General features: G+C 36.1%; 5 protein-coding genes across 6 annotated transcripts; 3 read left to right on the forward strand and 2 right to left on the reverse strand.

Moving 5' to 3' along the window:
• Positions 1-776: 776 nt before the first annotated feature.
• LOC105223452 (dual specificity protein phosphatase Mpk3) lies at positions 777-69,981 on the reverse strand. 2 transcript variants are annotated; one of them, XM_029549156.2, is made up of 6 exons: positions 69,653-69,981; positions 68,186-68,777; positions 6,524-6,638; positions 6,255-6,438; positions 4,653-4,788; positions 777-4,589 (listed from the first exon to the last, which is right to left on the reverse strand). In XM_029549156.2, the coding sequence occupies exons 2-6, from the start codon at positions 68,643-68,645 to the stop codon at positions 4,072-4,074; spliced, it is 1,413 nt and encodes a 470-aa protein (XP_029405016.2). In that variant the 5' UTR covers positions 68,646-68,777; positions 69,653-69,981; the 3' UTR covers positions 777-4,071. The 2 variants fall into 2 exon arrangements, with proteins under 2 accessions (XP_029405016.2, XP_049314392.1); XM_049458435.1 differs by having other exon boundaries at positions 68,186-69,981.
• Positions 69,982-102,704: 32,723 nt separating this feature from the next.
• Positions 102,705-104,524, forward strand: LOC115065931 (uncharacterized). The gene is made up of 3 exons (XM_029549159.2): positions 102,705-102,926; positions 102,983-103,150; positions 104,375-104,524. The coding sequence occupies exons 1-3, from the start codon at positions 102,705-102,707 to the stop codon at positions 104,522-104,524; spliced, it is 540 nt and encodes a 179-aa protein (XP_029405019.2).
• Positions 104,525-106,013: 1,489 nt separating this feature from the next.
• LOC115065932 (uncharacterized) lies at positions 106,014-106,663 on the forward strand. The gene is made up of 2 exons (XM_029549160.2): positions 106,014-106,400; positions 106,464-106,663. The coding sequence occupies exons 1-2, from the start codon at positions 106,014-106,016 to the stop codon at positions 106,614-106,616; spliced, it is 540 nt and encodes a 179-aa protein (XP_029405020.2). The 3' UTR covers positions 106,617-106,663.
• A 2,244-nt stretch (positions 106,664-108,907) lies between these two features.
• LOC109579375 (uncharacterized) lies at positions 108,908-110,180 on the reverse strand. The gene is made up of 3 exons (XM_049458442.1): positions 109,825-110,180; positions 109,592-109,765; positions 108,908-109,143 (listed from the first exon to the last, which is right to left on the reverse strand). Exons 1-3 carry the CDS (start codon positions 110,044-110,046, stop codon positions 108,997-108,999), a joined length of 543 nt encoding a protein of 180 aa, XP_049314399.1. The 5' UTR covers positions 110,047-110,180; the 3' UTR covers positions 108,908-108,996.
• A 13,659-nt stretch (positions 110,181-123,839) lies between these two features.
• Positions 123,840-125,062, forward strand: LOC115065930 (uncharacterized). Its single transcript, XM_029549158.2, has one exon. It carries the CDS (start codon positions 124,346-124,348, stop codon positions 124,946-124,948), a length of 603 nt encoding a protein of 200 aa, XP_029405018.2. The 5' UTR covers positions 123,840-124,345; the 3' UTR covers positions 124,949-125,062.
• Positions 125,063-144,179: the final 19,117 nt, after the last annotated feature.

Here is a 144,179-nt window from a genome sequence, read left to right on the forward strand (position 1 = left end):
ACCACCAAAATCCATGATTCGTTTATATGTATGTATATACTATATACATGCGTATGTATATAGAAATGTGTGTATGTATTCATCGTTTTGTATATGAGAAACAGCTTACTTTTATTAAGTTTTTCATCAATGGTTTATAAACAAATTTGGCGATGGACAATTTCAAAACTGCATTGCTGCAATATTAGGTACGTCATTACTTACTTATAAAACATTTTTTGCCAGTATTTTTTTTTAACAATATGAACATTATACCCATAGGCTTATGCCTTTATGTCTTAAATATATGTCTATATACTTGTTTAAATAATTTTTCCGTATGGTTTTTATCAAACGATTTCCAACTGTGCCAAAAGTGGTTCTTTTAATAAACTTATGACCTGTTTACAACGTGCTTGCTTAGGCGCACGTACATGCATACAACCGTTAGATAGGCATAATTTTCATCGACTCAACTTTTACGTTTTGTAATTATTTTGTTTGGGTTTTTGGCTAAACGACGCGACTTTCGACCAAAGCACAAACTGTATTTACGATTTGCGTGGAAATTACAAAGCATACTATTATATATTATAACGGTATTTTCTAATATAATTATTTATTTACTTTTATTTTCACGCAATCTTCAAGGTAATAAATTTAAAAAAGAATATTTTATCAATATGTTTTTGCAGTTTAGGTTTTTACATTTATTTTACATACTTTTTCGTAATTATGTAAAAATTTCGTTATTTGATGTTAATTAAATTTTTGAAATTTTTGTTTAATTTTACTTGTGTTGTTTTTTTTGTTTTTTATTTATGCACAGCCTTCATTTTCGTTCTACATGTATCATTCACCTGAATTATTTGTACGCAGCACCCTTTAACTCAAACCATGCCGCATAAAATTACAAAATTTTCATAAGCTTAATCCTTGTGTTGGTACACACACCTAAATCGCATATGTATTTAACGGCTTTAAGTGATTTTTTTGTAGTTAATTTTTAATTTGTACACTTTAAGATACGATCATGTCATACATACATACATCTATAACTATGTATGAATATGTATATATGGATAAATATATATTTTTGGAATTGTCAGTACAACGGTATAAATATGTATGTGTAAATATTTATTGATACTTTGGTTATATGTAATAATTTGTAAGTAAATTGAAATTTAAACAAGAAGAAGACATTGAAAAAAATATTTTATTTAATTATAATTAATAATAAATAATTGATGAAAAATTAACCGTTGAAACCTGTGAAATAAACTATCTACAAAATATACAACAACCAATACAAGCTGTAAAGTAACTAGTTTTTCATGCAATCAGCGGATATTCGTTATGCTTTGGTGGTCAGCGAGTATTCAATTGTCAGATTTTGGTCTAAGTACACTAGTTACATACTAGTTCAAAACAGATATCAGTTCTCTGGCACTTTTTATACACTCAGGAACGGTTAGGATTCGAATTATAATTAAGTCTTTCTAGTTTTCATTTAAAATTTTTCATTCTTTGACATAATTATGCTCTCTTCCTGAACTACCGTTCCAAAACATAGATATTATCTCCTTTTTTTCTAGATAGTTCAACGTTAGTCAATAAATTATAGTGAATAGTAACCGGTATTTATTTTAACTAGTTTGCTAATTCCCTGCAGGGTAGTAATAGGGTCCAGATTAATTCGCTTTTCTGTAAGGCGACCGGTAAATTTTAAATGAAAATCAGGTTTATAATGAATAATAAAATCTTTGAAACCCACAAAAATCAAATCATTGCACAAAATTGAAGGTTTTAAATAACAAAATTTGAGATCAATATTTTGGCGTACAATATTTGGCCAATGTCCCTCTGGGAGGACGTTTGATTACTCGCGATAATATTAACAGTTTTAATCTAAGTTATACAAAATCCTTAAATCAATATTGCAATTTGAGATTAAAAAAATTGAAAAATTAGAAATAATGTTTGACACCAATATTATGTATGTCTATTAGCGCGATATGGTATCCACTGCCAGGCAACCATACAAAAATTTCGCTGCAGGATATACAGAAATGCTAAAATCGGAAGAATGCTCAAGGCCTGTTGAGTGTATGAAAGGGTCCTGTAAAATTGGACCCCACCTGTTAACATTCGTATGAAGTATGATATTTTTCCATAGCTGATGATATTGAATGGTACTTTCAGATAACACAAATGTCGACTTGGATATGATAGAATTCTATGTTATTGTTTTTTAAATGTCATTCTCTTATTGGGCATTCACTTTGTTTTTAAATGAACTTAAGGCTCAGGTCCCAAGTATTACTATACATAACACTATTTAAGAGACAATACCACCTAAAGCAAGTATCCAACAGCACTGTTATAATCTGTAGATAGCTGACCAAATATTTACTTCAAAGTATTGAATCGGTAAGATTATTTAGTATAATTAACTCCACTTTTAATAGCGGTTAATGGTTGTATTTACTTCCATGGGCCCGAAAAAAATCATATTAACCACCCGAGGGATCGTTCCAAAGAATCGCATTGCCCTTTTCAATGGCCCTTTAATCACTAGGAACTCAGATGCTAGCAAACCGTTAATATTCTACCACTAAGTGAAAGCTGAAAGAAATACAATTAAATTAAACAAACAAATCAAACGAAATAAAATTCAGTAAATTTATGTTATATTATTTTGGCAAATAGTTTGCATTTTCTTTCAAAAAGAATTTTTATTATTTAACAATATTTAATATAAGTTTTAATTTGAATCGTTATGCATTAATTAATTAATAAATTAATTAGTTCATTTATTGTTTACTTGCTGAACCTAAATAACGCTTTTTCATTCGCCTTGGCGCCGTGACTTTATGCTATAATACAAATATTTGTTGTATTGCTTACACATATATATACATATACAATATATACATATATATGTATATATAAAATACACTTTACAATATGTAAATTTGTAACTTCCTTAACTTGTAATTACTTTGTATGAATATTGGGTACATTTGTAGGTGTGGTTATATATATGTATGTGTGTGTGTGTTTTTGTGAAAGCAGCTCCTTGTGCTTTGACATAAATCAAGAAGTCAGTTTTTGTTGTAATTTTAAGTTTTTGCCTACGTTACGTACAAAACTTAACATAATAATGTATATACGAACATTACTGGCTTAAGCTAGGTTGTGGGATTTGTGTTACAGTTCATTTGAATACAAAATTAAAAAAAAATGAAAATATTAAACATTTGTAAATTTATGCTTTAATGCTTTTGGTACAGATTACTCTTGGATTATTCTTTTTATCTTCGAATATTTGTTTCTTCTGCAGTTGATCACCTTATATTTATATTAAATATGTTTGCGATGATTTCTGTTATATTGGCATATCTTATGCAATGCGTGCGAAGCTGGTATTTTATAAATACTTGTAAAGCTAAACTCTAAATAACCGTTATTTGTGCTATTTTCTTTGATTTTCATCTAAAAAGTTATACGACTAACATATAAAAGGAAGCAAATATTTTTTAAAAATTAATTTTATATTTAAATACAAAACGATATTCATTATTTAGACTACTTTTTATAAAAAAAAGGTTAGCAAACAACATAGGTATGTATATATTTTGTCGCAGCTTCACTGAAATGACACGATTGGTTTCATTCACATTGTCAAGTTTTATGTCGCTGCTTTGTGATAAATGTTTGTTTGTGTGGTTTATGCGATTTAGCCGCCTTCGGCTTAGCGTTTGCGCTACTTTTGTAGTTTCATTTGTTGTTGTTGTTGGCTCCATCACCAGACCTGTAGGAAAAAAGTTTCGCGTGCTTGCGACACACCATCTCAACGACCAATAGCAGTGTGTCCGCCTCTGTGTCCCTTTCTGCACGCCTCGTCGCTGCCTTTTATCGTTCGTCGACGCTCGGCACCACTTCGACCACCGACACCGCCTCTGCCGTGGTTGTTGTCGATGTGGAGGAGGAGGTAGTCGAAGCTGGTGACACATTGTCGGCGTTGTGCGCCACTGGCGGCTCCACAATACTCGGCGGCAACACGAAACTTTTTCCCACAAGTTGATCTCATTTCAGGCCTGTATCGCTAGTCGGCGTCCACCGATCGAATTCAATACCCGAATCGGGTGACACACCGGTCGCCGCCTTAGCCAGTTGCGCCATATAGCCGCCCGTCTGCATACACTTGCAGTCCGTTGCTATGCAATTGCATGTGAATTTCGAACCCATATCGCCAGCACAGCGACCGGCCATCAAAGTGCTGCCTAAACTTGCTTGGGCGGTACATGAGGGCACACTAACGCCGCTACTGCCACCGCCACTCTCATCCATGGCAGTGCACTCATTGTCACCATTGCCGCCGCTACCGTCGCCAGCTGGACGCAGTTTACGTTCAAATGAATGCAACTGCTCCATGAAATGGAAGTTGGGTGCGACGTCTGGTTTGCGGTCGCGCACCAGCGTGAATGCGTCGTTCAGACTGAGTGTGCGCGTCTTCATGAGATAGGCGAGCGTCACAGTGACCGAGCGGGAGACACCGGCTAGGCAGTGTACAAGCACGGCGGCGTTATTGGAGCGTGCTTCTTCTGCAAGGGAAGTTATAGTAATTAACAAAACATATTTATGAGGAATGGGTCGCGTATACTTACCTATAAATCGGATGGCAGCTGGAAAATGCATGGCCAGATCTTGGGAATAGTGATCAGTTATTGGAATTTGTAAATACTGAATGTCGCCGGAGGACTCGAAGACGTTTGGAAGATCCGGTGTGACGTTTAAGACATACTGGAAAGAAAGCACAGTTTATTATTGACTAAATTACAACAGAGTTTATTATGAATATATCAGATACAAAAGCAAAGGCCGCGCAAATCATGCCGATGTTGTGAAATCATTACATAATTTGCATTAAATTTGAAATGTAAATGATATCTTCCTCATGAGATGAGGGTATTCAAACGCGTTCTTCATTGCGGAGTAAGAGCATGGGGATTATTCTTAGAACTGATTGATTGTTTATTAATATACAAAAGTGTAATTGGGTGCAGGAGATCGTATTAGCCAGGGACACCTTCGGACAAAAACATTTTTAAACGTGGCTCCGCCCCTAAATTGTTTAATGTTACTTTCTTCCAACCAGCTGAAGCACAATCGGTCAAGCTTGCTGAGAAAAAGTCTTTTCAGTACGTCTTCTTACGCTGTGAAAATGATAATAACTTCCACTCGGCATACTATATAACGGTTATACAGTAAATTTGACAACACAGAAAAAAAACTCTTTCTAATAATAGTCTTCTTGCATAAAATGGAATAGGATGAAGTAAAAATATCAAATTTCCGGTTGGCTTTATATCGCACTTTTCGGTAAATATAAAGGGAAAGTGTAATATTGGATATACTTTGGTTTAATGTCGAACATGTGCGAAATCACTGGTGAAAGTCATAACTTTGAAGTCGTAGATAATTTCGTCTTGGAACCATCATCAACACCAACAACAATATCAGCCTTGAAATCCATCGGAGAGTCACTCTTGCCAACAGGTGCTTTTTTGAACTGAGCAGGCAATTGAAATTTAAAGTTCTCCCCCGATGAACAAAACCCTAACTCTAAAGTCCCTCATCATTCCCATCCTGCTATATGGTGCAGAGGCATAGACGATGACAAAATTTGATGAGTCGGCCTAAGGAGTGTCCGAGAAAAAAAAAACACAACAGTTGAAACGACTGGCGCGCTTTTGTTAATTCGTAAGAAAAAGAAGATGTGATATCGATCCACGAATTATTTCATTTGATTTAAAAACCTTAGTCTTAATATTAATATTTCTGAAACTATAAATGTAGTAATGAAACTAAGTGGTTGCGATTCATTCGGTTTCTTGGAATAATGCGTGTTGAATTGTTTTACAACATTTTTTTAAAGAGCAATGCCTGAAAGTAGCCTTTGTTATTTTCAAATTGCGATAGTACGAAATTTTCGGTGACACCCGAACTTAGTCCTTACCGACTTGTCTAATAGTTTATTAAATTTCATATGTAGTAATACCGAAATAAGCTGAAGAAACCATGCATAACAAAATTATACATCAATTCTTCAATGTAAACTTTTTATATAAAATATACGATTTTAAAATTTCAGAAAAATTTTCTTAATTCTATTTATCTTATCGATTGCATTTTATTAACAATTTTAGATGGTTGGTAGCTCTGCCTGAAAGTTTCCTTACTCACATCACTCTTTTATCTGAACTCACCTTAATATTGTACTTTTGTAATGCACGCGAATCACAACTATGCGACTCATTGCCGAGAAATAGGCCTGGAATGATCTCCACAGGTGCCTCATTGATATTGTGATGTGTGGTGCTCTCACAATCGGAAGATTCCGTGGAACTACTGCAGGTGGAGTCTGAATGCGGTGTTGATATTCGCAAAGATCTGTGGAAGAGCAAAACAGAAGGCATATTATTGACTTTCACTTGAAAACATTGCGCAACTTCAGCATCAAACTGGCAAAACATACCTCAGTCCCATTAATTGATCGGCTTGTGTGCTGTGACTAGATTCCATTTCTTTGTTTTGTGCGCTGTCATCCTCACACCACTCGGGAAATGCCTGACGGAAGCTTGAAAAACCATCTGTAATGGATTATAAGAAAGAACATAACTCTAATTAATGAATTTTAGGAGGAAAAATAAACAATACATTTGAGTTAATAAATTGCGATTGATATTACAGCTATTTCAGGGACCCGAGGCGAAATCGATTGCACACGAACACTTCATTTTTACTAAATAACGCTTTATAAGAATAATAAGTCGTCATTGCGACTGTAATTCGCGAGTTCCGAAAAATATGTATAGTGCTTTAGTGCTTTATAATTAATTAAGAGAATAACTGCAGTTGACGTCATTGTTGTTTTGTGTGTGTTTTGTTCAACCCACTGACCTTTTGAGTTTTTATATTTGCATTTCCGCCAACGTGAAAACTCACTTATTATACACCCACGAGCGAAAACAATGCCCACTTGCTGCGAGCATCGTCGGTTTGTAGCCGTCCATCTGTTTGAATGTCGGTATGTCTGTACGACCGTAGGTAAATTTCTGAATGTTTACCCAGCAAGCACTTTGCGCGAAATGTAGTTCGGCCAAATTAAGGTAGAAGATGATGATTAAAACCTGCAGTCTGTAATTTACATTTAAATAGTCTTTATCGGTAGTATAACTAATTGATGTTATTTGTATTAGAGCCCGGTTATTCAAGCACTAGTCCTAACTTAAAGAGAGTCGCTTAAAACATATTTATTGAAGGAATATTATATTGATATAGACTCAGATGGATTATTTATGAAATCCACTATATACGAATATATATGAAAAGAAACAAAATGTTGTTCGACTTGCCTAACTTCCTTTGTTCTCGCTGGATTCGATTCCTCCTTGTAATGCGAGATGACAAATATTTAATTTGAAATGAATAGTCTCAAGAAAGACTATTCTCTCAGTTATTACTTATTCGATTTCAAATATTTCTTGAACGATTATGTCTACTTTTCTTTACCAAATTCTAAATTTATTTTAGTGGCTTTAAGTTTTGCTTTTGATAATCATTATAATCTGTGAGAATATTGAATAATTTTTAAAATCATTCAACAAATTAACATTTGTGAATAGAGCACAAGAACAGCATTGGCAGACTAATGAAATGTTACCATTTAATTTGCGAGGTTACACATAAATTGGACGGTTACCAAATGGCGAACTGTACTTTTTTCCGACGAAGCGAAGTTTAATATGAAAGCTTCAGATGGCTTGAAGCTGATACGCAGATCGAAGGAACAAGGCCACAATCCACGTTTCACAACAGGCATGGTGAAACACGGAGTAGGCAATGTACTAGTGTGGAGTTCTTGGAATAGGGCTAATCCATCATATCTATGGTATAATGGACAAATTTATGTATAAAAATATTCTTCAGAATATTATGCTGCCGCACCCTGGCATTTCTTCTGCCTTTAAAATGGAGTTATCGACATGACAACGACCCGAAACACACTGCTATTTGTGTAAAGCCGTGATTTGTTGATAACAGGATTGAGGTTTTGAAGTGGCCAGATCTCAAACTCATAGGTAAGCTATGGGGAAATTGTAGATTGAAAAATCAGACGTGAGTCGTAAAAATAAGGACGCTTTATTCATACAAGTAAAGGAAGCATGAAAAAGCATCTGGTGCGACATATTAAATTAATTAATTGTCCATGCCTCGCCAATATGCAGCGGTATTGAAAATTAATGAATACGCAACCAAATACTAAAATACATAAATTTTTTGATAATAAAACCATTTCGTGCTTTAGTTTTGTCTCACACTGTATCATGCAAAATTTTGATGTTATATGCATATTTTACTCTATAAATAGTTATTGTTTTGAAACTTGACACTGTGGCTTGCGAAATTGTTAGAAAATTATAATTATGTATATTAGCAATAAAATTATGGATTGCCAGTAACTTAAACTTTCTTGCTTGCATTTTTGAAACCGCGTACGTACATATATCCAGAGTATACTGTGGCTTAAATTGCAACTCTGTGGTAACATAAAAGTCGCATTTCATTTCAATTAATCTCTATGTAACTCAAACCGCCGCAAATACTTGATATATGTACATATATCTTTAAATAAAAATTGCCAAGCATGTTTTCATTAAATGTTAATATTATACGATTTCTCACATATGTACATATGTACATACTACAAATATTTGGAGCGGGAAACTGCTGGCAAGCGCTCGCCATTGAGACGGCTGCGCTGACATCATTTGCATGTTTTTAAGTGGAACAAGCAGCAGCGACAAACTGCATGCCAGTTTCGTGCTTCAAACATGCACATAAGCAAATGCGTATATATACACACATACATATTTAGTTTGAAAATTCTTTTTAGCATTTCCGCGCTTTTTCGCTACTCGGATGCGCTTGTGTGCCGCCGCAGTTTCGCTGACTTCAAAACCGAATTCGAATAAAATCACGTCGAGTCCACAAACTCAGACGCATACATAAGCAAACATGCAAACAGCAATTGAAATGCGATGCCAAATTAGCGTAAATAAAATTGTGAACAATTGGGTTGTTGTTGCCGCTTATTTATTTAATTGTATGACGAGTATTGTTTTTGAGAATAAAGCGTGCAAATAACGCGTTTGCTGTGAGCCATGAACGCGCGCATTCATTCGAACTCGTGCGCAAGTGCGCTAGAACATGTACCAGTCGGCGGTGAGCATGCGTGCATGTGTGTGTGTGTTCCAGACAAATGCTAATTCATTCATTGGCACATTCAAAGTAATTTTAGCCACAAACCGATGACTGACCGGCATGCATTGTGTTCCGACACACATATGGGAACATATATAAAGCGCGAGGGCAGCCCGATAAGTGCTTAGATTCACCATCTCTTGGCGCCACTAACGCAAGAGAAGAGCATTATCCTGCAGTTCATTCTCGTAGACGGCTAATGTTCAAATTTCAGCCGTATTGAAATCGTTTTTCTGTTTCGACCGCATTTGGAAAGGGTCATGTTAGCGAATTTTAGAAAATACGGGTCGGTCACATTATTCTTGATTTTGGGAAAGCGCGCAATGAAATTGAAGACTGCTTGGAGGATGTATATCGTGACTTTGCATATTCGACGGTACCATCAAAAGTTAATTTAACGGGTTTTGTTGTGAATAACACGGACGATAATGTGACAAAAAATCACGACTTCGTTTTGACAGAGCGCCAAATGAAAATAAGCGAGCAAGTATTCATACATCTGAAAATTATGCGTGGGTCATATTTTCCATGAAATATTTAATATTGAGACGTTTGCACTACATGATCATTTATTTCTATGTACTTTCAAAAAGAATACGAAGGCTGTTTTATCGGCCGTCTCCAAGTTTGATAAACTTGCAGTCACGAAATTGCTTTGCGGACGAATAAAAGGAGTTTCACTAGATTAAGTGTATCGAGTTAAATGGAGAATATAACGTGAAATAAATCGTCATTATCGGACCGCCCATGTATGTATATACAAAGCAGTTAATCGGTGGATCACTTGGCTATCTGCTTAGCCACCTGCCACCCAGCTTACTGCGTTCAGCAGTCATTCACAAATCACATATTACAGATTACGTTGTAGCGTGAAATTCACAGTTGTTCTGCTGTTTTGCCGTTTACACTTTGCATTCATTATGTCTCAGCTTTATTTTTACATTGTATCATTTCGCGTTGATAATGCGTCATAAGCGAGTTTCATTGAAGAATCGCTCTTTATTCCACCATTTTTTTCAAGCGCTTTCGTCAACCGTCTATTTACGTTTATACAATCATATTTATGTCTGTGGCATAGCGGTGTAGGGCAAAAATATAGTTTTGCTTACACTTCCGCTCGGGCCGGAAGTGTGCGCCACCCGCACAAATGTGCCCAATGGGAATACACATTGAAAACACACGTGTTTTGTTGTGGGTCAGAAACTCATTTGTTTATCTATTCGAGGAAATGTACATATGGACATATACAGGTACAAACAAACAAGTCCACAGTTTTATAGCTTCAAAGGTGGCGCTCTTCAAGCAATTTTATTCGAACACTACTTTGTTGCTGACAGCTGAATTAATTGATGTTATATATGTATAAAGGGTGAACCATTTCGAAGTTCCTTACTTTTTTAAGGAAACAACATATAAACTTCAAATTTACTGTGGAATGTTTATTATCATTCGAAAGAACATTCTTTGGCAGTTATTTTTTGAAGATTATCTCTTTCAAACATTGTCTCAGATCTCCACGTAAAATGCCCCAAGTTGTTCCATATGTCAGCCCGAGTTGCTGCGAATGGCGCCGAATCGATTCTCCGCCGCCTTAGTGTACACTCTTAGCTACGGTTGCTTAGTTTCTTCATTGCGTAGTGAACGTGGTCTATTCATACATTCAAGCGTAATGGTGTCTACATTTGATGTTTATTTTAACTCAAAGTCTTTACTCGAACAACTGATTCTACTTGAATACAATTTAATTTGAATATTATCGTGTTATTGGGACAGCATTCAAAAGAGATACGTCCAATTCAATGTCAAAATCATGTAGAGCATATTAGCTGTAATCTGTTTTAGGTTCAGTTGGTTTTGAATCGCCGGTGGTACTCTCCTCAAATTTTCGTTTAGCCGGTCGTATTGCCTGTGTCGGTTGAATGGTTGGTTCGCTTTTTTTCTCAACTGATTTGAACGCCATGCGTGGTTGAGTAATACGTCGCATGAATGGATCAGAAATCTTTAAACCTTTGTTAGCACGTGCTTCTTCCAAAATTGCTTTCTCAGCATCTTCAACATTTCGTTTTCGATTTCGATCATTTATATATGATATTAAGCTAATGCTACTTGATCGCTTTTTATCGAGTTCTAACGCTCGACTTTCTAGCTCATCAATTTGTTGACCTAAATCTTAAGCTACATCATAATCTCCACGTAACATTGCAGCATCTCTTTCTTTAGGCAGGTTTTTCTCATTGTGTAATTAGTGGGTCTATTTCTAAACCGATTTTTTCCTCAATGATTTTGTCGACGTCTTCGTCCTTAAAGTCATAATTAAGAGCTTATGTATTTGATATCTTTTTGTTTTCGCTCAATCATATCGATTGTTGGCATTTGAACAGTTTTTTGTGCACATATGTAGTATGTCGCGCCATTTAGCATATTCAGTTTCGGTAAACTCTTGATTGGAAATAAACTGTAAACGAAATACATATTCCTGAGTACCGTGTTTAAATTTTAACCCTCGATTAGTCCTAGTTTTTCCAAGGCTATAAATTTTAGCAGTTTCCACTAAACCAACTATTTCAGCCACCCTATAAACTGGTTTTTGACCGTTATTACCAATACTTATACGTACAAAACAATTCTTAACTGTTTGCTCAAGCATAGGAGGATTAATAAACCGTTCCATTTTGAATCTTGACAGTCGCAACTTGTTTAATTCCTCTCGAGTGCTAACATATAATGGCTCTCTTATAGCGTCCTCTTCATCTTCTGATTCACTGGAAGATTTACTACTACTAGCTGAACGTGAAAGCTTTTCGGAAGGCTTTTCGCCTTCTGTATCACTACTAGCTGAATCGTTGTCAGACGTCGATTTTTTTTTAGAATCTATAAGTCATGAATTTAGAGCATTCGATTCATGCAGTAATAATATATGCTTGATCTAGCAGCTCTCAAAGCTCCTTAGCTCTACAGCTTTTCCGGTTTTGTCGCCAAAATAAATCTCCTAATTTTTTCTGGGAAGAATATAGGCAAAAATCAGTTTTATAAATATTATTAGATTTTATAGCAAAAATTCGCCTCACCAGTTTCATAACATAAACATTTCGATCAAAAAAGATCTTCTTTTCAGAAGAATGCCTGCTGATAGCCAGTGACCGCACCCAAGTTAAACTGACCCAATAAGAATAATTTAACAACTCGTTAGATTTGATAACATTTCGAAGCCTTTGTAATCTAACAAAATACCACAATTTATTGAGGAACTCAATATTGGAGGTATTCCCATCCCTGGTTAGTCAATACACCTTGAAGAAAATTAGTTTGGCAAAGTTTCAAATTAAGAAAAGAATTATATTGGGTCTAAAGTGAAGTCTTCTAGTACAACAACATAAATTGGGAAAGCATAGATGACAATGAAACTAAAATATCTTTTCACCCAAATTCACCAAAAGAGAGTTGGAAGTTTGGATCATTTAAATAGTAAATGAGTGGCGTCATTCGGAAAACCTTTGGTGCCACCTTAAAATAAGAAAAAAATTAATATTCCACAATTTGTTTAACGAACCTTTAAGATAACGCCAAACAATTATCTTATTTGTATTAAAAGGTGCCCAGCACCCTGTATACAAACAGATAGGTGTTGTTATGCATACAGAGGATGTACTATACATTAAAGTGTGTGTATGCATAATAACAACAAATTAATGTGAACAACATTCATTTGCCGGAAATAACAACAATATATATATATATATACTATATACATATATATGTACATATTCACATAGAGGCTACATAACCGACAGCATTCGGGGTTTAGGTGGCTCTTTATGGTAAGCGTTTGCACACTCCCGTCGCAAGCACTTTCCCAGCATTGTGACTAATTGTTTAAATGCAAATAAAGTACACACATACGTGTGTATGTGAGCATTTATATATAATCAAATTCATTTATACTTGGTACTTCTACTTTGGTGCGTAGGTCATTTTCATAATTGAATTTCTGTTTGCGAATGGGCATTTGCACATTTATGTTTTCCACAAAAGCCAGTACAGGCTCCCACAGAACAATTAAGTAGAATAAGGTTTCTGCTTACTAAACGTGCACTACATATCTGTGTATAAGTAGAGACTTACTTTTTAGAGCTATTTAATTTCTTATACAGATAGATCAACCCAGCTGCTTTTGATATTTGTTGTTAAGATAAGTAATCCGAATTGCCGTATTTGAAATGCGAATTATACTGAAGAGCACCACCAGACTTCTTTACAGTCAGCAAAAGTTACTTCTTGGAGTGGTTTGAATGTCAAGGACGCGGTAGGTCTTTAAAATAAATGGTTCCACCTGGACAAAGCTTACGATACTACCGATATTTACCGCGCGCTTTGGTAAACGAAGCGTGTTAAGAACGGGATGTTATTTGATTCAGTTAGACCAGCACTTTTTGTGGGGTTACGACAAATTAACCTAACCTGGTTGATAAGCCAGCTAGAACCAAAATTCGGCTAGAACAAAAAAGACCTAATGTATTGGCATTGGTGCTGAAAAATAGTAACGATAAGATGGTAAGGGGGGCTAGAAATTATATTATATTTATCCTATTTACGGGTTTCAAAATATCGTTTTTTTTTATTATCTTATTAAATTCGACAACACCTCTAGAATATTGTCATTTATTTTCATTTTCAACTTCTGCGCTCGAGACGAAATGTTTACTGAAATTTTCATTTTTTTTGTAAAAAATGTTTGTTAAAAACAGTTTTCAGTTTTTTTTCCTTCGTCCAAGTTCTAAGTTAAGGTTTTAACTAAAGCACGTATTTTTCACTTTAAATGATCCTGTAAGGAGTTATCCTCCCAACGTGGGCGCATCTTTTTCCCTAAGGGTCATCAAAAAGAGCGTCGCAATGGCCGAATTTAAAATATTTTTTCCACAAATTTCATAGTTTCTTTCTTTAAAAAATTCGAATAAAATATTTCAATTTTTATGTGAGAAGAAAATTATTCAAAAATGGCTATTTTTACCCGAGAAAACCCGTTAAAAATTTTATTCACATTTCTCTATTTAATATAAAATTAAATTTCTAGACCTCTAAAAGCACCCTTTGTGCATAAAGTGCTTTAATGGCCACTCTCTTATTTCATGTGTGAGGCACGAAGTTACAGGTATGTTGTTATATTCTATTGACTCATAGATTTTCTGAACTAGATATTGCGATTGCTCGAATTTACAAATTAATATAATTGCTTTTTTTCGTGTATCTGATTTGTCCAAAATAAGTAAAAAAAGAGTAGAAAAATTAGAGTGATTTGTTGGAAGTACGTAAGTGTTTGTGATCATTTCAGTAATAATTGTCCAGTTTCAGTTTGTTTTTCATAATTTACTGGATCTCAGGGAGTAACAATTTCTAGTCACAAAACTGCTCCTCCCAATCGAAAAAATTAAACATAAATTCGGGTATTTCTTAGGTATAATGAAAATCAAGTCGAATGCTGTTTTTATATTTACTTCAAAACACTTTGAAAGCGTTTCTAATCTATATTTAGAAATTTTAAAAGTTCAAATTTGAGTGACATTTGCTATTTTTGCAATGTTTTTAAACACATTTCTAAATAAACAGGTATGTATGTGAGTATGTTAAGAGATAGATTTTTGAGCTCATAAATACAATCCACGCATATCTCTATACATGTATGCATGTTTGTTATGCGTTCGTATTTCGAAATATTTCTTTGGTATGCGAATGGAATTTTTTTATACGCTAGTAAATATATTTTTGCAGTGGCGGCAAAGTTGAGCGGCGTGTTTATTTATTTACTGCGCTGTCACTCAAAAAGCGGCAAAATAGAAATTTAAACACATCTGAGAGACGGTGCGTAGACACTTTTGCACAAATGTTGCTCGTCATTATCATAGCCGAACATAATTATATATCAATAACCGTACATATGTATGTATGTATGTTTATTTTTAATTGGCGCTTACACCTTGGTTGGTTGTTTGGAAGCTCCATTCTTTCTGTTTTTGGTGGTAGTGTCTCGATTTTGAAGAAATTAATAGTGGATGGCTTAGGAGAAGCCTAAAGCTATGACAATGCCGGCAAACATTAACAAAACAACTTTTCCCATAATTTTGATTCGCCAATGATAATAACTGATTTTTATTTTATTTTTTTATTTTTTTTTTTTATTTTTATTTTTTCAGTAACATGCGATTTAGAAACGAAATATTCGCTATTTCATAAGCTAGTGTGACCATTAAAATTGGTGTCAAAATCTTATCTATTTCTGTTTATGGAAAGTTTGAAATTTAAAACAAGTTCTCATCTTTGAGGTTCTAAAAAATTTTGAGTGAACTTGCCTGCTTGTTGTTGTTTCTTTTTTCTTTAACTCCCCAAAGTACAAAAAATAATAAGGCTAATGCAGAAGAAGAAAGTCAATTTTGGGTTAGTTTCTGAAGATGTTTCTTACATAATAAATTTTCCCTCAAAAGGTATGGAATGTATACAAAACAAATTTTTTATGGTTGTGAAGATTGGTTTTGGTTTTCATCGGTCATCAATTTCTACAATTTTGAGGACCAAACCAATTTTCTTATAAGATCAATGCAAATTTTTAAGTTTTTCTTAAACTCAAATTCTCAAAGTTGAACATATGTATATTTAATCTTCTAAAGTTTTAACAAGTGCAATTCTTTAGCGGAAATATGAAATTCTTGACAAATAACTAGTCATACTATTGCTTGAATTATCGAATTGGCTCTTTGGAATTATATATATATTCATATCGTGCAGACCTTAGTAATACATATCAATGTCATTTAAAGGTTATTAAATATTCAAAGGCTGCAATTCAAAGTTCACATTAATTCCTATTAAAGTGTAATAAACCATGCCTACAATGCCACCAGTTCTTTTCAGCAAATTACTCTCAGAAATGAAAAAAAAAATAATAATTATAATAAAAAATAATAATAATTATTATTCTTTTGTAATTTCAAAATTTTATAAACAATGGCTATTTACAGAACACAAAAGGCTCCAGGCAAGAGGCAGAGTTTCTTCGATATACAAGTCTCCAACGCAAGGCGAATCGAATACAATAAGTGTACATGTCATCGTTATTTAATAGTCGTCTAAACTGAACGAGTACACACATACTTATATATTTGTATAATGTGTTTCTGAAGAAAGTAACATAAATATAATCGAAATTTTAAGTTGTGATTACAGCTTGTTAGTCCTCAATTGATGAGTTCATAAAACAGCATATCAAGTAGTGCTATTGTAGAAAACAGCAATCAAATCGTAAATACAAAATCTCAATTAACAAAATCAATAAAAGAAAACGAATGAAGTGAAGTAACTAAAATAAAGATACATATACGTACATATGTAGGTGACTAATATGTTGGAGGTATTGAGCTTCAATGAGATTCATGAACAGTTACTTCATTCATACAGCTTCTTGAACCAAACGAACAAAATAGCAATCTCAAAAAATAACCAAAACATATTCACTTAGATCGATAACATTAGCACAATGTCAAAAAGACGCGCGTCTGCGAGTCGCGCAGCGGCAAAGTACTCGCTGCCTCGGAGACACGCAGTCACCAAACCGGATTTCCAGTTCCTCGCCAACAAAATTACGCTCTAAACAACATAAAAGCGAATAAAAACAGAAATGTGTGCCATAAACGAGAAACAGCAACACCTACAGAACCAACAAAACTTTGACTCGAGGAATGTAGAGCCGCAGAAATAAACAACGAAGCACAGAAAAACAGACAATATTGAAACCCACACTAAATAAAAAGTTGAAAAATAAAATAAAAACAAAAAAAAGCAAAATAAATACGTTAACTATTACAGTGCGCGCTTGACTTGATAAAAGTCCAACTATTTATGTATATCTGTACATATATATTTACATTATCACATCGGTGATTGCTCATGACAGCGTGTGGGGGTACTGTCAGCTTTATGATTGCCTCACTTGCATATTACAAGTTAATTTTTTCACTTTTGTGCTTTTTTTAAGTCGAGCGAGTGCCTTTTGCCCCCCAGACGACCATTATGACCCGCCCAAACAGTTAGTTGGACAGCTGAGCTGCTAGTTACTGTATCGTTCACATATTTTCAAGCGCTGGCAAATTCAATTTGTTTTCCCCAATATTATATATTTACATATAATACATATGTATGTATGTATATACTGTCGCCACTTTCCCGTTACAAATTCCAAACTGGGTTTCTCCGTGTAATTTTCAGCACAACTTCTTCAATGAACTACATGGCACACATACACACACACAAATGTACACAAAACACTACGTTCGCAGCGGCGTATAAGTTATCCGCTGAGGTAAATGCAACAATTGGGAGGAAGTGGGAAGCGAATGCTTGCTAGCTGTTTCGTTGCGTGACATTTTCTATTTATGTGTGGCTGTGTGTGGGTGTGTAAAACCGTAATATAATACACATCTGCTTGGGAGACAACAGTATCACAACTAAAAATAAAAAAAAAAAACCAAAAAAGCACACAATAGCGGAAATATGCACTACTGCCATATGAAATTGTTTTTGTATTACGAAGAGGTATTGTATGCGATTTTTATTTAATTTTTCCTGTTCTGATTTTTAAATCTTCATACACACATACGTACGTACCTGCTAGTTGCAACGTGGGCTCCCAGCATTACAATTACATAATTTTAATTTCTCATTACTTCGAGTGCAAGCATTTCTCATAAGATATTTCTTCTGAGGAGATTGTTGAATGATGAATGTTTGTTTTTACTCCCTCACAGGCTGTTATATATGTATATGTAGCAACCATATGTACAACGAAATCTGAAAACGTAACTGGCCAACGATTTTGAAGTCGAATATGGGGAACTTCACGAAGATATCTTGTCAAAAAAGAAATTTTCCACAAAACTAGAACTTGATTTTGATCGTGTAGTTTGTATGGTAACTATTAGCGTGTTTTTTTTTTACTTTTTTTCAATCCCCTCGTAAAATTCCCTTGGAAAACTCTAAAAATTTTCACTGAAAATATGAGCCCTTAATATAGGGTTGTCAAAAAAGTCTAGCGATATTTTCGCTAGTTGGCGCTGAAAGCGCGTAGTTCTAGTTTTATTCGTCGCATCGGGTCATGCTATACCTTTTTGGAAAGCTCATTTCACGCGCTAGCACGTGTTTGATTGATTTTCGTTTCTTTAAAGTCGCTCGTTAGTTATAGCGTCGCAAACATGAAGCAAAATAAAGAGAAAATACGGCATATTTTACAGTACTACTACGATACGGCAAAAATGCATCTTAAGCCGCCAATAAAATATGTGCAGTTTATGGACCCGATACAGTTTCCATTTCCACCGCACAACGATGATTTCAACGTTTCCGTTCTGGTGTAGAGGTGGTCGAAGATGCGCCACGCTCCGGAAGGCCTGTCGTAGAAAATTGCGATAAAATCGCTGAATTGGTCGAAAGAGACCGGCATAGTAGCAGCCGTAGCATCGGTCAAGAGCTGGGCATGAGTCATCAAAAATTCATCTCAATTTCAATAAAAAAAAATTCAATAAAAATACCGCAAGACTTTTTTGACAACCAATATTAACGTTAAGTACTCAACCAAGGCATGTCAAGATTTTCCAATGAAAATTTACAAAAATCGTGATTCTTGATCTTTAAATTTCTATAGCTCAGAGGCATTTTACGGCACCGTTTTGACTTTAGAAACGTATTCATCAAAATTGAAGTCGTAACTAACACCGGCGAGATAGTACGAGCCTCTAAACCTTTCCATGAAATTTGCGTTTTTTTGTATTTATCTTGTACATTCCATACAGTCTTACTTAGAAAACCAAATTTAATAAGACCATCCTATTAAGGGCATACAAATATAAATTGATATAACCACGTTATAAATAAGAACTAGAAGATCTGAGTAGAAAGCGGCTTTTTCTTATATCCAAACGTACAACATTTTTCTCTTGCATCTTTTCATACAGCGTAAATATGGATGAAATCGGATAACCACACCCATTTCTCAAATTAACATTTCGAACTACTGAAAGAGCGATTTACACCAATTTTACATGTGAATCAATATAAAAGTTGGACTGCGCTCATTTTTAGATGTAATATATTTTCAAAACTACATAGATTTAAACAGAATTTCGCATTTATTGTCATTTTATTATTTATGTTTGAAAATAAACGAAATCAGCCTACAACAAGACCTTCTTTTCATGTGAAACTATATTAAAGATTCTTTTCCATTAAATATGTACATATTTTAATCTACAATGAAGATATAGAACTTGCCATAAGTAATGCTTTAAAAATGGTAAAAATTTACTATATATATTCAAGTAAGATATTTTAACTAATTTACGAGAGCATATTATTTCGGATATGGCGTAGTTTCTCGCACAAATGGGGTGAAATTCGTGCATGCTATTTTGCAATCCCCAGACTGTCCAGTTGACTCTATGTCGAATATATCGCTCAATACGTGAGTTATAGTAATTAAATCAATTTGGAAATAGATTCTGTGGCACATCTTAGTTGGTGTCAAAAGTAAAAGAATTAAACCCTTAATATACATAGGTGTTAAAGTTGTGGCCACTGACTCCAAATTTCGGTAGTAAATTTTTATAATTTCGACTCGTTTTTGGATCGTATATCTCTCCGTAACGAAATGACAAAACTTACTGAAGAAAAATGTCAAAAGAGCGGAAAAAATATGGCGTCGTTTGCTGTCCCTATCGGTCTACTTTTGTAGCGTCCATATTGAAAAACCCCTTTATTTTCTAGGAACACTTTATATTTTCTTGATCACTCTCTACGCATTCATACGTAATTCGAGATCAGATAATGTTTATTTATTTAAAAAGTTCGCAGTCAAAAGAAACTATACAATTCTTTTTAAATAAATATAATTCTAAAATTGTTTATGATTTCATTAAAATTGCAAAGTTATATACTAAAGAACTTCCTTTTTTTAATTTTAAGAATGGAGAAATACAAACATATGTATATTCTTCTACACAAAATTAGTAACTAAGTATGGATATAAGAGCCACTTAGGAAAACCTACCACTTCCGTTAGATCACCGCTAAATGCACAAGCAATAAAGCTGATCGCTTTGTTGGTTGTGCGATCGCTTCTACACCACACATTCATACATAAGGCAAATGTAAATTGCTATGCATATATAATATATACATGTGTGTATACAACAACAACAGTATTATTTGTGAATGAATGAATGAATGACGCGCACTAAATTCGATTCGTTTGTTTTCAGCACACAAAGCACTGGAAGTGAAATGAATGGACAGCGAAAAATAAATGAATGCACGAATGATGAAATGTATTAATATGTATGTAATATCATATGTACATATGTACATTTGTACTTTTGCGAATCAGTGAGACAATAAAACAGTTAGTAAGCAGATGCACACACACACACACAAGTAGAAATAGGAAATGTAATAAAATGACCGAAACACGAGTGATACCTAATTCTGCCAAATGTGTGCATATGTATGTGTGCACGTATGTCCGGTGTTATAAAAAATGCTAACGGAGGGAAGGAGTGAAATGTCTGCTGGGTACTTTTGCGTGCCCACTGCTAAGAGTGCAAGCGAAAATTATGTCAAACCTTGGGCAACGCCTACGGAAGCCAATTCTATATGTAAATATACATATGGGTATACTCGTATACGGTATATTGATACAAATATCTATTTACACTGCAGTGAAAAAACAACAACAAATTAGGAAAAATACCAATTTACGACTACAGTTTCTTGACTTCTACCAAATATTTGAAAATCGGATCCAAACGCAGATCTTATTTTTGTAATAAAGATCACGCGCAGAGCCGTTATTTTTTTTATGAGGGAAATCCTTAGGTATATTAGTTTATAAAAGTACCTCTTACCACAATGCAGAATCAGTCTCGATAACTGGCGCGACTAACACCAAAAAATAGAATAAGATAAAGCATTAGAAAGCATTTTAAAAATAAAAAAAATACTATATCGGTCGAAAACTAGGACCCTCTTCGGACCCATTTGTCTTATATATAAATAGTAATGCAATTGCATATAAAAGCCGTAAGTGCTACTGACATTTTTATTTCTATTGACGCTTAACTCCAATGATTAAATTATCTTTAGTATAGTGGCAAATTTTTCCAAGCTACTTCAAAAGGCATTTCCGTTAACATGCACTTTCATATTTTTAGACATTATCAGCCTTTTGAAGGCTGTACTTAATGCAGCTAAAAATAAATAATGCTTGTCGAAGCAGTGAATGCGGTTACACTTTACGCCTATCAGCTTAACACTTTCCCGGCAATGCGCTAATCCACCGATGTGCATGCATATTTTTTGCACATTTCCTCTGCTATTTTTATCGCCGCTCATATCCATTACTATTATTTTAGTTTTGCCTTGTTGAGGAAATTGTGCACTTCCGCTGTGGACCTTTTCTCAATTGTAACGGAGCTTAGGTGTCATGCATTGCAAAGGGAGAGGAAATGAGGAAATGAGTACCAGATTGAATGAAACTATTTCCGTGAAATATCACTTATGTATTAAGCGTTATAACGGGTGATTTTTTTGAGGTTAGGATTTTCATGCATTAGTATTTGACAGATCACGTGGGATTTCAGACATGGTGTCAAAGAGAAAGATGCTCAGTATGCTTTGACATTTCATCATGAATAGACTTACTAACGAGCAACGCTTGCAAATCATTGAATTTTATTACCAAAATCAGTGTTCGGTTCGAAATGTGTTTCGCGCTTTACGTCCGATTTATGGTGAGGCTCATTTCTGGTTGAATGGCTACGTAAATAAGCAAAATTGCCGCATTTGGGGTGAAGAGCAACCAGAAGCCGTTCAAGAACTGCCCATGCATCCCGAAAAATGCACTGTTTGGTGTGGTTTGTACGCTGGTGGAATCATTGGACCGTATTTTTTCAAAGATGCTGTTGGACGCAACGTTACGGTGAATGGCGATCGCTATCGTTCGATGCTAACAAACTTTTTGTTGCCAAAAATGGAAGAACTGAACTTGGTTGACATGTGGTTTCAACAAGATGGCGCTACATGCCACACAGCTCGCGATTCTATGGCCATTTTGAGGGAAAACTTCGGACAACAATTCATCTCAAGAAATGGACCCGTAAGTTGGCCACCAAGATCATGCGATTTAACGCCTTTAGACTATTTTTTGTGGGGCTACGTCAAGTCTAAAGTCTACAGAAATAAGCCAGCAACTATTCCAGCTTTGGAAGACAACATTTCCGAAGAAATTCGGGCTATTCCGGCCGAAATGCTCGAAAAAGTTGCCCAAAATTGGACTTTCCGAATGGACCACCTAAGACGCAGCCGCGGTCAACATTTAAATGAAATTATCTTCAAAAAGTAAATGTCATGAACCAATCTAACGTTTCAAATAAAGAACCGATGAGATTTTGCAAATTTTATGCGTTTTTTTTTAAAAAAAAGTTATCAAGCTCTTAAAAAATCACCCTTTACATGTGTTCATATGTATAAATACAAAATAGCTTTTAATGTGCCATGAGCTAGTAAGAGTGTTATGTAAAAATAAAAGTTTGATTGTGCTGTAGAATTCGGCTGAATAATGTGGTTTCGGTTGTTGTGCGGTGCGTCAGCCACATGTTTCATTTCTAATATCGGTTACATGATTTTCTGCGAAAATCCGCAGATAAGGCATGTGGTTGGATATACATACATATGTGTATATGAGGGAGGTTCCTGTGGATGTGAGTGCATGTGCTTTTTGGAATTTTTTGTTTATCAAGTTATAGCATAACGTTTTTGTATTCGTCTAAATTATTTTTGCAAAAATGTATGCGACATTGCTGAAATGATTTTAAAGAAATCTAAGGAAATTTTAAGTTTGAGATGTATAGTATACAAGAAAGGCGGTAAATTGGTCGATGAGTTATACTGGATCTCTGAATAAATAATTAAACATAACTTTTCATTAATTGAAATATCCTTTTTAAGCACCAATGCAAGAAATATAATAAGATATTAAAATACAAAATCTACCCGATAAATGCTGTCATCTCCCGATGCTTTCATCGAAATACTTTAAATAACCATATTTACTATCCGATGTATTCGATGAATTAACGATAAGATTGACTACCTAATTTTTAGGAGCCAATCTCCAATAAAATCTATAAAAGATAACTAAAATTATTTCCTAGATCTTTTATACTTTTTAAAGGCTTTGCATGTAGATTGCACTTTATATCTCGGTATTAGAGAACAAATACAAACTTCTTCGAAAATCGTTTTCTTGTTTTTCAAAAAGCTCTCCCTTAAAACCTACCCTCTTGCGGGTGCTTTTTTGAAGCATTTTAGTCACTCTGTTTGCGGTATCTTCAAAACACGAGATAATGTTGATCACTAAAAGATTATTTTTTACGAACGGGAATAAAAAGATTAATTTTGGTACCAAGTCAGGACAATACGGAGGATGACTTATCAAAGCGATATTTTGAGTGCTCAAAAATGCAGTTGCCAGTCGATGTTTAAAAGCCCAACGGAGCCAACCTGGAAAATGTATATCAGGCTTTCAGAAAACTCAGTTTCAAGAAATCCCCAGACGACCGACTTAAAACTAATATAAATAGTTTTAATATTTTTTTAACTAAAAAAAGTTGAAAATATTGTTTTCCTAAAAGAAAAAAATTAAAATAAATAATAAATTCGAATTATAACTTGCATAATAATAACGTTTATATTCTTTAAACATCCGTATTCGATTTCATTCGATTTTCAGAACCTGACCGAATTCGGTCTTGCCTTAGCACTAACACTGCGAGATGCGTGTGCGTATACGAAACATCGATAACTTCACCGTGCGCATTGCCTCTGCGCTGGTGTGCTTGTTGTTGGTCCTGCTGTTGGCTGTTTTCAAAGTTTCCAACCGCGTATCAACAACTTAAGTGATGCTAACATATTACAAATTTTACAACAACAATGCAAAAAGAAATTATGGCAAGCAAACTTTTGCTCTAACGGCAACATCTACATCAACATATTAGCTAATTAGGAACGACTTCTGCGCTGTGGCGGAATCTAATGATATGTTCGCGTAAACATCGCACACACATGCATATCAACATACGCTTATTCATAACTGGCTCCATGTAACCCACATATGGAGCCGGGCTATAATTTGGCTAGTTGAAAGTTAATATGCAAAATTAATGAGATCGCACTGAGCGAAATTGTATGCAAAAGCGTTATTAATCATTTTCGTTTGTCATCTAAGCTATTAGCTTTTTCTCTGAACCCCTTTGGTGTTTTAACCTAACGCCACTTATGCTAACTTTAGTTTTTGCTAGAACATTTAATGTTTCATAAATTTTATCATTTTTCATCTCATCTCGTTAGATTTCTCCAATTCTTCACTGAGTGGAGCAAAGTGTGATGAGATTTTAATTGATTAATTTGCCTTAAAGGAAGTATACATGAACACAAGATAAAGCCAATTCAGATTTACGATAATTAAAATTAACCGTTACATTACTATAAGAAATAGTAACAATGAGAACCCTGATTTTCTATGTGGTAGGAGAGAAGTATTAAATGTTAAAACAAATAATAAGAATAAAATAAATAATGTATGTTGTAAGTGATATAAGGCACCACAGGCTTACGATGAAAAAACTTCTTCGGTAATTTAGAACCAGCAAGTATACATATCACCCACAATCTCTTTAAATCAATTCTTTACTAAATATTGTATTAAGAAAAAAAATTATATATAAAAAATAAAGTTAAATAAATTTTATTCAAATATTTTTAAGTTGGTATTATTCGAAGCTGTGAAATGAAATCAACTGTTTCAAGGTTGCGAGTCTTGACAAAATATTTATATAAATAATACCAAAAACCTCTTTTAAGCCTATACTCGAAATGGTCTTGTCAAAAAAGGAAACTGTGGTCAAAGTTGAGTTCACTTTTCGAGACTAAGTCGATACGTCATTGAAATCGTATAATCGCAATTACATTTTATTCATATCAGCAGTAGTCGCCATTATATTATTTCTGAATAAGCTCTGCAAAAAAAAAAAGAATAAAATGTCTACCCAGTTTTCTCAATCGCAATATACCATATTAAGTTTGATTATTTAAGTTCATGAATATTTTCAACATTTCATTCAGACGTCGCAGGTACCAAATTTAATGAAGTGATATTTGTTCCGCCTGATTTTAGCAAATTAGTTTCTGTTTAAGTTCGGGTGGTAAAATTTCAGTGGAAACTTTGAAGGACCATACCTTAAGGACCGATACTATATACATATGTATATAAATATACCTTAAAGAAATTCGTTAGACACTAATAGCCTTTTCGCACAGCCAAATTAATTTAAATTATAATTGAGAAACTAGTTTTCGCCCTACAGTCGGCTACTCGATCAACGATATGCTCGGTTAACGATCATCTGCTACACTTTTAATTTATTCTTTTGTATTTACATATCTGATGATTAAAATTCATCAGCTGATTGCTATTTTATCAATGCTTACAACCAAAATATAATAAAAGCCTGGACAAAAACCGGCGGAGTTGCATTCCGGTTTCAACTCGATTTGAATTCGCTTAAGAATTAATGCAGCAAAATAAGATTTTTTAATTTGTATGGTAAATCGATCTAAAATAGCGCTCTAATGGAGCAATGGCCAGTTAATTGATCAATTAACCATACATAATTATAGCCTAATTTAATTGTACATAAGTATGTCGGATACCGATTCATCCCCATTTGAAATCTATTGAAAGTAATCCGCGCGTATCTTATAGTGAGTTCAGCTCATTATAAAAGGGAGTTTCTTCTATCTCAGCTAACTATGGTAACAACCATTATGCGATAAAATTTGCATCAAAATCTTAGCATGAAGGAGTTAGCGTGGCTCTCAATCTCCCTTCCAACTGGACTAAACACATTTGGGTATGTGTGTACATTAAGGTGGAGCGATAATGTATGGAGAAATTTTTTCTTTTATTTTTTAATGGCATAGCTGTGAAAAGTTGCCTTTTGATATATAAAACAAACATGTAAAATATCAAATAGCTGGCTTACCGTTTTGAGGTGCCCCAGTACAGTCAAACATTTAAATAAATCAAAAAAATGGCATTCAAGCATTTATTACGAAAAATATTCTCTTACATTACTTAAAATACTATTTAAATATCAAACTCTTTTTTGTATTGAAATGAGGCATTCGTTGACTTGATAGCAGTGTTGCCCTAATGAAACCATCTCGTTTATTTTCCCCACAAACTGCACTCGATCCTTCTGTTACCAACTTGAAGCAGCGCTCCATAGCTTGGATGTGGCATAGAAAATCTGTAATATTCTGACATGTACCAAGACCGTTTTTGACAATGTCTTCCAAAGTTTCATCGGACATATTTAAAGTCAAAGGTGGCTCTGTTATATCACAGTCACATGTCATAATAATCTCAGTGCAATCTTTGGCATCGAAGTTGAATGTATGTAGGTACTTTAACCGTTCGAAGTCTTCGAGCATTCTCTGATCTTGCTTTTACAATTTTTCGATATGCACGATCTCTTATAATCTCTCTCTGTCTTCACTAAGCGTGCCAATGAGAAGATTTTCTGGGTGACCGAAGTATCCATTTCCTTGGATTACTTTGTCAACGATTGCTTTCATATCGGAATTCAAATAACGACATAGGTGAATGGTTTTCCATATGTTTTGGTTCCGTTAATGCATGAAGAATTACATTTTATTGTAAACCACATTGGTTCATAAACTTTCATAACATACTTGCGTGGCTAATACAACTAGTTTTTCTTCTGGGTCAGTTTTAGTGGCATACAATCTTAGAATTCGATTAGCTGTTGTTGGCCATCTAGAATGGTTAAGGCCTCCAGCTTCCATATTAGTTAAATCAAAAGTAAATATACCAGTACAGATAGCGGTCATTATGTCGTATAAATACTTTTGGTCGGTGCTAAGCTCCTCCCTAGTTATTTCAGGTAATATTGTAGGTATAACGGCAAATTCGACTATCGGCATTGTTTGACAAGCATTTAGGTACTATATATAAATGTAATAAAAGATAACGTAGCGGTAACTCATTTGAATGCAATTGGCAGATAAACCACTGTAATGGCCTGGTGAGTTCTTCCTCTATCAGACGAACACCACCTTTGAAACCCGTATTCACTGCAGTTCAATCGCACCCAACAACAGCTAATTCACTCACATTTACCGACTTAGATTTCAAATGTAATAACATTGTGTCTTTAATATTTTTATCAGTCCCCGACTCACAGGTGACATGGCCAAAATAGTTGCTTCCTGGTTCCAATAAAATCACATGATGATCTTCTATTTGTCGTTTTCTGTAAAATTTTTCTTCTTTATCAATCCGAACCAAAGTCTTATCCTTCCTTCCATCAAAATACAAACCACGAAGTATTTTATTGCAGTTCGCTTCTTGTAAAGTTGATCTGACCTTAGTTCTTTCACGGCGCAACTTTGAACGATCAATGACACAACTTGAATAGTTCGACGAAATAATATCAATGTCTTTTAAGATAGAAAAAAGTATAATTGTAGCGGCTTTGTCGAAGACACTAGTGCGATCACATGCAAGGACTAAGGTGGTGATAACTTTCCCTTGCCCTGTTGTGGGTCCTTTTGATTAGAACTCAAATGTACAAAAAACTATCACATGAATTGCTGCATTCAATTAAAAAATCATCAGCCAAAGAACGAGAACGACTCTGCTTGGCTAAATAGTGTGCCTCTGTGTTACGCGATAAACGTTTTTCTTTTCTATCTTGTTTGTCTTATTCTTCACAGTTGAAACTATATCGACACCGCCTAACATCATTTTTCTGGTTGATCTTTGATCGAGTAAGAAACTTTCCTCCTTGGCAGCACGACACCCTTTTAAACCGCAACAATTCCCGATATCCTTACATTAGCAGCTGCAGATAGCATGGGACTCTGATATATGTAAATGTTTTAATCTTTTCCTAGTATTTTATGTTAGTTTGACAGCCTTGATAAGATTTCATTAAGCTTCTGTATTTGCCGTGGTATGAACTAATCAATTGTAAAATTCTTTTGACACTTACAGTTGGCAGTGAAGATTTTTGCCATATTTTTAGAACTTCACCGGCTAATCTTTCAGATATTTCAAGAACTGTTAGCTCCTTTGTTGTTTTATCGCGCTTCAATTAATGTTTTATGAACAGATAACTTTTAATCAGATCATTATACGTAGGTACATAAGTCAGAAACAGGTAACTTCTCCGCCAAACCAAAGACAGGACACCTCGTCGTTTGTCGTGTTTTAACTTGAGACTTATTCTACAATCAAGACAAGTAATAAGAACTAATTACAGTTATCAGCTAATATGGTTAGAGATATATGTATATGTTTTAAGATCATTTATTTCTATCTTACTTTAACAGAGCATCGCCTAGAACATCAAATAACGTTTATAAAATGTTTGCGAATTTATGAGTATTTGGCATAAATTTTAAAAACTTTGAGTGGATTGGGCACCTCGAAACATAGCATGAGATTACTGATTTTTCTTGTGTTTAATATTTACCTGAAACAGCGGCTTTTTACAGGTATACCGAAACAGAAATCAAAAATTAATAAAAAATCGCTCCACCCTAATGTACATACTAGAAAGTTGTTAAGACCTGCACTGTGCTAGAAATTATATATGCGTTTGTTAGTCATTATCTAAGTTGTGTTGCAAGATGTTACAATAAAATTTTAATATCGCACAGTATCGGCAAATAATGTGGAAGAAGCGGCAAGTCATTAACGTTGTGCACACACTGATGAGTGTATAGTATGTAGTAGATGCATATGTGTGTGTACGTGTGTAATATATCGAGCATTTCGAGATTAAGAATTATCCAATATTGTGCGCCGGCTGAAAAGGTGTTGCAGAGCCGTATACACGACCAGACGAAAATATCTAGCACAAATGTATAAATATGTGCATGCGAGTATGTGTGCATGTACCTATGCATGTATGCAGATGTGTGCATATTTGTAAGGTTGCCTGTATAAATTAAGTGGGCAGCTCTTTCCGGCAAGGGTGCTGATAATTTATACGTTTTTCCTCAATACAATTCATTCTAATATGTTGGTGTTGTTGTTATCCCCCACAATTTCACTGTTGTATTCAGATGTTGTAGTAGTAAAATTTTACTGCTGCTTTGATTTGCTTAAATTACGAAATATAAACAAAAATGCTATGATATGCTTTGTTAGCTCAACTTTTGCTGTTGTTGTTCTTATTGTTTTAATTATTGCCAGCGCATATCCGTAGGGAAAGCACATGTGTTTTGACTTGTTTTTTTAAACGAAATTTTCACTTTTTCCGCTGTTTTCTTGTGGCTGTGTTGTTGCAATCGCTGCTTTCTCGCCGCTGATTATTTTGCTGTTTATTCCTGCGCGTTTTGTTGCTGTTTTCAGACCGCACAAATAAACACATCCACGAATGAGTCGGTGCGCGCTTTTGTATAGCTTTGTTTTAAGCGAAAATTCATCTGCTGTCATAAAGCGGCTATAACCAGAAGCACTGTTGTTTAATTTCGAAACAACAACAACAAAAAAGCGGAATATCAAAATAAACAGTATCTTACGCCGCCGTTTTTTCTGCGGTATTTGCCATGGTAACTTTTGGCTGTCGATTCTAGTGAATGGCTAATGACGTATGGATTGGCCGTCGGCGGTGGGTGGTGGGCGGTGAAGATGAACGCCTCACCCAGCCATCGACATAGCGGGCGCACAATTACAGTAAACATACGAACAGATGGAAATATGCTTCGATGGTATGTGAATATCGAAACATACATACATACATATATGAGTGGGTGCATGTGTTTGTATGCATTGCTCGACTGTCTGTCTGTGCGTTTCAGCACTTCTATTATGAATCAGCGTCGAAAAGTAATTGGAAAGCAGCGAAATGCCATATTGTTTAACTTTTTCATGGAATTGTTGTTTGTTTTCATTTTTTGCTGTGCTTGCTCACACACACTTTCCCATATACTATTTACATACATACATACGAGTATATACTGCATGTTATGTGTGTGCCCGAGTTTACTTGTACAACTGTGTAATTATGAATGTGGAAATGTGCATACCTGGCGCAGTTCCGCTGCTGTTGCTGCTTCCATTTTAATTTTACTGAATGACAGAATACCTTGTGCACATACTAGATAGTGCACATAAACACATATGTACATACATACATATGTATGTATATTAAAACATATCATATGCAACTGCAACGCATGCAAAGAAATTTATGCAACAACAAACGCATTTCGGAAAGTTTACAAAGGAAACTACATACATATGTGCTATAGGTACTTACTTATATACTTCTATACATTCATATATGTGTACACCACATACAAACACTCCCACATTCACATTAACATTACAGTTGCTTGCCCCTATTTCGCAGCAGCGCATTCATTGTTCTATGCACCGTTTTGCTTTGCACTTTTTCCCACCCAGCTTCGCAGGCATTGTGCATTGTTTTACACAAGTCCGCTTGTTTGCTTTTTTGTCACGAGATGGCCTCGTCTCGCTTCTAAATATTTTCAATCATTAATACTTTGTATGCTCTGTCACGCCCGTGCTGCCGCTGCGCCAGCTCAGAGTTTTGTCTTTTATCTTTTGTCAGATGGCTGCTGCTCTGGCCGGTGTATTTTGCATGCTTTTGAATGATTTTTTTAATTGAGCAACAAACTTTGTACATATGTATGTAGATACTCGTATTATATACACACACATATATATGTACATAAATGCAGTATAATAATTTTTCATTGATATTTCATTGAACTTTTGCTAGTTCTATTGACACTTTCGTAGAATTGGCGAAGCAACTTGTCGACTCCGATGCGATGCACTACACTGTGCAACAAAAATGTGACAAATCGGAGGGTGAGCTACATATGTATTTTCAACAAGAAGTATACGAAGCGAAATAAATGTATCAAGACGACTTTTGGTCTGAGAGTTCATTTATAAATCTTCAAAACCTCACCAAAAGTGCCTAATCTTATTATCAACGGCATAAAGTTATTTCTGAATAATGCAAATGTGATTACTAGGTCATAGCTGAATAGCAGGCATCTGTAAGACTGATGAGTTGGCAAAAAGGGCCACTCAGCATCGCAGACGTTAGAGAGGGAATGGGTCAGAGCTCCGCTGTTCTTTTACGAATCCCTATTGGAAGGTTGGGTATTGCGGAAATTTGCGGGATCACAAAATCCAATGAGCTTTGTGTACGGAAATTGCTGGTACTAGCAGGCTTTTAATTCTCAAAAAGGTTAGGAGAGGATCTCGTCTATGTCGAATAACAGCTGTAGGAACTGTATGGAAGAAGGCGAGATGGCATCAAAAACATGTCAATACTTTATTTTTGTCTGTTCAACATTTGCAAGATCAAAGCATAAATGCGTGAGATCTCATATCGTTATGCCAAGGTGTTTTCTCGAAAATTAAGATCTAACTGCAGACATCCGTTTTCTTGCTTCACACTCCATATTGGGGATCAGCCAAAGCTGTGTTACCGACAAAAAATCTGGGTGATTTGGAACTGGTTCTTATCTCCTTTGTGTATTCTCATTATTTGTTATTGCCTCACTTCATTTTTGGAGGTATATTTGGAAACTGAGCTGTACAGACAGTACGAATTGGAATAGTTTTCAGCTTATTTGATGACAGTGACTGAATGCTCTCTACTCTTTTAAAAGCCGATGTTACTAGATTATCACAATTATTGTACATATGTAGAAAAAACTCACCAAACTTTCAACCCAATTAACGAATGCATATAGATGCTTACCTGAAAAACAATAAAAGATTATTCGATTAATAACATGAAATTGTAATGAATGATGAATTATCTCACTCTTCATTTTTAGACATATACATATATAACATTAATCTAATGGTATTGATTCGAATTATTTTCCTAACTTTAGTCATATCAGAATTCTAATTCACCGCTAAAGTATTTCCGAAACCACCCACAAAGGAATGTCGTTAGCAGAATAATTATTTCTAAAGTTGTTCACGTTTGATGCACCTGATTTCCACGAATAAGAATGTTTATATCGACTTCGGAGAAAATTCGCCAAAGTATTGATAGAGTGAAAATGTTGGCGTAACGCACTAATCAAACAGAGAAAGCAACTCAGTCTTATTTCCGCGAAAGGATGCCAGGCGTAACCCTATGTATACATAAGTATATAATGTATGCGTTTTCGTTTCAGTGAAAATGTTAGGCCCGTAAACCATTCCGATTTGATTGATGGCTTAATGATTGATTTTTCTCCGTCATATCACCAGCAATAAAAGCAAACATTTGAGCGGGTACATACATATTATGGTGAGCCAAAAACTAACCCATCGAATTCATGGGTTAAAACTAACTTAACCCTTTCAGCCCCAAAGGACTTTTTAAATGATGTCAAACATATATAGAAGTTGCTTATAAGCAACTTCGGGGCTGAAAGGGTTAATATAAAGTATATCCCATTTTTAACTATTTTACTTTATTTGAATATAAACATTTTTAATCCAAAATACAAAGTATTAAATTTTTAATTTTCAAATCTTACTGAGGTTTTTTAGAACATCTAATTTCAACAAGAATCCGCGATGTAAAATTTATTGCAAAAAACCGTTCAAAAGTTATGCTGTTTTTAATGAAAACAGATTTTTACGTGTTACCTTTATGGGAACAGACACTCAAAAAAGGTCGAGAAAGCGTTGACAATGCATCACGTTCAGGACAGCCATCAACATTAACGGATGCTCAACACGTCAATAAAATAAAGGTATTGGTGCTTGAAAAACGGCGATTATCTGGCATCGTTGGAATATCCGAAGGATCAGTACAAACCATTTTGAAAGATCATTTGGGCTTAAGAAAAGTAAAAGCACGATTGGTTCCAAAATCACTGAATTTTTTTTCGAAAAACATCGTCACATTAACGTCTGTGAAACAATAGCTATGCGTCTTGTATTTATTCTTACGACCTGAAAACAGATGGTCAATCGGCCGAGTATCGCGGCAAAGGTGAGTCGAAGCCGAAAAAACCACGTCAAAGCAGATCAAAACAGTTTTCTACGATTATCGAGTTGTACTGCACTCGCAAACGACCGCTTCGGCGAAACCGTTTTGAGTCAAATGACGACATTACGTGCATTGAAGACTATTCCGGAAATTGATTTTAACAACTGTTTCGAGGATTGTAAAAAACGTTGGCACAAGTTTATTGGACCAAGGATGATTACTTTGAGTGGGGCGACATAGATTTTGAAGAATAAATTAAGAATTTTAAAATTTTTAACAAAGTCTACCTAATTTTTGCTCTCCTTCTTAAAACTGGAGTTAATGGTTATATTCTAATGATATATTTATTTTATCAGTTATAAAATTACAAAAAAGTAGCAAGTTCGCTAAAAAGTGTTTTAGACTGTAAACTTCCTCAAAGGTTTTTAGTTACATTTTCATTTGTTGTTGTTGGACAAATTTACATACACAAATACAATATACAATTTGGGAATGTTTTCGTAATTAGAAAAGGCTTGTTAGCTCAAACCCAATTTTTAATACGAGTATATGTACAACCATACACACATTGAGCTAGTTTAAATTAGTCTAATTAAAAACTGTTCGCCTCGTACCATGTAATAGTGGTGCGTTGCGACCCGCTGGAGCCCACAGTCCAAAGGATACAATTTCATCCGAAACATCATAGCTTTGTGGCGAAAAAAATTAAGTATTGAGCTTAGATACCAAAGTAATGCGTATTTAATTAAAATTGAGTGCCAAGTTCTGCTATGTACTTGAGGTATTTACCATACACACACACACATACACATAAGCAAAGGTTATTAGAGAAAAGATATTTGATTAAATTTTAAGAAGCAGGTGATTCGTCACCGAGTGTACGGGCATATTTTCATCGGAGCAGTTTGCAGCGCGAAAAAGCGAAAGCAAAGTTTAATGAAAAATTTAATACTTAAATTCGTGTTTAAATGTAAAAATAGCAAACAGTTTATGATTCAAAGTGTGATTTTTTTCTTTTACTTTTACTTTTTTTAAATTTTTTCAATAATGGTTTCGCTAACAAAACAACAATTTTCGCTGCTCTTTTTTACATTAAAAAAACGTTTCATACGAACTGTTGCAAATAATCTGAGCGTTTGCAGCCCCACGGCAAGCGGCCGTGTGTAGGCGCCGCACAGAATTTGCCAGCTAACGCAGTGATAAACAACAAAAACAAAAAAGAAATTACGAATACTAAATGTACGCCTAAACAATGTCAAGGTGAGGGGGTGTTGCTGAATTAAGCAATATGCTGTTGTGTGTGTGTAAATATTTGGTAGCTGCCGCTGGCGGCTGCAAGCTTTTTGTTTCGACTTGGATTTTTTGTTTTGTTTTTTCGCCTTCTGATTTTATTTATCCAGCGCTGTGTTTTGGAATGCAAAAACTTCCAACACTCTTAAACATAAATATGAAACTTGAAAGTACTAACGCCAAACGTGGTGCCGTAGGTGTTTGCCAGCGTTTATGTGCGAATTCTGTGCGCTTGGCGGTGACGGCGTTTGTGGGCGTTTATCAATTTATTTTCATAAGAATAGAATCAAAGCACATTTCCAGTTAAATTAAACTACATAGTCAGTATGCCAATTTTATTTTCAATGCCAAGTGCGAAGACTTTTTTCTTCTTTCACTTTTGTATAAATTTTTTGTTGTTGTTTTTGCAAAGTAAAGCAATTTGCAGCATTGAAATTATGAAGCGATGGAAATTTTTGCAAAGATGAATAATATATTTTCGAGGAAATACATGGTACATGCATATCAGCATCAGGAAGAGAATGTGCACTATTTTCATAAGCATAATTTCAACCTTCTGTGGGGGATTCAAAATCATTTAAAAAAACAAAAATTGTCAGAATTTAATTAATAAGAAACCTTATTAAAGTTATCAACATTAAAAAATAATAATATAAATTCTATGCATGTGAGTAAGCGTATTCTCTATAATTTTCAAATAGCAGCCTTTGTGTGGGCTCCTACTCTATATACAAGAAAACTCATATTCTATGATTGTTTTAGTAACGATAAATAATTTTTTTCGGGAAATTGTTTTCAACAAAATATTTCGCATGTAGCATTTTATGTTAATAAGTTATTGTATTAAAATATTTTAATCAGTTCATCCGAAATAAGTTTTTAAGAAATGTGCCAGCTTTTCTTAAAAAGCGTCTCAAAACCATTCGGTTGTGAGCTCAAAATTACAAATTAAAAATAGTAACAGCCTCTAGGCTTCTTTCATATTAGATTTGTATGGGTGGCCGGTAACAGCGGAATCGCCGGAAACTCCGGTGAGCATGCTTTTTCCCCATCCAATTGGAAGCAAATCGCCTTCCGATGCCTTCTTATGTTTTGGCATTGAACAGTTGGATCTTCAGTGAAGTAATAACCAAAACTGCGAGATCCTGCGGCTTTTACCAGTCGGAAATTTAAATATCGCCACTTTTAGGAATGTTTAACTCAAAGGAGGAATTTCTGTCGAAGTGAGATCCATCGACCTAACCTAACCTTCTTAAGAATATCTTCTAGAGAAAATAGGAACTGTTTAGTTTGATAGTATATTTAATTTTTTGAGCAATTTAATGGACTAAACAGCGGAATCCATGTAAAAACAATTATATTTATAATTGCTCTTTTAGATTAAAACTCATATTTTAAAGAGTTGAGTTGGTGTTAGGCTTTGTCTCGAAAATGGAAATTCTTTTACGTAATTTTAAAAAGTATTGCAAAAGCGCTCCGTAAACCCTAATCGGGAACACAAGTAAGTATTTTGTGGCTTAAAACACGATGTGGGACTCGAGAGATCATAGAGCCGCCATTGCTTGTGGTGTTTGTGTTAGAAATATAACGGGTTTCAATATTTCTTAAATGCTTGTCAACGCATTTTGAATGCTTAAAATATTATATTCCTATTCAGCAGTGCAGAAAAAATTCGACCATTTATCCATAGAAGTGAGTTAGTAATAAAGTTAGAGTTTTTGTAATTAGACAATTGATTAGTACTTTAAAAACTGTTTCCAAAATTATTTTTCTCCAACAGTATCATCGGCCAAGGGATGCCAATTACATGCAGTGTGACTTTGAACCTTACTTATTTCATAACAATACAATTGCAGCAGCATCATGGAACAGAAAAGAACGAAAGTGATGTTGTTGACATGGTGTGCCCAACAGAAGGAATGGAGGAAGAAGGAAAGATACTTATGTTGGATACACACCAAAAAGACGCCGGCTGCCAGATATGCATTCGTTAATCCGCTCATTCATTTATACAACAGCCAACCGGATTTATTGGTAACTGCTAGCTGGCGCAGTAACGGAAAAAAGCTAACGAACGTTGTGCCGAACTCCAAACGTGTAAGAACAACAACGATCGTTATACTAACAAAGGATAAAAGCAACGCTCGCTGCGGGCATCTGGAGCATTCGTGAATGAATAGTCGTTTTATTTTGATTCGATTGCTACACAAATACTTACATACGTACACACATGCCAACTTATACCGAAAATCACTGAGAATTCAAGGATGTAACTGGCAATACAGAAAGGTAGCGAGAGGGGCAAGAGTGCACAGATTATTTGGATATAGTCGAATACTCAACTTGTTAGCATAAGCAGGATACATATTGTATAATTTTATATGTATGTACATATGTATGCACATAATATCTATATAAAATAAAATTTACTGCGCATGCTCGAAAATTTTCTATGCTTAAGGCCAAGAGAGAGCGCCTCTACCTCGCGCATTATGAAATGTAGTGAAGCTGTTCGGAATGAGCAACCCATTATTGGCCATCAAAGTGAAGTTCATTGAAATTCGTTTATGTAATTCGAAAGTTCTACAAGTGTACTAAACTTTACGTGTTTTGTATGCCGTTTTTGTATTTGTTTTTTGAGTATATTTAAAGTAATTGATTTGCATTTGGGTGCATATTTTAAAAATTGAAATAATCATTTTGTCGTTTTAAGCACAAAGTCGTGCTTTTACGGCGACCACGAGCTTCGCAATTGCAAAACATTTTCGTCATTCATACCTACCTTGTACATAGTTTTCGTATGTATGTATATGCATGCACATATTTGTTATATAAAAATGTGTGGCAATGTGTGCAAACATTTCTCTGTGTGTGTGTTTTTATTTATTTTTTGTGGAAAAAGTGTCGCGTAAAATTTAAATTGAATGAGGTCAAGTTTAATAGCCATTTCCTGTGCACACCGCGCGTTGCCAAATAATCACTGCATGTTTACTATTAGTGCGTTTACACCGTGTATAATATATTAAATAAGAGAGTCTTAAATATTTATTGCAATATTTGAATGCAGCTATTTTAAAAACACCTAGATTTTTGTTATTACAAGAAGATTGCGTTTTTGATTGTTAATTTATCGATTAAAATGCAACTCTGATATGATTATGTTGCATGTTCTAAATATGTATGTTTGCGACTCAATCTAAGCCCGTCCTGCTCTGAATTGACTAATTTCTAGCAGTAGACCTAACTTACATACAAAGCACAATTTCAGAGCTCTCGGGCTTTTGAGATAATCTGTTGCCTTAATTATACACAATTTTTTGGTTTAAAAAATGCTGATGTACCAAAAGCGACTTGGGTGTTATTCGGACTCTACACCAAGGGAGGCAATCATTTTTCCAGCATGAAAACCTAAGCCATAGGTCGTGAGGCGATTAACGCAGTGGACATCCAGAAGAAACTGTTGTCCAATCAAACGAAACATCAAAAAATTCCACGAAATGATTTTGTAAGACCGTAAAATGAGATCGATCCAAAGAGCAGACACTGCAAAGATTTCAAAAATCGTTTGGAATATCGTAAATGAAAATTTGGGTAGTTAATGCACAGTGCACGGCTAACTCACCCTGCCACAAAGAAATGAAAACTATAGCCTATTTTTATGAGTTTCATTAACACCCGCCATATTATCCGGATCTGGTCTCCAGCGACTTTCTCCTGCTCTTAGATCCCAACGGAATGCAAACTATCAAAATTTCAGTCGAGATTATTGTTTTCTCTCAATCTCGACACAATTTTGATTTTCCATTATAAACTGTTGATTTGGAAATATGTTAAGCAATTTGTCAACTGTAAGCTTTGTTTTTTACCATCTGACGGACTCATACGGTATTCGTTATCTAGTGAGTTTTATATCAGTTGCTCATGGATGTAAAAATTCGACTATCTATCCTATCCACTCTTGATTATAATGTAACTACAACGCACAAGGAAACTGGAAGTTCTTTTATCTTTCAACAATATAACAAGTAAATGCAATAGTGGCGTGCTCTCTCTCTCTCTCTCATTGCAAGTCAAAAAAGAGATCAGATGGCTGTTAGGTAATTAATCAACTGATCATTAGTGTTGATGGGGAAGTAATTATGTTCCGGCAAGGAGAGTAAAAGTAGAGAAAGTGATACATAGGGCGCTTCTCTTGATAATAAAAAATAACATATTGTCGAGATAAGCGAAAGTTTAACTTCTTAATACTTTTCCAAAATTAACCATGCATTAGTTTACATCCGTGATCTGTCCATCTGTGATTAATTATTCAATAATCATTTTTATTTTGATAACGGAACGGCTCTCAGTATATGCATATCCTTATCTTCGCTGTAGTGAACGAACTAATCAGACGGGAAATATTTCAGTTTACAATTAAAAATTTCTACCTCAAGCTAGTCAGAAAAATACCAGACTTATACCAATTTTTTGATTATGTGCAGTATTTTTATACATATTCTTTAAAAAATTTTTTCTGAACGGATGTTTGAATGAACTTAACCAGACAATTATGTATTTTGCGGTTCTTCCCAGTTGTAAATTAAAAATGCTTTAACTAGTTGATTCTCCAATAAATAAGATATTTATTTAGAAATGCTCTGTAACGGTACATAATATAAAAAATGGGTAAATACAAAAATACTGGAACCAAAAACAGAAACCATTGTAAAAATTAATTCGTCACGTTAGATCGCAAAATATAGACGCAAATTTCGTTCATTGTTATGTAAGTCACGTGCTATCAAATGCGATTCAGCGACAAAAGTTGCGAATTTCTTATACAAATTTACATAACGCATCCAAACAAACACGCTCGTAATAGTGCATTTATGTATTGGGATTTATCGCATGCATATACATATGTATGTATATAATACAGTGAAACTTCCCTAACTCGAATGTCCAAGGGACAGAAAGTTGAGTTCGAGTTACGGAGAATTCGAATTAAGGAAAATAGACTAATTTGAGTTCAAATTTATTTACATATGTATGTATGTAAATGTTTATTTAAAAAGACAGTTTGTAATACATATGTAGTATATAAATAAATGTATATAAATTCTTATTGGAAAAAATTGGTAATTTTTTTTTGTTTAAATACGGACCATTTCTCTTTCTCTATAAAATGTTCCACTACATTTATTGACGCATGGGAACATTTTCTTTTGACGAAGTAAAATTTCTTAGGGTCGCAAAATACGCTTGATTAAATGTGGGTATAGCTTCAGTTGTTGTTTCAACCTCGCTTTCACTAGAGACTTCCTCCTCTAAGTCTGAAACAATAGATTATTTGTGTTGAACAATGCTACATTTTACAAATTTTATTTTAGACTTACCTTTTCCAGAAGGAACTAGATTTTCCATGACGCTATCTAAAATGTCTTCATCTGTTGGGAATCCCATTGTTTGCACACCATCGTCAATATCGACGTAATCATCAAAAGACACATTATCGGTTCCCATTGCCGTTCGATATGTGGTCCAAATTTGTTTCAATTCAGACAATGGAAGATCGTCTTCTTCATCCCAGTCATCTGTAGTAGCATTCTGCATTAACTCACCTTTAGCAAAACCAGCCTTTCTAAAACAATTGCTGATTGTTTGTGGTTTTACACCCAAATTCCAGGATTTGTTTAGATCCCTGATTGCATCAAGTAACGACACAGTCGTAAGAGCTGGTTCTTCCATATGGGCCAAAACTTTCATCACAATTCGTTTTCTATAATGTTGCTTGAGATTTTGAATAATCAGCTAGTCCATTGGTTGTAGAACAGACGTCAAATTAGGAGGAAAATATTGCAGTTTAATGTTTTTTAAATTTGCTTGTACATTTTTAGGATGTGCGGGACAATTGTCAACGAACAGTAGTATTTTCCTATTTTGGGCAACAAAGACTTTATCTAGATTTTTGAGCCACTTATCATAAATTTCACTTGTCATCCACGCTTTTTTGTTGTACTCATAGTCCACATCAAGTGATTTTATACCCTTAAAACAACGTGGGTTTTTTGACTTGCCGATAACTAGCAATTTCAACTTTTCTGAACCACTCATATTGCTTGCAACCATAACGGTAATTCTCTCCTTGCTGTTTTTGCCACCAAAGCATTTTTGACCTTTAAAGGCTAATGTTTTATTGGGTAAACATTTAAAAAAAATGCCCGTTTCATCTGCATTAAAAATATCGTTTTCGTGGTATTGTCTGATTAAATCTGGCAAAACGTTTTTTTTCCAATCTTCACTAGACTGTAAATCGGCTGAAGCACTTTCTCCACAAATCGACAATTGTGCCTTTTTTTAAATTTATCTAACCACCCTACACTAGCAGAAAAATTTTCGCGACCCAAAGCAACCGCAAATTCTTTAGCTTTTTCTCTGATTAAGGTTCCCGAGAGAGGAAGATTTTTCTCACGTGCGGTAGTAACCCACTTAAGCATAGCTTGATCAACATCATTATTGACGCAAGTTGTAATCCTTTTTCGTTTGGAGTTAAAATTATAGTCACCTTTTTGTTCTAAAAGTTTGTCTTTGTTTTTCAAAATGGTTGATAACGTATTAGGAGGAATCCCAAATATTTGTGCAATGTTTTTTTTTTTTGTTTTCGCCCTTTTCTACCTCGGCAATTAGTTTTAACTTTTCCTTAAGCGTTAAACACTTTACACTTCGTTTTGATGTCATTTTAGTCCAATATCACTACAAAAATTGACAATTTTCACCACCGTTCTAACAACAACTGATACAATCTTATGTAAGTGCGTGCGATGCTTGCTAAGAAATTTAAAATACAAGTCGTTATCTGTCGCCGACTCGCAGCTCGGTAATTCCCCGAAATTGCGGTAGGTGTTTCCCCGAAAAATTCGAGTTACGCTTGGTTACCGCCGCAGTTTCTGTGACATTTTAGTTCGTGTTTTAGAAATATTCGGGTAACAGAAATTCGACTTATAGGGAAAAAATTACATAGTGATGTTATAAAAACGTATTTTGTTCTTAAGGAAATTCGATATAGAGAATATTTCGAGCTACGGAAGTTCGAGTTAGAGAAGTTTCACTGTATATAATTTTTTGCATTTTCGCATGCGCAAATTTGTATTTTAAAGCGAAAACATAGCAAACTAGAATTGAATTGCAAATAAACAAATGTCAATGTCAATGAGCTGAGCATCAAAAGTCATGGCCACTGAATGGAGGCGTAGCATCATTAGAAAATGAAGTAAGCAAAGATTCAGAAACCAGATTAGGAAGTTTTATGCATGCATACATACATATGTATGAATATAAAAGTTTTTGTATGTTTAAGTTTAATACAAACGGATCTAAATAGCATTGGGCATACGGATCATGTCAATCCGATACCTCTAAATCCTCAAAGGTTTAAAGTACAGCGTCTACCAATAAAAAGGGCGTGAATTTGATAGCTCGTTGCGCCCATATTGATTTACGAATTTGTGTAAAATTTAGTCAGGTTTGCAATTTCATCATGCCACGTTTCATTTTGGTACAGCTCTTGGAAATTTTCCGAGCTTATTATTTAGGAAAAATTCACAAATTCACATTCACCGAACAATCATCTTCTCGAATGAGGCCAATTTCTCCGTCAAAAAACACAATCGCATCCACAAAAATTCACGTTTGGTGCGGACAGTGATATATTTCGAGAAATAGCCTGGTTAAAGATCATGCGATTTAACGTCTCTAGATTAGTTTCTCTGAGAGCATGTTAAATGAAAGATTGACGCCAATCAACCAGCAACGCTCTGGGATCTCGAAGATAACATTCAACACACCAAGATCCAGCTGAAATTAACACTTACCGATCCAAACGGTGTTAGATCGCCGAAAAAACAGCTGTTGGCCGGATAAAATCCGGGTCAATTCCGGTGCGTAGAACCGGCTGTCGAGGGCAGCTTCGTTCTTGATATTGTAGCAGGTTAAACTCCTACTTATTCAGAATAGACCTCGACATATCCAATATATGTCCTGCATGCAATGAGTCTCCGCACGACACTGGCCACCTCTTTGCATGCCCTGCAAACCCTACTCATCTAACACCCCTTTCCCTTTGGTCCGACCCCGTCGAAACAGCACGTTTCCTGGGCCTCCCGCTAGATGACGTCGACGACAACCTGGATAGCCCTTACCATCCTAACGGGGATTGATAACCGTTAGAACAACAACAACAACATGCAGCTGAAATACTGCACCGGGTCGTCGAAAATCTGTGCAAATGAGTGGAGATATGCAATTGCAGCCAAGGTAGCATTTGGCTGGCATTTTATTGAAATCATAAATAGTATAAAATTATTTGCATAACAAAAAAACATACAAACGCCATTGTGTTTTATTTCGTTTTAACATTTGCATTAAGAGAAAAACTCTTCGAATAATTTGATACATTTTATAATTCAACGAGCTCCAAGGGTTTCAGTATGAGTATCATGAATCATGCCACGAAGCTGACCTAATGGAATCTATTAACTGTAGATAGAGCAGCAAGCTCTAATTTAATTGATTGGTAGTTCTTTTTGATCGTTTGCGTATTTTTTTTTTTTAGTCAGGTGAATCAACTAATTTTCATTCCATATTGTGTGTTGTATTGAGCTAACCATTTTGTCGCCTAAATATAATATAAGGGACCGTTGCCTCGATAATACGAGTATAATATTAAACGCAGTCGGACTTTGGTCCTCTGACATCATATTCACAAAATATTCTCTTCTTAGCTAATGTTTAACTCAATCTGATCATTCTTTATTCCCCTAATTAGGTAGCATACACTTGGGTGCTGTGCAGATCTGGAGGGAAGGAAACATCTGTCTATCCTGTCGATATTTTAAAGCAAAAAGCACACAGATAAACTACGCGAAACTGAAAGTGAACAAGTAAACAGCAAAAACTAAAACTCGAATGAGATAAAATGTATAATGTTAGAGAACAACCGATATAAAAACAAAAGTGACTTGCCAGCAAATACCCAGCAATAACAACATAGCTGGACTAAGAAAAACAAAAGTTCGCCAAGATTGCTGTAGAGATGCGTCGTTGCCGAGTCAACAATCAACAAGATTATGTCCAGCGAGGAAAGAGCAAAAGTTAAATTGCTCGTAAACTTGTAACACTGCGAAGGTAAGCGAAAGAAGGACTAACATAAAACAAACACACAAAGAACGACTCATGCGATATTGTAGAAACTACAGGAAATCTTTAAATTCATGACTCTTGCTTGGTACTGCGAACGGTTGGCGGCGGCCGGCAGAGCAACCTGCGTAAAGTAGGGGAAAAGGAGTTGGCCTCATAAACGTGTAGAGAACACATGGTAGTGTGTGAAAAATTGAGTAGATGCAGACGGAGAATTGCAAAGTATCAAACGACGGAGTGTGGACTTCACTTTAATTTGCACTTACTGCGTGCGGTATACATACTTATACACAAATACGAGGGCGGTCCGATAAATATTTAGGCTACAAAATAAAGATGAAAATTTTGGAAAAATTACGATTTATTTCCCAAAATAATTTCCAATTAGCTCGATAAACCTCGCCAGCTGACGACAACCTACTCATTTCACTCTTAATTCTATCAAGTCGCTGGCTAAATCTGTAGAATACTGTAGATAGTAGAAGTACGCAGCCCCAATCGACCAATTGCAGGTTTGAACAAGTATGTGGTCTTGGTAGGAGATCCAACATTTTCGCGCCGTTTTTTCTAAATTATCATCGAATGGACTGAAGTTTCGACATAGTAGAGCCTTTGTGACTAGGTGACCCTTCTCCTGGTAGTCGATGTAGATCACTTCTTGAAAATCTCAGAAAATGGTGCGCATCAATTTTCCGACCGTTACGACAGTCTTCGTCTTCTTCGTAGCATGTTTAGCGGGCGAAGTGCACTGCCTCGGCCGCTCTCGTAGGTACAACTATGCAGCGTTTAATGGGCAGCAGGAGCACAAGACAACCGCGTTCGGCCAATGAATGCACCGCTGTTGTTGTTGTAAATTTATGTATGCACACTGGCATTTTATACTTTATTGCTGATTCCGAGAAAAACAACACCATGCAACAATAACAACAAAACCAACGCCGAGTTGAAAAGCAAAGCATGAACACTTAAAGGGACTACTGGGGGAACTGCTGGTGAAAAACAAAACATCGACAACTAAAAGACAGGCGGAAGACACACACACAAACGTACAAATGTAAATGGCGTCGGTGCGCGCACCACAGGAAGCGCGAAATGTGCCTGCTAATCAATGCAGTTTGCTGCAACGCAACAAGCCGCGCGCCCTAACCCTACCGCATCTGAGTTGTGGGTATAACTCCTCCTTTAGTGTGACTTGCTTTTATGATAGAAGTTGTATGCAGCGCCGCGAAATGAGTAAATGTGAAATTCTCGAATTTGCGTTCGAAAACAGAGGCAACAATTGTGCGCGCGCTTCGTTTGAGCGACCGCCGAGGCATAGGATAGTTGCGACGCCACATTAAACGCGACGCTATCAATGAAAGCATACATTTCCATATATATGTACACACTTGAGTATGTATGTGTATGTAGCAGTGATGTTGTGTCGCGTAAGAATGCGTGACGCGACCACAATGCGGCGACCTCGACACCGGAAATCGCCAACAAAGTCGTCGATTGTTGCGAATTTCCTGTCGTATTTGTGGCACAAGTTCTGCTAAACACTGTGTGTGCGAAACAAGTTTAAACATGTCAATATTCCGAATTGGAATTTTTTATACTGACGGACATTTGTAAGCATAAACATACGCCTATGTCCATACAGTAGAGACGGATACGAAAATACAACAAATTTAGATATCCATTTAATGGAATATACATTTATTTAACCTTTCAAGGAGATCTTTATTTGGTATTTAACAAAAGCATCATTTAACGCAACATTCTAATTAGTGCTAGTAACACAGTGTAATAGATGCGAAAAAACCGTTACATTTTGTGAAAATTATAAATAAATTTCCTTTTTTATGGAGATGGTGAACCCGATTCCCCAATCGGTGGCGATGGTGCAGACGTTCCATTACCCGACAATGAAGAGGTTCCAATAGAAATTACCCGTCTGAAGAACAACAAAGCGGTAGTAGCCGATGGAATGCCGGCCGAGCTATTCAAATACGAAGCAGCGAAGAAGAACTGATAAGGAGTATGATTTAGCTTCTTTGTACAATATGGTCGGACAAAAGCATGCGCGACGATTGGACATCTCGTATAAGGTTCTATCGAGGGTATTTCAAGAAATTGATTGGACCTTATCAATGTGGCTTTGGGACTGGAAAATCAACAACTGACCAGATATTCACCATGCGTCATATCTTGGAAAAGACCAATTTCTTAACTGTTTTTGACAGCACGAAAAGGAGCTTCCCAGCTACTATATTTGAATTCCCCAGAAAACTAATACGATTGTGTAAACTGACGTTGAGCAGTACCAAAACTCTATCTCCAAGCCGTTCGATACCAAACGAGATTTCATACTAGACGACTCTTTATCGTGGGACTTCTTCAATCTACTCCAGGCGAAAATATTTGAGCTGCAGATCTGAATAGAGTAGATGCAATCTTCTACAAGATTTTTGAAAGTCATAACTTCGAAGTCCAGAAAATTTCGTCTATCTTGGAAGCAGTACTAACACTCACAACAACGTCAGCATCGGAATTCAACCCAAAATAACTCTTGCCAACAGGTGATACTTCGGACTGAGTAGGCAATTGAGACATAAAGTCCTCTCTCGACGAACAAAAACCAAGTTTTACAAGTCAGTCATCATCCCCGCCCTGTTATATCGTGCAGAGGCAAGGACAATAAAAACATCTGATGAGTCGGCGTTACGAGTTTTCAAGAGAAAGGTTCTGCGAAAGATTAATAGTCCATTGCGCATTGGCAAGAGAGAATAACGCAGTCGATGGAACGATGAACTAAACTACAACAACCTACTATCATCTCTAATGTACCTAACCGCATTCCTACAGGGCATCTATGTACTATTTGCTATTTTAAAAGTAGCAAACGTTTTAAAAAAGAATAATAGTAAACATTATTCGCAATTAATGCTACTCATTTATGCAAGTGCCAAAGCGATAGGCACCCAGACTCACACAAGTTGAACACAAATTGTTTCTGTATTCCAAATATGGGCTAACTTAGTATGACTTGATTACTAATTGCATCATAAAAACCATACCCAGATTCATTGAGTAAACTCGTTGTTTAAGTGCATATTGTACAATACAATAGTAAAAGTTTAAATTAAAAATAATATACGAAAATGTGTTCAAAATAATGTTTCTGAATTTTTTGAAATGGAACTATTATTTTTTCAACACAAAACTTTAGGGAACGCAGTGAATATTTGAATATTTGAAATACTGATTTTCATTTGACATATCAACGCTGATAATTGCATGAAACAACATTCTAAGGTGTGTTATTCCGAGAGAAACGCAATATTTCAACTCGTTAACCTATTGAAATGTACACTATTACGACTTGTTGTGCTACGAGGTTCCAAATATGGACGCATTCATTCAGTGTTGGCCCATTAACAGTCAAACAAGCTGACATTTTTCAACCATATCGGTTGAGCTCATAGAAAAGTTTCGCTTTACGAAAACACTCATATTACACGCTGGTACAAGTTGAAGAATTTATTCGCAATTTTAGACAAGTTTTCACTAGTCCTGTACTAGAAACGAACTAGCCTGAAAAGCAGTAGTTTTCAACTAGGAATACTAAACTGAAAATTAACTAGACCATAATGACCGGTCTTCCTGCAACAATGCAATTTTGTGCTGAGGGCGTTTTTCAACTTCATTGATACATATATTTGTATTTGTCTTCCGCTGAAGCAGTTTACTTCAAAAAAACTGATCCTCACGTACCAGCGAGCTCGCAAAATATAGTAATTCTGAACCCTCGCGAATCGTAGGGCCTTAGTTTTTACAATATGTTAAGAATGGCGTTTTATCATAAAAGAGAATCTTTTCTCCTCTCATTGACGTCGCGACTTTTACATTCATTTGTCACCTGGTGTACGGAAAAAAGAGAATAATTAGTCGTTCGATTCTGATATTCTATTTACTGCTTCATTAGGAGTAAACCTGTGGCCAGCATTGCGGTAACAAAAATAATTATATTCATATTTTTCCGAGAATCATTGTAATATCGCGTGTTTTCTTCAATTCAGCGTTTGCGGTCAATAAAAATCAAGTTTATAGTTTCGTTAATTAATTTCATTTTAAAAATGTACTTAAGACCATATTATAATTTCTTATCAGTACAAGTTTAGTTAGCACGTGCTTTCAGTCAAGCAGAACTCTTTTATTCAGCATTATTTTGCGCAATAATTTACTTCTTCCAAAAAAAGAAGCACACATACATTAATATAAATATTTTTGTAGCGTATGAGTTTGATAAAACCCCAGCTTCGTTATCAAATACCATACTTACATACTTGTGCATATGTATGTAGATATGAACGTGAGCATGAACACCAAGTAAAACACCAGCGCCGAGTTGTAGAGCCACGCTCATAAAAAGTATAGCTTATAGTAGCACCTGTGGCTGACTCGACCAACACGTGCCAAGCACAGCAAAAAGATTTTAAAACTTGTGATAGACAGCAATAAAAAATGTATAGGAATATACAATACAAGTATGATTTAAGACAGAATAAAAAAATTATTTCGTTTCCATGCCATAAAAGCTTAGTCAGATTTGGTCAAAAATATAAGAAAAAGTATCAGCTCACTTTTTGTGGCAAATAATAATTAAGTCCATTTCTTATATGGTTTTCACTTAAAAATAAAGGCATAAAAAATATAACATTCTTGTCGGTTGAGTATACTTCATTATTGTCTTCTTAATAAGTTTTAGCTTTTAACTAAAAAAATGACAAAGTGATCAGAAGTAAAATTGAGATCAGTGAATTGGAGACAGCAAAGAGGTTAGATTGAACACTATCATATAGAAAACCTGTCGACTGAAATAAAAAAGTAGTAGCAGTAGAACCATTTAAAGTTTTCAAATGTACGTAAGGTTATTAAAGATATTGGCACTTGAATCTAGAACTTGGTGTATGAACACAAGATTTAAATACATAGATATTGAAATATAAAGTATATATATTTTTTTGAAATTTTTTGATTTGCACAGATTCTTAGTTAATATTTAGGGATGATCTCATACGAGATAAAATGTTATTGGCAAGATTTCTCGAGAACTACTCAACCGATCTTTATGAAATTTTTCACAGCTCTTTGAGATACAATACTTAAAGACTGGAACGAAGAATTTTTAGAAAAAATAATTTCTTTATTATTAGTGTAAATTTGTAATAATAAAATTCTAATAAAATATTTCATTTTTTACATGAGAAAAAATTTTTCGAAATAAGCTTTTTCCCGAGGAAACCGATGTATGTAACTCCTTAAACAACTTATAACCCAAGAACGAGACGGAACTTCATTTATTTTGTGGAAACATATTTTCCAGTTTTTTAATTTGAAATTTTTTAACTTATTTTTCTCCTGGCACTTAGAGGGTGCTAGGGAGTTAACAGAGAGGTTAGGAGGAACTGTGACATAGAATATCTGAAGGCTTACGTCAAAAATTGTTCTCTGCGGTGAAATGTTACAAAAGTGAATATGAAATATGATAATATACCCCTTTTCTAATATCTGCAAGTATTTTGAAAAAAACATTTAATGATTGCTTTGCACTACTTTCCGATTTATGAGGAATTATTTCTTAGTAAAATTTATGTTAAGAGAACTATTAAAATATGTTCATGAAGGAAATACATACATATGTGTGATGGTTTCCATATTCTGCTATTTCACTGCCTTGTTCTGTGGACGAGTTTAATCTCAAAAATGTCATACATTTTATAGTATAAAATTCGTTCCTTATTTGTTGCTGTTTTTAAATTTTACAGTTGAATTCGTATTGGCTATAGAAAAAATGTCAAATTGGAATATAATATGTTTCCGCCTGAATTACAGCTTAGTTGCTAGATCATGTAATCGTACGAATATACCGGCAGTACACAAAATGAAATCTAAAAAACTTAAAGACTTTGCTATTGCTGCTTAGCTCGACTTGTGTTGTAGCAACATGCCAAAAATACTAGTTTAAAAAAGTTTTGTACATAACACTACATATACACTTACATATGTATGTGTAGTAAGTAAAAACAATAAAATTTGAAGAATTTAGGTGTCAAGCGTTTTTTACGGTGTAAATTGAATTACACAAGCAATTAATTTCAAAACATTCAAAATTGTGCTTCTTCAATGAGGTTTCTACTTGAAAAGACGCCGCACGCCGCGACGAAGGTGTTTTTAAGCTAAGAAAAGACATTAAGACGCCGTAAAAGTACTTCCTCAATATCGCGCCAAATTAAAAATTTTTGCTTAAAGCCCGAAAAGTACTTTCTGTTTTTGGCACGCTACAAAAAGTATCGGCACTATGGTAACACAAGTGAGCAAATGGCATTCAAAAGGGGAATGCTACAAAGAACTAAATTTGGCAGAAATAGAAATCTGCAAGGTGTAAAGAAAGCAAGTCGGAGAAATGTCAATGAAATGTGGCTACCGGATGGAGGTTTGGCCGTAAACAACCAAATACTCGAGCGCTTAGTGGAGCAGCCCGAAATGGCAGCTAAGCGGCGACCAACTTATCGCCAATAGCATCAACGACTCGGCGTAAAAGGTGTTCGGCTGTGTGCCGATAAGGTAAGCCTAATGAAAATGCAGTGACAACAGCAATCAGTGAAATAAAACTGATGAAAGCGGCACACATACAAATCCACATACATACATATGTACATGTATGAAAAAATAAGCATAAATATGTATGGGGGGGCACATATATATGTGGGTCTGTTTGTACGTGTTGCCTTGAAAAATCGCGTGAGCCAAAGGCCGCGAAGACGCATAAAACTTCCAACGAGCTGCAGGAAGATGAGAAAGAGGCGTGCAAAGAAAACAACAAAAACAACTACAAGAAAGAGTTAAATAAAGCAACGGCGGCGGCAATGACTAAAACTAACAGTAACAAAAATGAAACGAGTGGAGAAAAAAACAAGAAACAACAAAGCACAGCTAATAAAAATGTGAGAAGGGAAGAACCGGAATGAGAAGCAGAAGTCAAGAAGTAGCATTGAAATTCCAATGGCCTTTGACGGAGCATGTTGGGTTCAATTTCTGTAAATGGGAGGACGTTGACAACAAAAACAACAACAGCAGCACCAGCCAACGACATTTATGGACGCACCGTTTGAGACACCGAAGACGAGCGCCAACCAACACACATACACAAATCTGCAGATATATACACACATACATACATACGCATATGTAAGTACCGCAGCAGCTGTGAAAGAAGTCAGCAAAGCAATAAAGCTTAAACAAAAGGAAAGCGTCGTTGCACGCGCAACTCACCGTCACACAACTGAGCCCACGAACAGCATTCAGCCCAACGACCTACCAGCGGCCGCGCTTCAAAAACTTGAGCTGTTGATGCGTAAACGTCAACTTGATATCCGTAAACTATGCAGCGAGTTTATGTGCCTGTGTTACAACAACAACAACAACAACAATGACGGCTGACAAATGCCGACAAAACAAAAGTGCAGTAAAAATGCAACATAAAGCAAAGAGTGGAGAGAGTAAACGAAAGGAAATTCTTATTTAGCGACTTGCGCGGGGCCAGCGATGCAGCGGTGCCGCGTTGAAATACAGTACACGCACTGCAGTGTAATGCCTCGTGTACAGTGTTGCCGTTGAGGAGCAAATTTAAATAATCATTTGGCATAATTTCGATAATCAATGTCGGTGAAGTTATTCTAAAGGTCTTGAAAATTTCTAAAATGTGCGTTAATTACCAAGGACGTGACTTTGGACGCTTATAAAGGTAAAGGATTGGAGTTGTGTGTGTCGACACAATACCGGCAGTAGTCAGTGACAATATAGAGCAAAATTGTTCGGGAATGATTGAAGTTATGCATATCGCCTCTAAGTTTATACAGACACAGTATTTAACGGCCAGGCATCGTTTGTATGATGTATTGGGTTTTCGTTATGTCGGATAATTGGTTTGTGAGAGAAAGTGTTTTCACTAATTCAACTGTGGTAGTGTTTTCAACTTAAATAGGTGTTCGTGTTTATTTCTAATACCAAAAAGTGGCTTGAGGAGTTTTATTAGGGCAGGCATTTGTTATTTGCAGACCGTATGAAAATTGAATTATGAACAGTGAAAGTCCAAAATAAGGTAAAAGAAAACATCAAAATATCCACAAATTGATTTTGGGAGACTTTAGAATAAAGATAATTGAAGTAACTAATACTCGTACTCTAACGACGTCAATGGAATGTTTTGGGCGTTTATGAAAAATCTCTGTATAAAATGGATCCTGCGCGAACTTACGATATAATCGCTCGACTCGCCAATTCTTCGTAACTGGCTCATTTTTCTTTTCTTAAACTTCAAAGCTTCACGGGGAAATAATCGCCAATATTTAAGCCTTTTTATAGCCAAAGTCTAATTGTGCTTGAAAAACGTTATCAAAAGCTAGGTGCAATGCAGTCGCTGGATAATATGTCCAATATAAAAATCAAATTATGACAAAACAAGCTTATCTTTAAAGAAATACGAACTTTTCACCCTGACTTTTTAGCGGATCCTCTTTTATTGTATCGGGTTTAGCCTCTCTGGAACAATTTCTTACTATAGAGAGAAAACATTAACACTCACTGACATTTCATTCTTAAAATTTATTATATACATAGACGTTGATTGACTCTATATTTTGGGCTTACAATGATCCAAAAATTCACTACTTCGGCTTTGTTTGTTGAGAGCTACATAATATAATCAAGTCAAGTTTTATAAGGATTTTGCATGCCAAAGATACCGGCGCATACTTCATATTTCTAACTTAGGATTTCTAGAAAATTAGTCACCCGCATCATTTACCTCGTTGAAATATTTACTGTGTGACCTGATTTGATCACGCTGAGAGGTTTAAGGTACATTTTTGGAATTTCATTTATGTCGGACACGTTGTGAAGCACCTCACAAAAAATGTGATTATTTCGGTGTTCTAAAGAGGCCGTTTAATTTACAGTCATTACCTTTTTAATATTGTTCCTTTATCGACATATCAAACAAATATTTATGCATAATACTTAATTGGCAACACTGTTCTGTGCTGCGCTGCTTTGTCACGCGCGTTAGTTATGCGTAGCGGGGTGGGGCGCCATTGCACGCGAAGCACAAGGAAGGGCTACTGTGTCGGTTGTTGACTTTTCTGCAATGTGTGATGAAACCAACGGCAGGCAGCCACTTTATCGACGCTATGAAATACCAGAAAGGGGTGCAGTAGTTTGTGGGTTCTGAAAAATGTTGCTAATTCACTGTTGGTAGCCGAGCAATTTTTTAGAACTACAAAATACCCGGTTTTATTTGTTTCAAATAAGTAGCTGATAAGGTTTATAATGTTTAAGCAAATAAATGCGGATTTGTTGTGGGGTTTCTCGATGAATGAGAAAAAACAATTAAATGTAAGGAGACGTGGCTATTTTAATATATCACAGATATATATTTATGCATGTATGTAGTTATTTTGGAAATTTCACATGTGATTAGTGGTAAGCATATTTCACAATTTGCTTCAATTCTGTCGACATTTTTCACTACTTGCGGTTTTTGTTTTTTTCGATCTAAGGCTATTTATGGCAAATAAAAAAATTATAATAAAATAAATAAAAATATATTTCAAATAAATAAAAAAATATTTAGAAAAAATGGGTTAAAAACATTTACCTATTTTTTCTAAATATATATAGAGCAATAAAAATTTTTGTAATAAAAATATTTTGATAATAATTAAATCTGCATAATAAATAATTTATAAATTTCGCTGTTGTCTTTTCCATAAAGAATTTTTGCAGCAAATGTTTGTAATTTATTTATATTTATTTTGTAATTTTGCTTTGCCGCAATATTAATAACCGCCAATAAAACAAAACATAATGTGCGATCAATTAAAAATAATCCCCTTGTTTCCAGTAAGTGGGCGTGGTTCTATTATTGTTGGTGTTGTTGTAAAAGCAGCAGAAAAATCTTATTTCATAAATATATTCACTCCAAGTATAGACCTACATTCGCTTTAGCCCACACACACGCGCACACACATACAGTGCAGTGCATTAAGCCAATCAAGCGCTCATTGAGCCACTAGCCACAATTTAATTTATCATTTGCAACGGAAATCATTTATTTAACCGCCAACAGCCATGTGGTGTGCTGGCTATATATGGTGCCACAAACACATGCACGTCTGTTTGTATGAGTTTCAACGAATTTATTTGCATAATCATATATTAAATACACTTAAAAATAACGCGAATTGTGAGTGGGCATTTTGAAATGCGTAATTGCAATTGCAACAGCGACGCGACACAATGCAACTATGGATCTCTGTATGTTTGTTATTTGCTTTTATTTTTGTAAGCGCTAACTTAAATTTTAGCATTGAGTCCAACTTCAAATCCAATTGCACACACTCCAAAATTCTTCTGTTGTTTTCTCCAATCATTTCGCCTTTCCAGCTAAAAAATTTTTGGGATTCGTGAATTTTTTTGGAAATTCTTAAGAAATTTTGGAAATTCTTGAGAATAGCAAAAAAAATTCTATAAATTTTTATGCTAAGAAGTTGGAGGTAATAATTCTCGAAGTAAGATGTATGTCTCTAGAAATTTCGAGACTCGAGTTAGATATTTTGCTCAAAGTTAGGCCCCCACATTGCAATGCTTGAAGCAAAACAAAAATAAAGTTTACAAAAATCCCTAAAATTTTCCTACGGGGTATATGCCATTATACCATATGTGTGCACAGATATGCGTGTAGATGTGTGCGTATTATATTTCCTTGCATTTTGTGCATTCATACTTACAGTTGTATGAGATATTTAATTGTTGTTGATTGTTGAGAACAGCATGGCACGAATATAAAGTGGAATTTAATGAAAAAATGTGTGCAAAAGTGTTGGAATTATTAATATCTGGCAGCATTAAGTACCAAACTGTGTATCTGTGAGGGTTTAGAAGCGCTTGGGTGTGGGCATATTCATTTATACATACATACATATGTATATGATTATATTCACGGTTAGGTTAGAATTTTTTACCCTATAAAGCCATTACACAAGCCGAAAAATAAATAAAATTATCGATTTCTATGCTAATTTCTAAGGTGAGACTTCGGTAGGCATGGTCCAGAGCACCCTGAGCTTGATAAACTATGTGATGATTATGATTATCACAAGGCTTGTAACAGCCAGATCGGAGACCTTATAAAAATGTACTTAGATACTTACATAAGGATATACACATTGATGGTATATACTTAGTTTGAAATTTTGCACACGTTCTTTTTTCCTTAAGAAGTTTCGCATTTATCGAAACCGGCAATTTCGGACCGCTATAGCATAAAGCAGCCATAGAAACTAAACGATCTAAGTAAAGTCTTTATAAGGAAAGCTTTTTTATTTGAAAAGATACCTTCACGAAATTAGGCATAGATTATCGTAGAAAACAACGCTGCAATCTGGGTAGAAATTGTTCAGATCGTACCGCTACAATATACGAGTAGAGCAGCTATACGAATGGCCGACTACAATTAGGCTTATATCCGAAAACTTTTTAACTTCTTTCGCTGCAGTCAAATTTAAACCTTTTTTTGTTTTCTTTCAGCGTTTTTCGCAGAGAGAGAGGCAAAAGAATGTTCTGCACAGATAAAAATTTTCCGACGGTATTTAATACCATGAGGTAAAATTCTAATAAATTAACAGGTGAATTGTGGAACACATTCCATCTCATGCCAATTTTCATAGCTAGCATCTGGCAACATTTGATTGTAATAAAATCTAGTCTGTTTACGTTTTTCTTAAACTTTAATGTGGTATTGAATTTACAGCAAAGAAAAGAGAAAAATATATGATGTTTAAGAAATATATTTTACATACACATAAATATAAGTTTATATAAACATGCAGGCCATATAAAATAAACACTTGTTGAAAACTAGCAAAGTCTTTATAAGAATCTCTGCCATTGTGACGCAACTACCCACATAAACCCACGTACAAAGTACAAAATCTAAACAACATATATCCATATGTATGCGTGTACATATACATATGTATACATATGAGTAAATATGCATACATCTATTAAATTTCGAAATTTTTTATTTTTAATGCCTACACTTTTCACTATTTTTGTTTTTGGTCGATGGTTATATTTTGGTTACTCAGATTTTAACGCGAAATCGATTCATTCTGTCATTTTCGTACCGGTTTTTGCGCGCATAACTGTGGAGGTTGTCTTGTTAGCTAGTTGCTCGCTGCTTAGGCAATTGCTTAGCGTGGGAGTAAAGTCAGCTCGTTTCTTTTGCCACTTCACGACCATTAACTAATGCAAATTGTATGTAAAGCAAATCACTACGTAACTGTAATTAATACAAATCACGAGGTATAAACCGGGTCTTATGCAAAATACTTTAGTGGCATTTGCTAAAGCATAACTCATGGCATTTCCAGCGGAGGTATGTAAGTATGTAGATAGTTTTGGTGACAGAATGGGAACTTCACAGTTCCGTTATTTACTTGTGTAATCGTAATAGAATTTGGATATATACTTTCAGCTTTAAACTTATTTATAGAGACCGTAGAAGCTCTGATTTTATATTTATGAACACTTCTATTTATTACGTAAGAAGAAGAGACATAAGATTTATGTTAATTTCACTTAACCTTACTTAGGCCAAAACAAAACTATTGGTTTTTAAAACTAGTCAATATCACATTATACGTTGAAATTCTTTTTTCTTTGTTTTTTTTTAGTAAATAAAACTTAGAAATGCTTACAGTTTTATTATGTTGTTTCTTCCCCTATTGCACTCTATACTTCTTGAGTTCAATACAACAATGGTATAGAAAGCATTTTTCTTCCTAACGCACTTCCAAAAAGGACCAAAACTACATTACAGAAATCTTTACTTCTATTACTCTTGGTATAAACTGTTACTATTTTATGTCTCTGTCTGATTGTTTACCTCTGACTTTTTGCAAATCTAAGACAACCTATGTATTTGTTTTTGGGATCTCAGAAATATTAAGACATAAACTTTTACAATAAATATTGAACTCGATTTCTATTTTTTTGTTAAATATTGTATAAAAAAGCTTTTATGTAAAAAATTAATTTCGCCCCTCCAACTAACAATTATTTTGATAAAAAGGAAGCAAAACCCACTAAAGCTACCCTCGGAACCTGTTACGAGCGCACGATAAGAATATCTTCAACAAACTATATACTACACTCACCAACTTAAAAATGGCATATACAAGAACATGTGCACAAATATACACAATATGGAGCCACAAAGGTCATTCGCTGATTTTGTCTGCCTTTCAGATTGTGATCTGCACTTCCAATGCACAATCGTCGCGATTTTGCTACTGTTCGCCGGTCTTTTGTATTATTTTTTAAACACTTCGCGCTTCGGCTTCATTCTGACCTGAACTTCTCTTTTTATTTTGAGAATTTTTTTTTGATTTTTTTTTGTGTCTCTCGCAAATCCACAGCAAAACCTGTTTTGTATTTGTTGTCATGTCAACAAAAGCGGCCACTTGATAATACTTGTATGATTTAATTTTGTGCTTAGCATTTTACTACCGAACGTTTTCCGATTGATATAAATATTTATTATATATTTATTTTTATTTGTGTTAAAAAGTTAGTTCATATTTATTTTTATCAATTCCAATTTCCTGTTTTATGTGTTCAAAGCTAAAAAAGCGCCGACATTTGTTGTCTATGAAGAAATCCGGCATGCTGTCATGTGGGCTGTCATGTTTGACATTCCGTTGTTGCTGTTTATATTACCGCTGTATTTGCTTTTATTTTGCATTGATAACTTAGAAATTGTTTAAAATTATTTATTTATTTTTTCATTAAGTGAAACTTTATATTTTCAACGTATTACATACAATAAAAAATTTGTAAATATTTACATGCAGTTGATGTAAACAAAATGTTTAAAGCAATAAAATTATAATTGTTTTTTTAATGACTGTCTAATCACGATCGTTTCAAACGGCCCTAAAAGAATCCATTGGTTCACAAAAATCGGTAATATTTATAACAGTAAAAGCAAATACCGTAAGCTAAAGTTAATTTATACTAATGCCTATATATACTATATTTTTATTATAAAAATAGGTACGAAACCACTGAAAGCGTTTTGCTACTATCTAAACTTTTTCTATGAAAATTTTAGGAATGTGGAGTTGTTGCCAATGTACTTATGTACTTTCAACATACTTTATAAAAATATGCATTTAATAAAAAGTATTGAAAATTATATTTAAGAACACTTCAATCAAATATTTTCATCAGACTTGCTACCTGTCGCAGTATTAACATTTTTTATCACCTAAAATATATTGAATTTTTGGGAGAAGATGTATGTACATTTAGAAAACTTCAATTCAAAAATTTATTGATCATAGTTTGCAGCTGATTCAGAAATAGTACTAAATTTATTATGTACAAAGAAATATCTAAAATGTGACATTCATTACTACCATATTTAGCACTTTGCTATAGCTCCGTTTAATATTTCAGAATAAATTAATTTTAGGACCCGTTTTTTGATAAACGGTCTTTTTCCCCTCAAAAAACAAGTTGATATTCATTATTTTTTTCGATACTCGTGGTTTTGTGCCTCATGAATTTGTTCCGAAAGGAACGGTGGCTCCATAAGGAGTTTTTTTGTCCGCATTGAGGAGTTTAGGTGAGCACATCCGTCGAAAACTGCCGGAGTTGTGGAAGAACAATTCATGAATTTTATACGACGATAATGCACTCCGATTGTGACCGAATTTAAAGCCAAAAACGCAATGAATACCATTAATCAACCAGCGTATTCACCGGATTTGATTCCGTGTGATGTTTTCTTGTTGCCCAAACTGGCATTGCCTCTCCGTGGAAACCGTTTTCAGTCGATCGAAGAGATAAAACAAAATAAACTGAAGGGGCTAATAAAGGCCATCCCAAAAAGTATTTATGAAAAGTGTTTCGAGGACTAGAAAAATCGTCGGAATAAGTGTATAACATCTGGTGCGGATTACCTTGAAGATGACGAAATAAATATTGATGAATATTTAAATATTTTGCGTTTTATTTACAATTTGCGGGTACATTTTTTAATCATAGCTGTCACCTTCAGAATATAAAGTTGCAGAAATAAAGGTTGCCTTATTATTATTTGTAACAAATGTGGAAAAAAGTAAAAATCATCTGTAGCCCAACAGATCTGCAGAATTTCCCAGTCGAATTTAGCAGTTCTGATATTTCACCACAGAGCTGATACGCCAGCTTATTTTTAAGACACTTTGTCACTTCATTCCCAGTTTAGGGTATAATAAAAACTATGCACATGCATACACCTACATATAAGTTTGCCTGTAAGCAAGCATGCTTGATTAGCTTTAACAAGTACAATTAATTGGGTCAAAGGGTTGCGGTTAAATTGCTTATGGAAATAACCAATAAAGCGAGTCGCACGCAATAATTAAAGTGTCACTTCATTAATTTGTCAACGGAAATGCTTATACATAATTAAAAACACACGCACATATAATTTTGTTATTGTGTATACTGAGATATGGAAAGGGTGATTTTTTAAGAGCTTGATAACTTTTTTTAAAAAAAAAACGCATAAAATTTGCAAAATCTCATCGGTTCTTTATTTGAAACGTTAGATTGGTTCATGACATTTACTTTTTGAAGATAATTTCATTTAAATGTTGACCGCGGCTGCGTCTTAGGTGGTCCATTCGGAAAGTCCAATTTTGGGCAACTTTTTCGAGCATTTCGGCCGGAATAGCCCGAATTTCTTCGGAAATGTTGTCTTCCAAAGCTGGAATAGTTGCTGGCTTATTTCTGTAGACTTTAGACTTGACGTAGCCCCACAAAAAATAGTCTAAAGGCGTTAAATCGCATGATCTTGGTGGCCAACTTACGGGTCCATTTCTTGAGATGAATTGTTGTCCGAAGTTTTCCCTCAAAATGGCCATAGAATCGCGAGCTGTGTGGCATGTAGCGCCATCTTGTTGAAACCACATGTCAACCAAGTTCAGTTCTTCCATTTTTGGCAACAAAAAGTTTGTTAGCATCGAACGATAGCGATCGCCATTCACCGTAACGTTGCGTCCAACAGCATCTTTGAAAAAATACGGTCCAATGATTCCACCAGCGTACAAACCACACCAAACAGTGCATTTTTCGGGATGCATGGGCAGTTCTTGAACGGCTTCTGGTTGCTCTTCACCCCAAATGCGGCAATTTTGCTTATTTACGTAGCCATTCAACCAGAAATGAGCCTCATCGCTGAACAAAATTTGTCGGACGTAAAGCGCGAAACACATTTCGAACCGAACACTGATTTTGGTAATAAAATTCAATGATTTGCAAGCGTTGCTCGTTAGTAAGTCTATTCATGATGAAATGTCAAAGCATACTGAGCATCTTTCTCTTTGACACCATGTCTGAAATCCCACGTGATCTGTCAAATACTAATGCATGAAAATCCTAACCTCAAAAAAATCACCCGTTACATATGAATGTGTGCACATAATTGCAGAATTTCACCACTTTGGTGCTCTTTAAGATTTCCGCGTCGTTTTTCTTTGTACATTTATTGGCTTTAAAATTTCTAATCTTAGATTACTTCAATGTTTTCTTTCTCTTTGCTATCAGTAGATACTTTGAAAGAATAAAAAACAAAAACAATAAAATGTAACGGTTTTTATTGCTAACAATACGTAAGTGTAACAGCTGACGTTATATAGAAAGCACAAACAGACTACAGTGCGTGGAGTCGCGTGCATGAAAGCTAGTAGCCACTTGCTCTGTAGGGAAAATGAAAACTGAATTTTAAAAAATCTCTGAAGACAAAAAATACTCAAATAAATAACTTGAAAATTATTTTCGTAAAGAACAAATTTCAGTTCTACAGCCAGTTTCAATAGAAATTTTAATTATAATCCAAATAATTATTTCAAAAAAGAGTTTCCATCTATCAAAAAAAAATTAAATTTTAAATTTTGAAGTTTTATTGCTTCATACATACCTAATCGAGAAATATTTTTTTTCGAAAATGTTTCACAAAATTTTTTGGTAAAATTTTAAGCCGAATTAGTGGCCTTTTTCATCAAACTAAATAAGATATCATGCGCCTAATTATTTTGCCTCTCTTCTATTTGTATATACGTTGAGCAATCGGTTGTATCTGTTTTTTTTTTTTTAGCTTTTCAATATAATTTTGAAATCTTTAGTGATAGATCACCTGATTAATTGCTTGCTCATCAGGTAAAAGACAATACATACAATTCATTAAACTTGTGGAATATTCAATTTGATGCAATAAAATTAAAATAGGCAATTTAAATATTATCTAAAAAAATTAAAACCTGCAAATAAACGCAAAAGTGCACATTTTATCTCCAAAAAAGTTTAGACCCACACTCTTGCTTTGTATATAACACCTTACGCCCATGTAGTGCACTCGCAAGAGTTTTTACTTCATAATTAAGTTTTTCCAACTGGGTTAAGGAAATCACACACACACACACATAAGTGTAAGTGACAAGTGTAACTTTGTTCACATGCATATGTATGTATATATAAATATAAAAGATGTGTCCCCATCAATTCTTGGATATTGTGTAAGTATATTTGAACACGAATTTCAATGCCTTATCGAGTTTGTGTGCATGTGAATGTATGTATTCATGTATGGGCAAGTGTATATGTGTATCATCACTTAAAAGTGTTGTTGACACTATTTTCTCTATCCACATCCATGGAATATGCATAAACTTATTTCATAACCGTGTGTTGCGCCCATATACGGACTCATTGTCAAGTGGAAGCGACACAGTTGACAGACGTGCAGTTTTCAATGAATAGTTTATTGTTCTTATTTTTAGAGGCAACTTTTGTGCACTTTGACTTTTACAGAATACACAAAGTAATTTTATTGAATATGCAGCTATGTCTGTATCTACAATTTACATTAATAAAAGTAGAAAAAAAGTAAATTTTTTGCTAACTTTTCACCAACTCTCATATAACTGAGACTATTTTGAACGTTGAGAATGCACTTTCCTTGGTCGACGAATTACTACTGTTGAGTGGAAAGAAAGATGAGAAAGTCACATTAACTCTCGTCTTAGAAAGTTCACGCAGGAGTTTTGAAAAAATAAGCCTACATACTTAGAAAACTATAATTTTTCAAAACAGTTAGTCTCTAAGTAACAGGTTTAGCAATCGGTCGAGAGCGTGTCTAGATTTATAGAAATATTGCAATTGTACACACAAAGTCTATGGCTTACATCAACCTCAAAAACAGCAAAATTAGATAACTCAAAGAATGCTATCGAGACATTACCTTATCGGTATATCCACTTATGGTAATTGAGTCATTGGGTATTTATAAGCTTAATATTACAAATTTTTTAAAAGGTGATCATTTTTGTTGTTGTTGGTGAAAACACCCTTTAAGAAGTGCTGCCGAATGGACAGGTCTTACACGAATAAAAATACGGGTCCGTTTCAGGTATGCCTCCGCTAATTCAAACACTAAGACTATGAAAAACTGTAGAAAATAGGAGACATAAACGGGGTTTTTGATCGAGATAATATCTCGAAAACGAAGATGTGTTTTCATGACCGTACATACCATAGCATACTAGGATACGTGGCATATGTGTATACAACATTGAATGAATTCTACTTTTTCACGCGTAATCTAAAGCTTCTCCGGAAGTTTAACTTTGTGATAATAAAGTACTATTTACATATCAACAATAAACTTCCTCTGTCTGCTGGTGTGCATGAATGCCGTTATCATTCATTTAAGTGGCCTTGAGTGCAACCAATAAACCATTCACTTTGTATGTGACAGTGTAAGTAGGTGTGCTCACATATGTACATATGTATGTATGAACATATGCGTACAGAGAACGCCTGCTAACACCTCGTACTTTTCACTTATCTACTAATATTTGTATATAGCTTACTCATCGAAGCAGCTAGCAAGCTCGGCACAGGGGAATACTCGGTTACTACTGAATCATAAATTAATGTTGAAGTGTTTGTTTATTTCGAAAAATACGGCATTTAACCGATTTTCGAAATAAACCGGTTTTTATTACACCCTATATTGAACCAAATCAAATCGAAATGATTGAAACCAAATCATGAGTTTTTGATTGCATCTGCCAAGTTGAGAGTTTTGGCTTTCAGGCTGGATTTTCCCGGTTCCTAATTTACTTAATGCAGTCGTGTTCCCAGTTATTACTCGAGATTCTCGTACACAATCGGGTATAAGCGGTATTGCAAACCAGTTGCTGGCAGGCATCGTAAACTCGGCCAAAATGTCTTCGAAACCTTTAACATTAGGCGAAAAAGTTAATTCATAAATGCTTTAATTATCATATCGTAAAACAAAAGTAAAAATAAATTAAATATGATCGTTAAGAGTTGAGGTACGACTGTTTACTCGTTCACTGTCGTTTATCTTATCGCCATTTGGCATTTCTACTCAAACATATTGACTTATGCGAGTGGATTTGTTGTCATGCTCTTTGAGTTCAGTTATTTGCCTAGTTGCCTTTACGTATGTATATATGTATGTAACTAAAACTTACCTAAAATATATATATAGATATAGAAACTATTTGCAATAAATCAGTATTTAATATAGAGATATAAGGCACATACATATTTATAGCGAAATTATTATACATATTAATATATTTTTATTGAAACAGTCCTTATCAGACCCTTTTATGTAAATCTAGTCAGTGGTGGAGTATTAATTATAAACTAGTATGATATATACAAGCATATGAATAAAAATTACATAAACACTGTTGAGAAAATATAATACTTCAGATTCTTTCAAAAAGCTCACATATGCTTAAAACCATCAGTAAATCGTCGAAATAATGCAATAATAAATTAATAATTGATTTATTTTGATGAGATATTATTATAATAGAATATTTTTATAAATGAACTGTAGGTCTATAAGGCTTTAACAGCTGGTTGCGACTCGAAGAACTTGAAAAGTGGCGAATAGAACACACAAATGCTATAAATGACATAGACTGTTATGAAACAGAAATAGAACGAAACAAGTCTACAGCACGTTAATAAATGTTCGCTTGTTAATTGAGCCATCTGATTAACGAAATTCTATTGAAGGGAGTATACGAGTTGAGACTCTGTGAAGTAATTCCATTTACTCTAAAATCAATAATAACATTTCTTGCTGGATTTTTGCAATAAATTTGTTTTGCTCACTGCTGTAAGTAAATATTAATATATACATACGTGTCTATATAGATATATATGTGTGTATGAATATGAATTAAACCAATGTCGGTATATGGCTGATAAGACGGAAATGAACAAAAACAACATACCTACATACACACACACACAGTTAATTTACTTACAACTACGTGTAGGAACAATTTGATTGATAGAACTAAAATGGACTGAAAATGAGACGAGAAGTGGGCGATGAGTGGAAGATAACAGTTTAACAAGTATCACGATTCATTCAGTAATAACTGTATATAAAGAGACCCATGGTTGCAGAAAGAAAAATTAAATAAAAAAAGTTTTTATTATACAACGGTAATGAACTGTAATTAAACAAAGAAAATAAAGCAACAATAACAATAAAGTTGACAATAAAGATAATTCAATAATATAGCTTACATTTATAGACGTGTAAGTATTGAAATAGTAAATAAATTCAAATTTATATAAACATATGTGCATATACATAGTGTATATTGTATTTGCAAAAGTTATTGAGTATTTACTTGAATGATGCCTTCTGTTATGGCTGCATTAAAGTACTAATAATATGGTACACAAATGTATGAATTATATAATCATATTATTTTACTTAATATAGTCAACTAAGTATTGGTACTTATAATTAAATTCGTAGGTACATTTAATATGGTTAAGACCAGAAATTAAAAAAAATATGATTAATTAAACTCTTTGGGCTACTACCATGCCCACAAGTGCCATAACTAAGCTCCACAACAAGGTACAAGGCTGTCCTCCTCATCATATAATGGTTTTGTTAAAAACTGGTAAAAGTGCCTAGTAAGCCAATAAGCTACGAATAGACTAGTTTTTGTTCTTTGCGATACCAGATGGGCTTCAGTTGCTATGAAGAGTAGTCATCCTCTATGCCTGCGCTTGACGCGAATTTTAACAGAATCTGTGGCCTCACTATCGACGCCTCATCCAGTGTATCATACCGTGGGGACTCAGATAGCTACAATGTAGTCTTGCCAATGCCGGACAAATGCACAAGAGATGCTCCATTGTTTCTCTGGTGCCTTGCTCTAGACATTTTCTGCTGTGTTCTCGATCTTGTCAGCCCCGAACGTGTATCGCCACCAGACAGTGAGTAGTTCCGATCATGTTTCTACAAACTCTTCTATTGAGTGCCAATAAGAATTTTGTGTACTTCTGTTCTACCGTTTTGCTCCAGACTTTTGCAGTTTTGTACCCAGGTAGCTAGTTTCAACGGGTTTTGATTTTCTTTACCATGCTTTTCTCCAGATCGTCGTATAGATAATGCATGGTTTTCCCAAAGTTCATCGCGTTTTCGGGTGTTAACCTTACACAATTTTTGCGATAAATCAACAACTGAATGCGCAATAAACATTAAATTTTATTCATAGGATGATGCAATAGCTCTTTATTGGGTGTGTCACTGCACACTTTTTGGTGAAACCGCATTTCTCCGAACCTACTAGACTAATTTCAATAATATTCGGTACATAACATTATCTTGACAATCCAATCGCAATCGGATTAAAACCACGCCTACTTGCCATACAATACATGCCCGAACTAAAATCGGAGCACTTAAAAAATATTTAAGCACAGATTTGTGTTGGTCGTGTTGCAAATATGAATTGGATCCCAACTCCAAAAATTGTATGTATAAATCGGAACATATCTGTTCAAACCCCCATATGCCTACCCCCGCTGCCTGCCTTTAACCAAACATTTTATACTCTTGCAACTTGTCAGGATCAAAGATGTTGTTGTTGAGTGTAAGTATAATGATCATAGGACACTTTTGAAATTACATACATAATTACTTGACTACTCATTTCTGCTTTGTTCCGTTTCCATAAATAGTTATATTATTATAGATAAGGCTTTTATTTATAATGACAATTCGGTATAAAAGTTAATATATATATATATATTATATAGATATGTATATGTAATATAATATACTATAAAGTCTATATTAACCATATTTATTAATTAACAGTTATGTGGTTACGTATACATATACACATATTCTATATACCTTTGGACAATAGATAAGACTTGGATAGGAAATAGATACCCACTGCTTTATCAACCAAAAAATATATTATTTCAATATAATACATTGTACATACATAGCTTCAATAAACCTCTGCCCAACTTGCCACACTTTGGCGCATAAAAAACACAACGAATTGGTATTACGCTGTGCCTATCGTTGTTTTCATTTTTCTTTGCTTTGTTGGTTTCTTGCTCGAGATTGAATATTGGTTTTCGGTCAAACCCTTCCCTCTGCTTTCCACTGATTACCTATAAGCTCATACACACGCTAAAATTGTTGTGTATGGTGGTTTTTGGTGCTGCACTGCATCATCCATTCGACGCTACGCACTCACTGTGGCAACGTGTTGAGCGGTACGGAATGACGGCGATAAGGTGTGCATCGGTGTGTCATTAACCTTTTCAGGTATTCAGCTAATGTAAACACAGCGGTGCAGACAATATTAGTAAATTCTTCTTTCACTTCACATTTTTTTTACGCACTACTAACATGTGTTGTTTTTTGTAATGTCTTTTTTTTATTTGTGAGATCGCAGCAATTTGACAAGTTCCACGAGACCATTTCTCAGTGGCGCATGCGCAAGTATTCCATTGTTACTTTCTGCTTGTAATGTGTGGAATATTGAGGTTAAGCCAAGATTTTTCTCTTCATTGAGTAGCAGATTAATAAATCAATGCGCCGCATGGAAAGTTTTTCTGTGCGAGATTTGTGCTTGTGTAATGTTTTGAGGTGTCTAAAATGCAAATTAGGCCATTCATTTGAAGTGGTCAAGTTGAATAAATCAGTGATTAGTAGAGAGTTACTTTATCTCTAATTTCAGATTTTGCATTATGACCACTTGAGATTACCAGCATCATTAAGTTATTATTTATGACGGCCATTGTACTTGTGAGCTTTGTGAGCTGCTAGCAAGTGGTGAGCAATCGCTGCGGTTCTAGTTTAAAATTCACCGATAAAATATTAAAAAAAGGGTTAGATCGCTAAAAAGCAGATAGGATGGTTAAAATCAGGGCATCTTCCCATAATGTAGGAATGATTGTCGTGAAAATTGACTAACTTGACACCACGCATGTCTTTGCGCTCCCACTCCCTACTTAACAAACACCCTTTTGCACAACGTGAGGTAACTTCGATAACAATTAGCATACTGATCCTGATAGATAACAACAACTCAACCACAAGTTTCATACTTTTTAGATAAAAATCACCAAAATATCGTTCCTTCGGTGCCTTAAGGATTAGCTGCACCTTAGCTTGCAACATTTCATACCGAAACGATAAAGTAATGCACAGTAACTAGGTTTTTTGGTGGATTACTTACTTATTGTTAAAACTCACTAAACTATTCATTCAACGGTACTTTAAAAGATTAGCTACTCATTTCTCTTAAAATATTTCATAACGAAGTAATTTCTTTGTAATTGTTTTTATGCAAATTGCTTAGGTTTAAGAAAACTCAACAGCAACTAAGGGAGCCTGCAGAGTGGACGCTCAAAGCAGAGCCGAACACTGATCGATTTTAGGTACCGCAGAGTGCATGCGAGACTCAGCGCTGAACTCCGCGCGTAATTGGTAATCATCTTATAATGTTTATTTCTATGCCGTTTTTTTGTTAGTAGCAGTTTCTTTTAACCACTAAAGATTTAGTTCGAATATCATTTTATTTAACTCAAGAAATATAATTAATCAATTAATGTTATGTGTGTAAATGAAGGCCCCCTTAAACAAATCTTGCAGCTGAAATTCACAATTTCTAGATCGGAAACGCATAATTAAACTGCTCCCGCCGGAAGTGCGAATCAAACACATTGCGGAGCACTTAAAAGTCTACGAATTGCTTGCTTACCTTGCAACACCACCACTCGGCAACCGTCTTGCTTCAAACGGCGATACAAAATATTCAGAGCATCCGCTGCCACCACTTCACCAACTCCAGCGCCGGACGACGTTGCGGCCGGGTGCTGCTCCTGCATGCCGGCATCATTGTACAAAATGAACAGACTCACTTTATAACCATTCTGTATGCGCTCTTTCAGATCTGTCGATTTAATTGTTGATAGCAAATCGATTTTGCCATTCGCCAGACGTCGCAGCATTATGCTGGGTATGAAGAAATTCACCGCCGAACGGATGTGCGATTCGCTGAATTCGTGCGAGCTGCGACAGTCTAGAAGGATTAGCTTTTGCCCCAGCAACGATGTGATATGCGGGTGGTGGGTGTGGCTGTGGTGTGAGGAAGCGGATACGGCGCGCAATTCAGCCTGCAGGCAGTCCTTTGTAATGCAATCATAATGTGTTTCCGGCATAGTGGAAAATTGTTTTGCACTTTATTTGTATAATGGAAATTAATTGTACCTATTTTAATATTTTAAATACGAGTTTGGTCACTTTTTACTGAACTATTAACTTTTTTCGTCTGGTTTTGATCTCAATAAACTCTATATGGTAGATATAACGATGCTTTATGGTTAATAAATTTATCTATCAATATTCAACGTTAAATTTGTACACTGCGCACACGCGTTCCGTTTGCACGCCGCGCTAATTCTGTTGCATTACTCAAAGCCGCGCACCGTTAAAATAATGACGCATCGCGTGATCGCTCGCTATACGTTTTGCTCACTGCACTGCACCGAATGCCAAGAATTTCGCTTGCAGAGGCACGTTTGCACTCCCCTCACTTATGTTCTGCACGTTTATGTGGTTTGTTGCTATTGTTGATGTAATTGTTCATACACCCATAAGTTGCGGTTTATTTTGGTAGCCTCGCTATCTCACCGAAATTCATCAGCGATTTGTCATTTTCTAATTTCTAAACAAAAATGTATACACACTTTGCAATTTGGCTTTGAAAACTTCGCACAAATCACTCACAAGTACTGTTGTAAAAATAGTTGTTGCTTTTGGACACACTGCCGATTGTCAACACAAAACTTTGCTACTTTGCTTCCAACAACAGCAACTTATTGGCAACGCATACAATTACTTACTCATGTAATGGCTTGGTTAATACAAAAACGAACAACGAACCACTGCTGAACACAGCGCTGCCAGTGCCTCTCAAACTGTACGCAATGCAGTGTTTGGTTTATTTGTATAGCCTTTAGTTAAATTTTAATTAAAACTTTTCTTTTTTACTCTTTCACTACAAAATTTTAGTAATTCACTAAAATCACTCTTTCAATTGTTTTCACGTTTAGGCTTTTTGCAAAGAAATTTAATATTTGTTTATTGCAAAGGGCCTAAAAAAGTGCACATTTTCTCATTTTTTACTTTGTCGTTCATCTTGGCATTTATTACACTCCTACTTTACCTTTGCTTTGGAGATTTGCCTTTTTATTATGATACTTTTTTCTCCATTGCATCCAAGAAATGTTTGACTCTCATGCACTTGTAACTCGCTTGTCGTTCATTCCACCTGCATTATTTATGTAGTTGAACAGATTTGCGGTTTATTTTGTACACTTATTTCAGTTTTTATAAAATAAATATTTGATTACAACTCCAACGAATTGTATTGAAGAGAAACACTAAAGATGAAAAGCAAGTATGGAGCGCGACACACGGACACCAATAATTCGTTAAGCGAGAAAACACGACCAGCGACGATGGCTGAAATGTTCCGAATGTGAGCAACGACACAGCCAACAGCATTCGAAACGCCAAGTGGATTCACGCTGCACAGTGGAATAATAAGCAACACAAACAAAAAAAATAATAAACTCTCGCACTTTTCTGCTTCTTGTTCCATACATCTCGTTGCGTACGTTCGTATGTATTGGAATACATAAGTAGCCTGTAGCGGGAGAAATTGCCCTTTTTTGCTATTTATCAGTTTGAGTTGCTTGTGGGAGCGCCAGAGAGTGTAACATGAGAGCGTGCGTTAAATGAGTAAGAAAACACATTGTGGAAGTTAAATGAGCGCTAGTGATGTGCTAGTGAAACGCTAGTTACAGAGTAAAACAGTTTTCGGGTTTTTTTTTTCAAATATAGGACCATAAAGCCAATAAATAACTGTAATTTTATTTATAATATTTATTTATGGCTTTATTTTGCACTTAATAACAATTAAGCAGCATGTAATTAAAAAAAAAGAATTTTCGAAGCTGACGGAAGCAATATTGTCTTGAATTTAAAAAAGATACTTAATTAATTTATATGAATATGTTGATATGCAACGATAAAGATTGAAAGTTTTATGTAATAAGCCTCGAAATGGCGATCTAACTATCTTTTTTGAAAATTCTCAACATCCTGTAATTATTTCTTATTGTATTGCTAAATTAGCACGAGCTGGTCTGAATATAAAAGAGGGAGAGATAATTATTATATGCGTTGGCGTGGGAAGTGCTGAACACATAGAGAGCGACACGACATGACAGCACGACAGTGAACTGTAAATGGTGTCGTAAATCCTCCTACATGAACATTTGAAAGAACGCTCCATTTCCATGTACACCATTTCGTTGTGGCCATACTAATACCTTCACTTCAATAAAATTTTAATATTTTGTTCAAAGTGAAATTTTTTATGCAAAAAATAAGTAAATATGTAAATTTATTTATTTTAAATTATCAATTGTTATTACAAATGATATTACAGATATATTTTACACTTTTATTTGTTAAATAACGTTCGGTTTGTTAGAGCTTTGAATAATTTTACATTTTACATATTAGTGGCATCACTCCTCTCTACTGTCAACTCTACTCTCGTCGGCAAAATTAAATATATTTTGAGGTTAGCGAGAGCGACAACTGACGGCCTGCAGTGGTGTAGTCGTGCAGCTGTCTAAATAACTGTGTCCATAAGAACGTGTGTATTTTAATATTTGACAGATGTCGCTTGCAGTATGTCGCGCTCAATGTGCTCAGCACTTGAGTTTGTAGGATTCGCTTCCCAATTCATAAATTAATTTTGAGCAAAAGGAGTGAGATAAATTTAGTGTAAACATGTTTTTGCACAAACAAATTTGTGGGTAATTTAAGTAAATTAAATTAAATAGAATTTGCTTACAATATATACCGTATAAACATACATATATGTATGTACATCTAATCATATGGTTTTAGAGAAGCAGATGGATAAACATTTTATGGTTATGATTATCTTAAAAAAATTAAACACTATTTATATATTATACATATATAGGGTGATTTTTTAAGAGCTTGATAACTTTTTAAAAAAAAAAAAACGCATAAAATTTGCAAAATCTCATCGGTTCTTTATTTGAAACGTTAGATTGGTTCATGACATTTACTTTTTGAAGATAATTTCATTTAAATGTTGACCGCGGCTGCGTCTTAGGTGGTCCATTCGGAAAGTCCAATTTTGGGCAACTTTTTCGAGCATTTCGGCCGGAATAGCCCGAATTTCTTCGGAAATGTTGTCTTCCAAAGCTGGAATAGTTGCTGGCTTATTTCTGTAGACTTTAGACTTGACGTAGCCCCACAAAAAATAGTCTAAAGGCGTTAAATCGCATGATCTTGGTGGCCAACTTACGGGTCCATTTCTTGAGATGAATTGTTGTCCGAAGTTTTCCCTCAAAATGGCCATAGAATCGCGAGCTGTGTGGCATGTAGCGCCATCTTGTTGAAACCACATGTCAACCAAGTTCAGTTCTTCCATTTTTGGCAACAAAAAGTTTGTTAGCATCGAACGATAGCGATCGCCATTCACCGTAACGTTGCGTCCAACAGCATCTTTGAAAAAATACGGTCCAATGATTCCGCCAGCGTACAAACCACACCAAACAGTGCATTTTTCGGGATGCATGGGCAGTTCTTGAACGGCTTCTGGTTGCTCTTCACCCCAAATGCGGCAATTTTGCTTATTTACGTAGCCATTCAACCAGAAATGAGCCTCATCGCTGAACAAAATTTGTCGATAAACACATTTCGAACCGAACACTGATTTTGGTAATAAAATTCAATGATTTGCAAGCGTTGCTCGTTAGTAAGTCTATTCATGATGAAATGTCAAAGCATACTGAGCATCTTTCTCTTTGACACCATGTCTGAAATCCCACGTGATCTGTCAAATACTAATGCATGAAAATCCTAACCTCAAAAAAATCACCCGTTATAAATCAATAGGAATTATATACACACTATGAAAGAAATCACTCAAATCACAATGACAACTATTAGTAATAAGATCTAAGCCTCACTTAATATACTAAGGTCCTGAACCTTGGCTTACACATATGTATGTACATACCTAGTCTGATAATTTACATAGATTTACATATAGTATATTCATTTTCTTACTAAACAATAATGTGTTATAAAGATGCCACCTGTTCCGAAATTGTGTTAAAAGTTCAAGTCGATTGGAGCAAAATTGAGTTACGAGTCTTTTATGGCTATGTAATTCTTAACGTTTTATATAAAATTTTAAAGCGTTTTCACCACAGCTCACATTTTCAAATCCAATAATCAAACATTCAGAACTGCACCGATTATTTTGTAATTTCTAACACTATTTTCGCATATAATTTACAATGTAATTTGACGTTATCCCGTAATTTTTATTCTATAATTAGCTTAACCTGACACTTCACTCACAATACTACAAGTATTCCGCGATGATCACCTTCGTGGTGTAACCAGGAAACCCCTACGTATATTCTGGATAAAGGAGACAGTTCCGATTGATTTTTGTTTTGCTAGATTTCGTAATTTTTCTACAAACAATTAATTTTCAAATATTTTTATTTTTTAATTATCAAAATAATTTTAAAAACAAATGTTTTCAGACTAAACTACAAATTAAATTTTTTTATGTTTATACCGATGGTTGGGATTATAAACTATATGTTTAAGTTTTATATAGTATTTTTATTTTTAAGCTAAGATTTTTTTAATTTGACCGTATTAGTTTGCGGACAAGAGCTCTAGAGTATTGAAGATAATGGTTTGGATGATCCAGTTTAAAATAGTAATATTTTTAATTATTAATAATATTCTTGGGATTATATTTTTTTTTTCAATCCGGTTTTGAGATTACTGTTTTTTAATTCCATGATGGGAAATATTTTTACTCATTTTAAATTTTTGATTAAAAAACTTTTGAGGTTACAAAAAAAGCCAAGTTAATTCAAATAGTAATTCTGATGGGTTGTATGATGATCGGTTATGTGGTTTGGGCGTGAAAGCGTAATAAACAAACTAACATTTAAATTTAAAATGTACATACATATGTACATCGCATATCACCACCTCCAATTTAAAAAATCCATGGTAATTGTAATTCGACGGACCACTATTATTTTCAAATAGCTACATTTACTTTTGCTCTCAACCACCCACAATATATTTTCTACATACCGATTACATACATACATAAGTATGTATATGTACATACACGAAATATGTAAGTAGAATGTTTTGGAAGTTGTTGAATGTACGCTGAATACATAAAAGGTTCATTGATATTTCCACGCCTTGAAATGCAGTTTGATTCATTGAAATTTTTCTGCAAAATTCTGTCTATACACGAACGCACCATACATACATACATACATATAGTAGCGAGTGTGGTGTTTATCGATGTATGCAAATGTTGTGTGGCTACTGCATATGTAGTTGAGGCAGTACGAAACAGTGTCGGCAAAAACAATGCACTCCACACAGACTTTCTGAATCTCACACGATAGCGAAACATTGGCCCAGAAACAAATTCAAAAGTCTCCACTGTTGTAAACGCGAGCGCAATGTGCCATGAGAGCATGCTGGTACGAAATCACTCGTCGGAGTCATCAGAGTCAACAACGGGGCATTAGTGGGAGTGGAGTTGCCAGACGACTAAAAATATAGTAAAAGCATTTTTTACTCTTTTTCAAGGTTTTGGCGTCAGTTAGTATTTATTTACATGCCACCCATAAGTTGTAGTAATTGCCTCTATCCACCATCTGATTAACAAGCAGATCTGAAGTTTTGTGGGACTTTCACAGGATATAAGAATATGAAGATATAAGCAGAAGGCATGATGAAATTCAGAGTCTACCTACAAGAGTGGCATTTAGACATGAAACATGAGGCAGCGCATCGTCTTGTTGGTGATGTCTATTTTCAATCGATCAGCATCGTGTTATAATGGTCGTAAGAAATCAGGTCCATTGATGCCGCCATACCACAATCCGCATCAAACATTCAATTTTTTGAGATTCAAATGCGTTTCGTTAATCACACAACGATTTGACTCACCTCAATAGTGACAATTTTGTTTGTTGATTAAGCCGTTAAGCCAGAAATGGGCCTCATCTAAGAAGATGATTTTTTGAAGAACGTACATACATACATACATATATGTATTTGTGATCTTTTCGGAGGGCTCGAATTTGTGTAAGTACCAAAATATAGAATGAGGCTACAAAACAGCTCTAGTGAAAGTACATAGATTTCGGGGCGAGTAACTTGAAGACAAATTGTTTAGTCGGCCTGAATTCTGTTTATTGCAACGTCCAGCGAATCGGCTAAATGTACATATTTAACCCAAGGGGACCCGGTTTTACTTTCCGTCAGCAGCTGTAACCTTCTCTTGTCCATCAAATTTGTTTCCTAAAACCAGAAACAGTATTTTAAGAATTCAAAATTCACCAAATTCCACTTAAAATCAACTTCATTTTTACATAGAAATGGTAATTTAGGAAAAATTAAGAAAGTAGCTGCCCAAAAATAATTTTGTAAAGTACGAAAATAGGTTTTCGTCAGCAACATTTATTGTATTTTTCACCTGTACCACACCTTCTCACGTTCACACCTCAAGGTTGGTGGAGGGTTTTCATTTTTTGACTCACACAAACTATTGTAGAGGCATTTGTTTTTGTGGAGACTCTTGGAAAAGTTTAAATTTATATCCATGACCCTGATATTGGCGAAAGTAAAGCCAACGCGTGTACGTGGGGCCTTGGGTGTGTGGTAGTGTGGGTGCTATTTCAAGGATATACCATAAATGAGCGATTGTACACACACACGCACATGTTTTGGAGCGCATGCGTTGGCTCGTAGCCTTCGTTGTAAGGACTCAATGCGAATAAGCTGCCTCTATAAATTACCTCAGACACACAAACACACACCCACTTACACATACAATGGCAGCACATCGTTTTGTTCAGGTGCTCTCTGTGCGTTAGCGTTTGCTTGGTGGAAAAGTGAGATGTGATAGTTTATATAATAGCTATATACAGCGTATATATCTGTATGTATATAGAAAGCTGTATAAAACAAAATAACTGTATACACAAATATCTGGCCATATACACAAAAGTTGATATGTATATGTATACAGTTGTGCGTTGTTAAGTGGGCGTCTGTGCACGCGAGCGTAGTACGAGAGAGTAATATATATAGATAAGTAGAAAATTTCATGAATGAAAAGCCCACGCACTCGACAAATACAAAAACAACAGTAATATCATTCTACAATAACACAAACAATAAGGTCAACAGCAAAGAGAAGGGGCATGCAGAGAAGTTGGTGTCTGCGCAAACTGCAAAAATAACATTGGCAGCGCTCACACACTTAAACACATACATACATGCAAATGTATGTATTTTTAAAGACTCAACGTGAAAATAGCAGAACGATGTGAGTATAACTAATTTAAGGTAGTTGTTAGTAGAAACATATAACGACAAAAATCTGTTAAAGTTAAAGGAAGTTTTAACTTAATATGTACGAACATTCAAAAAACAATGAGAAATGGTGCACAATAAATTATATACGAACTATCCAAATTACATAAGCAAAAATCGTTATATCTCAATGACCCTCACTTAAGTTATAAGAAACCTGGCTTAGCTTCGGCGATAAGTTGCTAAGCAAAATTTTTAGTCACAAAAATTACTTTCGTTTATTATATTTGATTTGAAATTACAAACAGGCGGCAACTCTTCTTAAATATATATCCAAAAGATTCTTTGATCCCCTTTTGGTAAAGTTTTATTGAAAACATTTTGATTGAATATGGTCGATTAGTTTTTACCAATATGAGAGTTTACATAAAAGTGAACGGGACCACGTCCATTGTTCTTTTTTTCAAATGCGGTGCTGTCGTACCGTATTTACTTTAAAATTAACGTTTTTTATAGGGTTTTACCATGTCACACGCATGTGGTGTGTACATACATACATATGTAGGTATTTTCTGATTTTACCTACGTTTACACTATGTTATGAAGTGTCTCCATCAAGTTTGATTTATATAGCTTCAGTAGTTTATTAGGTATATAGAAATATGAAAATCACTTCACTATAGCTAAATTTTCGTAATCTTTTGCTGACAGATGTCAATCAGTAAAGCCTAGGCTATCAATCCTTTAATTTATAGATCAACTTCATACAATCCTGTAGAAAATGATCCCTTGGGCTCAAAAACTGCTGAATTAGTTTACCTCTTGTAAGCCGATGGAAACCACATACAAAAATATAATCAACTGCAAATGTGAAGCAAAAAATCAAAGGTATTAAGTGCTAAACCTTCTAAGTACTCCGAATAAATTAAAAAAGTCTGTTCAAATGGGTTCAACCTTCAACGGCTCCATTTGTTTTTAACACCTCCACAGAGCGAAGATATCAATCCCATCGAGCATTTATTGGATCATTTTCAAAAACGTTTAAGGAAACACCATGTTACTTCAAAAAAGCTTGCTTCAAGTTGAAAAGCAAAATATCAGATTAGGGAAAAAAATTGATTCACTTCGTGCTTAACAGAGTGAATGAAGCTATTCGATTACGTGGATATCCCACTAGACATTAAAAGTATTTTTGGTCAACTTCATTTTCACCTTTTTTATACATTTCCTCCCTTTTTTCAGGAATATCAACACTTTTTCTGTGTGTACGAGGGCTGCTATATATATTTCTGACCTAGGCAACCCTAAGTGTTGCCAGGTGGAATCTGAAATTTCCATTGGAAAGTTTGACATTTTTTAGCAATTTTAATCATGAATTGTTTTATTTACAGGGAATTAAAAAATACATCTCGGCCAAAAAATGGAATTTACTCGTGAACATTTTCGTGCGATCATGTTTCACAACTTTCGACGACAACTTTCACGACAAGAGTGCATCGATGAACTAAAATCTTTGTATGGCTATGAAGCACCATCCTATAGCACTGTGAAAAACTGTTACAACGAATTCAATCGTGGCCGACGCTCGCTCAAAGACGAATTCCGTGAAGGTCGTCCAAAAACAGCCGTTGTGCCAGAAAACATCGATGTCGTACGTGAACTGATAATGCAAGACCGTCATGTAACATACCTTCAGATAGAGGCGTGCCAATGCATTTCTCCCACCAGCATACATTCGATATTGCATGAACACCTGACCGTAAAAAAGGTTTGTTCTCGTAGGATCCCGCAGAATTTGACAATCGCTCAAAAAAAGGCTCGTGTGGATTGGTGCAAAGAAATGCTGAAAAGATCGTATCGGTTATCGGTGCTTCAAAAGACGTTTATAAGATCGTAACAGGTGACGAATCATGGATCTATGCGTATGAGCCCGAAACAAAACAGCAATTGACCGTGTGGGTCTTCCAAGGCGAGCCAAATCCAACGAAAGTTGTTCGTGCAAGAAGAACTTCCAAGCAAATGGTCGCTTGTTTCTTCGGCAAAACTGGTCATGTGGCGACTGTTCCGCTTGAGCAACGTAGGACGGTCAATTCTGAGTGGTACACCACCATTTGTTTGCCTGAAGTCTTCGGAGAAATTCGAAAAACGAACAAGAGAAGACGAATCATTGTGCACCATGGCAATGCGAGCTCTCACACATCGGCTCGAACCAGCGCCTTTTTGACCGGCCAAAACGTCGAATTGATGGGTCATCCGCCGTACAGCCCTGACTTGGCACCCAATGACTTCTTTTTATTCCCACACATCAAGAAAATAATGCGTGGTCACCGATTTTCGTCGCAACAAGATGCTGTTGAAGCATTCAAAAACCATGTTTTGGAGGTGTCTCAATCGGAGTGGAAAAAGTGCTTCGAAAATTGGTTTGAGCGCATGCAAAATTGTATAAATCTTGATGGAGAATATTTTGAAAAACAATAAAACCATTTTCGTTGATAAATATTCCTATTTTCATTATTAGGCCAGAAATATATATAGCAGCCTTCGTATTGTCGAGTTTTCCTTAGATTTTTTTTTTTAATTATTACATATTTCACATAGAAAAAATGTATTTATTTAATTTTTAATAAAAAATGTAAATATTCAAAAAATTCTGTGGAGTTATTAATAAAATGTCTTCGAAGTGGTAGGGTATCAAGACCTCTGATTTATAGTACAATATATTTATGAATATACAATGTACATACAAGTGCATTCTACAAGAATCTCTAGTAACAGCATCTCTTATTGAAAATTTGTCTACCATTTGTCTTGCACTAACCATGGAAGTAGTCCCCAGACAGTCAACGCTGCCTCAGCCAACTCAACAAGAACAAGATCGGTTAGGCATATCAAGCACATTTTTACAACTAAGCAAATCATAATAAATGCCTTTTATGCTAAAACAGTACATCCCACGTAGCAGACGTGCGTCGTAGACAAGTCATATCCCAGTTAACAAATTTAAAGGTAAAATGTTTTGTTGTAGATACGAGTATATTACGAATTCAAATACGACTTTATCATTCGTGTAAATATTTACTCTAGTCAGAAAATATCAGGCATGAAAAATATAGATTATGGTGAGAGCTGAGTACCGACTGTTCAATTGGGCTCGTAAATTCCAATAAGACTAACTTCTCTTTTTAACCAGAAAAGACATTAACTTCAACTGCAGCGTAAAGCATTTGTAGAAATTAATCTAAAAACGTAACCAGACAACCGTTTGAATGCAATGGAAAACGTTTTGCTAGTTCGTGACAATGATTAATATACCTTAAAAAACCCTCAAAGCGAATCAAAGTGATATAATTAGGAATAAACATATTATAGGAAAATCTTATCAGTTTATTTTGAAGCTATATTCTGTAATGATCCGATATGAATAATATGTTCGGAAATTGCAACATTCTTGGGTCAAAATCCGCCACGCCGAATCGCAAGACATCTTTGTCAAATAATAAAGTTTCGCATAAAAGGAATTGATTTTGATAGATCATTTTGTACGTCAGCTATAGTCTGTAGTGGTCCCGACAAAAAAAAAGATTCTTGGGGAGAAACTGAGAGACTAGCTCGCGGTCGTTTCAGCTCATCCCACTGATAATTTATATATACATATACTTATAGTGCTTCTTGGCTTCATTTTGGGAGTTACAAAACATAAGGACATAGGACATAAGCATCCTTTGAAGCACTTACCAGTAACTTATATTTAATCTCATTGACGAATGCAACCGCTCTCTCTCTTTCTGTTCTGCTAAGTCTAAGCAGAGTATGAAGTTGTATTCATCACATAATCCAGAAAATAATTAAGAAAATTCATCTTTACTATAAAATGCGTTTTAAGAAAAAGGCCATTTGTTCGATCTTTAAAAATCAACATTTACGATTTTTTCATAGATGTCTGAAGATGTGAGATCAAATGTGTTTCAAACTTGATTCGGCAAAGGCAAAACAGATCAAAAGGAAAGTGATGAGACCCCAGTAGGTTTTTTTAAAATTAGAGGAAGAAAAGGAAATTACCAGACCTCTTGCGATTTACCATAGCTAAAAGTAGCCTGGGATTTCATTTTCAGGCCTGCAAATACGGTAGTCATCGTTCATTCTTTTTGTGTGTTCACTGATATTTATGTAAGTACATACCATATACCTGCTATCGATGTCGCAGTCAAGCTTAAACTTATTATAATAAACTGCTGATGGTATATTTTCATTTGATATAAAGAGTATGATACGTATTGCACTATGTTTGGGCGGGCCTACTTTTCCACTTTGTAGACTGGCAGTAACTGCGGAAATTCTTTCGAAGTTTAAAAATTAGGTGAACAAGTCAGTAAAATGGCAAAACACCCAAACCTCCATAAATAAATATTTTACGTGAGTTTTACCTAAGACAGCGGAAATGTCTCTCTCTTTATGAAGTGGGCTTCTCGATATGATACATTTAACTAGTAGAGTACAGTTAAGGCTGTTTGTGAACCATGCAAGAAATCTATACACATATTTCAATTATTTAATTAAAATAATGAAAAAATAATTTGATTCTGGATTTGAAAAAATGTGTAAGATAGGCATAAGATTTATTTTTTTACCGATATGACGATAGCGGAGTCCGCAAAGATTTCATTATCAACAGCACAAGCTTTGCATTCTGTCTAATCAACCTTACTTATTTCTTCAAGGAGAGATCTCAAACATAATAGGTGTGTTAGGCGGTCCTCTCTTTCTTGGAAGTAGAAGAAGTTGTTGATATCCCTTCATTAATATTTTTTACGGGCTGTAATCTGGCTCGAGTTCTACGGATGGTCCAAATAGGGGTAATTTTTTCAATAGCCTTTCTTTTGACTGAGCATCGTGACAAGCTGTCATGTTATTTTTGTTCAGTATTATTTGGAATTTCACCATAGAAAGACTTATGCTGAAACAATGTTTAAAAATTGTTCAACATTATTACGAAAATTCACAAATTCACTGGTCAGTTCAACATAATCAGCTTCCTGAGCGTACTTTTCGAATACCCTCACCCATCTTGCGACCCAGCATTAATTATTGGATAATATTTTACAGAGTCCATTAGGTGCAGTTTCGCAGAAACTCAGACTGACGTATGGAACGACTTGGCTGCGCCAAGATCTTAAGTTGAAAGCATACAAAATACAGCTTGTGCAAGAACTGAAGCCACTCGACCTTCCCAAGCGACATCGCATTGCTCTATGCGCTCTTGAAAAGTTCAAGGGAAATTCGGCGTTTCGAACCAAATCTTGTTCAGCAAAGAAACCCATTTCACCCTTGAAGAGTATGTAAATACGCAAAATTGCCGCATTTAGACGAAGAGCAACCTGATTAGGTAAGAGCTACCATTTCACCCAGAAATTTTGGTGTGGTTTGCCGGTGAGAACGTAACCGTTAATGGCGACCGTTATCGCGCCATAAGAACAGACTATTTGTGCTTGATTTAATATTCGTGATCTCGGCATCACTTCCACATATCGCGTCAATCTATGGATTTATTGAGAGCAGTTCAGTGAGCAGATAATTTCTCGTTTTGGGCCAGTCGATTGACCACCAAGATCGTGTGATATCATACCGTTCGACTTTATCCTGTGTGTATAAGTAAAGTATAAAGTCTATTCGAACAATCCCGCTTGGAATCAGGCTTTGGAGCAAAGCATCACGCGTGTCATTCACCAGTTAACAGTCGAAATGCTCGAACGAATCATTAAAAATTGGGCTCAACGGATGGACCATCTGAGATACAGCCGCAGATTTGCAAGAGACCTTAAAAAAGTAAATGCCAAAGAATGTTCTTTCGAATAATAATAAACATTATCCATTATATTCGAAGTTTCTATGTTTTTTCTTAAAAAAAGTAAGTAAGTTAAAATTTTTCAAATATTGCGTTTTTAAATTCGAAAGGAGGAAAAAGTATGCATTGGGTAATTGTCCTTAAAAATATGGATAAAATTCGAGTGAGTGATGTGAAGACAAGTAAGGGGTATGCAAAGATCGAAGCCTGGGAAATAAATTCAGGTGTTGGTTGTCGAAAATATATCTATTATATATGTATATGGGATAAAAGTGTTGACCCAATTTTACCCGTAATTATAATCAGATTTCTACAATTTGTGGTCGGTAGATTAAATATATTAAGACACGATTTGTGCAAAGTTCTACTTTAACAACTTTATTGATGTTTAATTTGTATGCTGTTAAGTGAAAGAATCAGATGAAACAAGAAGTGCGGAGAAGTGTGGTAGTAGGCGTGGTTGTCAACCGATTTTGTCCATTTGCACAGCATTGGATAACCTTTTACACCAAGTTTGGTTGAAATTAATCAAGAAGTTCCTGAGATATGGACGGTACCACCCCCATTGTACTGTTTGCATCCCACAAAGCCCTTCTTGCCATCTTTGCTATCCTAATTGTGAAATCTAATGCTTGCAGCTCATTTATTCAGTGGGTTAACTTGTTTATGTTGAGTGGACTTGGTTTTTATCTGATTTCTCCCAGATTCAGAGTTTATAAAGAAATTCTAAAAGGACTTCTCCACAGCAGTTGAGTTTGGTTGAGTTGACTTCAGTGATTTAAAAGATTTGTACACTTAACTATTTAAAGGAAGGCCACGAAGCACGAAAGACGAACGTTGGTAAACTATTATTTTAATACTTCAAAAATTTTTGGCTAAGAAAATAATTACATAAAGTAAAACAGCCACAAAGTGGTCCACATTACGTAAATTGTCTTAACAGTACTCGACTTCTACCTCTCTCTATCATTAAAAATATTTCAATTTTTAACAGATTGGCTCGTCCTTTCCCACTCGCCGTCAGCAAGGGTGCCAAAGGTGCCCACGCAAAAAGTCCCGCCATATAAATACGGTCGATTAAATAAGTTCGCCCAGCAAGCAACCGAACTTCGAATTCAAGGACAATATTGCTTTGGAATATTTCCCTTATTTCCTCTTTACAAGTTTCGCAACATTGCAGTTGTTGTTGGGCTTCGCAGCAGTTTTCTAAAGTGCCCAAACTCAATGCCACCCACATATAGATTGGTGTTTTGTAAAAGAAGGATTCTGTGCTGTCACCGCTTGCCTCCTGTCGTAATAGATGGCGAGTAACAAAAGCTTTCCGTCAGTTAAAGTGTGTTTGTGTGGCTGGGACTATATGACACGCACGCTTTGATCAATGACTCTGCCTGGAACCGTGTGGGCTGTATGAATGATTTCGGTTTCTTTTCAACCGTCTGTACGCACAAGCGTTGCAAACACGCAAACACGCAAACACTCGCACACATACAAGCGCTGGCGAAAGCTTGCGTATGCCTACGCGTGTAAGTTTATTTATGTGCAGACGGCGTAAGTTCAAGTTCACTTAAACACAGCAGCATCATCGCGTATACTTTCGAACAAAACACAAAAAGAGATAAATATATAAAATATATTTATGGATCTTTGCTTTCGTACACACGTGCATTTATGTATATTTATATAAATATATAAGTCAATACGCGAACCTTTACGCGTGTCTGCGATGCATTCTTACATAAGCCAATACCCGAAGCATACTATCAGGCGCTTGCCTTTGGTCTAAATCTGGCTGTTGCTCACGGGTTGCAAGCTTACTCGTGTTGATTGAATAACTGTACAAGGGTGATGTTAAAAATTCATTGAGTATTTCAATGTGGTGCAAGGCTGTAATGAAACAAGAAATACGTAAAAGGGAATCGCGACCGTATTGCGTAGAACAGCGCATGGCATTACGCACCATTGACCTATTTGATCCGCAATCAGATTACAAGAGTTGTTCTACTCTACTTGAGCTAGTTCTCCATTCGCTGGTTACAACAGCCGCTTGGCTAAATGCAACCCACGTGATTTGAGTCAAAGTGAAAGAAATAAGTACGTTGTCCTCGTAGGAAAACTAACGCGTAAATTGCAATTTCATTGATAAAGTTAAAAAAGAGCCAATAGGTTTTGCCAAAAGATGGCATAACTTGCTTATTATTATATTAGTCATTTGGGCCAAACAAGTTCGAAGATAAGGAACTGATTACTGCCTAGTACCAGAAGGCCTCGCATAATCTTTGGAAACCACTCAAACAGCATTAAAAAGCAAGGAGAGGCAAGGAAATTGGATGCCATATGAATTGAGCCGAGGAGATTGAATAAATATGTGGAAAGAGATTTTGTGTTGCAGCTCAAAGCGATGAAACCTTTGAATTTGAGGTGAATTTTATAAAATTTTATTTGCTTACATTGGCTTTAAAATAATGAAATAAAATATGATAATAGATACTTATATCTGGGGCCTATATGTAAATTATGAGTTCGTAGTTTTTTTTCACAGCACATGTAAAGAGGAGATTAAATTTATACTAGGACTCCTTGCATGCGTGGCATATTTTTGGTATGTTGGCGTTAATTTTAGATAAATAGGTGTTTAACACACGATAGTACCCTGGAAAAAGTTGTGCGGGGGTGCCTTTAAATTACCTCGACCCTTCTTCTGCTATAAGTGATGATTGAACCCCGAGAATGGTATTCTGAGTAAGAGTTATCGAAGATGTTAACAGCTCAGCTGAATAGCTTTCTACTTATTTGAAGTCCATAGCATCCGTAATCCAGTCAGTAAGGTGTTCAGTGTCTTCGACGTAATCAGGAAAAATGTAGAAGGAGGTAGGTTGGTTAGAGTGCTGCCTATTTGTTTCCATCGATGGGACACGCTTTGGCAAAGCAGCACTTCGATTCCTACTCAGAAGTCAAAATTTTGGTTTTTGATTAGTTTACTCCAAAAGACGAAGATTTGTGGTGTGCCAACCTTTTCAAACTCCTAAATACCGAATATTTTTACCCGAGTTATTATTGCGAACTTTTTATCAAAAATAATTCAGAGAGAATTATTTTCGCCGCTGTCATTACGCAAAGGGCCATATATCTATGACTTCAAAATTATGACTGCCAACAGTGACGTATGAGCCATGTGGCTAATGCGATGATTGTTTGTTATACTACAGGAGATATTTCGCCTTGTCCTCGTTCACAACCAGACACATACTTAGTTTATTATATGAACGGGAATAAAAAGAGGTCATTCAAGGCCAAGTCAGGACGGAGGATGACTCATCGAATCGATGTTTTGAGTGTTCAAAAATGCAGTTGTTTCAGTCGATGTGTGAGAAGTATTGTCCTAGTGAAGAGGGATCCGTTGTGGTGGTTATTTTTCCTGATGTCTGGAAAAAAACTCCTAAACTAATGCGTATATTATATATCATTTAAAAGTTACTCCCATTCAGTCGAATACTGTTTACTTTCGGAATCATACGCAAAACCACCATTCATCATCTTCATTAGACGACCCTCCCGAAAATCGTGTTGGCATGATTTACAACCTCGTTTAAATTCACCATTACACCAATAAACACTAGAATTTGATGGAGCTTCATCGTCAAAATTTAAATAAGATAGTTGAACTCTCGATGAGCTAATCCACGTCGAAATTTGTAAAAAATAATAGTGCGAAATGGTTCTCGAATCAATTTTTTTTTGGTCGAGAAGAAGATTTTAAGTTACTGTTAGCAACGAAACGTATGTCAAAATGTTCTGAGTATGCATACCATCAAAAATATCAAAATTTAGGATAAAATTGTGAGTTTTCAAATTGTAACGCCAGTGTTGCCAAATCCCGAGGTATGAAAGACAACCTAAGTAATTAACAAGAGCATAAAATGTTGAGTTATACTCGAACTTAGCCCTTCTTGATTCTGATGGAGCAGACGCTCCATTGCCCGAGCATGAAGAAATTCGAATAGCAATTACCCGTTTAAAGAAGAAACGTCCGAGCTATTCAAACATGGCGGCGAAGAACTGATAATGATTCTTTGAAAAATATGGTCGGACGAAAGCATGCCCAAAGATTGAAATTTAAGTGTGCTCTTCCCAATCCACAAACTGGGAGACCTCACAATCTGTGCCAACTACCGTGGGATAAGTCTCATAAACATCGCATTTAAGGCTCTATCGAGCGCATTGTGTGAAAGATTAAAGCCCACGGTTAACAAACTGATTTGACCTTATCAGTGTGGCTTTAGACCTGTCAAAGAAACAACTGACCAGATATTCGCCATACGCCAAATCTTGGAAAAGGCTTAGAGAATCAACGAAGATGTGGTGTGTCTTCGTCGATTTCAAAGTTCTTTTTGACAGCACGGCTGGGTCTGGCAGTGAACGAGGGCAAGACAAAATATCTCCTGTCATCAAACAAATAGTCGTCGCACTGATAGTCATAACTTCGAAGTTGTAGATAATTTCGTCTATTTTAGAACCAGCATTAATAGCAACAATAATGTCAGCCTCAAAATTCAACGCACAATAACTCTTGCCAACAGGTGCTACTTTGGAATGAGTAGGCAATTGAGAAGTAAAGACCTCTCTCGACAATTTAAAACCAAACTCAACAAGTCACTCATTATTCCCGTCCTGCTATATGGTGCAGAGCCATGGGCGATGACAACAACTGATGAGGCGACGTTACGAGAGAAAGGTTCTGCGAAAGGTTTATGGTCCTTTACGTGTTGGCCACGACGAATATCGCATTCGATGGAACGATGAGCTGTATGAGATATACGACGACATTGACATAGTTCAACGAATTAAAAGACCGCGGCTGCGCCGGCTAGGTCATGTCGTGCGTATGGATGAAAACACTCCAGCTCTGAAAGTATTCGACGCAGTACCCACGGGGGGAGCAGTGGGTGTTAACTCGGCTATAATCGCGTAAATGGTGTCTATGCCAGTAGAAGTAGAAATATACGCGAACTAGACCATTGTCCCGAAGTCTATGTATGAAAAACTTTTTAATTTTACCAGATATCTTCGACGGTATAATCTCTGAAAAAATTGTTCAACCGAACCACTATTGCATACTATAACTGAGATAAAACTTACCTATTAAATAATCAAAACAAAATCGGATGTTAGTTATGTTATTTATGAATATTTCGTCATTTATTATCTATCTTTTTCCTTCTCTTCATTTATTGTTTTATCCTATGAAACTAAGATGTGGTTCAAATATGGCTATAAGTCCGCGGAATATTTTTTCTTTATAGGATTTTTTGATACTAAATAATAATAATTTATTCTAAGTATTGTTATCCAAGATATTCAAATCTAAGTCAAATGCAGATAGAAAATATGTGAAATCGTTAAATGGGAGCTAAATAGAGTAATCGGATAATTTCTTTTTTTAACTTAAGATTTCTTAAATTTAACTTACAGTTAATAAGTTAATTACGGTGTGAAACTTAACGTATGAACATAAATTCAGTATGCGTTGGCTAGAAGGTAAACATCTAAAACTGTTATTTTTTAACTCTAACCCTTTATGAAGAGTGAATGCACGGAATAGTAAGACTCGCTTATGTAAGTAGATACTAAGAGAAAGTGTGGACCTATATCGATTCTTAAAACAAACCAAAAATAATCAAAAATATTTTGTGTGTTACTATTATTACAAATGCCAAAATTGACCTAAATAAATCCTGTGTACTCCATACAAAAATAAACTTTATACTTGGCGGTAATTGTAATACATTAATTTCAAATAAATTCCCACACAAGTAGCAACAGTGCGTAATTTCTGAATGAAAGTTATGACTAATATTAAAATGTGAAAATGGGCTCATTACCGCAAAGTCACCGCAATCAGAGTTCTTGGAACTTATGGTAAAATGCCACTAAAATAGGAAATGAGCCGGAAGTACTCACACTGGATTCCGTGGAAAAATTATTAGCTATTGCTAAACAGTAAGTGCTTCCCTATAGTATGTGTGTACACACTTTGCATACATATAAACATTTATACAATTATTCTGTTGCATATTCCCCAGTTTTTATTATTCAATTAGTATTCCAGGCAGCGCTTCGCAGCGTGTGGAGAATCTTCGTTTTTATTGTTTGTCGACTGCGTTTCGCCAGCATATGCAATAGAAAACAGTCTGCACGCAACGCCGATATTTGTGCGTCTTCTTTTAATGAAATGTCACATGAGTTAACTAATAGTGCACAAGTCAATTGTCAACGCGGTGCGATTATAATTGGGCGGAATTCGTTGGAATTAATGATTACGCATGCGGACAGCGACACCATTTGCGCGCCAAAGAAGCAAGCAGCTTGTCTGGCGGATGTGCAGCGCAAAGTGGCCACACTGGCCGAAAAATTTATCTTTCGCTAAGCAGGAAGGAAGGAAGAGAGGAAACCTAAGGTCGATCACACAGAAAAACAAATTCACTCTTCACCACAATATCCTAAATCTGTGTAAGCTTTGCTTAAAACCAGTCTTCAAATTGAACCACAGGCCACAATTTTCATTAAAATTGGAGGGCATGGCAATTGTACAATATTCATTACGTGTGCTATTTCTCCTGCCTACCATAAATGAAGAGCTTAAAAGTTATCATAATGAGACGCTAATTATTTCTCAACGTAGCATGTATGGGATCGACATACTGAGCAAAATTTTGAGAAGACATGTAATAACATGGTTCTGATTACCGATTTTTTATTGTTTGTTTTACTCACCACTATTAATACTGTTTCAATTTGGCTTTTTTTAGCTCTGAGGACTACAGACCCTTTGCAAAACAGGGTAACAGGCGATGAGGCCTAAAAATTTACGAAGTTCAAATTGCAAATACATATGTATGTACATTGAACAGCAAAACACTGTGTCTACAGATAACTTTCTCGGGGTCATGGGGTAGTGCATGTAGCTTTATAGTTTTATGCTCCGTTTGAAGGCAATCTAAAGTGAGAAGGCGAAAGATCCCCCTAACGGAAGAGAAAGACGATGTGACCACCATAGATGCCTTCTATGAGCGCTTGGAGCGCACCCGCTAGAATATCAAAATCGTGCTTGGCGACTTTAATGCCAGAGTGGGCAAAGGTATCTTTGGCACAACGGTCGGTAAATTCAGCCTCCATGAGGAAACATCCTCGAAAGGGTTGAGGCTGATCGATTTCGGCGGGGCCCGAAATATGGTTATCTCTAGTACTAGATTCCAGGATAAGAATATTCATCAAGCAGCTAGCTGTCTGAGAATCGAAAAGCCACAAAATCGATCACGTTGTGATAAACGAAGGACACGTCTCGGACTACTATCTTGTTGCAGCCAAGATACGCCCCTCCTCTATGCAGTAAAAAACGCACGTCGATTGCCTACTTGACTTGAACTCCTGTTCTCTGAGAGCACTCGTCAGTGACTCGGTAAAAAGGAACTATGGGGCGGCATTGCAAGCTCTTTATGTACAGCAATGCAAAAGAACAGCTGATACTATGAGGAGTGTCGTGTCGCAGTGGAGAGAAAATAGACTGCCTACCTCGCCAGATACCGAGAGTTGAAGAGGGAACGCATTTTGCAGACAAAATGCAGTGAAAGCATAACACCTAAAGATGGAGAACCAGATGAAACAGGCATTCCATTGCACGACCATGAAGAAGTTCGAATAGCAATTACCCAGCTGAAGAACGACAAAGCGGCGATGGCCGATGGATTGCCGGCCTAGTTATTCAAATACGGCGAAGAACTGAGAAGGACCATGCATCAGCTTCTTTGTAGAATGTGGTCGGACGAAAGCATGCCGACGATTGGAATTTATGTGGGCTTCTTCAACGTCGCATATAAAGTTCTATCGATCGTATTGTGTGAAAGATTGAAGCCCACCATCATCAAACTTATCCAAAATGAGCTGCTGCCCTATCCCCGTAAAACTAATACGGTTGTGTTAGGTCACGTTGAACAATACCAAAAGATGCGTCAAGATCGGGAAGGAACTTTCCGAGCTGTTCGATACCAAACGAAGATTCAGTCAAGGCGACTCCCTTTCATGTGACTTCTTCAAAATACTCTAGGAGAAAATAATTCGAGCTGCAGAATTAAATAGAGAAGGTAGCATCTTCTATAAGAGTGTTCAGCTGCTGGCATAAACCGTTGATATTGATATCATTGGTCTCAACAACCGCGCCGTTAGACACAATTGGAAATACCAAGTGGAGAAGGATCTGGCTTCGCTTGGAATCTCCAATTGGCGCCACATTGCTAAAAGAAGACTGGCGCGCTTTTGTTAACTAGGCTATAACCGCGTAAGCGGGTTTTTCGCTCGTAAAGAAGAAGAAGAAGAAAGAGCTTAAGGCGCAACGAAACGTGACTTCAGCGCGAGAAAATTATTTGCGCGTACAGTGGGCGAAAACAGCGAATGCATTATTGATTCTTATACAGTTAACATTAGTAAATTTGACCGTCGACACAGGCGAATAGAATGCAAATAAAAGCTAGACGTTAAGGTAAAAAGTAACCACAAGCGCGAGCTGCACATTTTTTGACTGGAAAATAATTTTAAAACAACTTATTTATATTTAAATTGCATATCGGAGTAAGATATGATCTCGAATAATTAAAAACAACCCACACCAGTTCAACAAACTTAATGAGCATTGTTATAATAATTAGTCTGATACATCTTTTGTGGCGGGCGAATCGAGCCGTTTTTTTTTAACTTTCACTGTAGCTACAAAAACGAAAATTAAATATGTATATTCTATTGGCTCTCTATGATGAAAACGATACGACCACTCAGAACTAAATGTCATAAGGTCTAAACAAGGTTTTGCTATTTCACACTCTGTCCCCTTTGAGTCATGATGACCACCGCCATTTTCTGTGTCCTGAGATATAGCTTTTTATCAAAATGTAGGCATTCCCAGGGGTTGGGGTTGAACACTTATGGCTTTTTATACGTTTCGTTTTCTATTAATTGCTTCTTGTGTGTCTGACAGTAGTCCGATTACGCTCATCTACTAACCTGTCCCATCTTTTTTCCTAGGAGCACTGTACCAAATTTCCATCCGATATCTAAATTTAGTTATCGCTTGTACGGACGGATGGACAGTTATTCGGAATTCCACTCGTCTGGTCATCCTAATATTTTATATATATATAGGTATTTAACTTCTTATCTACCTCGATTACTTTTAGGTGTTACAAACAACCGTTAGATTAATTTTAGTATTTCGTTAGTATCAAGGTTAGGTTGACTGTAAAATTTCTTTGTAAACTAGATGATATACAATGAAGAAAAAAATCAAAAATTGAGAAAATTATGTTTAAAAAAAAGTTCACTTTCACCCAAAATTTTTGGTAATTTTTAGATGTACATATATATAATTATGCACAGGCACAGGATTATTATGATAATCCGGTCATTTATTGTCGAGTTATTACTGTAGCAAAAATAAACTGATCAAGTTGATGGACCTGAGAGGCTATACAATGAATGGTTGTAACTCAAAAACCGATCCACCATCCATTTTATGAACACTGATAAAACAATGATTATTTTGGATATGATTTTAGATATCACATGCAAAATGCACGTGTGGACCGGTATATTTATTCCCAAACTTGAAAAAATACACTGACAATTGATTTCCAATCATTGTAAGCACCGACAGTTAACTTTACCAGATATTCCCCCGCTGGAAGTGGCAACAAAGCAAAATAGTTTGGTTTTAGAATAAGTCGATCCACGATAATATTATCCTGTAATGACAAAAAGCATGCAATTTATTTGATAACAAATAAACAAGGTGGTCCATACACTACTTTGAAGATATTGCGTATGTTTTAGATTTAGAAATACTTTGCAAGGCAATACAATTTCTAAGAAGAACGAAGTAAAATGCATATTCCATATAGATCTTCAAGCGATTAAGAACGGAGGCATCACTAAATTTGATTATTTCGAAATGACACTGGGAACGAGTGAGCTAAAAGCAAGGTTTTGTTTTAGCCAAAAAAAAAAGAAATATGGATAGAAGCTGCGCGATCTCACTTCCTATCATTTGTATTTTGCGGCGAACGGAAACTTAGAAGTGCATTACTGCTCATTTTATTTTTGAAGTTTTGCAACATGCCGACATACATGGTACATTGCCTTTGCGCTTCCATTACATATATGGACCACTCTGTACATTATGTTACAGATGTTTCATTACACTTACCTTATAAGGACAGGTGTGGTTGATATTTGAATATCTTTCTAAAAACTTGTAAATTATATGCAAGGCACCGACACGCTTTTTATGCCGAAGAAATTCACAAAAATCTACTGTTGTGTAGATCAGGAAAGGTCGATAACCATTATATCTTTTGAGTAATTCCACATTTAACTAGAATACGTATGACAAACTGTCAATTATAATGTTTCCTTATAAAATTACTGGGATAATTTTAAACTTACGCTGACATTAGTCACTGGCGATTTAAAGATGTTGCAGCGTAACGAAAGAGCGACTTCATTGCGAGACAACGCTTTGAGCTTACAATAGGCGAAATCAGAAAATGGTTTATCCAGCGCTACGCACTTAATATTCGTAAATTTGATCATTGATACAGGATGAGTAGAACGCAAACAAAATCCAAACGATAAAGTAAATAATAACCACGACCCCAAAAGAGCCATTTTGTCGACTGTCTACTTAGCAAACGCGAACTAAATAATTTACATGATCTAACGCACTTCCAACACATAGTTAAAATTAAAATAGCATAAATATTACGGAACGTACAGAACTATAGTGAGATAAATATAATAATTTTCTAATTATTTGAATACGATTTAATAACATTAATCATCAGTCGTTCAATTTTGTGGCAGTACGTTTATATGATTCCAAGTAAAGAAAAATATGTGTATATAACATATGTATATAGTATTTGAAGGCTTCGCTGATATCAAAAAGCAGTTGGACGGAAATCACTATAATCGGTATATGGCATCCTTAATTTTATTAATATACCTTACACTAGCAAACCCGGCGAACTCCGTTTCGCCACCAGATGGCTTCGTTTTATGTAACATTTCGTTTGGTGATTAAAAGATGAAGAAAACATTTTTTGGTTTTATATTTGAAAAGGAAAAAATATTTCATTTCACAACAGTAATGAATTCATTTCGATTACAAAAATGAAGTGTTATTTAGTTGAACTTTTCTAAGTAAATGAAAGTGAATCCAAAGTAAATACTGAATCGAAGCGTGTCGTGTCCCCAATTTATCCGTTTCATTGAAGTGCTCTTTGGTAAACCAGATTTTTTGCTTTTTGATCTGACGTTAACGTAAACAAAGCGGATGGTTTCCCAACTCATGAACACGCAACGTATAACTGCTCATGCGAAAAACAATGATTTTCTAAATTTATCCCGCAAACACTAAGCGATTGGCCTTGCGACTTGTTAATTGTCATTGCGAACGCAAGGCGATCTGGAAATTGCAATCGTTTGAAGTCAAACGGAAGATCAGTCGAAATCATTGGCATTCGAAGAATACATACATTTTCACCTGCGTACTTTCCGTTAATAATCAAATTCGGCATAAGTCTTTTTACCGAAACTCGAGTACCGTTGCAAAGTCGCGATGGATTCAAGTTGGGTTGCAAGTTATGTGGTGGAAATCCTGGTAACTCCAGAGAGTTCAAAAACTCCGTTGGATAATTTACTACATCATCGGGATTTGTTATGGAATTAACGGATTTGTATGTTACCAAATCGCCAGCAATTTTTGATTGAATGGTGAGATTCAATGCGTGTACATCATTATTCCTTGCGGCAAGAATTGCTCGTTGACTTAACCACGCATAATTCAGATAATTTTCACTAATGTTTGGGAAACAGTTTCAATAAGAGCTAATTGAGAGTCTACAAATCGGCAAAAGTCGTTGGTAAGAGTAATTAATCCAGATGTCGCATCAACTGGGACTTTTCCATTTCCAACAGCTAACAATTGTTGAACTCTCATATTAGTCGTTAGCGATAATGTTTTTACGTTATTCCATAAAGGTGATGCCTTCAGGCAAGCATTCAATTCATCTGCAGGCGTTCCACGGGGAATTACTGGCAACGTCTGCCTGAAGTCGCCTGGCAACAATATCATCAAGCCGCCAAAGATGTTGTTATCTCGCCGAAAATCCTTCAGTGTGAAGCTAAGTGCTTTAAGTGATTTGGACTCATCCGAAATAATGAGCTTACATTGCATCAACAATTTTCCCATTGCACTTTATCGGGAAATATTGGATGTTGAAGTATCAATTGTGTTGAAATTGAGTGGCAGCTTAACCGCAGAATGTGCAGTACGACCGCCATCTAGAAGAGTCGCCGCAATTTTAGACGATGCTAACGCCAAAGCGTTAATCGTCTTGATCGAATAGTGGCCAAAATCAATGAAATGACAAATGTTTTCCTCCAGGTGCGTCCAGGAAGAATAGACCACCGGTATTATTGTCCACCCCTTGCATTAATGTCTCGTATACTTGTTTTTGCGGTTTATTCAGTAACGGCACATTATTTCGAACGAATTCCTGCAATGTATCAACATTGTATTGCAGCTCTCGATTTAATTCTTGGTTGAATGCATTGTGCATCGATCGATTTGGCGCAATCATTCCTACTTCAATCAGTAGATTGTTTGGTGGTGTAAGTAATGGATCCAGTTTGACTTTTCCACTTGCGCAGCACAATCCAGCCGTTTCTCTTTTAAACTTTAATGCGTTCCAATAACGGCATATAGTCGTCATTTGTCCAATATCTAAATTTTCATCATCACTGTAGTTCGCAGTGGGATCATATTGAAATGCCAAGCGGTTGTATGATGCCAATGATCTTCGTGTCCTCACGCGTTGTCTGAATCGGGCATTTTCTCTTATTATATTTTGTCTTTCTTCGCTTAAGTTCTGTGAATGACCTTGCTGCTGGCTTGCATGTCTTGTGCGGCGGCCGATGTTCGCTCATCGTCCTCTAGGCATTTTGGACTATGGACAGAGTAGTGAATTTAACCTCAAATGCACGATCCATATAATTTAAACAATTCAACTTACCACCTTAAAGACAAATACCTGCTGTTGAAATTGAATACAAATTTGCACAATACACCTGATTGATTTGATGGTTTCCAATTGAAATGTTAGGAAACGAACAACTTATTTTTTCAAATTTTTTTTTCACAATTTCACAGTGAACACAATACTGGTTTATCACATGAAATTAACTGAGCAGAGAACAATGAGTAGCTGTCAAACAATGTATTATCCATCGACTTAAAATATTGGTTTGTTGTACATGCTATGTATCAGATGTACATATGTAAAAAAAGATTTTCCCGCTTTTCTGTTGAAATTTTTCCTGAATTTTCTTTACTATAAACCTCACAGAGCTCGAGACCTTTCCAACGAATGCAAAACGGTGGAAATCGGTTCGATCGGTTTTCGAAAATAATTGGTTAATGTAATCTAAAACGCAATTACTTTTCATGTCATCCCAGATACTTAGTATGAAAATTTGCCCATCTGTTATCTTCTCACAGTGGTCTGATTTTGATAAACATACAACATTTTCGGAAATTTACAGGGGAAAGAAAGAAACTCGATATAAAAACGAACATGAGTGAAACAAAGTTTAAATATTAGTTAAAACTGTTAACAACTAAACATTATGTACTTATACATACAAGTATATACATATATACAAGTATATAATTGTATATGTATATGTAATTTGAAGTAGTGGATCGTAATCAATAAAACACTCAATTTCGATTTTTTTTCTCATACGTGGTTTTGCATTTTAGGTGACGATATATTTTTTATATATTGTACTATATATGACTCAAGAATGTCAAGACTTAGATGCCAGTTTATAACTACTTAATACTGTTTATTAATCAAAAGTTGGTCTAATATCGAGCTCTAAAATGATTTGATTGATTTTCATTCATTTGTCATACTAATATTTCCATAGCAGGGATTGCCATCTATTTTCATTGCAAAGAGTCAGAGAGTTTTAGCCACTAAAATATCAGAGAAAGCTTATTATTCTCCTAATCTGCTTTAAATTAATCATTTATGTTTTTTGTTGATTTTCGGATATGCATTGCATTATTTCAGGGAATAAAAAAAATATTTATTAAACAACTCTTACTCTAGTAAATTTACATTGTATACGTCTAGTCCAGATTCTCTATTAGAAATAAGTAATTCACATTTAAACGAATATATTCGTGTAATATTTAACTCCTAAAGAATGAACAAATAACTCTCATAGAAATGGAAAGGTTTGAGCCTGACACAAATTGGTTTTAGGTGACCAAACATCAATTTCAGACAACGCAACTGATTCGCCGAAAGACTGCCTCAGTCTTTCAAATGCTGGATAATGGAAAAGTTTTAGCCCGGAATTTTCATATCTTCTTTGCTTGCTTTAACAATTGGCACTAGAAATGATTTTTTAGTTATTTGAACTCACGCAAAACCCATGGAACCAGCGATAAAACGCAAGAGGACAAAGGAAAGTAAGTTTCTTCCCAATCCAAAGTAGTGGAGACAAGGATATTATTTATTCATTGATGGTGTGGAAAAACTTGAGAGCACAGTTCGCGAGCTCAATGCTAATATTGCCGCTCCTGCGACCGGGGTGAATTCTCACTTCACTTAATGGCAGTTATACCTGCTTGAAACATTCTTATTTTAGGCAGTTTCTTACCAGAATTAAATGAAATTTTAATAAACAAAGGTGTTTAAAAACTTTTGCTAATATTAAAAAATCCTTTTTCAGTTTAGTTAACGTTCTCTTCGATACTTCGTCCACCACCTGTATCTAAGTTTCCTCAAAATATTTAAGCAATGCAATACGTTCCAAAGTATCTCCGTGCAAACTGTCGAACATTTATTCGTACTAAAACTCGTAAGAAAATGTGATTTCATAAGATAAAACTACTATCGCTGGAATTGGTTTAAGAAGTTATTCAAATGCTAACATAATATTTTAACCAATACTCGTATATCTCTACTTCTCTATCGTGTTCCGTCGTATGGCTTCAAATAGCACATTCTCTCCGCAAAATAGTTAGTAATCCAAACTAGTCGGAGAGTAATATTTTTTAAAGAAAAAACTAGGCACTAAATTTCAGGCAATTACTAATTTTGGCTGGATGGAATCATGTGTAGAAGTTCACGCAAGTGAGGAAAGTTCTCTGACCGCTATACACTTGCTCAAACAGCTCACCAAGTATCCCCTTAGTAGCCAAAGAACATCCGTTTGAAGGTGAGCTAAAGTGAGAAAGCGAAATATTATCTCCACAGGCTTGTGCGCTGGGTTTGGGACCCGCCACGTAAAAAACACTACCAATGAAGAAGCGTAAACAGCTTCGGAAGAGAAACCCACCTTTTGATGACGACCATGGCAAACACACTAAGAATAACAATTTAAGGGCATGCACTTGGAATGTCCGGTCCCTGAATTGGGAAGGTGCCGTCCAATAAAGCCGCGATCGGAACCAAAGCGAAGTTCTTTAACATATCGCTGATTCGCTCCCACGTCCCGACGGAAGGGAAGAACGATGTGACCAAAGATGCCTTCTATGTGCTCACAACCATCGGTAAATTCAGCCTCCACGAGAAAACATCCCCAAATGGGTTTTGGCTGATCGATTCATCAAGATACCTAGCTGTGTCCGGATCGAAAAGCACCAACCAGATAGATCATGTTATGATAGACGAAAGACACGTCTCAAGTGTTTTAGGCGTACGTACGCTCCGAGGTCCTAACATAAACTCGAACAGCTATCTTGTTGCAGCCAAGATTCACACAAGCCACTGTGCAGCAAAAAACGCACGTCAACAAACACAAGGAAGATTGGACGTCGAGAAGAGCGTATTGCGTGAAAGATAAAAGCCCACCGTCAACAATCCAATCAGTTTGGACCTTATCGAGAGGAGCTGCCTTTATCCCCGCAAAACTAATACGGTTGCGTAAACTGACGTTGAACAATACCATAAGCTCCGTCTGGATCGGAGAGGACCTCTCCGAGCCGTTCGATACCAAACGAGGTTTCAAAGAAAACGACTCCTTTTCGTGCGACTTTTTCAATATGCTCTTGGAGAAAATAATTCGAGCTGTAGAATTTTATCGAGCAGGTATAGTTGCTGGCGTAGGCCGATGAAATTGATATCATTGACCTCAACACCCGCGCCGTTAGTTCTGCTTTCTCCAAACTGGATAAGAAAGCGAAGCAAATGCGTCTGGCAGTGAACGAGGGCAAGACAAAATATCCCCTGTCATCAAACAAACAAAAACTGTCGTTGCACTCGCGAATTGGCTCCCACGTCACCGTTGACAGTCATAGCTTCGAAGTTGTAGATAATTTCGTCTATAAGTCACTCATTATTCCCGTCCTACTATATGGTGCAGAGGCAGACGATGAGAACATTTGATGAGTCGGCCTTAGGAGTTTTCGAGAGAAAAGTTTTGCGAAAGATTTATGGTCCTTTGCGCGTGGGCCACAACGACGCCATTGACATAGTTCAGCGAATCAATGGACAGCCGCTGCGCTGAGGTCATGTCGTACGTATGGACGAAAACACTCCAGCTTTGAAAGTATTTGAAGCAATACCCACCGGTGGAGGCAGAGTAAGAGGAAGATCTCAACTCCGTTGGAAAGATCCTGTGGAGAAGGACCTGGATTTGCTTCGAATACCCAATTGGCGCCACCTTGTGAAAAGAAGAAACGACTGGCGCGCTGTTATAATAGCGCAAGCGGTGTCTGCGCCAGTAAAGGAGAAGAAGAAGACTAATTTTGGCTTTCCATATGTATGGTACGTATGTATATGTATGTAAGTAATCAATTTTGTTTTAGTTAATTAATTTTTATACTCTTGCAACCTGTTGCTACAGAGTATACTTCTTTTGTTCACCTAACGGTTGTACGTGTCATCTAAAACTAAGCGAGATGGATATAGGGTTATATACATATATACTGTTACGAATTTACTCTTGCTAGTTTACTTTGTTAGGTTCGTATCTCTGGATTGACAAATAAAATCAACACTGTTTAATTTAATTCAACAACTCTTTATTTCACAACTCGTCTACACTATAGCAGTTTACTCTTAGCACTGATTGATTACGTTGGCGCTGCCACGGCTTATATAGCCACGCACTTCTCGCTGATGCCGACGTGTCCTTCTAGAATATCGCGTCTGGAAATTACCAGAACATACGGCTATACGGCGCCAGACGCAAGCAGACAGTCGCGGCGCCAGACTCAGCAATTGTTTACCTAGACAAGCAGACAGCCGTGGCGCCAGATGTCTACAACAAGACAAATGCTATTCCATATACCTACAGCTATTGTTCATAATCAGGGATGCATATAGTAATACAAATATAACTTAATACTACTTTTGTAACAATATAAATGATTAGTATGACGAGAAAAGTTGAAATCCGGATGACTCTCTGTCTGCCCGTCTATCCGTGCAAGCTGTAACTAGAGTAAAAATTGAGATATCTTGGTGTACCAAAGCTAAAACAACCTAATTTTTAAGGGCAAATATTATAAGAATTCCTACCGACAGTGAGAAAATGGATGAAATCAGATGGTAAATCCGGTCACTCTTCATTTAACGGTACTGTTAAACTACTAAATGTGCAAAAAATCAATAACTAATTACGCCAGAGACATTAAGTTTTATTTCCGAGATTGATTGATGATGATAAACTATGGAAGCCGGTGTGAAAATTGGACGATGGGCGTGGTACCGCCCACATTTTGCAAAATAACATATCCCAGGATTCCTATGTCACAGTGTGAAAATGGGTTAAATCGACCAACAACAACGCCAACTTCCCAAATAGCAGAATATTAAATTCCATTTGATTATTTCACTTTCTAGTACACAAATCAGAAAACAACTTATATAACGCGCTAAAACTTTGCACTAATAATTCCTATAAAGTATACCAAAAAGTGTCCAAATCCCAAACAAACTGTTCAAGCCCCTAGGTATCAAATAAGTGAATCCCTGTAGCTTTTGTTGACTGTTGGACGAAAATGTCGGTCAATGTGTGAGATATACCATTATAATTCAGAGAGAAACCTTTCTTGACAATAATATTTCGGTGTATCAATAATGGTGTGAATCGGGTCAATACTTTCCTGAGTCCCCGTATAACTAATTTAAATATTTTCGAACCTCCAGGTGACTTTATGCTGGATATACTTATATATATGTATATATGTATGTATAGACTAATATTTGAGCTATCTCAAGGAAAATTGCAAACCGTGTTTTACTCGGAACAATGTAATTTTGTGCCTAAAATAGATACAATTCAACTCCCATGTACTACATACAACGATTTTCGTTTCTCTAACGAACCTTATGTCGAATAAGTCGCTCAGTGTATGAGTTACCCTGTGATCAAATTGAAAGGTGAATTTGAATTTATGCTTCGCATGTTTTTCGAATCGGTAAATTTTTTTTCTGTAAATTTGTAGTACTGTTAGCGACATCTATGCTAAATTTCGCCTGAAAATATTCATTAGTATTTGAGATAAGCATCGATTTGTGAAGCTTTAAAAGTGAATTCTTCGTTTTTTCTATGTCTAAATTTATTGAATAAAGAAGTGCTATTAAATTTTATTTGCAGAATGAAATTTCGCCTGCAGAAACGTCGAAGATGTTGCAAAAAGCCTTTGGGGAACAAACTCTGTCTTCTAAAAGTGTTTATAAGTGGTGTAACGAGTTCAAAGCCGGTCATGAGAGTGTTGAGAAAATTGTGGTGTCAAGTTGGCCAAAAACACCGACTGACGAATATCACCTCAAACAAGCCAAAGAAATGGTGCATTGCTGATAGTTTGGGCATATCATTTGGACCGGTGCAGGCGATTTTGAAAGACGAATTGAGCTTGAGAAGAGTCAAATCTCGAATGTTTCCAAAAACACTCATTTTTTTCGAAAAAGACCGTCGTGTTAACATCTGTGAAACAATGTTTTTTGACTATCAAAACATAATGAAATAACTGGAGGTGAGACTTGGATCTACGCTTACGATCCCGAAGCAACCGATCAATCGAGCGAATATCGTGCTAAAGGCGAGCCGAAACCGAAAAAAACACGCTCATTACGCCAAAAATTCAACAAATATCGTACCGCAACCACCGTATTCGCCTGATTTGGCACCGTGTAACTTCTGGCTATTCAGCAAAAAAGACCACTCCGTCAGAGTGGTGCCGACTCAATTGAGGATATAAAAACTGAATCGAAGAAGGCTCTGATAGCCATCATGACGGAGGATTTTTCCAAGTGCTATGATGACTGGAAAGTTTGTTGGCATAGGTGGGTATTACTTTGAAGAAGATGAAATGAATTTGCAAGAATAATTAAAGATTTTAAAAATAAAAAAAAAATTCATCTTTCAATTTGATTACAAGTACAATTTCTTAGATTCCGATCTTCTGGTTGACGTTTTACATCTTAAGGTATTTTCCTGGTTTCGATTCTTGCAAGTTGGAAGAGTAAAAATGTTCGGTTCCACCCGAACTTAGCCCTTTCTTACTGATATATGTATTTTAATTTTCAATACTTCAAAAGTATTTTAATCGCACTGTACGTGCCTTAGTGTATTGTTCTTAACTGCAGGAAAGATGAAAAGATTGGTACAAAAAGTAAAAGTAATCGTGTCTGGAAAATTATGTACAACAACATTATTTATTAAATTATTATCGGAATAATTATTTGCATAAGGTACGACTTTTACACCATTACATACGATGTTTGAATTTTTGTACATTGAATTTTAGTCGTATATCTTGAAATTTTCTTTTTTTTAACCTATTAGATATCTTCGTTTTACGATGACATTATACTAAGTCACATATTACAATTATTCGGTTAACTGTAAACTTGTGTTTTTAATTAACAATTCAGTAGTTTATATGCCTTTCAACAAGCATTTTCTTAAGATTTAAGAACAGTCAAAGTCGCTGAGTTTAATTTCGGAGATTTCTGTGGTCGGGAAAGTAATGCGAAGTAATGTAATCATTACAGCGTTTTCTATGATTTATGACACAGTACCAATAACCTGCGCATTCAGCACATCATAGATCGATTCTACGATTTGGCCTCCAAAATGTTCGAAAATAATAGTCTCTTTTCAAGATAAGCAGTGAGACTTTTTCCATGTGCATTCCAAAACACAGAAGGTCTAATCTTGTCAGCTGACCGATCCGACGTTCAACGCTTCCGATTCGGTTTACCATGCGCAAATCTACCACTTGAATTTTATTTGGACTTCAGCTTCATATTTCATTAATTGATCATTTGTCCAAGAACTGTTTGGAATCAATAATTCATGTTTCTATTGGTCGATTGTCAGCCAGTTTTCATAGAACTATTCCCGAAAGGCTCATTTCGAACACTTTTCGGATTTTTTAATGCCTTCGTCTATAACAGTCTCTTTACAAAGTTTCTTGCGTTCATTGTTGTCCGGTCTTCATTCAGGAATGGCTATAACAATAGTCACTTCACCGGTCACAGAGCCCGGACAGCACTAGTTAAGAATCGACGAATTTATGCAATTTCCGCCTGCCTAAATCACTTGGCTAGAAGCACGCATATTTTTTGTTATCTAGTATTTCCAAACAACAATGTGTGACCTTACTGTTTAAACTAACAGGCATTTGAAATCAATTATCTCACTAAATAATTATAATTCGCTTTATTTAAGTAAATTATAATGAAATTGAGATACAGCGCTTCGCCGAACATGAGCGTTGTGTTGATACATATATAATTTTTTTTTAATATTCGAGATTTTATCTTAGGGGTTTAGATTGTTTTTTCGAAACTTCGTCTCAGTCGACAAAATGCGCTGTCCGCGGTTGTGGTTGATTTTTACTTGGTTGCTTGGCTCTTGTCTTCATTCTACTAATCTTATATCGATGGTCAAATTTACGAATGTTAACTGTATAACGCTGGATAAACCATTTGCTGATTTCGCCTATTGTAAGCTCAAAGCGTTGTCTCGCGATAAAGTCGCTCTTTCGTTGCGCGTTAAACTCTTTGAAATTCCAGTAAATAATGTCAGCGTAAGTAAAAAAGCAACGTTAAAAAAAATAACTTCAGCTTTTGTTTTGTCTCTCAGTTAAATGTAGAATTTTTCAAGAAATATAACGGATATCGACCCTTCCTGTTCAACAAAACATTAAATTTTTGCGAATTCCTCCGCAATAAAAAGCGTATCGGCCTTTTGGAAATAATTTTTAAATTTTTGGAACCGCATTCAAATATCAACCACACCTGTCCATATAATGTAAGTATGAGTTATATTTCGCATAATGTAGAATAGGACATAAAGCGGCCTATATAGTCCAAAATACTAAACAATATAAGAGCTTTTTATTGTTTTTTTTTGCATGAGTAGATCATTCACATTATTTATGTTGCGTGGTTTCATTTAGACTGGTTCCTTGATTGATATTACAGTTGCTAGATCCAGTTTTCTATAGCATGTTTTGTTTTGACTAGACAGTGAGACAAAGAAGTGCCCGTAGTGACGAGAATATTGCTATCGCTAGCGCATCAATTGAAAACGACGCAAATCAGTATCTTACACGTCGTTCTCAAGCGTTGGGCAAATAGGTCTTGGCCTACATCCTTACAAGATCAGATTGACACAAGAATTGAAGTCGCTTTACCACCAGAATCGTCGTATGTTCGTGAATTGGACAACAACTTGAAAATGATCCGGATTTTCATCGAAAAATCATCTTCAGCGATGAGGCTCATTTCTGGCTGAATGGCTTATTGGTCAGACAGCAATCCTTACGTACTCCATGAGTCACCATTGCATCCCGAAAAAATTACGGCGCCACAAGCCACACAGCGAATGTCACCATCGATTTATTGAAAACCAAGTTTGGTGAAAGTGTCATTTCAAAAAATGGCCCAGTCAATTGGCCGCCTCGGTCATGCGATTTGATGTCGTTAGACTATTTCCTGGTGGGCTATGTCAAGTCTATGGTCTCTGCCAACAAGCCAGCGACGATTGATGAACTTCGTACGAATATCGAACTTTGAATTGCAGCAATATCGGCCGATTTATGCTTGAAAACCGTCGAAAATCGAATGTACTTTCACAGGAATTATTTAAAAAAACTTTTGTAGCGCTCTTATTAAAAAACCCTATACATTCTGTCCTCACAGCAGATTGAGAATTTATAGGATGACAAAAGGTCAGTTATCTGAGGCGAGATCACACAACTTCCATCCATATCTTTTATTTCCAGCAAGAACGAAACCTTCCATTTAGCTCCTGAAAAAGTTGCGTGCATCATGGTTAGGTCGGTTATTTATCGGACAGCCCTCGTAGTACTCGTACTCACTTATTATCTGCATCATTTCAAAACAACTATCAATTGTCCACCATACTTTTTCCTGATACCCAATTTAGTTGAGTAACAAAGAGTATATGATCACCCTTACCCTTACCGTTATACGAGTAATCAAACAAATTTCATGTTTTCTGTAATTTCAGAATGATATTATCGTCGATCGACTTATTTTAAAACCAAACTATTTTGCTTTGTTGCCACTGCCAGCGGGGGAATATCGCATAAAGATAACTGTTGGTGCTTATAATGATTGGAAAGCAATTGTCAATGTATTTCTACAAACTTGGGAATAACGAAATTTCCATTTAAAATGCTTTATATAACATTGTTGTTTTATTATTTGTTATGATACTTAATAGGCTCAATGAGGCTGTTTAAAACGTGATTAGAAATGATGTTCTACGCATAATGTATTTTGACATACTATTTATAGTACGTACGTTCCGATAGTGATCTATAAGGCTCATTATGGATAGGGCAGTGTACGACTTCGTTTTATACACACGCAACATGTCGCACAGAGTATAATATCTAATAGTCGTTATACCTAGTACAGAATATAAAATATATTTCATCTCTGTTAACCAAGAAACTACGAACTATAACTATATCGCAGATTCAAGTCGAATTGAGTTCAAGAGATTACGTATATACCAAGAAGGAAGAAGGCTGCTAAAATTGTTTTTGAATAGTAGCTGTGGCCAAAACAACATATGTCTTGTGATCTTGTGATTTGGTTCCGACGAGAAAAATTTGTTTAGAGTTTTTTATAGAAATAAACGTTTACTTGAAACATGAAGATTATTGTATTAAATATAGTAGTCTTTATACAGTATAATAACATGGTGGAAAAATTTTAAATCGATCTTTTAATATCAAATTCTACTAAATTGAAAAAACAGTATAAATCGTTGACGTGCGGTTGACATACTTTATTGCAATGTATAACGCTGTGTTGAATAGAAAAACTTCACTAAACAAAACATTTATGGGCTAAGTTTTGAGAATCAGTGACTTCAATGGCATGATGCGTGCGCAGCAACGGCAGGCCAATCAATCTATCTTGAAACATATTCCTCAGCCACGTTTTCATGTGGCGAAGTGTCGAAAAGAACGTTGAGAGCTCGCATTCGTCACAGAAAGAGTGCAGAATATGCAAAGAAAACTATGAACTATGGGATATAGGTCTTCATCGCAGTTCATCGCAAACTCAGTTGAAATCCATCCAATACTTCTCTAGAAAATACCGTAAACTTTCCCCATTCAGAGGGGCAATCCGCCACTAATGAAGCCCTGTACCAGAATATCCTGAATCTTTTGCTAAAGTGACTTTGAGTAGAGGTCGCAGGAAGAGATGCTTGACAGCGTAGCTGAAGACCCTACATTCAATCGCATCATTACTGGTGATAGAACATGGGTTTATGAATCTGATGTCGAAACTGTCCATTAATCTAGCGAATGGCGCACCAAAAATGAATGGTCTAGTCCCCATACTACATACATAGTATGCCTTAATTATTGTATATAAAATTCGACCGCATAGGAATTTATAAATTCCTTACTTTTTATAATTGCTTAATAAAGGCTTGTTTAAATTAATCAATTCTCTTATCAAAATATATAATCAAATGAATTTGGATTCAAATTATGTATGCAATTACAATTTAGGTATACATACATATGAAACATAATCACGATCGTGTAAAAAACAAAAAAAAAAAACACGAATAGTGCGTGTAATTTCTGAACGTGCCACGACCACAAATTTGAGAATTCTAAGAAATGAAGTTGGGAACTTTTCGTGCTTTTATCACTGGATTCTATATCCTCATGCAATTGACATCGGCAACCGCATATATGAAGTTTACGAATTTGAAATGTGCGAACTACGATAAAAGCTTTCTGAATTTCCGAAAATGTGGGCTTAAGGCTTTGTCTCGCAACAAAGTCGCTCTTACCGTTGACATTCAACTTTTCCAATTGCCTGTAAATAACATCAGTGGTAATTTGGTCGTTTATAGAAAGGCGAACGGTTATCATCCTTTCATGATTAATATCACAGCAAATTTTTGTCAGTTTATGAAAAACAAGAAGAGAATACCATTTGGCAAGATAATAATGGACGCGGTGGAATTATATTCAAATGTGAACCACTCTTGCCCTTTCAACGTAAGATGTCATGTATTAAAATTAGTTTGTTTTTCATTTTACAATAATTCATATAATTTCAAGCATGACTTTATCGTCAAAGATTTGGTGCTCCAGCCTGAACAACTCCAATCACTACCTGTGCCCACTGGCGAATACCTCGTGCGAATTTTGGCTAAAATCTACAACGTTAGGAAATTTAAGGTCGATGCATATATACAAATAGTAGAGGAATAAATAATTAATGAACAAACTCATTTCAAAATATAAAGAAGGCATTCTTAAAATAACATGCAAAAGCACAAGAAGACCCCATTGCAGAAACAGACATGTCAGCGTACTCTCTGTGTGTATATGTAGTAAGACAGCTAGCACAGGTTTGTAATTATTTTGTTACGCCTTATTGCACAAAAATTATCATAGACTTTGTTGGAGCATATTTTTCAGCCATTGCATATATTCTTGCATCAGTTTTTTGTCTTTTCTATGCGTGCACCGTACAAAGGTTTTCCAAGAGCAATAGATCTCCTTATTGACCAAATGAAAAGAAAAAAAACTTTTTAGTGGTATAATCTTATCAAAAATTTAATTTTGCACACAAAAAATAACCTGAAAGACCAAAAATGTTAAAAATCAAAATGTTAGTACCCTTAATGTTAGTCTTCATAAGAAAACATTACAATTACTCTAATATATTTGGATCGAACGGAGAGAGAAAAACAAGAAAAGATTTTTGGGACAAAACAGCAGCATTAAAACTTCGTAGACATCTATTGTTATTATACCTTTCCTTCAGCAGTTTTCGCCGTCGACATTTCTTGAATGAACCTTTCTATCTAGGAATACTATAGCCATCCGGACGGAAGGTTTTACTTATATAATTTGGTACAGTACCAAAATTTAGAAAAATTAATAGTACGGATACTAATAAAATTATTCACATAAATTTTGTAAGCATTATTATGTTACAGCTTGTAAGAGGCGAAATCGGACCACAGCCACGCCCTATTCCCATATTACACATTTTTAAATTCCATCTGATTCTTTCACTTTATTTTACATAAATCTCTCTCTCCTCTAAAGACCAAACAATTACTATTCAAGCTACAAATACCGGTTAAAGAACACCAGTGCCTATGACTGTCGACATGTCGAAAATATCAGTTGATCTATGATGCATCAAGAAATTCAGAGAACATCTTTACCAGCTAATGTACTCTAGCACTAAAAATTTATAAAACAGGTTCTTTCCCTAGCCCCCACATACCTAATAAATTGAACAAAAAAGCACCCGAAAGTACACCATTTATAACTCAAGAACGGCTAAACCGATTTGGCTGAAAATTGGTGGGAAGATAGCTGAGAACCAAGGTGAGGACATAGGATCGCTTTATGTTAAAATTCATATATACAAAAATTATATTTTAAATCATAAGCGTTTGTTCAAAATTCATGTAATCATGTGTCATTTAAAAATGATTGGTTTAGCAAAAATGCTATATCTCTTAACTAATAGTTATAATCTTAATAGTAGAAATTATTTAGATGGTATTAGTAGTACTAACTATGTATCAGCCACAGTAAGACATGGACGGGTCCTCTAGTTGTAAATGAATCGAAAGATCTTTAACAATTCATCAATACTTATATTGTCGCCTTCAAAGTAGTCACCACCAGATGTACTGTATTTATGAGAACCATTTTTCCAGTCTTCAAAACACTTTTTATAAGCACTTTTTGGCATTCAGCTCTTTCAGCAACAGAACGTTTCATACCCAAAACATCCACAAAAATTATTTGAAAGGAGTCGCGAGTGATGACGAGCTTTCTTGCCATCTCTCTAACACTTGACTGACGATTTTCAAGCACCACATCCTTCACTTTTTTAATATTTTCATCAGTTGAAGAGGTAAAGGTCGCCTTCAATGATCTCTCGACCTCTTTGAAGGCTTTGTACCACTCGTAGGCTTTCGTTTTTGATAAAACTGAATCACAGTAAGCCTTTTCAATCATTCGCAACAATTCCGCCACGAAATATGTTTAGAAATAAAAAAATTGTGACCAATTCTTTCTTCGATATAATTCGATATAAAAATCGCAACGCACTACTAGGTGTACCGACTTAAGCAGTTGCTGTATACAAACTGGTCGACAGATCACGCTCTTAATTGGCATAATAATTAAAGACAGTCCTACCAACTTAGCAAAATAAATTTTTAAATGTCATTTACCCAGAGAATTTAATTATTATTATTAATTGCTTTTTTGTCACAATATATTATTCATAAATTGCGGTAGTATATTTAGATAAGTTTCAAGCTGTTTGTTGATTTCACAAGGTTAATATCAAAATGAAAAGATTTGTCCACAAAGGCGTTGCTTAAGTGCAACAACGATCCCCAAGCAATCCCTTCTAAATATGTTATACCAGTGCCCTTTAAAGTCATTCGGGCTCAGCCCTTTAGATAATTTATTGAAGATTGCAAGTTTTCTCTATTTGTCCACCTCCTCCAAACAACTTTTAAATAACCTTATAAAGTTCATGAAATGCTGGAAAATATATTAAAAAAATTTATGTATATAACATAAAGCATAAGAAATGTATATGTGTGTGTAGTTATTCCCAAGTTTGTAGAAATACATTGACAATTGCTTTCCAATCATTATCAGCACCAACCATCTTTATGCGATATTCCCCCACTGGCAGTGGGAACAAGGTGAAATAGTTTGGTTTTAAAATAAGTCGATCAATAACAATATCATTCTGAAATTACAAGAAAAATTTAAATTAATTGATCATAAGTAAGAAAATGGGGTCCATATATTAGTTGATGCTTGGTTTTAATAATGGTGGCATCATTGGTGGTTTTGTTGTGATTTCGTTTCCGTTGGAAATAGAAGATATGGAAGGAGATGGAAGTTGTGGGATCTCGCCTTAATTAGTGATCATTTCGTCACTGTGATCAGTGTCCATAAGCTGAAGGGAACACCGGCTGTTATGTGAATAACTCGAACAAGCCTTTTTTTTATTTTTGGAGTGAAAAAATGTTATAGAAAACTGGATCATGGAACTGCAATTCCAACCAAGAAACCAAGTTGAAATCGTAAATAGTTACTGTGAAAGATATGCAACATGCCGAAAATTTCCCTTTTGGCTTATTCGTTTTGCATATATGACCGCCCTATAAATTGCATTACAGATAATATATTACACTTATATTATAAGGACAGGTGTGGTTGATATTTGAATAAGTTTCCATGAATTTGAAAACTATATCCAAGACACCGACACGTTTTTTATTGCAGAGAAAATCACAAAAATTTAGTGTTTTGTTGAATAAGTAAGGTCGATAACCATTAAATCTTTTGAAAACTTCCACATTTAACTGAAATAAGGCCAATTACAATTCTGATTACAAAAATACTGAGTTTGTTTTATACTTACGCTAACATTATTCACTGGTAATTCAAAGAGGTTGACAAGCAACGAAAGAGCGACGACATGGCGAGACAAAGCTTTAAGCTTACAATAGGCGAAATCAGCAAATGGTTTATCCAGCGTTACACACTTAATATTCGTAAATTTAATCATCGAAACAGGACAAACAGAAGGCAAATAAAAGCTAAACATTAAAGCAAACATTAACCACATCGACGAGCAAAGCATTTTTGTCGACTGAAACAACACTTATGCTTGATAAACCAGCTTCAGATAAAATCTCGAATATGTATTAAAAACAAAAACTGATTCTATGAGCAATAAAATCGAAGTGCAGAGCCTCTAAACCAATGTGCCTTTTATTGTATATTATTAATTAACTTTGAATAAAGTGAAATATAATTACTTAGTCTGATAGATACGAGTATCACTGATTTAATAATTATTGACACCCATCAACAATCGCAGTTGATACAGTGAATGACCTCATAGAAGGTCTTCGACAGTATTTTGGAGGGCGCGTCTAGTCTCAAGGAAATATATTTTAAGCTCTATATACTCTTTCCTTTTGAGGGAGTCGTTACATTTTAAATAAAATTATTCATAAAATTAAGACATTCCCTTCAGCTGAGACCAAATATTTTGACGCAAAATTCTGTGTTTAAAAAATATCGTGCTCTGAAACATTCCTTACCATAATGAATGAATTAATGTTATGTATGTTCGATTAGGGTGGCAACGATACAAACACCGTAGTCACAATATGAGTTCAATTATTGGAAATTAAAATGCATAATTTATTGCAAAATTAATTCACTTGAAACAAATGTGAGTACATAATATGTACCTATCACATATTGCATATACAGTTGTGTTCACAATAAAAGCAGTTAAGTATGAGAAAAGGTAATAGGTTGTGTAATTTTATTTTAAATCAACTTTTCGGGTCGTAGATACATACAGACAAATAACTGCATATAATGGGTTTTCCAATAGGGATGATAAGATTTCTAAGTGCCGTTTCGGCCATTTTTAATTTATCATGATCTGTATTTTTTTATACGCTTGCAACCAGTTGCAACAGAGTATTATATTTTTCTTCACCTAACGGTTGTACGTAACTAAGTACCAAATTAAGATATGCATAAAGGTATGTATAGTTTGGTACGGATGATCGCAGTAGCAAGGGGCACCTGTGGGAAAAGTGTTTTGAAAAAGTGGGCGTGACGCCGCCCTCTAACAAGTTTAATGTACATATACCACTTAAGCATCAACAACCAAATTTGCTGAGTACAAACCTCATAAGAACCTCTATCGACAGTGGAAAGTGGCAAAGCCCTCTTCTTGGTGAAATCACATATCTCGAGACTCGACTGACCGATTTCGACAAAATGTAAGTAGTACGTGGTATACCACGCCTACTTCCCATATAGCACAATTTTAAATTCCACTTGATTCGTTCAATTTCCAGTACACAAGTCAAGAAAAAATCTATATAAATAAAGTCTTTAGTGTGCCACCTCATGACGACAAAATTTTTTTAAATCCAACAAAAACTGTTCAAGCCCCTAGGTAACGAATATTTAGACCCCGGTACCTATAGTTGACTTTTGTTCGAAAATCTCGATCAAAGTCTGATATATATAACCGAAATTAAGGGATAATACTTCTCTTATAATGGTATGTCTGTATGTCAAAAATGAGTTCAAACGGATTAATACTTTCCAAATACTTAATATAAAGATTTTCGATCTTCCGGGTAACTTTGCATCGCACATATCGGCCAATATGTGTGTTATACCAATGAAAATAAGAGAGCATGTTTTTTCATAACACTGTATCCTTCTGCCTAAAATAAATAAATTTAAGCGAAAACTTGGCCTAGCCCCCATATAACTAATATCAGAATTTTCGAACATCCGGCTGACTTTACTCTATATGATTGGCAAAAACAACGTTTACAAGTTAATAAATTTTATTATCAAAAAAATCGTTCTCCAATAGCAACTATTCGTCTTTGAGGTCGTAAAAATCGTCCACCTGTGTTCGCTTTTCATCGAATTGTTTTCTTCACAAAGTGCCAATAAGACAAAGAAACTCTCTAAGTAATGTATATACATATTTATGTTGTTCAGGCAATTTGTCGATTCCAAGACTTTCTACTACAGAATTGGAACTGTCTCCAACCACAAACTGGCGGATTTTGAGAAAGGATTTGGGTTTGAATCCGTATAAACTTGATTGACGTCGTGAATTTGCTGATTTTGTCTTGGAACAACTTTAAAGGGATAACGATATTTTAATCAAATCATCTGCTCTAATAAAGTTCTCTTTAATATTACTGGTTCTGTAAATAAACTTAACTGTCAATTCTGGTGCGGAGAAGATCCACAAATTATTAATGAACAACCAACACATTCACCTAAATTAACAGTTTTGTGTGGTTTTTCTTCTGTTAGAAGCATTAGAATACTCGTATCGGTCCGTACTTCTTACTATAGGAAAGGTCAAGGAACGTATCCCCCATTTTACTATGGGAAACGCTTCTTTTTTTACACGGTTTTTTTTACTCGGATTTCTGAGGAACATATCTACCGTATCTACCGTATTTACTTGTTCAGTTATTTTTGTATTTTACGTAACGAATACATTTTTTGGTTTATCAGTGAATTATGTCATCTGTAATTTGTCAAAGAAATTCGAGTGCATGGGTTGATTTCATGAAGGAATGTACTTAATACAAATTTAAATATTTTTTTTATTTTCCTGAAAAATTGCTAATATTAATCTATATATGTACATATATATTAATTTGGTATCTATATTTAGTGATTATTTTACAAAAAAAAAAATTTGTATAAATATGCCAGCTATGAGAGGACCAGTAGAGGATGGAGTCATATGTAGAAGTTCACGCAAGTGAGGAAAGTTCTCTGATCGCCATTCACTTGGGAGTGGCCAGAAACGATTCTTTTACATATGACTCAAGCAGCTCACGACTTCCGGTCTTTGACCAAGTATCCTCTGGGTAGCCTAAGAACATCCGTTTGAAGGCGAGCTAACGTGAGAAGGCGAAATATCCCCTACATAGGGTTGTGCGCTGGGTTTGGGACCCGCCACGTAAAAAAACAACCCCAGCGAATAGCAACAACCAGCCTCGGATGAGAGACCCCCCTTTTGATGACGACCATGGAAAACGAAATAAGGACTACGAATTGAGGGCATGCACCTGGAATGTCCGGTCCCTTAATTGAGAAGGTGCCGCTGCCCAGCTGGTTGATGTCCTCGCGAAAATAAAGGCTGACATCACCGCCGTCCAAGAAATGCGATGGACGGGACAAGGACAAAGACGTGTAGGTCCTTGTGGCATTTACTACAGTGGCCATATAAAGGAGCGCAAGTTTGGTGTTGGATTCGTGGTGGGAGAGAGACTCCGTCGCCGAGTACTATCATTCACTCCGGTGAATGAACGTCTAGCCTCAATCCGCATCAAAGCGAGGTTCTTCAACATATCCAGGGATGGGCACCATCGCAATCAAACAAGCGTCACAAAATGAGATTGTGTTAGTGCGCTTACTGTGGGACCAAGCGTACCAGCAACCAAAAATAATCAGTCTGCTTGCAGATGTCGAACGAGCAGGTCTATGTCGCACGAAGCCGCAATGCTACGAATACGTATGTATATACATATGCACATTTTTAAGAATATGTGCATAAACCATTGAATATAAAATATAATTATTTTTCATTTCAAGCAAGAATAAAATTTAAGTTATTAGTTAATTATAAATTAGTAATCTAATTCATTTAAAAACTTAAAAATAAATTAAATTTGTATATGAAAAGAAAATATAAATCTATATTTGAATTCATCGAATATTTTAAATATATAACAAAACTTCAATAAAGTTAAAGCTATTATAATATGAAATATTATGAATACACATTTCAAGAGGTCAGTTAATTTCAAACAATTATCCGAGTGTCAAAAAAAAAAAGAGTTCATTCTGTAATAAATTTAAGAAGGTCGTCATAATTTATATCAAAATTTGCTACCTTTATTCTAAGCAGGTCTTCTAAATGTTTGTCTGAAAGCCTTGTTCTATAGGAATTCTTTATGTATACCATAGCAGAAAACGCAGATTCGCAAATATATGTGGTTCCAAACATTGAGTACAACTTATAAATTTCGTTTTTTAAAATAGGATATTTATTTACATCAATATTTTTCCAAAATTGAATACCACGGTCTAAAGGAAGGTTGATATCATTCTGAAGTTGACTGAGCTCTTTGTGTAAATGTTCCTCTTGCTCTTGGATGTCACAGAGCAAAGGATTCTCATATAACCTTATTACACGTTTAACTTTGATGAAGTCTTTGAATCTGCCATCTAGGTTAGTTTTAAGATCCTCAAAGGACTTAAAATATTGTCGTAACTCTTGTTGCATATTAAAACGGTCACATATTTCCTTAGTATATTTAAAATTATCCAATACTCCAGCTCGAAATTGTTCTTCGAGAATTTCCAAACGTCTTCTAAAAGTATCCATAGCAATTGTAAAATCAAAAATAAATTTGTATTTACCTTGCATATTCAAATTTAATTGCGAAAAAAAAAATTGGTGATATCACACAAAAGGGCAAAACTTAACAAAAAACTTGGATTATTTAAATTATTAATTAATTCTTTTGTATCCACGGAAGTATCTTCCGCAAAAAACAAAAGAACGTCTGTCTTCAGGTTAAATAGGCGCTCTAGACATTTAGCCCTACTAAGCCACCTCACTTCGGTGTGAAGCAGAACATCGTGGAATTCTGCTTCGGTTTCTTCCAGAAACTGGCGAAACTTTCGGTGGGTGAGAGCATTCTGTCCACCGCGAATTTTTTTAATGATTTTTACTGTAGTTTCCATTACATTCCCCACCTTAAAACTTTTTGCAAATAGTTGCTGTTGGTGCAAAATGCAATGGAAAGTAAAAATATTAATATTATTACGAATAAGCTGTCCAATCAAACCATCTTTTTTGCCTATCATAGTAGGTGCTCCATCTGTGCAAATGGATGATAATTTTTCTTTTTCAGAAAATGAGAACAAATTATTTTGTAGAACCTTATATATATTTTTCCCGGTTGCATTTTTGTGCAATCCTCGCAAACAAAGCATGTCTTCTGAGACATTAAAGTTTTCATCAACGGTCCTTATGCAAATTAAAAGTTGACTAATATCTTGGATATCAGTGCTTTCATCTAAGGCAATCGAGTAATATTTGGAGGACAAAATTTTTTTCTTTAAATTTAAATACATATAATTTGAAATATCTCCAATGCGTCGGGTAACTGTTCGACGGGACAAAGGAATATCATTGATATTTCTTGCTAATTCGATTCCAGTTTCCCCAAAACAATGAAGCACCGCTATTGCCATTTCTTTAAAAAAAGTCCCATCCTCTAAGGGTCTTCCTTTCTTTGCTAATGCGTAGCTTACAATACACGATGCTTTTAAAAATGCCGAATTTAAATCATAACTTGGTTCATTAACGTTTGCGTTAATTAAAAATACGTGTTTTAATTCAAAGAATTTTATTAATTTTTCTTCGTTATTTAAATGATTTATTTTTTTGTGAAAGATTATAAAATGTCTTTTTAAATTTTGCTTAAATACAAAATTTAAAACTTTTTGACATAACAAGCACTGCGGCTTCCCAGAATTATTCAAAAGAAAAAAAAATTCAAATTCCCACTCTGTCTGAAACGTTTTTTGGTCTTCCATGTTTATACTCGCATATGTGTTCATTTATATACGGCATACAACTCGTGCGCATCAACCTGCTCAGTTCAACTTCTGATTGCAGACTGATTTTAACATCGCTTTGTTCCATCGTAAGTGCTCGTTTTACGCTCTTCGCTTGTGCGTGTTAGTGACAATCGGTGTGTGTACGTATACGATAGCTTACGCTCTTTTAATACCTGCTAAGACTTTGCCCATGCCTGAACATATCGCTGATTTGCGCCCACGCCCCGACGGAAGAGAAGGACGATGTGACCAAAGATGACTTTTATGAGCGCTTGGAGCTCGCTTATGAGAGCTGCCCCCGCCACGATGTCAAAATCGTGCTTGGCGACTTCAACGCCAGGGTGGGCAAAGAAGGTATCTTTGGCACTACGGTCGGTAAATTCAGCCTCCACGAGGAAACATCCCCAAATGGGTTGAGGCTGATCGACTTCGCCGGGGCCCGAAATATGGTTATCTGTAGTACTAGATTCCAGCATAAGAAGATTCATCAAGCTACCTGGCTGTCTCCGGATCGAAAAACTACCAACCAGATCGATCATGTTGTGATAGACGGAAGACACGTCTCCAGTGTTTTAGATGTGCGTGCGCTCCGAGGTCCTAACATCGACTCGGACCACTATCTTGTGCCAGCCAAGATACACACCCGCCTCAGTGCAGCAAAAGCGCATGCCAACAAACACGAGGAAGGTTCGACGTCGCGAAGCTATAATCACAACGGATACGCGACCGATTTTTTACTCGACTTGCACTCATGCCCTATGAGAGCACTTGTCAGCAACTCGGTATATGGGAACTGTGGGACGGCATTTCAAACTCCTTACGTACAGCTCCAACCGAAACCATTGGTTTTCGGAAGATGCAAAAGAACTGCTGGTACGACGAGGAGTGCCGTGTCGCAGCGGAGAGAAAACAGGCTGCCTACCTCGCAACGTTACGATCGACCACAACACGTGCGGGATGGGATAGATACCGAGAGTTGAAGAGGGAAGCGAGACGCATTTGTAGACAGAAAAAGAAAGAGGCCGAAATGCGTGAGTGCGAGGAGCTTGATAAGCTGGACGACAGCGATAATGCTGGAAAATTCAAAGAAAAGATCCGGCGACTAATAGAAGGGTTCAAGACCGGATCATACTCTCGTAGAATCCCCAGAGGTTATCTACTGACTGATGCCCAGAGCATACTTAAATTATGGAGGGAACACTTCTCCAGCCTGCTGAATGGCAGTGAACACACAACGCCAGGAGAAGACGAACCCGATTCCCCAATCGATGACGATGGAAAAGACGTTCCATTGCCCGACCAAGAAGAAGTTCGAATAGCAATTACCCGCCTGAAGAACAACAAAGCGGCGGGGGCGGATGGATTGCCAGCCGAGCTATTCAAACACGGCGGCGAAGAACTGATAAGGAGCATGCATCAGCTTCTTTGTAAAATATGGTCGGACGAAAGCATGCCCAACGATTGGAATTTAAGTGTGCTATGCCCAATCCATAAAAAAGGAGACCCCACAATCTGCGCCAACTACCGTGGGATTAGCCTCCTTAATATCGCGTATACGGTTCTATCGAGCGTATTGTGTGAAAGATTAAAGCCCACCGTCAACAAACTGATTGGACCTTATCAGTGTGGCTTCAGACCTGGTAAATCAACAACCGACCAGATATTCACCATGCGCCAAATCTTGGAAAAGACCCGTGAAAAGAGAATCGACACACATCACCTCTTCGTCGATTTTAAAGCTGCTTTCGACAGTACGAAAAGGAGCTGCCTTTATGCCGCAATGTCTGAATTTGGTATCCCCGCAAAACTAATACGGCTGTGTAAACTGACATTGAGCGGGACCAAAAGCTCCGTCAGGATCGGGAAGGACCTCTCCGAGCCGTTCGATACCAAACGAGGTTTCAGACAAGGCGACTCCCTATCGTGCGATTTCTTCAATCTGCTGCTGGAGAAAATAGTTCGAGCTGCAGAACTTAATCGAGCAGGTACAATCTTTTATAAGAGTGTACAGCTGCTGGCGTATGCCGATGATATTGATATCATCGGTCTCAACACCCGCGCCGTTAGTTCTGCTTTCTCCAGACTGAACAAGGAAGCAACGCAAATGGGTCTGGCAGTGAACGAGGGCAAGACGAAATATCTCCTGTCATCAAACAAACAGTCGTCGCACTCGCGACTTGGCACTCACGTCACTGTTGACAGTCATAACTTTGAAGTTGTAGATAATTTCGTCTATCTTGGAACCAGCGTAAACACCACCAACAATGTCAGCTTTGAAATCCAACGCAGGATAACTCTTGCCAACAGGTGCTACTTCGGACTGAGTAGGCAATTGAGAAGCAAAGTCCTCTCTCGACAGACAAAAACCAAACTCTATAAGTCACTCATAATTCCCGTCCTGCTATATGGTGCAGAGGCCTGGACGATGTCAACAGCGGATGAGTCGACGTTGCGAGTTTTCGAGAGAAAAATTCTGCGAAAGATTTATGGTCCTTTGCGCGTTGGCCACGGCGAATATCGCATTCGATGGAACGATGAGCTGTACGAGATATACGGCGACATTGACATAGTTCAGCGAATTAAAAGACAGCGGCTACGCTGGCTAGGTCATGTTGTCCGAATGGACGAAAACACTCCAGCTCTGAAAGTATTCGACGCAGAACCCGCCGGGGGAAGCAGAGGAAGAGGAGACTTCCACTCCGTTGGAACGACCGCTTGAAATATCCACGTAGCGAAAAGAAGAAACGACTGGCGCGCTGTTGTTAACTCGGCTATAATCGCGTAAGCGGTGCCTATGCCAGTAAAGAAGAAGATGAGAGGACCAGAATACTGACACGCTTTACTTTTAGTTAGCTCAGAAATGCCTACTAATAATATTAAAATTCCTAGAATGTTTAGAAAGACATTATGGATGGGGTCAATGATGTAATAAACAGACACACCATCTAGAGTATGTAGTTATAACTCACTATGACACTGCATTTGATATAACTTCAAACTTCTAACTCTGATAACAATATATTCAAGCGGACCTTTGTAATTTAATTAGGGAGCTCAAGATTATATTGATGTGCATCATCCATAAGTAGACTTTATAGCGAAAGTATGGGAGGGGTAGACTTAATAAATCAAAAAATTAAACTGCATTATAAATTGAATATCGTAGGGTCTGTTCCGAGCGTAAGATAGCCAAATTGTTAGATTAATTGAATTTTCGTGAGAAAATTGCTTATTGCATTAGAAATTTAAAATACGGGTAATTTGCTTTACACATTCTTTCAAATTTATTGGTTTGGAATATGCTACTATGGGCAAAAAGTAGTAAGACCCGTAAACCCATTCGTCCAAGTATTTGATTTATAGGTTGGTATTACCGTCAGTGACATCTAAGCCAAATGTCACATCAAAATAATCATTAGAGTTTAGTATACGCTGTCTTTCTGAAATATATAAAGTAAATTTAGTGCGCGGATTCAAATTTTTGGTGCCAAAAGGTTCTAAATTTTGGGAAAGGTCGTTTTTAAAAATTATTTCTTGCTAGCAAGTATTTTGATTGGTACAAATTATTCACATTATTCGGGAACCCTTTTCCGACGAACCACGCCCAGGACGGCCATAAACATAACTGATGATCAACACGTCAAAAAATAAAGGAATTGGTGCTTGGGAGTCGACGATTAACAGTCAGAGATATTACTGAAATCGTTGATATATCGGAAGGATCAGTGAAAACTATTTTGAAAGAATAGTAAAAGTACGATTTCTTCAAATTCACTCAATTTTTCCGAAAAACAACATCGCGTTGACGTCTGTGAAACAATGATTTGCGACTAGCAGAATGTCTTGAAACGTATTACTGGCGATTAGTCTTCGATCTATGCTTACGACCCGGAAACAGACGATCAATCGCCCATATATCATGGCAAAAGTGAGTCGAAGCCGAAAAAAACAGTTCCAACCAGGTCAAAAATCAAGCTAATGTTGGCAGTTTTCATCGATTATCGGTGCATCGACTTCTTTCTGTCCACCCAAACTGTCAGCAAGGGATTCTATTTGAAAATTATTTCTCTGAGACCGGAATTATAGGCCGACAACTCTTGGTTTTCTACCACGATAATGCACCGTAGCATACTGCATTGATTCTTAGTGAATTTTCAGCCAAATTTTCAACCAATATCCTGCCGCAACCACCGTATTCGTCTGATCTATAGGGTGGGCCATATAAAATTTTTAATTTCGAAGATAGAGTGTAGCGTTTGCTGTATGGCACGAAGGGCCGTCCTGCTAGAACCAAATACTGTCCAAGTCTTCCTCTTCAATTTGCTTGAAGAAAAATTCGGTTAACATTGCGCGATATCGTTCACCATTGATGGTTACGGTTCCTTCTTCATTTTCGAAGAAAAATGGGCCGATGATTCCACCAGACCAAAATCCGCACCATACAGTGATTCATGGTGGGTGCATTGGCTTCTCGACCAAATGCGACAATTCTGCTTGTTAACGTTTTTCGGTAAAATTGACCATCCTCGGTCAAACGATCTTCTGCCCAATCTGCGAACTGTAAAATAGTGAATAGCGACCCATTTCGTAAATTTTAGACTTTTTACTGAATATCTGTCACTTTCCGAATGGTATTTGACGTTTCCAATGTCGAAATATAGATAGTTCAAATTTAAAACGTTAGATGGCCCACCCGTTAGCTTCATATGGCTTCTATTCAGCAAACTCAAACGATCGCTCCGGGGTACTCGTTTTGGGCCAATTGACACATTAAACGTGAAGCGCTACCCGATTTGTGTAAATGATGATGATGATTAAAGGATAAAAAAACAAAAATGGCACCCTTTTATAACTCAGCTGTTGCATTGTTTACGTTCATAATCTGTACATACAATACAATATATATGTAAGTCCATACAAGTAATGTAAAGTGCAAATAAAAAAAGATTAAAATAGATTTGGAAATGAATACGTCTGGTGTTAATCCCATCTTCCGGTGTACACAAGGCAATAGAAATTAACACGTAGCTAGAGCGCAAAGAATAATACAAGGTGCGTTCCAAAGTAAAAAGGACTATTTGAATCTAGCGCCATCGATATGTCGACTTATGCGTTAGAATCTGCTATCTTTATCGATTGTCTAGTGAATTTTATGACATTCAAATCGATTGGAAGTGAAGTTATTGCGTTTTAAGTGTCAGTATGTTTGTGTTATCGGTGCGAAAATGAGCTTCGAACAAAGATTTTTTTGTTTTAAAATTGGTAAAACTTTTAACGAAACGCTTCAATTGATGAAACAACTTTATGGCGATGATTGCCTATCCCGTAGCAGAGTGCAAGAGTGGTTTCAACATTTTCAAAGTGGTCGTGAGGACATAAATGACGATCAACATGTGGGCCAATCAAAATCCGTGATCACCGGAAATTCCATCGAAACTGTGTGTGAATTCATCAAAAAATCAGCCGAAATCAGCATTGAAATTCATGGAAATGGAATTGAACATCTCCAAAACATCGAATTATCGCATTTTGACCAAACATTTGGGCTTACGAAAGGTGTGTGCACGGTTTGTTCCGCACAAATTGACTGACGACGAAAAATTGCTTAGAATCCAACAATCGAAGGACGATTATTTGACCACAAATCACATTTTGACAATTAACAACTTCCTTTTCGGAAAAATACATTTGCCTATGTAAGGAAAGCTTTATGCAGACGTAAAGGCCATTCAAAGGGCTTCCACCGGCATACTGGCGACCGTACCGGCCAACAAGCTAAGACACTCGTTCGACATGCTTTTGGACCGTGCAAAAAGCCGTATTGAAGCAGAAGGAGACTATTTGGAATAAAATAAATTGATTTTGCCGAAAAAAAAACATTTGTTCTGTTTTTTTAAGTTCTTTTTATTTTGGAACACACCTTGTATAACAAATATATTCTTCAGTGTTTAAGTTATGTTTATATTTGTAAAATATATGTGTAAAATGGCTTGAGAATATGTCCTCGAGAGATCAATTGAATCGAAAGGGGAGGTTTATTGGCAAGAATATTTTTACTCTTATACGCTGTTGCCAACTGTAAAGTTTGTTATCATGGATCTCCAATTAAGAGAGACTACTAACTTATTCAATAGTTCCCACTATTGAAGTGGGCAACTTAAGATCTCGATGAAGTACGTCGTTTCCCACATAAAGAGCTGGCTTCTCTTGATTATCACGTGGCCACTACATGTACATCTCTTGTCAATTGTAAGCTCCGGATTAGAGAGGGATTAGGGTATATTCCGAATCTGAGAGCATACCACCTGCAGAGGCTTTTCGGTATTGATGCCAAAGCTCCGTTTGGTTTCCACGGTTTAAATTACGTAGTAATGCCAAGTGACAAAATTTTTCTGCCAAGACTTCATAGAAAGTTGGTCTTCATGAAAGCCTTTGTGAAAGCAGGAGCAGACTTTCAATATATTGCAAAATTGAAAGAAGGAACAGGATACAGTATTCTCCCTGTTCTCCCTGTCATGTTTTTCCCCCAGAAAAGAAATATAAGTGTCAATCTGCCCAAATACGTCATGTCCTATCGCGCTTTAAATACATCATTCAACAAAAAGGGACGAAACCCGTTACATTTCTTAAAAAATTCTACTTTTAGCTGAAATACAAATGACTAATGTCCAAATTAACATCATTTTTAATTATTGGGAGTACCTAAACTTACGCTGATAATATTATACTGGTACTTCAAAGAGCTTGACAAGCAACGAAAGAGCGACGTCATCACGAGACAAAGCTTTGAGCTTACAATAGGCGAAATCAGCAAATGGTTTATCCAGCGCTATGCACTTAATATTCGTAAATTTGATCATCGAAACAGGTCGAATAGAACGCAAATAAAAGCTAAACTGTGAAGCAAATATTAACCACATTGACGAGAAATGCATTCAGATAAAATCTTGAATATTGAAAACAAAAACTGACTCGTTGAGCAATCAAATCGATATCCAGAGCCTCGTGGAAAAGCTATGAAACCAGTACACGAGATCTAAACGACTGTGAGTCTTTTCGTTTTTTATACCTATAATTATTATTATTAAATAACTATGAATAAAGTGAAATATAATTACTTAGTCTGATAAATATCATTAATAATATCCGTCAACAGTCGCTGTTGGAGTCATCAAAATATTCAGTGCTATATCAAAATGTGGCTTGAAGGGAGGTAAATTGTTCAAAAGTTCAGAAACCCCCAGAATGTTCGAGGCGGATGTCACTAAAGATATCAAAGGAAAGTTTTGGGTAAAGTTTAGTGCTCGGCCCGAATCCAAATCGTTGTAGACGCAACCGTCAGCTAGAAAAATTATTGTTACTCAACATTTTTCATCAGCTATGTATGGAAACTATCAACGTCTGGAGCTGACCCAGAGCCTACTCGCCTTTGTAATACCAGATGAAGGTTCAGTTTCTTTCCTGCTGAAGTATTCGTAATATAGGACGTCGATACTTTTTAAGATTAAAACAGCCTATATATCAAATTTTGATAAGTTATATATCGTCACCTGAAATGCAAAATAACGTATCATCAAAAAATTCGAAATTGAGTGTCTTCTTGATTAGGCTCCACTACTTCAAATTACTTACATAATATTACATATGTTCAACATTTTCAGGTTCTGCGGTCAGATATAAACCAGTATTAACCAATATTAAAATTTTTTCGCACTCTTGTTCCATTTTATTACGCGTTTCATTCACGCCACTGTAAATTTTCGAAAATGTTGTTACGTTAATTTGCATTTCAGGTGACGATATGTATGTATAATATATACATTATATGTTTTGAATATAACTCGAACTCTTGAATTGATAAGAGAAAGCAAATTTCATACAAATTTCCTTCCATATCCTTTGACTTCCGATTTGTTCAAACGACGTTGAAATTTGGAGAGAGTAATGTAGGAGAATGGAGAGGGTGGGTAAGTACGTAGGGGTTGCCGGACGGTTGGAGTCTAGAAATATATGGCAAGGACGTGTCATCTTCCAGCAAGATATTGATCCGAAATACACTTCTCCTGTAGCTTAAGTTTGGTGAGTGTCAAAATCTTAACTTAAAAGTGTTAGTTCTAGTTTAATTGTTTTGTATAAAATTAGATGTTCATCAAAATAAAAAATATGGCGCTGTCAAGTAATTTCCTGGCTTGAAACCAAAAGATACATTGACAAGCAAGGAGAGCGCTGCAATGTCAGTTTTTGGTGGCTCATTACCATTTTCGAGTAGTACTGACGTATTCAGACGATTAAGCGCTTTTATGTTTCTTAAAATGTGTAGGCCATAGTTCGAAGTTAATTCAAAGAGCTGAGTGACCTATGTAAATGCTAATATGAACCGAATATAATTACAATCCATTAACTGTCTGGTCGGATAACGAAAATTTGCAACTCTTTTTAATATAAGGTTTTGCTAACAGCTTAAGATGTACAATCTTCGGCTGCGCTCAAACTTATCCTTCCTTAGTTGCTTATATTTAGTTAATATACGTCATTTATATTTGCGGTATCTAAATGGATCACAATGCGAACAATTTTTTAATCAAAATATTTAATGAATAATTTGTTAATTACATAATTTAAGCATGCAAAATAAAATTCATCACGTAAAAAATAAACGCGACAAATACTGGGAGTTATAAAAGTGCAATATTCAAAAAGTTTTGCTCATTCTTTCATTTTCCTCTAACAAAATGAATTTGGGAACTCTTCCTGCATTTATTACTGGGTTCTATCTTCTCACTCAATTGGCATCGATAATCGCATACATAAAGTTCACGAATTTGAAGTGTGAGAACTACGACAAAAGCTTCCTGAATTTCCGAAAATGCGATCTTAAGGCTTTGTCTCGCAACAAAGTCGCGCTCACCGTGGACGTTCAAATTTTCCAATTGCCCATAAGAAATTTCAGCGTTAATTTGGATGTTTATAGAAAGGCGAATGGCTATCGTCCTTTCCTTTTTAATATAACAACAAATTTTTGTGAGTTTTTTAAAAACAGGAAGCGACTACCTTTTGGAAAGTTGATAATGGACGCGGTGGAATTATATTCAAATCTGAACCACTCTTGCCCTTTCAACGTAAGATGTCATGTATTAAAATTAGTTTGTTTTTCATTTTACAATAATTCATATAATTTCAAGCATGACCTAATCGTCAAAGATTTGGTGCTCCAGAACGAACAACTTCAATCACTGCCTGCGCCAACTGGTGAATACCTTCTGCGAATTACGGCTGCATTCTACAATGTTTGGAAATTTAAGGTCCATGCATATATACAAATAGTTGAAGAATGAATTGAATCACTACACGGCAAAAACAACAGTTTTCTGGTCGTGAACAAACACTAACTTGTTAAATACCTTCTTCTTCAAAATTCATTAAAAAGGATTTAAATTGGTTAACGTAATAAATCGTCTGACGACTTTAAACTTCACTTCTGTTGAAAATTATTCACTCTGCGTGCAATTGCGTTTAAAATACGAACGCTTAATCACATCAATGTTATTTCAAGTTAGATTTACATAAAAGTTCGATTTGTCATTTAGAAGTTTGGACTTTTTAGAGACAATTTTACTTCTTGTTCCTTTACTCTTGTAACATGTATAGTATAATAGTTTTGTTCACCCAGCGGTTGTTTATCACCTTAAACTAATCGAGATAGGTATAGGATTATATATACAGTACATATGTACATATATAAATGATCAGGATGAGACGAGTTGATATCCGAGTGATTGTGATTGATAACTTCAGTAAAAATTAAGGTATCAGAACGAAACGTACACAGGTTCCTTGGCAAAAAAGAGAGGACGAGTTCGTAGACGGGCATAACGGACCATTGCCACACCCACAATACGCCATTAAACGAAACCTGTAAAATGCCATAACCAAGAACTAAATTAACATATACTTGTAGAACTGTAATTTGTCACAGAGCTTCGCAGTAGGAAAGGCAGATGTGGGCTGAACATTTTGGAAACGTGCGTGCGGCCCCGCACTCTAACAGGTTTAATGTACATATCTCCCGAATCATTCTAGCTAAAATAACTAAATTTTCTCAAAATAAACCTACCGACAGTATGAAATCGAATTATGACACCGCTAACTCCCCAAATAACGGTACTGTTAAAAACTAGTAAAAGCGCGATAAATAACTAAATACGCCATAGATATTAACTTTTACTTTCGATATTGTTTGAGACAGCTTTATAGAAGCAGAGGTAACAGTTGGTCAATGGGCGTATCACCGTCTACTTTTAGGTGGAATAACACATCTTGTTACCCGTCAGATTGATTTCAAGCAAATTTTTTTCAAAGCTCCTAGGTACCGAAGAACTGGATCCTAGTGCATGAAGTTGACTGTTGGCTGAAAATATCGGTTAATATGAAAGATAAATGATTGAAACTCTGAGAGAAGCGTTTCCTGATAATAGTATGATTGTGTGTTAAAAATGGGATGAATCGGTTCAATACTTCCCCATACACCTTATATAAAAATGTTCGTGTTTCCGTGACTTTATCCCGCCTAGATCGGTGGGGAAGCGAAAATAAGAGGACTTGGTCTTCTTATAGCAGTATATCCTTGCGCCTAAAATAGATAAAATTTGGACGATAACTTGACTTAGTCCCCATATAAGTAAGCTCAACAAGTTGCAATGAATCCAGTAAACCTACCGAACATAACACCGAACAAATTGTTGAATTACTTTCTATTGAACTCCATCGATATTGTATGTCAAATTTTTTTACTGCATCGATCAGTCATAACAATTTCAATTAAAACAAACGCAATTTTAACAGCATTCAAACATACATACAACTCTCGATTAGCGATCTTTATTTTCATATTTAAATCATTCAGATCACTCACGGTCTGTATCTGTCCTTGTTGTTTTGTTATACCTCTCCCTGTTGCTAGTTACTCTGAAGAAGCTTCTACATAGAGTTCGATTTTAGATTGCGTCACGTTTTGGTCAGTACTGGTACTTGTTTCAATTGGCTTTTTTTGGCAGATCACTCGTGAGTTGTGTCAAGTTATCATATTATTTTCCTTCAGTATTGTTTGGTATTTACGGATCGTTCAACTTTATTACTAAAATTCACATTCTGTAAAGAATGTGTTTTGCGCGCTTCGCTCAACTTATGGTCAACTTGAGACCCAGCATTCATTGTTGGATAATATTCGACCAAATAGACCACGTCCAGCACGCAGGGAAGAAAAAATAGGAGCTGTAACTGAGAGTGTACACGAAGACCCTGGAGAGTAGATACGGGACCGTTCGCAGCAAAGCGATCTGACGTATAGAATGATTTGGCGCACTTTACATCAATATTTTAAACTGAAAGCGTACAAAATAGGAACATAAGCCACGCAACCTTCCGAAGCGGCATCGATTCGCTCTATGGACTCTTGAAAAGTTCCCATAAGATCCGACGTTTTCGAGCCGAATTTTGTTCAACGATGAGGCCCATTTCTGGCTCCATGGATATGTAAACAAGCAAAATTGCCCATTTGGTGTGATTTGTGGACCGTCAATGTAACCGTCAATGGTGAAAGTTATCGCGCCATGATAACCGACTATTTGTTGTCTGAAATTGAAGCTCGTGATCTCGGCGATATTTGGTTTCAACAAGATGGCGCCACTTTCCACATATCACATCAATCAATGGATGTATTGAAAGGACTTTTCGATGAGCAGATAATTTTACATTTTGGGCCAGTCGATTGGCCACTAAGATCTTGTGATATCACTTCGTTAGACTTTTTCCTGTGTGGATCGAGGCGGGATTGTCCGCATAGACTTTAGACTTTAGTCTATGCCGACAATCCCGCCTCGATTCAGACCTTAGAGCATAACATCACGTGTGTAATTCGAACGAGTCATTGAAAGGTGGACTCAACATGCAAAGTTTTCAACTTCGCTTATGCGCTTTTCACAAAATAACAAAAACAAATGCTCAACCGTTATTTTTCGCTTACGATTTCATGTGCATAAATTTTTCCACTAGGTGGTTCGGTGTTCGTTTATCATAAGGTCACTCACGTAAGTACCCATATAGGATGCAGTTGTTCGGCTTTCGTTTACCTTAGGATCAGTATAGTGAGCACCTATGTAGTAAGCAGCGGACACATCCAGTAATAAGCCGAAAATAGATCAAAATAATAGGTTGTCAAAAAAGTCTTGCGGTATTTTCATCATGCATCATGCATGGAAAGCTAATTTCACGCGCTAACACGAGTTTGATTGATTGTTGTTTCTTTTAAGTCGTTCGTGAGTTATCGCGTCGCAAACATGGAGCAAAATAAAGAGAAAATTCGGCATATTTTACAGTATTACTACGATAAAGGCAAAAATGCATCTCAAGCCGCCAATAAAATTTGTGCACTTTATGGACCCGATACAGTTTCCATTTCCACCGCACAACGATAGTTTCAACGTTTTCGTTCTGGTGTAGAGGTGGTCGAAGATGCGCCACGCTCCGGAACGCCTGTCGTCGAAAATTGAGATAAAATCGCTGAATTGGTCGAAAGAGACCGGCATAGTCATCAAGCCGTTATAAACCATTTGTAGAAGGTTGGAGTCACTAAGAAGCTCGATGTATGGGTGCCACACGAATTGATTCAATAAAAATACCGCAAGACTTTTTTGACAACCATATAAGAAATGCAAATATCAAAAAGCAATACATTTAAAGCTATAGGGTACAAGTTCGTAATTTGCCTAGATATCCAGGGCAACAAAACAAGCATTTTTAGAGCCGTGTATGATGATATAAAGCAATTATTATTTGTTTTTTTTTTTTTGTGGATCCGCCTTTTTAGCATCTATCATATAAGCTTGACCGAGAAATGTTATACACCATTGAAATAACAAGAAAAGGCGGATTAGGATCCCTTCAGCTTATAAACCATTATCAATCCATGTACATTGGCCTTCATTTACTCTACTTGTAGACTTAGAGAGATATAATATTGAAACGTTGAGTTTAAATTATATTTTATTGCCTTGTTCTGTTGTACTCAAATTATTGTTACCCCATTTAGGTTATACGTTATACTCCCATAAAAAGTGATCCCTAATGAAAATTATGATTGTAGTCAATTCACAATAGTGTTTAATAATGAATGCTGACTTCGTATGAAATATTTCTGTAATAACAATTTGCTGACACCTGGACTTATTACTACGAGTATTTTTAGAGTTTAGATGACGGAATTATTTATATTATTTAAAGAGGTGTGCTAAAAATAATTAGAAATATATGTACGTATTGTCTGTTTACATACGAGTATATGCAAGTAATTTTAACAGTTTTCGTGTTCCGTCACATAGAAAGTGGATTATTAGCAGCTCTCAGAGGACCAAAATTCACGACGTCACTAGTTTCGGCATTATGATTTCGTTATGATTGCTCGTGTAGTTACACACATTTGAAACTATACTATATATGGAAGTATCTCATGTTCTCTGATTTACCTACGCCTAAATGCTTTTCTTAATCAGCCTAACGGTATATGGCTGTCGGCATTGACGTCATAAGCTGCGAAATTTCCCAAAATACATTAATTGTGTACACATGTTTGTATATAAGCAGTGGGCGTAAACCGAATATGACGAGCGACCGATTGATACCTCCCATGCTCTGTGAATTTGTACTCACGTTTCATGCTCTTCTTTTTGGAAACGCTTTGTCTTATTATGCGTAGGCGTAAGCATGCTAATAATAGTTTTGATAATGCCGCGCGAGACAGCGTACTTAGTATGAAATTTGAAGGACGTGGTCCAGCTGTTGATTCAACCATATGATGGCACTTACGATGGTAACAAACTTAAGCGGAAAAGTGATGAGTCAAATATTTATATATGTACATTTAGGTATTGCTGCATGCAAACGGCAGTGCAAAAAAATGTATAATTTTTCCTATAAATAAGTTAAGTATCTACCCAAGTGAACTAAACGAGCTAAAATGATTTTGGTACCAATTTGGACTAACTTTGTTGTGATGATGTGAAATTTAAGCTTCCGATGTTGCTTAAACTGTATATTGATTGTTTTATCCTCCTTTCACCGAGCTAAAACCATTCAACGGGCTTACAATTAGTCTGAAATATGTAATGATGGATCCATAACTCATTGTAATCAATTCACATAATCGGCGCAGAAAGTCGTTCTCATTGCATTTGATAAATACATACATACTATATTGCCCTTGGACACAAGGTTATAATCTTTTTAATTTTACTTTACTGTTAGCCAACACAATTTGTTAGAATAAAATATAATAAAATCCATAGTACATGGACCAATATTAACCAGTTCCGTACGGCGCCTATCGGCCACAAAACGTTACCCATGGCCGGCATTCACCGTCCACGCGCTGCCTCGTTCGACGATAGATCTGTGGTGAGATAGTAAAACGGGTACAGAACCGCGTTGCTCGGTGCATTTAATGAAACTAGAATTATGCGAGTGAACACTGCGCAGCTATAGAGATAAGATAAATATCCTCGCTATCTACTACTATAGTCGGCGCTCGGCCGTGCGCGCTCATGCCGACGCTCGTACCGTAGTACTGTAGTTATAAGGAAGCTCACTTTAAAATAAAGGGATTATTCGTAAAAAGTTATATCATGCCACATGCCTTCCAGTGAATTCACTACAATTCTTCTTCTTCTTTACTGGTGTAGACACCGCTTACCCCAATTGGTTATTCCAAGCGAAACCAGGTCCTTCTCCACCTAATCACTCCAACGGAGGGGAGATCTTCCTCTTCCTCTGCTTACCTCGGCGGTACTACTTCGAATACTTTCAGAACTGGAGTGTTTTCATCCATTCGGCCGACAAAACCTATCCAGCATAGGCCCTGTATCTTAATTCGCTGAACTACATATATCAATGTCGTCGTATTCCTCATACAGCTTATGACTCCATCGAATGCGATATTTGCCATTGATAATGGCAAAGGACCATAAATCATCCGCAGAGCCCATCTCTCAAAAACCCGTAACGACGCCTCCATGTCGTCGTCCATGCCTCTGCTCATATAGCAGGACGGGAATATTAAGTGACTTAGAGAGTTTAGTTTTTGTTCGTCGAGAGACTTCTCAATTGCCTACTCAGTCCAAGAGTTATTCTGCGATGGATTTCGAGGCTGACACTTTTGATTGGCGTTAACTCTGGTTCCCAAATAAACGAAATTATCTACGACTTCAAAGTTATGACTGTCAACAGTGACGTGGGAGCTAAGTCGCGAGGAGATATTTCGTCTTGCCTTCGTTCACATTTGCCCATTTACCCATTTGCCTCGCTTCTTTATGCAGTCTGAAGAAAGCAGAACTAACAGCGCGGGTGTTGAGGCCAATGATATCAATATCATTATCGTACACCAGCAGCTGTACACTCTTATATAAGATTCTGCCTTCTCGATTCAGCCTTACCGCTCGAATTATTCTCCCTTGCAGTAGATTGAAGAAGTCACACTATAGGAGTCGCCTTGTCTGAAACCTCGTTTGGTATCGAACGGCTCGGAGTGGTCCTTCCCGATCCTGACGGAGCTTTCGGTATTGCTCAATGTCAGTTTACACAATCGTAATAGCTTCGCAGGGATACCAAATCGGCTTAAAGGCATGCTTTCGTCCGACCATATTTTACAAAGGAGCTGTTCATGCTCCTTATCTTCGCCGCCGGCCGACAGTCCATCGGCCTCCGCCGATCTAAAGACGGATAATTTCTATTCGAACTACTTAATGGTCGGGCAATGAAATGTCTGCTTCATTTTCATCGTAGAGGGGAATCAGGATCACCATCTCTTAGCATTATGCTTTTACAAAATGGTTATTTTAGAGAATCGAAAATTAGTTGGAGAAATTTTAGTTTGAATGAAAAAACGAAAATTCCTATGTTAAATGTATGGGAACCTAAAAAAAATATAGCGACCCCGGCTTTTAACATCACGCCAGAGATGTTCAAGTCTTCGCTGGACAATGGCAACTCTAAAACATTGATGGAATATTCTTCAAAACACTTTTGTATCAACTTCGTCGAATTCTGTGGATCGTTATCTTGTTGGAATTTCCATATAACAGACAAATTTTCCTCAGTTCATAACAAAATGACATTTATTAGAATGTCGACGTATTGCCCCTTGTTCAAGTTTTTGCTCAATTTTATCTATTTTAGGTACAAAGATACGTTATTAAGAGTAAAAGGCGTTCTAAAATTTTCATAGAGGTAACTCAAATATTGGCGGATATATACAGTATAAAGTCACCAGAATCTTGGAAAATCTTTATGTTAGGTACAAATATGGGAGATCAGGGAAGTATTGACAAGGTTCAACACATTTTTGATACACAGATTTACTATTGTTAGGGGAGGATTTTCTTTAAATTTCAATACGTACGGGGGTTCACATATTCGATACATAGGGGTTTGAACAGTTTTGGTGGGATTTGAGCAATTTTTGGTCATAATAATAATTACTTCTTGATTTGTGTATTGCAGAGTGAAAGAATCAAATGGAGTTTAAAATTGTGATATATAGAACATAGACATGATTGTAGGCCTGCGCTCAGGCGAGCGCAAGAACTAGACTAGAACTTCTCGGCTTGTTGCATAAGCTCCCTACTAATGCTTTCCGAGGAACCAATGTTTTCAGTATTATCTCCAGTTGGCAATTCGTTTTGTGTGAATAGATTTTAAAAGAATATGGAAGCAATCTGAAATATGCTCAATTAAATTTAGGAATATAAAAGAATATACAATTTTTGAAGAAGAAGAAAAAAGCGAAAAAGCGTAATTTCATGGGAAAATTTGGCTTTTCAAGAGGTAAGTTCTTTCCACGATAATTTTTATACTCTCGCAACCAGTTGCTACAGAGTATTATAGTTTTGTTCACCTAACAATTGTATGTATCACCTAAAAGTAATCGATATCGATATAGGTTTTTATAAATGATCAGGGTGACGAGAAAAGTTGAAATCGGGTTGACTGTCTGTCTGCCCGTCCGTCCGTGTACATAATCTGTAACTTGAGATATCTCGATGAAACTTGGTATGTGGGTTCCTTAGTACAAAAAATTCCAAGTTCGCAGATGGGCATAACGAATGGATGGGATCGTGTGTAGAAGTTCACGCAAGTGAGGAAAGTTCTCTGATTCTTTTACATATCGCTCAAGTAGCTCACGACTTCCGGTTTTAGACCGAGTAGGTAGCCTAGGAACATCCGTTCGAAGGCGAGCTAAGGCGAAATATCCTACACAGGGTTGTGCGCTGAGTTTGGGACCCGCCACGTAAAAAGCGTGCCCAATGAAAGATTACCAACTGCCTCGGATGAGAGACCCCCCTCTTGATGACGACCAGAGTAAATGAAACAAGGATTATGATTTGAGGGCATGCACCTGGAATGTCCGGTCCCTTAATTGGGAAGGTGCCGTTGCCCAGCTGGTTGATGTCCTCGTTAGAGTGAAGGCTGACATCACCGCCGTCAAGAAATGCGATAGACGGGATAAGGACTGAGGCAAGTAGGTCCTTGTGGCATTTACCATAGATAATACGATACGAGACTCTCACATTGGCTCTCATTTTTCTCTCAACCGCGTTCCCTGATTATTTGACAGCGAATGACATCAGGGAATTTCGATCAGCTGATTTCAGAAAAGGCGGGATGCCAGAAGTAAACCGCTATAATTACTTGGCGAAATTAGTGTGAAATGAAATTTCATTGAACTGTGCGAACATATTTTGGCAAAATAAATGTTTATGTAAATAAATTAATGATTTTGCATTTTAGCATTTATATAACATATGTATGCATTTGCAAAGTGTTTAATTTAGTGTTTTGTATAACTTATTAATTACCCAATCTAATATTTTTGCAGTGGCATCATTGGCAAATGTTATAAAAAATGCGAGTATTGACAGCTCTCTCTCGAATCAAAGAGTCTCGTATCGTATTATCCATGGCATTTACTACACTGGTGAGCGCAAGTTTGGTGTGGGATTCGTGGTGGGAGAGGGACTCCGTCGCCGAGTACAGTCATTCACTCTGGTGGAAGAACGTCTAGCCACAATCCGCATCAAAGCGAGGTTCATCAACATATCGCTGATTTGAGCCCACGACCCCACGAAACAAAAGGACGATGTTACCAAAGATGCCTTCTATGACGGCTTGGAGCGCACCTCTGAGAGCTGCGCCCGCCACGATGTAAAAATCGTGCTTGGCGACTTTAACGCGAAGGTGGGCAAAGAAGGTATATTGGGCACTACAGTCGGTAAATTCAGCCTCCACGACGAGACATCCCCAAATGGGTTGAGGCAGATCGACCTCGCCGGGGCCCGAAATATGGTTATCTGTGGTACTAAATTCCAGCACAAGAAAATGCATCAAGATACCTGGCTGTCTCCAGATCGAAAAGCCACCAACCAGATCGATCATGTTGTGGTAGACGGAACACACGTCTACAGTGTTCTAGACGTGCGTACGCTCTGAGGTCCAAACATCGACTCGGACCAATATCTAGTTGAAGCCACGATTCGCACCCGCACCTCGTCAACAACTCGGTATAAGGGAACTGTGGGACGGCATCTCAAGCTCCTCACGTACAGCTGCAAACGAAACCATTTGTTTCCGGAAAATGCAAAATATAGCTGGTACGATGAGGAGTGCCGTCTCGCAGCAGAGAGAAAGCAGACTGCCTACCTCGCAACGTTACGATTGACCACAACACGTGCGGGATGGGATAGATACCGAGATTTGAAGAGGGAAGCGAGACGCATTCGCAGAAAGAAAAAGAAAGAGACCGAAATGCGTGAGTATGAAGAGCTTCATAAGCTGGCAGACAAGGTTAATGCTCGAAAATTCCACGAAAAAATGCGGCGGCTTACAGAAGGTTTCAAGACCGGAGCATACTCTTGTAGAACATCCAAAGGTGATCTAGTCACCGATGCCCAGAGCATACTTAAATTATAGAGGGCACAGCCTGCTGAACGTACAACGCCAGCAGAAGGCGAACCCGATTCCCCAATCAATGACGATGGAGCAGACTATCCATTGTCGATCATGAAGCAGTTCGAATAGCAATTATCCGCCTGTAGAACAACAAAGCGGCTGGGGCGGATGGATTGCCGGCCGAGCTATTCAAACACGGCGACGAAGAACTGATAAGGAGCATACATCAGCATCTTTGTAAAATATGGTCGGACGAAAGCATGCCCACCGATTGGAATTTAAGTGTGTTATGCCCAATTCATAAAAAGAGAGACTCCAAAATTTGCCCCAACTACCGTGGGATAAGCCTGCTCAACATAACGTATTGAGTGAAAGATTAAACACCGTCAACAAATTGATTGGACCTTATCACGAAAAGCACGAAAAGGAGCTGCCTTTAAGCCGATTTGGTATCCCTGCGAAGCTATTACGATTGTGTAAACTGACATTGAGCAATACCGAAAGCTCCGTCAGGATCAGGTGCTACTTCGGACTGAGTAGGCAATTGAAAAGTAAAGTCCTCTCTCGACGAACAAAAACCAAACTCTATAAGACGCTCATAATTCCCGCCCTGCTATATGGTGCAGAGGTCGATGACAATAACTGATGACTCGTCGTTGCAAGTTTTCGAGAGAAAAGTTCTGCGAAAGATTTATGGTCATTTGCGCGTTAGCCACGGCGAATATCGCATTCGATGGAACAATGAGCTGTATGAAATATATGACGAATTGACACAGTTTAGCGATTTAAAAGACAGCGGCTACGCTGGCTAGGTCATGTTGTCCGAATGGACGAAAACACTCCAGCTCTGAAAGTATTCGACGCAGAACCCGTCGGGGAAGCAGAGGAAGACCTCCACTCCGTTGGAAGGACCGCTCGAAATATCCAATTAGCGCCACGTAGCGAAAAGAATAAACGACTGGAACGCTGTTGTTAACTCGGCTATAATCGCGTAAACGGTGTCTACGCCAGTAAAGAAGAAGAAGAAAACAAAAGTAACAAATTGGATACTTCGCGTGTTTTTCGAATCGGTAAATTTTTTTTCTGTAAGTTGGTAGCACGTCAAAATATTTATTAGTATTTAAGATACGCGTCGTTTTGTGAGGCTCTAAAAGTGAATTTTTCGATTTTTATTATGTCTGAATTTATTGAACAAAGAAGTGTGATGATGCCCCATCTCATACTGCTTTGGTTATTCGTGATGATTTCGCCACAATATCAACTAAAATCGTGTCGCAACCACCACATTCGCCTGATTTACATTCGTGTAACTTCTGGCTATTCCGAAAATTCACATGACCACTCCGAGAACACCGTATTGCCTCAATTGATGATTTAAAAGCTGAATCGGAGGAGGCTCTCATAGCTACCACGACGGAGAAATTTTCCAAGTACTATGACGACTGGAAAATTCGTTGGCATAAGAGTATTGGAACGGAGGTGACGTGCATTGAAGGGGATTACTTTGAAGGAGATGAAATGCATTTGCAGGAATAAATACCGATTTTAAAAATATAACAAAATTCACCTTTTAAATTATCCTTCTCTAAAAAAGGTTCCATTAGTATTTGCTCTGAATTTAACTTATAGAGAAGAATACTTATCAGTAGGTCAAACAAAATTGGGAAGAAATATTATATTTCTATGAAAATAATAATTTTAAAAACAATAATTAAAAACAACTTACTTTTAGTTTACTTAAATATTCAAACATCTTGCCAGTATTGCTATTGAGCATGGCGTAGCAGTGTTGTCTAAGCTAATTTAAACTACCTTTTATTAAATAAATATATTTGTCGAATTTATACTATAAAAATTTTTTCTTATGGAAGATTGTACCAGATCGAATTATTCTCTCCCGCAGTAGATTAAAGAAATCATACGATAGGGAGTCGTCTTGTCTGATACCTCGATTGGTATCGAACGGCTCGGGGAGGTTCTTCCCGAACCTGACTGAGCTTTTGGTGTTGCTCAACGTCAGTTTACACAACCGTAATAGCTTTGCAGGTATACCAAATTTAGACATCGCGGCATAAAGACAGCTCCTTTTCGTGCCGTCAAAAGCAGCTTTAAAATCGACGAAGAGTTGGTGTGTGTCGATTCTCTTCTCACGGGTCTTTTCCAAGATTTGGCGAATGGTGAATATCTGGTCGGTTGTTTATTTTGCAGGTGTAAAGCCACACTGATAAGGTCCAATCAGTTTGTTGACCGTGGGCTTTAATCTTTCACACAATACGTTCGATAGAACCTTATACACGATGTTAAGGTGACTTATCCCACGGTAGTTGGAGCAGAGTGTGGGCAATGGAACGTCTGCTCCATCGTCATCGATTAAGGAATCGGGTTCGCCTTCTCCTAACGTTATGCTTTCACTGTCATTCAGCAGTCTGGAGAAGTGTTCCCTCCATAATTTTAGTATACTCTAGGCATCCGTTACTAGATCACCTCCTTGGGTTCTTCAAGAGTATGCTCCGGTCTTGAAACCTTCTGTTAGTCGCAGTATTTTTTAGTAGAATTTTCGAGCATTTCTCTTATTGGCCAGCTTGTCAAGCTCTTCATACTCACACATTTCGACCTCTTTCTTTTTCTGTTTGCAAAAACGTCTCGCTTCCTTTTTCTACTCTCGATATCTATCCCATCCCGCACGTGTTGTGGTCGATCGTAACATTGCGAGGTAAGCAGACCGCTTTTTCTCCCCTGCGACACGGCACTCCTAGTCGTACCAGCTGTTCTTTTGCTTTTTCCGTAGACCAATAGTTTTGGTTGTAGCTGAACGTAAGGAGTTTGAAATGCCATCCCACAGTTCCCTTATACCGATTTGTTGACGCTGGGTGCGAATCTTGGCTGCAACAAGATAGTGGTCCGAGTCGATGTTAGGACCACAGAGTATACGCACGGCTAGAACACTTTAGACGTGTCTTTTCGATCCTGAGACAGCCAGTTAGCGTGATGTATTTTCTTATGCTGGAATCTAGTACCACAGATTACCATATTTCGGGCCCCGGCAAAGTCGATCAGCCTCAACCCATTTGGGGATGTTTCCTAGTGGAGGCTAAATTTTCCGACTATTGTGCCAAAGGTACCTTCTTTGCCCACTTTGCACTAAAGTCGCCAAGCACGATTTTGACATCGTGGCTGGGGCTACTCTCATAGATGCGCTCCTAACGCTCATGGAAGGCATCTTTGGTCACATTGTCCATCTATTCCGTTGGAGCATGGGCGCAAATCAGCGATATGTTGAAGAACTTCGTTTTGATGATTATGGCTCGACATTCATTCACCGGGGTGAATTTCGGTACTCGGCGACGCAGTCTCTCTCCCATCACGAATCCCACAACAAATTTGTGTTGCTTTAAATGGCCACTGTAGTAAATGCCAGAAGGACATCAATGCCTCAGTCCTTGTCTCGTCCATCGCATTTCTTGACGGCGATATCAGCCTTCACTCTAACGTCGACATCAACCGCCTGGGCAGCGGCAACTTCCCAATTAAGAGACCGGACATTCCAGGTGCATGTCCCCAAAGCGTAATCCTTACTTCTTTTGCCATGGTCGTTATCAAAAGGGGGTCTCTCGTCCGAGGCTGATTGTAATTTTTCATTGGGTGCGTTTTTTTTACGTGGTGAGTCCCAAGCCCAGTGCACAATCCTGTGAAGGGGGGTTGTGGGGGTGTTTCGCCTTCTGCTTTTTGCTCCGACGTTCTTTGGCTATCCAGAGTATACTTGATCTAAGACCGGAAGTCAGGAGCTGCTTGAGTCATATGTAAAAGAATCGTTTTTGGCCACTCCTAAGTGAATTGCAATCAGAGAACTCTCCTCACTTCCGTAAAAGAGTGACAAGAGAAAGGAAACCCAATTCAGAACTTCACCGAGCCCACCAGGCCTCAAGTAATTTATACGAGTTACTGAATCGCAGTCGAAAAAAAAAATTATATTGATTTGAGTGATCAACAGGAGAAAGCTTTTAAAACTTTAAAACAAATACTCCAATTTAATTGGTATATAAATATGTAAATATGAAATCTTTTTTTCAAGAAATACATTTGTAACAAGTAAGGAAGGGCTAAGTTCGGGTGTCACCGAACATTTTATACTCTCGCATGATAAAGTGATAATCGAGATTTCATTATCCGTCATTTACATATTTTTTTAAACGTGATACCTCAGCTCAAATACCGTATTTGTGTAAAGTTTTATTCCGTTATCATCATTGTTTCATAATGTATATATTATACATAGAAGACATCAGATGGAATTCAAAATAGCGTTATATTGGAAGAAAGCGTGGTTGTGAACCGATTTCACCCATATTTCGTACATATCATCAGGGTGTTAAGAAAATATTATATACCGAATTTCATTGAAATCGGTCCAGTAGTTCCTGAGGTATGGTTCTTGGTCCATAAGTGGGCGACGCCACGCCCATTTTCAATTTAAAAAAAGACTAGGTGCAGCTTCCTTCTGCCATTTCTTCCGTAAAATTTAGTGTTTCTGATGTTTTTTGTTAGTCGGTTAACGCACTTTTAGTGATTTTCAACATAACCTTTGTATGGGAGGTGGGCGTGGTTATTATCCGATTTCTTCCATTTTTGAACTGTATATGGAAATGCCTGAAAGAAACGACTATACAAAGTTTGGTTGACATAGCTATAGTAGTTTCCGAGATATGTACAAAAAACTTAGTAGGGGGCGGGGCCACGTCCACTTTTCCAAAAAATTACGTCCAAATAAGCCCCTCCCTAATGCGATCCTTTTTGCCAAATTTAACTTTAATATCTTTATTTATGGCTTAGTTATGGCACTTTATAGGCTTTCGGTTTCCGCCATTTTGTGGGCGTGACAGTAGGCCGATTTTGCCCATCTTCGAACTTAACCTTCTTATGGAGCCAAGAAATACGTGTACCAAGTTTCATCATGATATCTCAATATAAAGTATAAAAAAAGTAAAAAAAAATGGGCGTACTATATGTAATTTTTTTATTTTCCGCCTAAATTTTTTTATCCATGTAAAATTTTAAACGGTTCAACATCTCAACATGAATGCGTGATATACATATGTATGTATAAGCCCGAACCTACCTAACCGACGCCATTTCGCAAAACGATTATGTTATGATAACAAATGCCTACATACAGATTTGGCAACGGCAATGGCAATAGATTTGACAGTTATTTCCGCTCAGTTCCGACAACTAACAAAGTGTAAACAATAGTGATGTGCTGAGCACAATGACCGCGACAGACTGCAGCAGCACGACAGTGCACTGAAAGTGGCGTTGTGAATCCTACTACATGAACATTTGTAAGAAGGCAGCAACATAACATTGGCCGGCATGTACACAAAACAACGCAGTTATCCATTTTGTATGTACACAATTTCGAAGTGGCCGTACTAATACCTTTCATTTCAATGAAATTTTAATATTTTGTTCAAAGTGAAATTTTTTTTGCAAAAAATAAGTAAATAGGTAAATTTATTATAGAGATTATATAGAGCTATTTTATGCTTTTATTTGTAAAATAACGTCAAGTTTCTTGCTACAAAATTCAGCACTCCTTTTCATGGGTGTAATAGCGCTCGGTTTCAAATGAAAATATACAATATGTTCGGAAAGTTTAAATTTTTTTTATTTATTTTTTGTATGTGATATGCATAGTATAATAGGAATATTTAAAAAAATGGTGATTGAGAATAAAAATAATATAATAACATTTGGAAGTATTAAATGTAATAATATATATAAAATTAATTTTATTAAATGAAGTGACTTTTACTGTTTCAAATTTACATAAAAATATCAAAACACTTTCATTTTTATTTGGATTAGCCGCAATTCGAATATAATTTTATCTACAACTAGCTGACCCCGCAGCCGTTGTCCTGCGTGAAATTATATAGTTTGAAATGAAAAGAAAGTTAAATTCATCATTTAATTCTTTTTTTCAATGTAACGCAGCTGTATAAACAACATTTTTTGGTTTCGGAAAAGATGGTTTTCCAACTCGTGAGCACGCTACGGCCGTGTAAAAAACATAGCATTTCCAAATTTATGCCTCTTACTATGCGACTATCTTTAGGTCCTGTTGACTGTCATCTCAAATTCAATTTTCACTGGAAATGGAATACGTTTGAACTTAAATGAGAAATCGTCAGACCTCAAAGGAATTCGTAGAATCAAGCATTCTTGTATTCGATAGGTGCGTCACAATCAGTCGGGTTCCATTACACACTTTCGGCGCATGAAGATTGCGAAACATAATAACGACGGATCTTACTTTGAGACGCAAATGATGAGGTGGCATACCAAGCCTGTCCAAAGAATTTAGAAATACCAATGGATAATTCAGGGCGTCGTCTTCATTGTCAAGACGATCGATCGATTTGTATGAGCGCAAGTCTCCCGGAATTTGACTTTGAATCTTCCAGTTTAAGTCAACAACATCGGTATTTTTGGCAGTTAACATTGGGCCTGCATTTAAGGAATCGTAGTTATGATAATTTGGCCAATGTCCGAACGTGAATTGATAAAGGGAAGATGGAATTGATATCGAACCACCGGAAGTATCAACCGAAATTGAACCATTTCCAATTTTTAGCGAAGACGATGTAAAATGTCTTTGACAATGTCGAGGTTTATATTGAAAAGTATGCGAACTTCATTTTCATTCCAGTGATTAGCATTTGTAATTGCTGGCTTACTTCTCCAAAACTTGCACACATCGAACCATTCACAGTAAGCAATGACTCAAATAAAGTTGAACCGCGTACATTAATTAATAGCAACCGAAGGTAGGAACAATCGTCGTTTTTCGGGTGGATTGTGTAAATTCGTCCAAATGCATTAGTTGATAAGACACCTGGATGTCAATCTACTGGTTGGCCTTGCTTTCTGCGTAACTATTCGACGATGCATTCCAAGGTATTTCCGAATAGAGCAATGTTCTCGCAAACGGATCACTGACGAAAATTAAGAAAAAATTCGTCAATGTTTATTTTGTTGCTGGCGATGTTTCCACGGGCTATACTGTATTCTCTGGGTTGAAATACACTCTATGGGCATTCTCCAAATTAACTGCAGACGCACAACAGTTGGAAAACGTTCATGAATTGCAAAAGTAAATATCCTACAAAGCGCTTTGTTGCAGTTCACGTATCGACCGTATCGTTCAAGGCCAATAACCGCAATGTTGCTTTCCTTGATGACGTACTTGCAAAAGTATTTGATCGATTTCACCAATCTGCAATATTCAACATCGACATGAGTTTTGAATGTGAATTAGACAATAGTGGCGAATATTGTCGACTTCGATATTCACTCTTCTAAATTGAATGCTGAATGTTCTACCATTGTTGTTTGGTGAGCAACGCCGATAGAGTGGATATCTATCATTTCCAGTTTGTGTTTCCGAAAGAAAAGCACGTGGATAGTATTTCGTACATTTATTGTCAGATATACAAACCGAAGGGAGGTTGCGGTGTCCGCAAGTTTCATGAACCTTATTGGTTTTCATCACTTCGTATAATACTGGATATTTCTTTGCAACAGGAATTGCCGCATTATTGAATGGTTTCATCAATTTGATCTGGTGTAACCACCTTCCACCATCCAAAGAAGAATGTGTGCGTGCGGCAAACCTCTCTTTTGCCACTCAACAAAGTACATCTAGCATCTAACAGCACCATATATGCGTTGCTTCAAGATAATGTCCATCGAAGCTGTTGAAAAGTCTTGCTGTGACATGGTGACGATCGCTTCCTGATTGATCGCGACCCATAATACCGCACGTATGTCATCGCATCCAGGGAGTGCTCGTTCATGTGCCTTGGGCTGCTAATGTGTGTCGGTGCCAAAAAGAACGGCGACCGATTTTAGCGCGACTTCTTCATGGCATCGTGACAAATTTCAGTCTATAATTGATCACTTTGTGTGAAAAACACATAACATTTTCACTGAATAATTTTTAAAAAATTTTGAAGCAAACGCCAAATTTGAAAGATTTAAATAATTGAAAAACAAAATAAAAAAATTGATTACAAAAAAAATTTGTATGAAAAAAATTAATTTTTTGGAATTGTTCAATTTTCCGACTTTTCCTTATGAAAGACAAACAGGTTATTTATTTCTAAACCTTTCCCGATCCACAACGAACAACCTCTTACAATTTCATTTATATTGGTTCAGCCGTTCTCTTAGCGTTACTAACGAACAAACATTGATTCGTTTGTATGAGAAAAAGAAAAGGGCTGTTTTTAGGAGTTTTCCGGCAATTATTCGAATTTTCCCGCAGAAACCATCCCTGAACCTCAATGAACATTTTAAAAAAAGAATTATCAAATTTGGTTCAGTTGTATGAAAGTTATGAGCGTACATACATTTTGGCGATTCATTTTTATTTATATATATACATACATAGATAAGATATTTCGGGAATATTTCATAATAAATATGTAAAAAAAAATTAGAGTAACAAAATTGAAAATATTAATAGGATTTATTATAAATAATCTTCAAAAAGCATTCGCCAATTAGGAAGCGGCCATAAGCTATAACTTATGGCACGTTTTAAGTAGAATTAGACAGCACATCATCTAACACCTAAGTCTGCACTTTTTAGAATGTAAGATGAAAATCTGTATCTAGGCTTAAGATATCAATTGTATAAATATAAGTGAAATAAAGACTAAGCTGAAGAGTTTGGAATATAAACTCACTAGATTCACATCTTTTTAAAAACCACCCCGCGTTCGCGCAAAAAATAATTGACGATCCTGCCAGGACCAACAAAACAGCTTCTGTTGGGCCAAAAACATTAAAAAAAAAATGCAAACAAGTATCGAGAACTCGCGAGAAAAGAAAAACAAAATCCGAAATATAAATTCACAATCAAATGTGTAGTATTACATCAGAATTGAAACAAAAGTGAAATTACTTTTACTCACCAAGTACAAAAATGACATTGTTATTGTAAAGCAACAATCCCTTGCATATGTATGTATACTTACCACGCAGCGTGGCGATTTGCGAAGGCAAACTAAACAACAACTGCAACAAAGTTAAAAGTTAAGCCACAAAGACAACAGTGTAATCAGCAAAAGCATAAAAATCAAATTAGAAAGAAAAAACTAAAAGTGCAAACCAAGCGATTAATCTATGCAATCAAATTAAATCTATAGTTTGACTAAAGAAATTTAATAAGACAAGAAACAAAAATAAACATAAACATAATTTCAAAAATATTTAGAACGCAGAGTTCCTTAAAACAACAAAATAAACAGTGTGGCAGTGAAAACTCCGCATTAAAAGCAATAAAGCAGCGACCAAGCTAAAGGAAAAAGGCAACTAGTTTCCAAAACAGCAGTAGCAGCAAAGGCAAGAACTAACAGCAACAATAGCAACAGCACCAGTAGCAATAACAACATAAAGATAGTTGTAAGTAAATCCTATATTTATTAATTAAATGGGAAATAATCCCACTAATATTAAGTATGAAAAATTGTTTCACTGTGAGTGTTGCAAAACCAATAATCATGGCAC

This window comes from Bactrocera dorsalis, chromosome 5 (genome assembly GCF_023373825.1).
Source record: "Bactrocera dorsalis isolate Fly_Bdor chromosome 5, ASM2337382v1, whole genome shotgun sequence".
In the NCBI taxonomy this organism is placed as follows: Eukaryota; Metazoa; Arthropoda; class Insecta; order Diptera; family Tephritidae; genus Bactrocera; species Bactrocera dorsalis.

What these genes read in the sequence shown, in the direction of transcription:
- LOC115065932 (XM_029549160.2), top strand. Translation starts at nt 106,014, where the DNA reads ATGAAGTTGGGAACTTTTCGTGCTTTTATCACTGGATTCTATATCCTC. An exon ending in ACCACTCTTGCCCTTTCAAC is followed by an intron (nt 106,401 to 106,463) that starts GTAAGATGTCAT and finishes TATAATTTCAAG; the next exon opens with CATGACTTTATCGTCAAAGA.
- LOC115065931 (XM_029549159.2), top strand. Translation starts at nt 102,705, where the DNA reads ATGCGCTGTCCGCGGTTGTGGTTGATTTTTACTTGGTTGCTTGGCTCT. An exon ending in TTCCAGTAAATAATGTCAGC is followed by an intron (nt 102,927 to 102,982) that starts GTAAGTAAAAAA and finishes TTTGTCTCTCAG; the next exon opens with TTAAATGTAGAATTTTTCAA. An exon ending in ACCACACCTGTCCATATAAT is followed by an intron (nt 103,151 to 104,374) that starts GTAAGTATGAGT and finishes CTGTAATTTCAG; the next exon opens with AATGATATTATCGTCGATCG.
- LOC109579375 (XM_049458442.1), bottom strand. Translation starts at nt 110,046, where the DNA reads ATGCTTTGCTCGTCGATGTGGTTAATGTTTGCTTTAATGTTTAGCTTT. An exon ending in TACCAGTGAATAATGTTAGC is followed by an intron (nt 109,766 to 109,824) that starts GTAAGTATAAAA and finishes GCCTTATTTCAG; the next exon opens with TTAAATGTGGAAGTTTTCAA. An exon ending in CCTGTCCTTATAATATAAGT is followed by an intron (nt 109,144 to 109,591) that starts GTAATATATTAT and finishes TTGTAATTTCAG; the next exon opens with AATGATATTGTTATTGATCG.
- LOC115065930 (XM_029549158.2), top strand. Translation starts at nt 124,346, where the DNA reads ATGAATTTGGGAACTCTTCCTGCATTTATTACTGGGTTCTATCTTCTC.
- LOC105223452 (XM_029549156.2), bottom strand. Translation starts at nt 68,645, where the DNA reads ATGCCGGAAACACATTATGATTGCATTACAAAGGACTGCCTGCAGGCT. An exon ending in GATCAATTAATGGGACTGAG is followed by an intron (nt 6,439 to 6,523) that starts GTATGTTTTGCC and finishes GCTCTTCCACAG; the next exon opens with ATCTTTGCGAATATCAACAC. An exon ending in AGCTGCCATCCGATTTATAG is followed by an intron (nt 4,590 to 4,652) that starts GTAAGTATACGC and finishes CTTCCCTTGCAG; the next exon opens with AAGAAGCACGCTCCAATAAC.